General features: G+C 29.5%; 14 protein-coding genes and 1 pseudogene across 14 annotated transcripts; 7 read left to right on the top strand and 8 right to left on the bottom strand.

Annotated features, from left to right (window-relative positions):
- The first annotated feature begins 39,104 nt into the window (after window positions 1-39,104).
- LOC124913694 (protein ROOT HAIR DEFECTIVE 3-like) lies at window positions 39,105-51,028 on the top strand. Its single transcript, XM_047454112.1, has 24 exons — window positions 39,105-39,108; window positions 39,182-39,334; window positions 39,417-39,483; window positions 39,594-39,696; window positions 39,792-39,859; window positions 39,956-40,019; window positions 40,332-40,379; window positions 40,502-40,564; window positions 40,669-40,725; window positions 40,831-40,980; window positions 41,280-41,348; window positions 41,453-41,547; window positions 41,670-41,748; window positions 41,938-42,006; window positions 42,106-42,197; window positions 42,283-42,361; window positions 42,451-42,610; window positions 42,718-43,114; window positions 43,222-43,321; window positions 43,402-43,539; window positions 43,669-43,782; window positions 43,887-43,907; window positions 49,596-49,666; window positions 50,965-51,028. The coding sequence occupies exons 1-24, from the start codon at window positions 39,105-39,107 to the stop codon at window positions 51,026-51,028; spliced, it is 2,325 nt and encodes a 774-aa protein (XP_047310068.1).
- Window positions 51,029-57,611: 6,583 nt separating this feature from the next.
- On the bottom strand, window positions 57,612-59,258 carry LOC124913685 (annotated as a pseudogene).
- A 5,792-nt stretch (window positions 59,259-65,050) lies between these two features.
- On the bottom strand, window positions 65,051-66,797 carry LOC124913675 (probable 2-oxoglutarate-dependent dioxygenase AOP1). The gene is made up of 3 exons (XM_047454089.1): window positions 66,193-66,797; window positions 65,746-66,079; window positions 65,051-65,320 (listed from the first exon to the last, which is right to left on the bottom strand). Exons 1-3 carry the CDS (start codon window positions 66,564-66,566, stop codon window positions 65,063-65,065), a joined length of 966 nt encoding a protein of 321 aa, XP_047310045.1. The 5' UTR covers window positions 66,567-66,797; the 3' UTR covers window positions 65,051-65,062.
- Window positions 66,798-71,986: 5,189 nt separating this feature from the next.
- Window positions 71,987-74,763, top strand: LOC124920492 (eukaryotic translation initiation factor 5B-like). Its single transcript, XM_047460988.1, has 6 exons — window positions 71,987-72,265; window positions 72,356-72,471; window positions 72,544-72,662; window positions 72,739-73,098; window positions 73,170-73,473; window positions 73,552-74,763. The coding sequence occupies exons 1-6, from the start codon at window positions 72,107-72,109 to the stop codon at window positions 74,558-74,560; spliced, it is 2,067 nt and encodes a 688-aa protein (XP_047316944.1). The 5' UTR covers window positions 71,987-72,106; the 3' UTR covers window positions 74,561-74,763.
- LOC124920490 (pentatricopeptide repeat-containing protein At1g15510, chloroplastic) lies at window positions 73,156-77,667 on the bottom strand. Its single transcript, XM_047460986.1, has 3 exons — window positions 75,016-77,667; window positions 73,785-74,495; window positions 73,156-73,657 (listed from the first exon to the last, which is right to left on the bottom strand). Exon 1 carries the CDS (start codon window positions 77,653-77,655, stop codon window positions 75,037-75,039), a length of 2,619 nt encoding a protein of 872 aa, XP_047316942.1. The 5' UTR covers window positions 77,656-77,667; the 3' UTR covers window positions 73,156-73,657; window positions 73,785-74,495; window positions 75,016-75,036.
- A 1,313-nt stretch (window positions 77,668-78,980) lies between these two features.
- Window positions 78,981-81,483, bottom strand: LOC124920491 (plastidic ATP/ADP-transporter-like). The gene is made up of 5 exons (XM_047460987.1): window positions 80,588-81,483; window positions 80,257-80,511; window positions 80,041-80,184; window positions 79,615-79,962; window positions 78,981-79,487 (listed from the first exon to the last, which is right to left on the bottom strand). The coding sequence occupies exons 1-5, from the start codon at window positions 81,329-81,331 to the stop codon at window positions 79,131-79,133; spliced, it is 1,848 nt and encodes a 615-aa protein (XP_047316943.1). The 5' UTR covers window positions 81,332-81,483; the 3' UTR covers window positions 78,981-79,130.
- A 7,430-nt stretch (window positions 81,484-88,913) lies between these two features.
- On the top strand, window positions 88,914-90,510 carry LOC124918702. The gene is made up of 3 exons (XM_047458741.1): window positions 88,914-89,011; window positions 89,287-89,799; window positions 89,877-90,510. Exons 1-3 carry the CDS (start codon window positions 88,933-88,935, stop codon window positions 90,407-90,409), a joined length of 1,125 nt encoding a protein of 374 aa, XP_047314697.1. The 5' UTR covers window positions 88,914-88,932; the 3' UTR covers window positions 90,410-90,510.
- Window positions 90,511-94,259: 3,749 nt separating this feature from the next.
- On the top strand, window positions 94,260-96,195 carry LOC124918701 (putative cytochrome c oxidase subunit 5b-like). The gene is made up of 6 exons (XM_047458740.1): window positions 94,260-94,553; window positions 94,629-94,714; window positions 94,789-94,839; window positions 95,607-95,673; window positions 95,763-95,842; window positions 95,913-96,195. The coding sequence occupies exons 1-6, from the start codon at window positions 94,397-94,399 to the stop codon at window positions 95,976-95,978; spliced, it is 507 nt and encodes a 168-aa protein (XP_047314696.1). The 5' UTR covers window positions 94,260-94,396; the 3' UTR covers window positions 95,979-96,195.
- A 783-nt stretch (window positions 96,196-96,978) lies between these two features.
- On the bottom strand, window positions 96,979-98,354 carry LOC124918700 (monothiol glutaredoxin-S15, mitochondrial). The gene is made up of 6 exons (XM_047458739.1): window positions 98,203-98,354; window positions 97,962-98,096; window positions 97,764-97,863; window positions 97,492-97,558; window positions 97,335-97,413; window positions 96,979-97,255 (listed from the first exon to the last, which is right to left on the bottom strand). The coding sequence occupies exons 1-6, from the start codon at window positions 98,272-98,274 to the stop codon at window positions 97,196-97,198; spliced, it is 513 nt and encodes a 170-aa protein (XP_047314695.1). The 5' UTR covers window positions 98,275-98,354; the 3' UTR covers window positions 96,979-97,195.
- Window positions 98,355-101,288: 2,934 nt separating this feature from the next.
- On the top strand, window positions 101,289-103,984 carry LOC124920487 (biotin carboxyl carrier protein of acetyl-CoA carboxylase-like). The gene is made up of 9 exons (XM_047460982.1): window positions 101,289-101,354; window positions 101,642-101,821; window positions 101,965-102,032; window positions 102,833-102,892; window positions 102,983-103,234; window positions 103,338-103,400; window positions 103,473-103,541; window positions 103,623-103,668; window positions 103,749-103,984. The coding sequence occupies exons 1-9, from the start codon at window positions 101,345-101,347 to the stop codon at window positions 103,817-103,819; spliced, it is 819 nt and encodes a 272-aa protein (XP_047316938.1). The 5' UTR covers window positions 101,289-101,344; the 3' UTR covers window positions 103,820-103,984.
- A 9,512-nt stretch (window positions 103,985-113,496) lies between these two features.
- On the top strand, window positions 113,497-114,168 carry LOC124920489 (MAPK kinase substrate protein At1g80180-like). Its single transcript, XM_047460984.1, has one exon. It carries the CDS (start codon window positions 113,594-113,596, stop codon window positions 113,984-113,986), a length of 393 nt encoding a protein of 130 aa, XP_047316940.1. The 5' UTR covers window positions 113,497-113,593; the 3' UTR covers window positions 113,987-114,168.
- A 1,286-nt stretch (window positions 114,169-115,454) lies between these two features.
- LOC124920488 (trafficking protein particle complex subunit 2) lies at window positions 115,455-118,860 on the bottom strand. Its single transcript, XM_047460983.1, has 6 exons — window positions 118,721-118,860; window positions 118,057-118,177; window positions 117,612-117,697; window positions 117,435-117,496; window positions 116,703-116,788; window positions 115,455-115,825 (listed from the first exon to the last, which is right to left on the bottom strand). Exons 1-6 carry the CDS (start codon window positions 118,837-118,839, stop codon window positions 115,733-115,735), a joined length of 567 nt encoding a protein of 188 aa, XP_047316939.1. The 5' UTR covers window positions 118,840-118,860; the 3' UTR covers window positions 115,455-115,732.
- Window positions 118,861-120,126: 1,266 nt separating this feature from the next.
- Window positions 120,127-122,393, top strand: LOC124918699 (probable polygalacturonase At1g80170). Its single transcript, XM_047458738.1, has 9 exons — window positions 120,127-120,505; window positions 120,574-120,711; window positions 120,779-120,949; window positions 121,039-121,059; window positions 121,148-121,355; window positions 121,426-121,507; window positions 121,578-121,686; window positions 121,804-121,920; window positions 121,998-122,393. The coding sequence occupies exons 1-9, from the start codon at window positions 120,311-120,313 to the stop codon at window positions 122,283-122,285; spliced, it is 1,329 nt and encodes a 442-aa protein (XP_047314694.1). The 5' UTR covers window positions 120,127-120,310; the 3' UTR covers window positions 122,286-122,393.
- A 48-nt stretch (window positions 122,394-122,441) lies between these two features.
- Window positions 122,442-123,288, bottom strand: LOC124918697 (glyoxylase I 4-like). The gene is made up of 3 exons (XM_047458737.1): window positions 123,126-123,288; window positions 122,931-123,042; window positions 122,442-122,855 (listed from the first exon to the last, which is right to left on the bottom strand). The coding sequence occupies exons 1-3, from the start codon at window positions 123,263-123,265 to the stop codon at window positions 122,559-122,561; spliced, it is 549 nt and encodes a 182-aa protein (XP_047314693.1). The 5' UTR covers window positions 123,266-123,288; the 3' UTR covers window positions 122,442-122,558.
- Window positions 123,289-128,262: 4,974 nt separating this feature from the next.
- Window positions 128,263-135,911, bottom strand: LOC124913663 (ethylene-responsive transcription factor WIN1-like). Its single transcript, XM_047454078.1, has 3 exons — window positions 135,832-135,911; window positions 135,244-135,739; window positions 128,263-128,355 (listed from the first exon to the last, which is right to left on the bottom strand). The coding sequence occupies exons 1-3, from the start codon at window positions 135,909-135,911 to the stop codon at window positions 128,263-128,265; spliced, it is 669 nt and encodes a 222-aa protein (XP_047310034.1).
- Window positions 135,912-144,179: the final 8,268 nt, after the last annotated feature.

Genomic DNA, 144,179 nt, shown 5'->3' with positions numbered 1-144,179 from the left:
CTATCTGATCCCTCATGATTTATCATTATTTTTTCATCTGAATCCTCTTCAAATTTATCGTGGTGCTACAATGGCATCAGGTCATTTCAGACTATTTTCTCATATACACATGGTTCCTACTTATAAAAAGCATCACCACAACACAATGGCATCAGGTCATTTCAGACTATTTTCTCATATACACATGATTCCTACTTATAACAAGCATCACAATTTCACGATTTCGTAATTAAGAAAACATAGAAAAACTAACTAGATTAGAAAAACTAACTAGTAAACAATATATGTAACTATCGTAATTAACATACTCTTTAAGATAAGTATGTTAACACATGTAAAACATTGTTAGACTAAGGAATGAAGGTAATTTGACGCTTACTTTCCTTTGATATTAATATTCAGGCTTTGGTTTGATTATTTAAATAACTTAAATCCAAAAAATATCATTTCACTCTCTCTTTTGTTAATCACATCACTCAATTCATTAAACAAAATATTAAAATATTATTTATTTTAAATTTTTATTTTTTTATTTTATCATTATATATTAATACCTTTTAATTTTTTTACCAAAAAGAAATTTATATCTTCTCAAAATAATCACTAATCACTACTTTGTTCGAGTGGAGTGCGATCCACAATGGTATTTTAATTGATGATAGATGTATGCGCAAGGGTCTTATCTTAGTTAGTCGATGTCGTTTGTGTATCTTTGAAGACGAAATCACATCTTCTTTCAAATTGTAAGGGTGTCGATAGTATTTTGAGTCTTATTTGAATCATTACAGGTATTCATTAGGTTATGTCGTGAACTATTGGTGTGTTGGAAAACGTGGCCGATTGAGGCGGCTAGATTGATGTCGAAAATCGTCGGTATGTTTTTTCCATTTCATAATATCATTGCATTAATCATTTAAAAAAAAGAATAATTGAGTACAATATACCAAACAAGACCTTAAAATGCACATGTTGGAGTCTCTATATAAAGGAGAGCATGGGGAAGAGTTGGAATTCACACCATTCTCATTCTATCATTACCATTAATCCAAAATTTGACTAATATTTTTCTCTCCATTTGCAGTCAGCTGAGATATATGGGTATTCATTTCTCTCTATTATTTAATATTATTAATTATTTGAGGGTTAATATTAATTAATTAATATACATGTTAGGTGAGGAGGAAATCAAGTGTGTGTCCGCCCACCTTATTGATGAATATGGTAATATCGACGAGAATGGCTTGACTCAGTTCTCCGAGTTAACCAGCCTTAGTAAATCTGGACTCAATTATACCACTGTTGCTATTATGGGCCCACAAAGTAGCGGTGTGTACATTTACTCTCATTTTTTTTATAATTTAACAAATTAAATCTAATCATTTTAATTTCACATTTAAAAAAATGGTTTCAGGGAAAAGGACTCTACTGAATCATCTATTCAAATCCAACTTTAGGATGATGGATGGCAATAATGGCAGGTAGTTAGATAGATTATATATCTCTTTCTTTATTATAATAAATATTAATTAAACATTTAATAATTAATTAATTAATTAATTAATGGTGTATATATCCTTCACGGTATAACTCAAACAAGACATGGAATTTGGCTCGCAAAATCTCCTATAATTGATCGATATACTATTATCATGTACTTGGAGGGTAACGACGGAAGAAAGCATGAAAATGTACGATACAAAATCTCTTGTCTTATAAATAAATGTATATTTATTATAATAAGCATCTATTAGTTAATTCATTCTATTTAACTAATTAATTTCAGGATCATAACTTCGAAATGAAGATGACACTAATTTCTCTAGTTCTCTCCGACATACTTTTGATTAATATGTAAGCTTAACTAAGTTATCTACCTCACTTTTCATTAAATCTATATGTATGATCTCTTTTTCTTTTAATTAATTTGTTTGTTTATTATTTTAAATAGGTCGTTTCAAGATGTTGGACGTGATAAAGCTGCTAACAAACCATTATTGAGAATTATATTTCAGGTATTAATTATTCATCATTTTATTTTCATTATATATATATATATATATATCATTTTATTATTATTATTTAATAAATATTTTAAAATTCTATAATTATATACATATATATCTTCAGGCGATGTTACGATTATTTACTCCACGGAAGACAACATTATTATTTGTTATTCGTGACATGGGATTGGTATTGAGTTCAATCTATTTATTTATTTATTTATTTATTATAAACGATGATATTTTGATCGATGCCTAAAATATTTGTCAAGATAATAATCATCCATTTTTTTTTGTGTGCACATATGCATGTAGACCCCTCTCAAGTTGCTTTCGGCTTGCTTATTGAAAGACACTTTGGAGGTATAATATTAATTTGGGCTAGCTAGATTATTAATATATATTAAATTTGAGAAGGTAGATAAATTAATTAGATTTTTGATTTTATATATTTAAAATATGATTGCAGATATGGAATAATATTCCCAAACCAAAAGATAAACAGGACGCTTCATTTCACGATTACTTCATTGTGAGCTTAATTAATTAATTATTATAAATAATTACTCATCCTCTTAACTATTTTAATATTGATTCATCCATCCATTTATATAACTATAACTAATTAATTAACAACAGCTTGATGTGGTGGGGTTATCTCACTATCAGTACGCTAAAGATAAATTCATAGAAGATGTAAGTAATTATTCATTCTTTAAAAAAAAATTATTTTTAAATATGTTTATGATATCCTAATATTAAATAATTTACACCACACTATTGATGATGAATGATATTTAAGGTGAACGAATTAAGGAAGCGATTCTCTTCTCCGTCTGAGGCATCCTTACAAACTAAACCTTTAGTTCCCGCCGTCGACTTTGTTAGGAGCACATCCGAGATATGGGATAGAGTTGTTAATGATAAAGCTCTCGACATTCCTTCTCACAAGGTAATTTTAATTCATTAACAAGCTATTATTTTATTGATCATATATAAAGTCATTTTGTCAATAATTGTGTAATCAATTAATTTATTTATTATCCACACATATATGATTAAATTGATTTTATCATGATATGATTAAAGAACAATTGTATGAATCAAGTCAACAAAATGTTCCATGCGATATATGGATTGTTGAAAAGTTTATCCGCTTTAAAAAACTAAAATTAAAATTAAACAAAACTATATATGTTTTCACGATTATGGTTATTTGTAGGTGATGATTGCTAAAGTTAGATGTGAACAAATTGACAATGATAAATTTAATGGGTTTATTGCTAATGAGGTATGAATGTAATAATAGTTAATTAATGTTATAATATTTTCTAATATATTAGATAGAAATGCTAGTAAATATATATATATTAGTCTAATCAATTTATAATTTGAAGGAATGGTCTCAACTGAAAAGAGCTGTTAATAGTCCTCAAGTGCCATGTTTTGGCATAAAAGTTACTTCAATGGTTGACAAATGTTTAACCGAGTAAGTCAATATTAAGCCTAACCTTTTTTTAGCCGAATACAATGCTCTTATTATAATCCTTTTAATGATTGTATATGCATTAATTAAGTTAATTAATTATTCAGATACAACGAAGAGGTCGAATTTTACGATGAAGTTGTTAAGACGGAGCATAGAGAAAAACTAAAACAACGTTTGTTGCAAGTAATTAACCTATCTCTTAGCTCTAAATATTTGAAATATATATATAATTAACTAATCTCGGTTAAATAATATTGCATCCATGCATGTTAGGAAATCAAACCGATACTTGGGTGCTTAATGGACAACATATCTTCCCAAGCTCTAGATGCCTTTAAATTTATCCTAAACAAAGATTTGAATGGAGGGAAAATTTTCCGTGAGATTGCAGATTGGTCTAAGATACTGGTGAAATTTGATTCTGATTGCAAAGGTATATATATTAAGAGTGATGATACATATATCACTCTTATACAGCACCTTCATACAGCACATACCTAATTTGGAAAGAAAGGGAAAATATATCTTAAAAAAAATACAAGAGAGAGAAAAATATTTTCTATTTCTTTCCAAATGAGGTAAGTGTTATGCGAAAGTGCTGTATATATCATTACTTATATATTAATTAGTGTATTATTATTAGAGTTGTCATCATGAATATTTTCTCAATTATGGCTTATTAATAATAATTAATTGGTTATACATATAGATTCAAAGATTGAACAATCAGAATGGACATCTACAAAAGTAAGGGATAAGTTGGTGTCTCAACTAAGCTGTTACGTAAATTGCATTAGGCCAATTATACAAAATGAGCTGACAAATCAAGTTAAGTTGAAACTAGAGGGTGAATTGACTGAATCTATGGGAGCTATTCTGAACAAACCTGGAAATAATATGTGGGTCAATCTTAGAGATCTCTTTCGACGCGAGACAGAGTCAGCTTGCTCTGAGTTTAGGGCCGGCCTCGAGGACTTGGGCACAAATATTGACACTGCTAAGGTAGAAGCAGAAGCAGGTGAAATGCTGAAGGAATATGGAAGAGATATAATCAAGAAAAGTGTGAGAAAAAAATCTGATGACATTCTACAGCTCATGTTTGAAAAGTAAATAATTAATTAAATAAAGATTTTACCTTTCTAATTAATTAAGCTAGTTAATTAATGCTTGATTTTTCCGATGCTAATGATGATGATGTGCACAATTTAGGTTTTGTTATATCCTCTTGAATGAACCAGACTCGAATATTCCACGATCTTGGAAATCAAGTGACAAAATCGAAGAAATTGTGAAAACAGCTCGAGCTGAGGTATTTATATATATTTATATATATTTATATATATATATACTTATTTTATTATTATTATTGTTATAATGAACTAAATCGATATAATATTATATAATTTCAGTGTGTAAATATTATGTCTGTTATGGCTATAATGCGTTTGGACATTAATAAAGAAAGTGACGAGATTCAACAAATTCTCTCTAATGCTTTACTAGAAGGAGGTGGAGAGGAGAGTCTAACCTCTAGTAATTGGAATGGGGTAATTATATTCTAATTTGTTTTCAAATATATATATTTAAAGGTAGGTGAAGAAGAATTATTGTATATAAAATGAATTAATTAAATGAATCAGGTGGAAGCATCGAAGACCTTGATGAGCCCAACTTCTTGTGCTACTATTTGGGATCAATTTCTAAAATCCTCAAGCATTATCATTACTACTGTCAATCAAGCTATTCAAGCAAGGGTGGGTATTTTTATTTCTCTTTTTTTTTATCTCACTTTACTTATAACGTGTATAATGCATGCATGGAAATAAACTATAATATTATTTGTTATTTGACAGATCGATGCTGATAATAATCATAAATCATAGTACTAATATACTATACAATTATACATTTTACGTTCCTTCACGGTCATTTTTTAATAAATAACATAATTGTAAATATTATTTTCTCAAAAAACAGCATAACAACTGGCCGGAAATTGTTTTTCGAGGAGGACACACAACATAGCAGCAGGTATATATGTATTTTAGAGTTTAATTATTTTCATCATTTAAATTAAATAAATATATATATATATATATATATATATATATATATATATATATATATATATATATATATATATATATATATTGTTAGTGATCGATCAAGATCTATTAATTAATTTGAATAATACAATTTCTAGATGATATTCATATGCACTAATCCTATAATTATTATGTCTATTTATATATTATTAAAGGAAAACACTGCATGCATGGATGGTGGACGTAAAGGAGATATCGTTAATATGGAATTACCTTACGAATTAAGCTTCAACCTCAATAAATAACACTAATATATATTATTAGTGCAAATTGTGCTTTCCAGTCTATTTGATTTTGTATAATAAATTAACAAGGGTCATTGACGTTGCCTTTGTGTTACAATATAATTTGTTTCTAATAAAAACGAATTGTTTTTCCCTTTTGTTATATTTATTAGTATTGGATTTATTTTTAATAAAATTGTTTTTTCTTTTTGAATATTTAATTAACACCTCAAATATATATTAGTAAGAACTAATTTAGTTTGAATTATTTAAATAACTTAATTTTAAAAATAATATATCATTTTTCTTCCATCATATCACTTACTTTCTTAATTAAAATACTAATATTTCATTTTAAATTATTATTTTTTATTTTATAATTATAAATTAATTAATACCCTTTACATATCCTTAATTAATCCTCATTACATGTATCCGACCACACTAGATCCTAGTCCGAAATCAGCTCAAGTCTTCTTTGCTTTTTTGTCCTCTCTTATGTTCAGTTGGCTTTATTTTTTATTTATTTTCCTACAATCAATCAAACACACAATTAACACAAAATATATTTCTATTTTATATCATTTATTTTATTTATTTATTCACCATAATATTTTATTTATTTTATCCGACATTTAACTTATTCAATATCTGATATGACATGTTCCGAACCAATTATTTTTAAATTAAACCGGTGCAATTAGCATGTTTATGAATTTTTAGAAAACATTTTTAAAATAGGTTCAAGATTTATAAGATTGGAGGATACAAAATTAGTGTCCATATCCGGTTATTTTCTAGTGGACCATGGCTTAAAACACTAAAAGAAAATATTTTGCATTGCATATGCAGCAACAAAAATAATAATTTTTATAATAATGTGTAATAATTTTGGAAACACATGATAAATTTGCAACAAATAATTCTAAATTCTTGGAAATATTGCAGAATGGACCCGTTCTATTTTAACGAATTTTTGACAATCAAAATTTCAACCGAACATTGCAACTTTATTTTTTACTTTATATTTTCAACATATTATTCAACTATATTTTATTTACTTTTTTTCAATAAAATAATATTTTTCATTATACAACTATTTTAATAAATAATTTGTAATATATTTTATAATTATTCTTTGTAATAAAGTTTGTAACACTCTTGAATATACACCTTTCAAACTTATTTTGCATCTATTAAATTATGCAAGTACTAAATTTTGTAACTATTTTTCAACTTTTATTAAAACATTTTGTGCAATTATCTTGCATCTAAATTAGAAACTATTTATATCAATTTAATTATTTATCTTTGCAACTAATAATCAACATAAAATATAATATTTGACAAAACAATTATAACAACAAACTTATGAACTATTTTGTTTGCAACTATAAATTTATAATAATTTTAATAAATTTGATAAAATAATATAATAATTATATAAAAATAAAATATTTAATAATATTAAAATTAACTATTAATATTAAATATAGAACCCAAAGTTAATATAATTTTTAACCAAAATCAAAGCTAAAACCATTGTCTTATCTATCAAACATTATCATATTAAACATTCATCAAAAACATAATAAAATAATTCATATGCACTAAAATCTTAAATTGGCATATTACGTATATAAGCCATCAATTTTGCTACTTGACCATTCGTCTCAACAAATTGAGTTTGTAAAGTCTTTATCATCTCGTGCATGGTTGTATTCTCCAAATGTATTGCACTTAAAGAATTTCTTAATGTTGTTACTTCATCAATGAGTAGCGAGGTTGACGAACCTTGCATTAAAAGCCGAGCACCAACAATCCTAGAAATATTTGAAAAAACACATAAGAAAAAAGATGGTACATGGAGCGATCAACGAGCTGCTATTATTGTGGTATGATTTTAGTTAATAATATAAGTAAAGTAATTATAATTGTATACTATTTTAAAACTATTTTAACACGTACATGAAAAATATGTTGAAAAATACGTTTGTACACGTGTACTTTTTATTAATTATAAAAATTAATTGGCGACTCTATTTCAAATAAATAATCTTTTTAATTAATTATTTTTAATTAATTTAAATACGATTTTCAAAAAATAAATTTTAATTTGATTATTTCAAATCTAAAAAGTTATTTAAATTTGAACTCAAATTAATTAATTTTATAATTAATTTTAAACGGGTCATGATTTGTTTAAAAACTTTTAAATAATATGTTATTTTAAAAAGATTCTTAATACGCAAACCGATGTTAAAATTTCTTGAGCCTTGAGTTTTTTCGGGATAAAATTTTTCCAATGTTTCATTTGTGTATCAACACTTATACAAATAACCGGACATCACTTATAAGTATGATGATGCGCTAATTTGGTTGGAAACAATGAAGTATAACACATTTACATATATTGGTTGAATCAGGATATCGTAAAATAACTTCTTCCGCTTGCGAGCTCAAATGAAATCAATTGGTGATTCATATGAATAAAATCCAGATCTTTCACAAACAGCATATCAAACACTTGGACATACACTATCACCTTTTAGTAATTCAAATGACATTATAATAATTTAAAAATTAAAAATTCTAACAAACTATTTTTTTCATTAAATAAAATTTTAGGTATGAATTTAGGATCATGGGTTTGAATTTTTCCTTAAACTATTTAAAAAAATAAATAAAAACTCTCATATAACCAAGAGATTTCATGTACGTAACTATTACATTTAACTATAATATATATATATATATATATATATATATATATATATATATATACTTGACTTCCCCATCCCAAGCTCATTGCTTAATCAAATATGTGAAAGTACGTATTTACATTAATGTTGATGTATTACTCATTATATCATATAAAATCAATAAATTGACTTTGTTTTAGTTTAGATCTAGATGTTCATGGTCCTGAGTGAGAGAGAGATGTGAGACAAGTATTTATAAAATAAATAAATAAAGTATTAAATGTTTTATATAAGCTAACTATTAATGTTGGATAATCGATTTTAAGAAGAAAAAAAAATTAAATCGAATTTATCTCATACAAACAAGCAAGCAATTGGCTTCGCAACGAATACAAGATCGATCAGATTAACAAGTCAAGTCGATTTTTTTGGATCATACTATGATTTAATTACAAAACACACAAAAGAAGTCAAACTGATTTAATGTCTCCATCCGCTTAATTAATCAGTTAATTTGATCAGAATAAAGTTTTATATTTATTTGAGTGATGTTTAACATAATCATAAATAATAATTATATAATCAAACTAGGCCATGTTACTTTGTTTGGTATGTATTTATATGGGAGAAAAGGACAAATACATAACCAGTAAAATCCAATTGATATATGTAAATATATGGGAGATAAGAACAAATACATAACCAGTGAAATCCATTTGTTTAGATGATGAAAATAAAAATAGCAAGATAAATTAATATTGACAAGTGCAGAGAGACATTATTCTAACTACCTTACATTTTCTCTATTTGCATAATCAAGTAAATTAATTAATTATATATTTATTTATTTCATTTTTATAAAAACAAAATATACATTTATTTTAGAAACATAGATTAACAAAGTATATAAATGATTTGTTAATAGATTAACAACATATATAATAATAACTAAACAGAAAGTTAGTATTGAATAAAAGTCTCCCACCATCTTTCTTTTCTTTTCCACTTTTTCTTGGATTTTGAAAAAGACATATTGTTAGCTATGAATTAAATGATTATTACATAACAGTTAATAAAATAATAGCATGTCTTACTATGAATTAAACATATTCAAATGAATAAAAAAACTAAATACATGTTAACTCAAAAATATATTATTAAAATTTCATAATACATCATTTTGATATAAGAGTCTTATAAAAGAAAATAAAATCTCGAATATACAAATCTCATTGATCTTTAACAGCGATATTTATTTATCGTTATTGAAAGTCATGATAAATAGACTGTCTTTAACGACTTTAACACTGTTGAAGACAACGATTAACAGAATAGCATCATTTAGTACTCTAATAAAACGTGAGATGTGTAGCATTATAAATGAGTAAAATGTGCGGACTTACACATTAGTAACACATTCTAAGTAAAATTAAGTTTTTAATGTCGTTTTCATTATCATTCTATGAAGTGTATTAGCAATCCAATTAAAACTTTATAATGTAAGTCATTTTAAAAAAAAATATATATAAATTTAATTATCTAATTTCATCCATATTTACTTGAAGACTTCATTATTTATCCTTGATTTTTATCTGTCCGATTCATGTATTTCTCACTAGTCTCCAATTATCTTTAGCATTACTTACTAAATTTCAGTATTGTTTCAAAACAAGTTCTAAAGTTTTTAAACTTAACAATAAAAAGGAAATTGGGGATCCCTCTACGCGCATTTTAAAAATTTATCGCTTATTATATTATTTTTTCTTCTAAATTCTCTTCAAATTTATCTTGGCGCTATAATGGCATTAAGTCATTTCAGACTATTTTCATGGTTACTACTTATAACTAGCATCACAATTTCTTAATTAAGAAAACACAGAAAAACTAACTAGGAAAGACTATTTAGGAAACAATATATGTAACTATATGGTAATTAACCTACTTTAAGATAAGGTATGTTAACCCGTATAAAACATTGTTAGACTAAGAATGAAGGTAATTTGACGCTTACTTTCCTTTTGAGGTTACTTTCCTTTTGAGGTTAATATATAGGGATGGAACCCAGGGAAATTGAATTATCCGTGAAGTTGTGTATGAGATGGATTATTTAAATAACTCAAATTTAAAAAATACCATCTCACTCTTTTCTTATTAATCATAACATTTAATTTATTGACTAAAATATTATTTATTTTAAATTTTTATTTTTATTTTATGATTATATATTAATACATTTTAAGTTTTTTTACCAAAAAAAAATGTATACCTCCTTAAAATAATCACCAATCACTACTATGTTCGGGTGAAATGCGATCCACGATGCTATTCTAACGGATGATAGATGTATGCGTAAGGGTCTAATCTTAGTTAGTCGATGTCATTTGTGTCTCAAGGAGGTGGAAACGACATCTCATATTCTTTTAAATTGTAAGGGTGTCGATGGTATTTCGAGTCTTATTTGGAGCATTATAGCTATTCATTGAGTTATGTTGTGAACTATTGGACTTTGTTCTCTAAAGATTTTTATTTTAATCTTTATCAAATCAATTTTCCAACCAATTACTTCTCACCAATTACATCACTCATTTCATTAACCAAAATATTAAATTACACTCTAATTTAAATTATTATTTTATATTTTATTAATATATATCAATATTTTTTAAGTTTTTTTATCAAAAATAATCATTACTCATCATTCAATTTTTCTCTCTCTTGATTTAAAAAAAAAAACCCATAACCGAACAAGGGCTTGTTGTGTTGGAAAATGTGGATTGAGACGATTAAATTGATGTTGAAACCATTTGTATATTTTTGTCGTTGTGTTAAAACAATTATCCATTCCATAATATCATTGTATTAATCATTTAAAAAATAGACTAATTGAGTACAATTAATGTACCAAACAAGACCTTAAAATGCACATGTTGGAGTCTCTATATAAGGGAGAGGATTGGTAAGAGTTATTCACACCATTCTCATTCTATCATTACCATTAATCCGAAATTTGACTAATATTTTTCTCTCCATTTGCAGTCAGCTGAGATATATGGGTATTCATTTCTCTCTATTTAATTTAATATTGTTAATTATTTGAGGGTTAATATTAATTAATTAATATACATTTTAGGTGAGGAGGAAATCAAGTGTGTGTCGGCCCACCTTATTGATGGAGATGGTAACATCGACGAGAATGCCTTGATTCGGTTCTCCGAGTTAACTCACCTTAGTAAATCTGGACTCAATTATACCACTGTTGCTATTATGGGCCCGCCATGTAGCGGTTTGTACACTCTCTCTTTTTTTTCTTTTCTTTTTTTAAATTTAACAAATTAATATAATCAATTTTAATTTCACACTTAAAAAATGGTTGCAGGGAAAAGGACTCTATTAAATCATCTATTCAAATCCAAATTTAGAATGATGGATGTCATTAATAAGAGGTAGTTAGATAGATTATATATCTCTTTATTTCTTTATTATAATAATATTAATTAAACATTTAATAATTAATTAATTAATTAATGGTGTATATATCCTTCACGGTATAACCCAAACAAGAGATGGAATTTGGCTTACAAAATCTCCTATAATTGATCGATGTACTATTATCATGGCCTTGGAGGGTAACATCGGAAGAGAGCATGGAAATGTACGATACAAAATCTCTTGTCTTATAAATAAATGTATATTTATTCTAATAAGCATCTATTAGTTAATTCATTCTATTTAACTAATTAATTTCAGGATCATAACTTCGAAATGAAGATGGCACTGTTTTCTCTAGTTCTCTCTGATATATTTTTGATTAATATGTAAGCATAACTAAGTTATCTACCTCACTTTTTCATTCAAAATATATACATGATCTCTTTTTCTTTTTATTAATTTGTTTGTTTATCATGTTAAATAGACGGTTTCAAGATGTTGGACGTGATAAAGCTGCTACCAAACCATTATTAAAAATTATATTTCAGGTATTAATTATTCATCATTTTATTTACATTATATATATATAGGTCATTTATTATTATAATTTAATAAATATTTTATAATTATATGCATATATATCTTCAGGCGAGGTTGCAATTATTTACCCCACGGAAGACAACATTATTATTTGTTCTTCGTGACATGGGATTGGTATTGAGTCAATCTATTTATTTATTGACGGAGATATTTTGATCGATGCCTAATATATTTGTCAAGATAATAATCATCGGTATTTTTTTTGTGCACATATGCATGCAGGCCCCTCTCAAGTTGCTTTCGGCTAGCTTATTGAAAGACAGTTTGGAGGTATAATATTAATTTGTGCTAGCTAGATTAATAATATATATACTAAATTTAAGAGGTTAAATAAATTAATTAGATTTTGGTTTTAAATATTAAAAATATGATTGCAGATATGGAAAAATATTCCCAAGCCAAAAGATAAACAAGACGCTTCATTTGACGATTACTTCGTTGTGAGCTTAATTAATTATTATAAATAATTACTCATCCTCTAATTTATTGATTCATCCATCCATTTATATAAATCTATCTAATTAACAACAGCTTGATGTGGTGGGGTTATCTCACTATGAGTATGCCAAAGATGAATTCATAGAAGAGGTGAGTAATTATTCATTCTTTCAAAAACAAATACGTTTAAATATATTTATGATATCTTAATATTAAATAATTTACACCACATTATTGATGATGAATGATATTTAAGGTGAACGAATTAAGGAAGCGATTCTCTTCTCCGTCTGAGGCATCCTTACAGACTAAACCTTTAGTTCCCGCCGTCGATTTTGTTAGGAGTACATCCGAGATATGGGATAGAGTTGTTAACGATAAAGCTCTCGACATTCCTTCTCACAAGGTCATTTTAATTCATTAACAAGCTATTATTTTATTAATCATATAAGTCCATTTTGTCAATAATTGTGTAATCAATTAATTTATTTATTATCCACGCATATATGATTAAATTGATTTTATGATATGATTAAAGAACAATTGTATGAATCAAGTCAACAAAATGTTCCATGCGATATGTGGATTATTGAAAAGTTTATGAGCTTTAAAAAACTAAAATTAAACAAAATTATAAATGTTTTCATGATCATGGTTATTTGTAGGTGATGATTGCTAAAGTTAGATGTGAACAAATTGACAATGATAAATTTAATGGGTTCATTGCTAATGAGGTATGAATATAATAATAGTTAATTAATGTTATATTATTGTTATAATATTTTCTAATATAATATATTAGATAGAAATGCTAGTAAATATATTAGTCTGATGAATTTATAATTTGAAGGAATGGTCTCAACTGAAAAGAGCCGTTAATAGTCCTAGTCCTCCAGTGCCATGTTTTGGCATAAAAGTTACTTCAATGGTGGACAAATGTTTAGCCGAGTAAGTCAATATTATGCCTAACCTTTTTTTAGCCGAATACAATGCTCTTATTATAATCTTTCTACTTCTACTTCTACTGATTGTATATGCATTAATTAAGTTAATTAATCATTCAGATACGACGAAGAAGTCGAATTTTATGATGAAGATGTTAAGGCGGACCATAGAGAAAAACTAAAACAACGTTTGTTGCAAGTAATTAACCTATCTCTTAGCTCTAAATATTTAAAATATATAATTAACTAATCTCAATTAAATAATATTGCATTCATGCATGTTAGGAAATCAAACCGATACTTGGATCCTTAATGGACAACATATCTTTCCAAGCTCTGGATGCCTTCAAATTTAACCTAGACAAAGATTTGAATGAAAGGAAAATTTTTCGTCAAATTGCAGATTGGTCTAAGATGCTGGTGAAATTTGATTCTGATTACAAAGGTATTTATATAAATTAGTTTATTATTATTATTAGAGTTATCATGCATTATTAATGCCTACAATATTTATTTATCATGAATATTCTCTCAATTATGGCTTATTAATAATAGTTAATTGGTTATACATATAGATTCAAAGATTGAACAATTGGAATGGACATCTACAAAAGTAGGAGATAAGTTGGTGTCTCAAATAAATTGTTATGTAGATTCCATTATGTCAATTAAACTAAATGAGCTGACAAATCAAATTAAGTTGAAACTAAAAAGTGGGTTGACTGAATCTATGGGAGCTATTCTGAAAAAACCTGGAAATAATATGTGGGTCAATCTTAGAGAACTCTTTCGACGCGAAACAGAGTCAGCTTGCTCTGAGTTTAGGGTTGGCATAGAGGACTTGGGCATAAATATTGACACTGCTAAGGTAGAAGCAGATGAAATGCTGAAGGACTATGGAAGATATATAATCAAGAAAAGCGTGAGAAAAGAAACTTATAAAATTTTACAGCTCATGCAAGACAAGTAAGTAATTAATCAATTAAACATTTTACCTTTTCGATTGATTTTTCAGCGCTAATGATAATGCACAATCAATATTTAGGTTTTGTTATGTCCTCCTGAATGAGCCAGACTCGAGTATTCCACGATCTTGGAAAGGAAGTGACAAGATTCAGGTCATTGTTAAGAGAGCTCGAGCTGAGGTATATATATATATATAATATATATACTCCTTTTATTATTATTATTAGTGTTATAATGAACTAAATCGATATAATATCTTGTATTTTCAGTGTGTAAATATTATGTCTGTTATGACTGTAATGCGTTTGGACAATAATAAAGAAAGTGACGACATTCAACAAATCCTATATAATGCTTTAGTAGAAGGAACAGAAGAGGGTAGTCTAACATCTAATAATTGGAATGGGGTAATTATATTGTAATTTTTTTTTCCAATAATTTTAGTATATATATATATATATATATATATATATATATATATATATAAAGGTAGTTGAAGATGAATTATTGTATATAAAATTAATCAGGTGGAAGCATCAAAGACATTGATGAGCCCAGCTGCTTGTGCAACTATTTGGGATGAATTTCTAAAATCCACCGGCATTATCATTATTTCTGTCAATCAAATTATTCAAGCAAGGGTGGGTATTTTATCTCTCTTTTTTATTACCTTATTGATGGATATGGTAATAACGTATATATTATTTGTTATTTTGCAGATTGATGCTGATAATAATCAGGTTAGTACTATACATGTTTACGTTCCTAATTCACGATCATTTTTAATATATATATATATATAATATTTATTATATATATATATATATATGCATAAATAACATAATTGTAAATATTATATTCTAAAAAAACAGCAACACTTCTTCACTGTCTTGGAAATTCTTTTGCGAGCATTATTTTCAGGACGCACAACATAGCAGCAGGTATGTGTTTTAGAGTTCAATTATTTTTATCACTTAAATTAAATATATATATATAATGTTAGTGATCAAGGTCTATTAATTAATTTGTATAATACAATTTCAAGATATATGTACTAATCCTATAATTATTATTATTAAAGGAAAACACTGCATGTGCGTGGACGGTGGACGTAATGGAGATATCTTTTGGAATATGGAATTAATTAAGCTTCAACCTCAATAAATAAATAAATAAAATAAATAATAATATATATATATATATATATATATATATATATTATTAATTATGTCAATTGTGCTTTTCAGTCTATTTGATTTTGTATAGTAAATTATGAATGTCATTGTTGCCTTTGTGTTATAATATAATTTGTTTCTAATAAAAAAACAGATTGTTTTTCCTTTTGTTATAAGTTATATATATATTGATTGGTGTTGAATTTATTTTTAATAAAACTATTTTTCTTTTTTGATTATTTAATTAACACCTCAAACATATATTTTTACTTTTATTTTAGAAAACATATTATCTCACTAATTTAGAATTAATTTTGTTTGAATTATTTAAATAAATCAATTCAAAAAATAATATATCACTTTCTATTTCATCAATCATTGTCACTTAATTCATTAATTAAAATATTAATCTTTATTTTCAATTATTATTTTTTATTTTTTTATTATATCTCTTAATTAATACCTTTTAAATTTCTTTATCAAAAAAATCTTTCCATTTTTAAAATCATCATTAATTATTACTTTTTAAATAATCAAGTTAAAAAAAATACTTTAGAGAATTCATAACTATGATATATATATATATATATATAAAGAAAATAAGTTCATATTTTTATTTATTTTTAAAAAATGTCTTATGCATAAAATGAAAAAGAATTTGCATAAGTCATTAAAATTAGGAAATAAAAATACTTAGAAAATAATAACTTGAAGTGAAATTAAAATAAATTTAAAATTTTATTTTTGAAAGTAAAAGAAATCATCAAACACAAAACATATTATTTTTTATTATCTTTTTATTTATTTATTACAATTTATTTATTTATTTATCCCTTTTAGAGTTTATTTAAAATATCCAAAATTTATTACGAAATTGTTTTAAATTCAATTATTTATTTTTAATCTCATGCAACGAGCCCGTATAAATATTTTTAAAGTGCAAATTTATTGGCTCGAAATTATTTTATAATTATAAATCGGGATAAAAAAATGAGTGTCTACTACATACGGGAAATGGTATCGATGTGTGACTCACACGCTCATCATAATGGACGCTCTTTACTACGAAACTACTAATTTTAGACATGACCAACTTTTACATAATTTTATTAAAAAACCTATCTTAAATGTTCTTCCAAATAAAATACATTTCTTGCCTAGTTCCAAGGGTCATGCCTAATTTCATTCCTAATCATTTTTTTAGATTTTGTAGTACATTACTAGAAAGTATGATAGAAAATTGTACAGGAGCATACATGTTAGGGAGAGAGCTAAATGTGACCAAAACCTGAAATCATTCTTTTACGTTGTTTTTCTGGTCATGCATAACTTCCTCTTTTTATTCTTGGGAGAAAATATGTTTTTCTTTTAGTTTGTTCGCGAGTTTTCATTTTTTGGAAAGATAGAAAATGTGTTTCCTATGACTATGTTTATTTCTCCCTTCGAATATCCCGTCTTTAAGGACGGCACGTGCGATCCGAAATTAGTTGGTCTCATGCCTTACCTATTTGTTTGTGTGTTCCGCCTATGGAGTGGGACACAACGAAGGATTTCGATGGTAGATGCAACTCGTGCATTTGTTTTATACAATATTTTTTTTCTAAAGAAGTTATGTTATAAAACCTCTTGTCTTACCTTTCTTTCAAATCTCATAAAAAGTAGATAAAAGACTATACATGTAGGATATTGTCCTATCTTTTTAAGATGAGGAACCAAACTTGAGTTATATATCACAGAGTTTTGGGATTGGCCCATACAGATTATTGATTTATACGCTTAGAAGCGTAATAAGCTAATTGACTTTAAGAATCGCCACTTTAGTTTATTTTACAAAAAAACTAAAGAAAAAAAATAAGTGTATTGATCACGTATTAAGGGTCTGGTTCATTGTGACACGTTAGGAATGGGTTGTAGTGTACACGATAAAAACCATTCAGTTTTGATCTGGATCTTACACCGTTTAAACATCTCTATATTTATATTTTGTGGGGAATTTATTCTTTTAATGATATCGAAAAATAAAGCGATAAAAACTGTTAGAAAAATTAAGTAAGTTGATTTTTTAAATTTTAAACCGGCCATACATTACAATTTTTGAATATTTATTCTAAATAATCAAAAAGAGAGAAATTGTTAGAAAAATTAAGTAGGTTAATTTTAACTGGCCAGAGAACTAAATTAATCTCAACTTTCATGTGCAAGAACAAATCATTCTACGTCACCCTTCTTCTCAGATTATGAGAAGGATCTCCACTAACTTGAATGTTACAACACTCACACAATGTCGGACGAGCCTTAATCGTTACTCGCCGGTTACACCACTTCACTCTGATGTAATACAATAACTCAATACAACAACAACGCTTTTAATAATTTGAACAGCTATTTAGGATCGCGCGTGAGAATTCTTTCTCTCTCTTAAAATGTTCATAACCTTATTAAATGAAGTCCCTTCGTCTTCCTTTTATAGTGAATAATGTCCTAACGGTCATTTTCTTCTCTCTCCGTAGGATTGGTCATTCTAAAACCACGCCGGTTTAGAGATGTTGCGTGCACGTTTCATCCTTAAAAACCTCAGCAAGGAAAACCGGTAAGAAACCAGTAGATCAACTCCAAGATTCCGAGAAAACCTTGTCTTCGGGAAAAACTCCTAAGTCGTCTGATCAACTGACTCAACCAACTCCACTAAACGTGGTCCGTCCGATATCGATTGATTCCTCTCCTCCTCCGGAAAAAGAGACAAACTTAGCCGGAGAAGTTCCATCAAGGCAAACCGAACCCTCGGGGAGCCAAGTCGTATTGTCCAAGTTAAGGGGACTCCGATTAAAGAGGTTAGTACTCACTCCGAAAACTCTAAGTCTCCGTCTAAAAATATTAACGATGTAATCGACGATATCGGATTGAGAACATCGGAGGCAATAGAAAACGTGGTCCAAGATGTCAATCGTGATATTGAAGACGATGTGACAAGTATTCTCAAGAACTCTGATCAGGTCGAAGCAACCGGTCAGACCACAATTAACCCGGCCGAAGAAGCGGCCAACTCTGAAAACATTATCCCTCCGGTGCGGGAGGGAGACAACGATGAAAGGCAACCATTCGGCTCAGCTGGGGACAAATCTGTTCCAACCGGATCAAATTCTCAAGCGGCCCAAGATGGGCCATCCAAACCATCTATCACACCTGAAGGTTCATCTCAGGTCTCCAAAGGAAAAGAGGTAATTATCGAAAACCCTCCAGTGCAAGGAGGAAGTGACTCGTAAAGAAATGTAACCGGTCCCAGACAACCTGAAATCACACCCGACGCTGAGGTTCCGATTTCAGAGGAAGAAGAAGAAGAAACAATGTTCCAAAAATTCATTAGAGATATGAATGAAGAAGCCGAAGGAATAGCCGACCCGTTTCACTTATGGGTCAGACTCAGATATGAAACAAAGCTCTCCCACATGATCCCCGACTTCACAAGTAACGAATATTGGACGGAGCTTGTGTAGTTAGAATATGAGGCTCTCAAAATCGCAGGCACTGAAGTTATCCAAGCAGCCTATGTCAAAACGGAGCTGATTGACGAATACGCCAAGTTGAAGGCGGTAACCGACGCTTTGATGATGGAGAAGAATTAAATCAGATGGAATTGAAAATGTTTAAGCGGTTCCAGAAAGTACGAGATGACCCCATCAGTAATGTTAACCGGCTAGAGGCAGAATGGAGAGAAAGTTGCAAACCTCTTCTTCTACATGCCGAACAGTTTCAAAGTAGACCAATCTTCAAAATCGGTGAATCTTCCAAGTCGGCAGGGAACGGGCAAGAGGGACCTCAGCCGCAAGAAGTTGAAAACGAGGATAACCGGGTCAAATCTCCATCTCAGGCTGATTAGAATCTGGGACTCGAGCAGATAAAGGGGGTCATTACCGATACCATCGCCTCCTCATTTAACGAATTCAACACAGTCACGGACGCTAGAATCTCTTTCATACAAGTCGAACTAGTTGAAACGGTTCAGGCATCCATCAAGACAACGGTTGAAAGATCGGTTGAAATGGCAACCGCCCCGCTTCTCGAGATGATGCAAGTCATAGCAGCTCAGATTGAGGAGCTGACTAAGCTGCAAACGGCTAGAACTCAAGAACAGATTTGATTGGATGCCGAAACAGCTCGCAGAATTCAAGCCGAAGAGGAAGACAGGGAACGACTGAGAAAGGAAACCGAAGATAAGGATCACGAGTTGGCCAAACAATAGGATAAGGAAGAGAAGGCCGCACAACTGGAATCCACGTCAACTCAAGTTCAGCATACAATGGTAACAAAGAAAAAGGGTAAAAGAAAGCAAATTGAGAGCCTATTAAAACAAGTGGAACAAACCGGACTTGAAGGTTCACAACCGGTTGGTCAGCTCGAAGAACCTTTTGATGAAGAAGAAGAGGATGCTGAACACCTAAACCCAAGGAAGAAGAAAGCCGTAGCATCATCGGTCGCATCACCAAGCCATGAAACGATAATTGTTCAACCAACGTCCTCCCGGAAGAACAAGTCTCCTTACCGGCTGGTGCATGGATGCGGACAGAAGAGAGAGGGAAGGGAAAGAAGAGGAGGCTAGGCAAAAAGAAAAAGAAAAGGGGGGACCATCCAAACTTTAACTTATTTCCTTACTTTACTTTATGAACTTTACTTCATGAACTTATTTGCTTTACTTATCGCAGTTTTTTTTTAAAAGAACTTAGTTATTTTCATAAGATCTCAAATTTATATCATAATTAGTATCTTTGAAAAAATAACTTATTTTGAAACTTTTCTTTGAAAAACATCAAAAAGGGAGAAATTGCTAAACATATTTTTCAAAACCGGCCACACATTACAAGTTTTGAATATTTATTCTAAATAATCAAAAAGGGAGAAATTGTTAGAAAAATTAAGCAAGTTAATTTTTTAAACTTTAAACCGGCCATAAACTACAATTTTTGAATATTTATTCTAAATAATCAAAAAGGGAGAAATTGTTAGAAAAATTAAGTATGTTAATTTTAACTGACCAGTGAACTAAATAAATCTCAACTTTCATGTGCAGGAACAAATCAAACCGCATAACCCGGTTGGAGAACATATCAAAGTAATCCGGTTTCAAATGATCAAGTCATGATCAAGAGGAACCGGCTTCAAATATCTCAACCAAACCTGCTAGCAAGAAAGTTCTCAACTCCAGCCGGACCATATTACGAGAAGATCAACCGGAAACTTTGAAATATAAGATGACGTAATATGACGAAATAGATGCTTCTTGGAAAATGCAAGAAGATAAGATCCGGATCAGAAGCATGTTATAAAAACAATGATGATTTGCTTATCCAAGATCCGAAGCAAAATCTGAATCAGACAGCCGGAACGTGCATGTTTGCCATGTGTCCAAAACTGCAAGCCGCTCACGTCATCAGAACCTGACCGGTGGACACATGCTTGCCAAGTGTCAAAAAGATGAAACGTGCACGCAACATCTCTAAACCGGCGTGGTTTCAGAATGACCAATCCTACGGAGAGAGAAGAAAATGACCGTTAGGACATTATTAACTATAAAAGGAAGACGAATGGACTTCATTTAATAAAGTTCTGAACATTTTAAGAGAGAGAAAGAAATCTCACGCGTGATCCTAAATAGTTGTTCAAATTACTAAAAGCGTTGTTGTTGTATTGACTTATTGTATTACATCAGAGTGAAGTGGTATAACCGGCGAGTAGCGATTAAAGCTCGTCCGACATTGTGTGAGTGTTGTAACATTCAAGTTAGTGGAGATCCTTCTCATAATCTGAGAAGAAGGGGTGACGTATGAGGGTTTGCTTCGAACATCCATAAAAATCTTGTCTTGTGTCTTTTCCTTATTTCCTGCTTACCTACTCAAAAACCGAACTATTATTAACCGAAACATAATCCTTAATCAAAACCGGTATATCTATCCTCTCTAACCGATCAATTACAAACATCATCCAAAGTCTTGTGTGTTGCTTCAAACTGAAATAGACATTTCCGCCCTTGAACCCAGTTCAAGAGTCTGTGACAGTTTGCGTAGTGTTGAGAATGGTTGTAGTCTCTAACCGAACTATCACCAATCAGAGCGTGTGTTGTGTTGTAAGCGGTCAATCCTTAGAAACCGGAACCCGGTCCTCCAAGGGCGATCCCGATCCTAACAAAAACATAGACTTTATAGTAAACTCCTTAACTAACATTCCCGTTGAATCTCGTCTGAGATTGAGATTTTAATGGAAGGTTGACATAGATATTTTTTTACTTTTTCGATTAAGAATAACATCACGAATAGAGAGTCTCCACCTAATTTTTAAATTAAGAAAATAATTTAGGTGTATGCACGCCATAATTAGATATTCTTTTATGAGTTCAGTGCTTAATTATGTGTGAAAAATGACTAAAAATATTATGTCCCATAACGCCTCGTAGGTCTCTACTTTAACAATTTTGGCCTTTCGACAAATATTATTACACTTTACATGTAAAACATTTAGAATTTTATATTCAACCGTGTTAAGCCTTAATGCTAAAGATGTATCTTATTAATGTTTGAATGAAAATCATAAATTATTATATAAAATATATAAATAATGAATTTTTAAGAAATATCATTCAAACATGTTTAGACGTAATAATTATATTAATAATTATAATGCAATAATCACTAAATGAAAAATAAAAATTATATAAATATATACATGAATATATATTAAAATAAATAGATTATAAACAAATATTTAAATAATATACCTAATAATCATCTGAGACATTTTTCTAATAATGTTAAACATATAATATTAATAGGCATACATTAAATATTAATTTTTAATCAAGGAAGAAATTATATATATATATTAGTTTTAGGATATTTGGAGTCTTAAATTAAAAATAAAATAATTAAATGTAAAAATCATGACCAGACTAGTTATTAATTAAGTAATAAATTTTAATTTTCATAAAAAAAAATATTACTAATTTAGATTTTTCAATATTTAAGTAATTATGTTATTAATTAATAATAAATATTATATAATAGAAGAATATAATAAAATAAACGAGAAATGGACCAAAATGCTTAGCAATGGACTTTGGGCTAAATTTCAAATTTGGGCCAATAACTCAGTGGGCTTAAGTCAAAAATTTAGAAAAAAAATGCTTGAATTTAAGGTTTAGGGTTAGAAACGGGTCAGTCATGGGTCAAGGATTCTCCTCTAACATATCAAAACTTGTTTTGGTCCTTTCTTTGATCCAGGTTCATCTCCCAACTCACATAAAAAATACAATCTAAGAAAAAACATAAGTCACAGATTACATGATTACAACAAATATCGATTTAACTTAACTAGAATCGATTAGTGTTATGAAATTTAGATCAATCCTCTAAATTATAATCGAAATTCTTGGATCGTCGTTCTTGAGCCTAAGCCCAAAACTGACCGACCCAGAAACTAACCGTTTCAGAGAAAATAGACTCTGATATGTACTGTTTTAGAACTGAAAATCAAAATTCAACAGGAATCCTAGATCTATTAATCAAACTCAAAAACAATACAGTTATTAAACAATGTTCCAATTATGAACAAAAAGTAATTGAAAATAAGAACAAAATATTAAATCGAAAATAATATTAATATCACCCAAATAGATTCTTATAGTGAGGCTTGGTCAAAAACTTAAAAAAAAAAAAAAAAAAAAAAAAAAAAAAAAAAAAGAGTCTCAAATAGTTAACAACCCTTAGGATCTCCCTAACACTCGAAAGTAAAGTTTAATAGAAACTTAACACTCAAAAGTAAAGTTTAACATAAACTTAGGAATATTAAGGGTGTGTTTTTCACTCTTTATGTATTCTCCGTCCTCTTTCTGTCTCTAGTCCCTTCTCTTATTGTATAGGTGTCGAGAAGTCGAAATTCTTCTTCGATGTTGTCTTCTCGGCAAGTATCGGGGAGACTAGATCCAAACTAGGGATGGAAACGGGTACCCTACCCGACGGGTAGTGAAGTACCCATCCCCGAACCCGATTTTCATTTCACTACCCGACCCCGACCCCGAACCCGACGGGTATCTCTACTTCTATACCCATCCCCGATTCGTCGGATACCCGATCCCCGACGAGTACCCCATTACCCGATTAAATTACTTATAAGATTATAAAGTTTTAAAAAAAAGAAACACAACTTTAATAAATAATTTTAACATTAGTAATATCAAAATATTAAAAATAAAAATAAAACCATTACTTACCTGCCTAATAATTTTTGTAAATTTTGAAGAAGATAAACTAGAGTAGAAAAAAAGTAGAATGAACATTGAAAAAAAACACTAGAGATTGAATATGAAGAATTATGAGAGAGAGTAATATTTTGTTATTAAAATAAAAATTGAAGTTATGTAGAGAAATATTGTTTTGGAAATATAAAATAATTAAAGTTGGAGTGTAGTGTATTCATGACTATGGTTGGAGTGAAGTGTGGATAAGATGAAATTAAATGATGCATATTTATTATACATTTGCAATGATAAAACATTTTTGAAAAGTCACACATTAAACTTTAATAAAAAAATCAATAATATTAATATAACCGGGTATCGGGTATCGGGTTTAAGTTTCGCACACTCCCCATCTCCGACCCCGTACTCGACCGGGTACCTTCTCCCTCTCCCCATGCCCGACCCCGACCCCGAACCCGATTTAAAATACCCGAACCCGACTATCAGGTACCCACGGGTATCGGGCATACGGGTACCCATTGCCATCTCTAATCCAAACAAAGACTTTGTTAAATCAAAGTATTAATTATAAGTGTATAAATAAAAACTGAGTTGTGTTAAATTAACTTTGTGCAGGTTGAAGAAAACCGGAAAGGAAAGTTGTCCGGCAGTTGATCAAATTCAGCATTTGATCAAACTTTGGTTTCTGCAAAGAGGTGCTTCCGGATTTTATCTCCAATTCGGCATTTCTCCAAAACCGGTATTCTATCTCTAAGTCTCTTATGAATTTAGTAAAATGGCAAAAGTTGTTATACTGTACCTTCAATTTGTGAAGAAATGTGTTTAAATACCTCAAGTGAGAGTATTTTTGGAATTAATTGTTTAGGAAAACTAGTAACTCAGTAAATGAGCTGAATCACCTTATTCCTTCACTCAGTCAAGTCTTGGTTGAGTTCCTACTTGTAGGTAACTGGTCATGCTACACATTAAGATTTAAGACAATTAAAATGGTCAAGTGTAGGACAAGTTACAAATTTTAGAATTTAAGCATTTCTTATACAATTATCAATTGCCTTGTACAAATTGAGATTTCAAAATGTTATATGTTTTGACTCAAATCATCATTGAAGATGAGCCATTGTGCATTGGAAAGGTATTGAGGTTAACTAGAGGTTTAGTCTTGCCCATAAAAATCGAGACTTACTACATGCTCATGCAATTCGCGATGGAACTTCATTAACCCTGAAATGAACAATTTGGCATACTAGCCGCCTAGCATGGACGGTAGATCGAGCCATGAGTGCTACTTGTTATCAATAAAAATTCAACTCAAATATATTCCCAATGGTAGCTCACTTGCACCAAATGGTCAAGTGAGTCAAAAGATGTGAATTTTCAAAGTCACATCAAGCTTCAGTTCGCTCCATGTTTGAAGTTGATGTACTTGCATTAAGTTGTTGGGTTACATAAACTACCTTAGTCTTCGAAACTAGTACAATTCTATCGGACTGTATCTTAACTTTCCAACCATATATAGAAATCCAATTTTGAGGTCATGTGGCTCAAGTTATGAATTTCTAATCGTAAGAATGTTCGGTTTGATCATATTCTGGTCGAATCATCTTGCACCGCCTATTCCTTAGAGTTAAAAGGTTCGACTCGACTTAGGATTCAAAGAGGCCTTGTAGAAGACTCTTCAAGCTTTTATAAACATTCAAGATTATCCAAAACTATCGAGTGTAGCGATCTGGGTGATCTTTTTAAGTTGAAAGTCCTTACTGATGTTGTTTTAACCAAACAATGCCAAAATCAAAGTAATTAGACATTTTTTTCAAATAAGGCGCATCAATATGACGTCACCTAGTCATTTGAATAACCTTGGAAGCATGAGAGCTCTTGTGTTGACTTTCGTTAACCTACCCTTGACCGTCTAGTTTGACTTAGTTTTGACATGATCCCAAGTTGATTCCAAGCGAAGAAGGTAGAGTGTGTGGGTTTGAATCCCCGACCTCAGTACCGATTTCTTTTCTTCTTCCTCTGGATTTCTTACACGCGTTAAGTAGTTAGATGTTGTCCTTCGGTCAATCATCAACGTGGGTACTCAAGTTCTCAATTGGCATCTTACTTGTAACACCGGTGAAAGAGGGGTCAAAACCGAGAGTATAATCTCTCGGTAATGATCCTATATCTCTTGGTATAGACATAATACCGAGAGTTTGGGTAACTCTCGGCATTGGTCGGTATTCGTCATAATATCGAGAGTTTTTTTTTGAAAGAGTCAAAACCGGAGGTTTTTCAATAAACCTTCGCAATTACCCGTTCTCAACACTTACAATTTTTTCTAGTTTTTTTGGGAAGAATCAATACCGAAGGTTTTTCAATAAACCTTCGCAATTACCCCTTCCCAACACTTACAGTTTTTTCTAGTTTTTTTGGAAAGAATCAATACCGAAGGTTTTTCAATAAACCTTCACAATTACCCCTTCCCAACACTTAGAATTATTTCCAGTTTTTTTTTTTGGAAGAGTCAAAACCGAAGGTTTTCAATAAACCTTCGCAATTACCCTTTCCCAACACTTAGAATTATTTCAGTTTTTTGGGGAAGAGTCAAAAGCGAATGTTTTTCAATAAACCTTCGTAATTACCCATTCCCAACACTTATAGTTTTTTCTAGTTTTTTTTGGAAGAGTCAAAACCAAAGGTTTATTGGAAAAACTTTCGCAATTACGACTTCCCAACACTTAGAATTATTTCCAGTTTTTTTGGAAAGAGACAAAAGCGAAGGTTTTTCAATAAACCTTCGCAATTACCCCATTCCCAATACTTAAAATTTTTTATAGATTTTTTTGGGAAGAGTCAAAACCGAAAATATTCAATAAATTTATCAAATAAGACAAACCAATACATATACAATAACATTCATAAACTAAAAGATAATTATAATTCCAAAATCAAACAAAATTAACCATAAATCTAACATATACTACCAGAATCAAACAAAATCAACCCTAAATCTAACATTTACTAACCAAAATTATAACAACAAAAACCCTAAATCTAAAATATACTAACCAAAATTATAATAAAATCAACATAAATCATCTAAATTTAACATATATATATATATATAAATCTAACATATACTAACTTTAAGTTGAAAAATCTGAAGCGACGAGAGGGTAGAGAGAGGAGAGCGGAGAGAGAGAGGCGTCTGGATTAATCGGGAAAAGAAAAGGGATTTGATTTTAATTAGTAAGGTTTTTACTGAGAGTTTTATCCATGAAAAGCAGGAATGTAGCAAAGGTAAAGAACCAATTACTGATATAAATTTTAAAGAAAGTGCAGCAAGAAAATAGGGGGAAAATGAAGGAACATGGAAAGTTGAGTATAATAAAAGAGCAAACCTCTTTGGACTTAAAAATCAAATCACAAAGCTAGTGATGCATGCAATGAAATGAGAGATTGTTCTCAACAAAGAGAAAATATAGCAAACAATCGTCCAATTGAATATACATTATCTTCAAGATTGGAACCTACTAAAGAAGAAAGAATACGAAAAGATATTAAAATGGTCAGTGAAAACAATGAGGGAGCTAATGAAGTCCCCATAATTAAAGAGCTATATTATCAGGAGCAATTCCAACTGGAAGGTAAATGAAGTTTGGAAAAAGAATGCAGAAAAGAAAGCAGAAGATCATACATACAAATGTCAAATCTATTTGGGTGAGTTTAAAACAAAAGTTGAGATTCTCAACTCTCTTTTTGAATTTAAATTTCCCACTGAAGTGGAGGAGAAATGCGTCAAAAAATGGGAAAATGTAGTTGTTGGGAACTACATAGAAAAGAACCGTGTATCTTTCCCAGACACTAAGGAATCACTAATGAAACAATGAGAGCACAAAGGACTGGAGAAGGTTTCTACAAACATCCATGATCTCTATTTTTTACAATTCAAAACGGGAACAAACATGGATGATATTCTGAAAATTGGGTATACTTATATTGGATCGAACTATATGAAGTTTAAGAGATGGTCTAAAGAATTGAGCCTTCTAAACAAGCTAAAGGAAACAGTCCAAATATGGTTCCAACTTAGAAACATCCCAGCACACATGTATAATGCAGAAGCTCTAAGTCACTTTGCTAGTCTATTTGGGAAACCATTATATATGGACCCAATTACATAGGGAGGAGAGCACATTACTTTTGCTAGAATAAGCATTGAAGTGTATCCTCAAAGTACAGTGCCAAAGAATATAACAGTTGTTGATAGGAAGGGAAAGCCCACAGTAATGAAAATCTTATATGAATGGAGACCAAACAGGTGTGCTTTCTTCAATACTTTCTAACATGTTAGTACTAAATGTGCAAAAACAATTGAGGAATAATAGAAAATCACGAAAGCCCATGAAGCAAAAAAATAGGAAAATGAAACGGAAGAATCAAGAATGGAATAGCATATTGTGGAAATCGAGGATAGTGATAAAAAAGACAAAAATGAGAAAAATGCAGAGGAGGAAAGTAAGAAGGATTCTGGGAAAAATGAAAGAATTGAATGCAAGAATTAAAGGGAATCAAGGTGAAAAGGAAAAGAAAATTTTCTATAATGCGAAGGATCGGAATAGAAATAGAAGATGAACCTCGAATTGTTGTTGAGGAAACTCAAGAAGAAGATACCCAAAATTTCAAAGTTGAAACAGAGAATTCTAAAGCCGATAAAGAAGATTTCAAAACCAATGTGGAGTCTGAAGCTGAAGCCGAAGATAATGAAGATAAGAACACAAAAATCAAGTTGAAGATAACAAATATAAAAATCCTGAAATTCTAAATAATTTTTCTATCAAATCAAAATGGGCTCATACAAAAAGAGAATTCAAAATGAGAAACAACAATACTCATCATCATCTTTAATACAACCTCCTTTCATCGTTAGAGGACCAGAAAAGGAAGAGAAAGGGGAATAAGACCTCTCAATGAAAATGGATGGCATGGGAAAATCCTAGGCTGGGATAATTAAGTTTAAATGTAATCTTTTCTGTTTGTAATCTCTGTTTTTTTTTAAATGTATGAATGTCACAAATCAGTTTTTTTTAGGGTATTTTGATTGTCATTCTTAATTAAAGTTATGGTTTGTCTAGCTTTGATTTTTAACCCTCCCACTTTTGGGATTTTAATGAAATGTTTCTAACCGTTTTCCCCAAAAAAACCGAGGGTTCTTTGAATAACGTTCAAATTTACCTCATTACCAACACTTAGAATTATTTTATGTCTTTTGGGGAGTCAAAACTGAGGGTTATTTGAAAAACTTTCATTAAAAACTTGTATCATCGAAAGTTTTACACACATCTCTGAATCTATTTTTAATAACAAAAGATTTCTTCCTCTCGGGATCATTACCGAGAGTTTTATAAAACTCTCGGTAAATTCTGTTGGTAAAGGTTCCTTTTTTACTAGTATAGTTTATTTCTTCAATCGTTCTTCATGAGCAAGCGTCAAACCCGTTCAAACCTTCCAATAGTCAAACCAAAAGATGACCAAAAATCTCAAATTCTACGTATGTGAGCGGAAGTTCCTTAAGAGATTTAAAACTTGTCAACGACGACCGAAGTCAATATTCAATGCTAGGTTGGTCACAAAATGAGATTTTGTGTCGGAGGAAGTGAATTAATGTTTCAAAACTTTAAATTCAGTTCTAAGACCACACACATCTTCCTTATATCATTTAGAATAATCATTACCCCTCATTCATCAAGATCATTCCCCCTCTGTTTTTTAGAAAATAATTTTTGTGATTTTTTTCTTAAGTTTCAGAAATCCACCTAAACCTAAACTTAATTACAATAGGTCAATTCTACTTCTAATCGATTCTAAATCATGTAAGAATCGTCCCTAGATCGTCACCCTCGCACTTAAGCCTGGTACGATGATCTCACTTATTTTATTTTTGTTTGAATTTATGTAAATAAATTTAAATTATGGAGAAAATGTTACTATTAGAGATGAAAGAAAAAAATAATGTCATTAAAGATGAATTATGTGATAATGAAGAAGATGATACTCTTCTCTTCACTACAAGATTTTTGAATAACCTACAAATGATAATTTTAGAGATCAAAATGTTAACAAATAAAATGAGTATGAAAGTGTTTATCATATCAAAATAAATTATCTATTTTTTTCTTTCACTCTAAAATATTGTATATTATGTATATTATTTAAAACTAATAATTTTTATTTATATGAGTTAAAAAAAAATGGTGAGGTTAGGGTAGCCCAATGTTGTGGGCCGGCACTGACCACAGTGTATATCTTCGGTTGAGCCGAGATATCGTAAAATAACTTCTACTACTTGCGAGCTCAAATGAAATTAATTAGGGTGTGTTTGATAGCCCTGGAATTGGCATTGGAATTGGAATTGGAATTGGAGGGTCCAATTTCAATTCTTATGTTTGTTAGACACTTTAATATTAAGAATTGGAATTGGAATTAGAATTCCAATGGAATTCAATATAGTGTAATTTGATAGTTCTCAATTCTTATCTTTTTAGGTCGGAATTGTAATTTCAAATTAACACGTTTTTCATGTTTTTGACATGTTTAACACGTTTTTCACACATTAAACACGTTTTACACGTTTTTAACACGTTTTTTACACATTTAACATATTTTCATAGTTTGGCACGTTTAACACGTTTTTGGCACGTTTAATACGTTTTTGGCACATTTAACACGTTTTTGACACATTTAACACGTTTTTCACGTTCTTGACACGTCTAACACGTTTTTGACACGTTTAACATGATTTTCACGTTTTTAACACGTTTTTGGCACGTTTAACACGTTTTTGTCACATTTAACACGTTTTGACACATTTAACACGTTTTTCACATCCTTGACATGTTTAACACGTTTTTGACACATTTAACACGTTTTTCACGTCTTTGACACGTTTAACACGTTTTTGACACGTTTAACATGATTTTCACATTTTTAACACGTTTAACACGTTTTTGACACGTTTGACACATTTTTTATGTTTTGGAACATTTTGCACGTTTTGGCACGTTTAACAAGTTTTTCACATATTTAACACGTTTTTGACGCGTTTAACACGTTTTCACGTTTTTGACACATGTAACACGTTTTTGACATGTTTAACGCGTTTTCACATTTTTGACACATTTAACACGTTTTTTTTACGTTTTTGACACGTTTATCACATTTTTGACACGTTTTACACGTTTTGGCACGTTTAACAAGTTTTTCACATATTTAACACGTTTTTGACGCGTTTAACACGTTTTCACGTTTTTGACACATTTAACACATTTTTTTACGTTTTTGACACGTTTACCACATTTTTGACACGTTTAACACGTTTTGGCACGTTTAACAAGTTTTTCACATGTTTAACACGTTTTTGACACGTTTAACACGTTTTCACGTTTTTGACACATTTAACACATTTTTTTACGTTTTTGATACGTTTAACCTGTTTTCACGTTTTTAACACATTTAACACTTTTTTTTTACATTTTTGACACGTTTACCACATTTTTGACACGTTTAACACGTTTTGGCATGTTTAACACGTTTTTCACATGTTTGGAACGTTTAACACGTTTTTGACATGTTTTCATGTTTTTAACACGTTTAAAACATTTTTAACACGTTGTTGACACGTTTCACATGTTTTTTACGTTTTTGACACGTTTGACACATTTTTAACACATTTAACACGTAAAAAATGTGAAAACGTGACAAACGTGTGAAAAACGTGAAAACGTGAAAAACATGTGAAAATGTGTGAAAAACGTGTGAAAACGTGTGAAAATGTGTGAAAACATGTTAAAACGTGTAAAAAACGTGAAAACGTTTGAAAACGTGAAAACATTTGAAAACGTGAAAAACATGTTAAAACGTGTGAAAAACGTGTTAAAACGTGTGAAAAACGTGAAAACGTGAAAAACGTGTGAATAATGTGTGAAAAACGTGAAAAACGTGAAAAACATGTTGTAATGTGTGAAAAACGTGAAAACGTATTAAAACGTGTAAATAACGTGAAAACGTGTGAAAACGTGTAAAAAATGTGTGAAAACGTGAAAAACGTGTTAAAACGTGTGAAAAACGTGAAAAACATGTGAAAAACGTGTGAAAACATGAAAAACATGTGAAAACGTGAAAAACATTTGAAAAACGTGAAAATCGTGAAAAACGTGTGAAAAACGTGTTAAAACGTGTGAAAAACGTGAAAAATGTGTGAAAATGTGAAAAACGTGTTAAAACGTGTGAAAAACGTGTGAAAATGTGAAAAAATGTCAAAAACGTATTAAACTTGTCAAAACGTCAAAACATATTTTAAAAGTTAACATTTTGAAAAACATGTGAAAACGTGTGAAAAACGTGAAAACGTGAAAAACATGTGAAAAACGTGAAAACTATGAAAAACGTGTGAAAAATGTGTTAAAACGTGTGAAAAACGTGAAAAATGTGTGAAAATGTGAAAAACGTGTTAAAACGTGTGAAAATGTGAAAAAATGTCAAAAACGTATTAAACGTGTCAAAAGGTCAAAACATATTTTAAAAGTTAACATTTTGAAAAACATGTGAAAACGTGTGAAAAACGTGAAAACGTGAAAAACGTGTGAAAAACGTGAAAAACATGTGAAAAACGTGAAAAACATTTGAAAAACGTGAAAACCGTGTGAAAAACGTGTTAAAACGTGTGAAAAACGTGAAAAATGTGTGAAAATGTGAAAAACGTGTTAAAACGTGAAAAACGTGTGAAAATGTGAAAAAATGTCAAAAACGTATTAAACGTGTCAAAACGTCAAAACATATTTTAATGTGTGAATAATGTGTGAAAAACGTGAAAAACGTGAAAAACATGTTGTAATGTGTGAAAAACATGAAAACGTATTAAAACGTGTAAATAACGTGAAAACGTATGAAAACGTGTAAAAAATGTGTGAAAACGTGAAAAACGTGAAAAACGTGTTAAAACGTGTGAAAAACGTGAAAATGTGAAAAACGTGTGAAAACGTGAAAAACATGTGAAAAACGTGAAAAACATTTGAAAAACGTGAAAAACGTGAAAAACGTGTGAAAACGTGAAAAACGTGTGAAAAACGTGAAAAATGTGTGAAAATGTGAAAACGTGTGAAAAACGTGAAAAACGTGTGAAAATGTGAAAAAATATCAAAAACGATTAAACGTGTCAAAACGTCAAAACATATTTTAAAAATTAACATTTTGAACCGATATTTTATTTTACAAACATTGGAATTAGAATTGAATTACAATTCTATCATTTTCCCAAACATAGGAATTGGAATTGAATTACAATTCTATCATTTTCCAAACATAGGAATTGAATTGTAATTCAATGCCAATTCTCATGGAATTGGAATTAGAATTCCAATGCCAATTCCAATTCCAATTCCCCATCATCAAACACACCTTAGTGATTCATATGGAAAAAACTTATATTTCATATAAATACGTCCAATGAAACACTTGTGCATAAACTATCACCTTATAGTAATTTAAAAATTAAATATCCTAACACTGATATTTCATATAAATACGTCCTATCAAACACTTGTGCATAAACTATCACCTTATAGTAATTTAAAAATTAAAAATCCTAACAACCTGTTTCTTTCATTAAATAAAATTTTAGATATAAATTTAGGATCACGGGTTCTAATTTCTCCTTTCAGGGGAGAGCCACGCATGAACTATGGTAGGGTGAGTTCCAGCCCCACCTAAATTAAAATCTTAAAATAAAATATTTTTTATATATTTTTTATATATGACACTTAGCCCGTTGGCTATGTAACTAAAATGAGGTCAGGTGGTCAAACCCTGGCCTCACCTTTAAATTTAAAATATAATTTATATCTAAACTAATTCATAATTTTATTATTTTAATTTTATTAAAATAATTATTATTTTATTTTATACTAACTATATTTTCTAATATAATAATATTATTTATTTTAAAATTATATTTATATAATAATTATACATTATTTTTTATTTATTTTAATATAATTAATAATACAAATTATTTATAAGGGTAAAATATAAAAATTAAAATAATAATAGTGTTTTATATTTCTTGATTTTAAACTATTTCAAAATTTTATAAGAAAATATAAATTAATATTAATAAATAAGTTGAAATAGTTACATTGGTTTGATTCGGTATTTAAATAAATAATTTGATATCCCTGCTTAAGAACCTAACAAATCTCCTAGAATTGATGTTGATGTAAGTTCTCTTAAACTTATCCAACATTATGTATTCCGATATAGAAATATCTTTTTAATCAAAAGGATAAAATTAGACGAGTTTATAACAAGATGGGGTCATATCGACCTATTAAGGATGAGTACTCGCCGACCAAATTTGGAAATCAAAATCGACGGTTCCAAATTCATTGGTTTAAGAAATTTACTTGGTTATAATACACTCATTTGAAAGATGTTGTTTTTTGTTTCCCACGTTTCTTGTTTGAACATAAGCAACCCCAAAAACCTACATTTACAATAGATGGATTCAAATATTGAAAGCGAGTTAATGATGGGGATAAATGCTCTTTTGTTATGCATATAGGATGTAATATTTCATCACATAATATGGCAGTTAAATATCTTGATAATCTAATGAATATCCTTGTCATATTGACAAAGTACTTAATGCATAGTCTTCAGATGAAAAACAAAATAACAGATTACGGCTTACAGTAACTATTGAAAGCACTTGTTGGCTCACTTTGCAAGCGTGTGCATTGAGAGGGCATGACGAGTCTCCATCTTATAATAATCGTGGAAATTTTATTGAAAAAAAAAACAGAGAATAAAAAGTTAAGATCCAAGTTGGAGTCAGCCCCATATAATTTTTTATCCTGGTTCTGCACCTGCTTGAACCTATTTAAAAAAATAAATAAAAACTCTCATATATCTTTAACCAAGAGATTGTATTTAACATTTAAGTATAATATATATATTAATTGGTTTATGTCTTCTAATCTTTTTTAAATATATATATATATATATATATATATATATATATATATATATATATATATATATGGTACTTGACTTCCTCCGGCCAAACTCATTGCTTAATCAAATATGTGAAAGTACGTACTTACATTAATGTTGATGTATTACTCATTATATTAATATAAAATCAATCAATTGACTTTGTTTTAGTTTAGATCTAGATGTACATGGTCATGAGTAAGAGAGATGTGAGATGAGTATTTATAAAATAAATAAATAAAGTATTAAATATTTTATATTAACTAAATAATAATGTTTGAAAATCGAGTTTAAGCTAAAAAAATTTAAATCGAATTTATCTAATCTAAACACGCAACTAATTGGCCTCGCAAAAAATACAAGATTGATACAAGTCGATTTTTTTGATTCATAAGTAGGATTTGATTACAAATCACACAGAAGAAGTCAAACTGATTTAATGTCTCCATCCGATTAATTAATCAAAAAGTTTTCTATTTATTTGAGTGATGTTTTACATAATCATAAATAATAATATTATCAAACTAGCCATGTTACTTTGTTTGGTATGTATTTTTATGGGAGAAAAGGACAAATACATAACCAGTAAAATCCAATATAAATAAATATATGGGAGAAAAGGACAAACACATAACCAGTGGAATCCATTTGTTTAAAAGTTGAAAAGAAAAATAGCAAGATAAATTAATATTGACAAGTGCAGAGAGACATTATTCTAACTACCTTACATTTTATCAGGTTGCATAGTCAAGTTAATTAATTAATTATTTATTTATTTCATTTTTATAAAATCAAAATATACATTTATTTTAGAAAAATAGATTAACAAAATATATAAATATTTTGTTAATGGATTAACAATATATATATAATAATAACTAAACGGACAGTTAGTATTAAATAAAAGTCTCCCACCATCTTTCTATTCTTTTCCACTTTTTCTTGGATTTTGAAACTAATAATTTCTTTTAAAGTAATTTTAAAAAACATATTTTCATTGATTAAATTATTATTAAAAACAAGTTAATACAAATAATAGCATGTCTTACTATGAATTAAACATATTCGAATGAATAAAAAAAAAGAAATAAATACATGTTAACTCAAAAGTATATTATTAAAATTTCACAATTTGGCCATCATTTTCCATTTTTTATTATTTTTTTTAAATGATCGATGTATATTATAAAAGATAAAAGTCGTTTAAGCACAACGGCAAATAATGAGTTACTCAATAGATTGTTGAGTTCGTAATTCTCCGAGGAGAACGATTAACTCTTTGACATTTTTTACCGCTTTTTCAGAAGGAATATTAGAAATCGTCATAATAATATCATTATTAATGATATGAATCGGACTACTACAATCATTGAAAGTTCAATGATTTCTCGCAAATCTGATAGTCCATCAAAACATAATTGCAATGGTAACTCAAATATATAGGTCAATCTAAATTTCTCAGCAATTATACAAAATTTTGAGTATCACCCAATGAATCTCAATAATACTCCACTAAAGACTCAAGATATTAGTCATCCATTGACAATGTAAAAGTGAGTGAGTTGTTGATTCAATATCCTCGTGAGACATACGACAATGACTAACCAACCATAATACTACATTTTTAATGCACATATCATTCATAAGAATTCCACCATGAATAACGCTACATCCAAATAACGTGATCTTGGATAAAATTTTTGACTCTCAAAGTTTCTCCAAACAAAAATATGTGAAATCATCTTAGCGAACAAATTATAGCAATGTACCACATCAAAACAATTCATGTATCGTCAATGCATAACGTCTTGTTCAGACGGGGACACTTGCTTGCTTCCTATCAAAAATAAACTATATTATGAGACGAACTTTCCATAATGTTTAATATCTTTCTATATCTAATTCGGCTAGCGAAACCACTAGACCGATGATCAAACATATCATTAATTGTGGAAATTTTACATATAGAAATGGAAGTAATCTCAAAATACATTGTAGTTAGACTTATTACACTACATCAAATGTCGTCCCAAAAGTAGATCGAAGAATCATCCCCTCAATGAATCTAGACTATTTGCAAAAAAAAAAAATCCATATAGAATAAATTTCCCTCCAAATACTACACTCCGCTGGATAATTAGACATTTTGGTGAAACAACTAAACCAATCTTTACCATAATTACATTTAATCATCGATGCCCAAATCGAATACATCATTTTGATATAAGAGTCTTATTAAAGAAAATAAAATCTCGAATATACAGAACTCCTTGATTTATTTATCATTATTGAAAGTTATGATAAATGGACAGTCTTTAATTAACGACTTTTAAAGACAACGATAAACATCATAGCATCGTTTAAGACTAATAAAACGTAGGATATGTAGCATTATAAATAAGTAACATGTGTGGAATTACAGATTAGCAACATATTCTAAGTAAAATTAAGTTTAATGTCGTTTTCATTATCAATTTATGAAGTGTATTAGCAATTCAATTAAAACGTTAGAATGTAAGTCATTTTTAAAAAATATAAATTTAATTATCTATTTTCATCCATATTTACTTGAAGGCTTCATTATTTATCCTTGATTTTTATCTGAATTAGTCTCCAATTATCTTTAGCATTACTTACTAAATTTCAGTATTGTTTCAAAACAAGTTCTAAACTTGGTAGACATAACAATAAAAAGGAAATTGGGGATCCTTCTTCGCGCATTTTAAAAATTTATCGGTTATTATATTATTTCTTCTCCTGAATTCTCTTCAAATTTATCTTGGCGCTATATTAATGGCATCAAGTCTTTCAGACTATTTTCTCATATACACATGGTTACTACTTATAACTAGCATCAAATTTCATAATTAGGAAAACACAAAAAAAACTAAATAGAAAAGACTATTTAGAAACAATATATGTAACTATGTAACTATGCTAATTAACATACTTTAAGATAAGGTATGTTAAACATTGTTAGACAAAGGAATGAAGGTAATTGATGCTTACTTTCCTTTTGATATTAATATCTAATATCTAGGTATGGGACACGGTAAAATTGAATTGACCATAAATAACTTAAATTCAAAAAATATCATCAAATTACTGTCTTATTAATTACATCATTTAATTCATTAACTAAAATATTATTTATTTAAAATTTTTATTTTTATCATTATATATTAATATCTTTTAAATTTTTTTATTAAAAAAAATCTCTATCTTCTCAAAATAATCACCGATCACTATTCTTTTCGGGTGGAGTGTGATCTACGGTGGTATTCTAACAGATGATAGATGTATACGCAAGGATTTATCTTAGTTAGTCAACGTTGTTTGTGTCACAAGGAGGTGGAGATGACCTCTTATCTTCTTTTAAATTATAAGGGTGTCAGATGGTATTTTGAGTCTTATTTGGAGCATTACAGGTACTCATTGGGTTATGTTATGAATTATTGGTGTGTTGAAAAACGTGGATTGAAGTGGCTAGATTGATGTCGAAAACCATCGGTATGTTTTTGTCGTTGTGTTAAAACAATTATTCATTCCATAATATCATTGTATTAATCATTTAAAAAATAGACTAATTGAGTAAAATTAATGTACCAAACAAGACCTTAAAATGCACATGTTGGAGTCTCTATATAAGGGAGAGGATTGGTAAGAGTTATTCACACCATTCTCATTCTATCATTACCATTAATCCGAAATTTGACTAATATTTTTCTCTCCATTTGCAGTCAGCTGAGATATATGGGTATTCATTTCTCTCTATTTAATTTAATATTGTTAATTATTTGAGGGTTAATATTAATTAATATACATTTTAGGTGAGGAGGAAATCAAGTGTGTGTCGGCACACCTTATTGATGGAGATGGTAATATCGACGAGAAAGGCTTGATTGAGTTCTCCGAGTTAACCAGCCTTAGTAAATCGGGACTCAATTATACCACTGTTGCTATTATGGGCCCACAAAGTAGCGGTTAGTACACTTTTTTTTTTTTTTTTTTTAATTTAACAAATATAATCATTTTTAATTTTACACTTAAAATAAATGGTTTCAGGGAAAAGTACTCTACTGAATCATCTATTTAAATCCAATTTTAGAATGATGGATGCCGAGAAGGGCAGGTAGCTAGATAGATTATATATATCTCTTTAATTCTTTATTATAATTAATAATATTAATTAAACTTTTAATAATTAATTAATTAATGGTCTACATATATCCTTCACGATAGAACTCAAACAACACATGGAATTTGGCTCGCAAAATCTCCTATACTTGATCGATGCACTATTATCATGGATTTGGAGGGTAGCAACGGAAGAGAGCAAGGAGATGTACAATACAAAATCTCATGTCTTATAAATAAATGTATATTGATTATAATAAGCTTTAATTAGTTAATTGATTCTATTTAATTAATTAATTTCAGGACCATAACTTCCAAATGAAGATTGCACTCTTTTCCCTATGTCTCTCCGACATAGTTTTGATTAATACGTAAGCTTAACTAGTTATCTATCACATTTTTCATTAAATATATATGTATGATTTCTTTTTCTTTTTATTAATTTGTTTATTTATTATGTTAAATAGGTGGTTTCAAGATGTTGGACGTGATAAATCTGCTAACAAACCATTATTAAGAATTATATTTCAGGTATCTTAATTAATTATTCATCATTTTATTTACATTATATATATATATATATATATATATATATATATATATATATAAAAGCTCATTTTTCATTATTATTTAATAAATATTTTATAATTAAATGCATATATATCTTCAGGCGATGTTGCGATTATTTACCCCACGGAAGACAACATTATTATTTGTTATTCGTGACATGGGAATGGTAATAAGTAAAAAAAAAATTCTGTAAACGAGGATATTTTGATTAATGCCTAAAATATTTTCAAAGATAATAATCATTTGTATATTTTTGTGCACATATGCATGTAGACCCCTCTCGTATTGCTTTCGGCTAGCCTATTGAAAGACACTTTGGAGGTATAATATTAATTTGGGCAAGCTAGATTATTAATATATTTATATATATGTATATACTAAATTTGAAAAGGTGGATAAATTACTTAGATTTTTTGTTTTAAATATTAAAAATATGATTGCAGATATGGAATAATTTTCCCAAGCCAAAAGATAAACAGGACGCTTCATTTTACGATTACTTCGTTGTAAGCTTAATTAATTATTATAAATAACTACTCATCCTCTAATTTTATTGATTCATCCATCCATCCATCCATTTATATAACTAATTAACAATAATTAACAACAGCTTGATGTGGTGGGGTTATCTCACTATCAGTATGCCAAAGATAAATTCATAGAAGATGTGAGTAATTATTCATTTTAAAAAAAAAATTATGTTTAAATATAATTATGATATCCTAATATTAAATAATTTACACCACACTATTGATGATGAATAATATTTAAGGTGAACGAATTAAGGAAGCGATTCTCTTCTCCGTCCGAGGCATCCTTACAGACTAAACCTTTAGTTCCCGCCGTCGACTTTGTTAGGAGCACATCCGAGATATGGGATAGAGTTGTTAACGATAAAGCTCTCGACATTCCTTCTCACAAGGTCAATTTAATTCATTAACAAGCTATTATTTTATTAATCATATATAAAGCCATTTTGTCAATAATTGTGTAATCAATTCATTTATTTATTATCCATATATATATATATATATATATATATATATATAGCAGGTAGTGTTAATTATTGATTGAAGGTGTTTGTTTTAATTAATTTATGATTATATTGATTTTATGATATAGTTAAAGAACAATTGTATGAATCAATTCAACAAAATGTTCCATGCCATATATGGATTATTGAAAAGTTATATATGTTTTCATGATTATGGTTATTTGTAGGTGATGATTGCTAAAGTTAGATGTGAACAAATTAACAATGATAAATTTAATGCGTTCGTTACTAATGAGGTATGAATATATATAATAAAAGTTAATTAATGTTAAAATATTTTCTAATATATTAGATAGAAATGCTAGTAAATATATTATTCTGATCAATTTATAATTTGAAGGAATGGTCTCAACTGAAAGTAACAACAGTTAATATTCCTCCAGTGTCATGTTTTGGCATAAAAATTACTTCAATGGTTGACAAATGTTTAGCCGAGTAAGTCAATATTATGCATAACCTTTTCTAGCTAGTATATTTATTTTATATAAAATATAATGCTCTTATTATTATTCTTATACATATTGTATATGCATTAATTAAGTTAATTAATCATTCAGATACGACGAAGAAGCCGAATTTTATGATGAAGTTGTTAAGGCGGACCATAGAGAAAAACTAAAACAACGTTTGTTGCAAGTAATTAACATATCTCTTAGCTCTAAATATTTTAAATATATATATAATTAACTAATCTCGATTAAATATTATTGCATCCTTGCTAGGAAATCAAACCGATATATGGATTATTGAAAAGTTTATCTACTTACAAAAATTAAAATTAAACAAAATTATATATGTTTTCATGATTAATATGGTTATTTGTAGGTGACGATCGCTAAAGTTAGATGTGAAGAAATTGACAATGATAAATTTAATGGGTTTATTGCTAACGAGGTAAGAATATATAATAGTTAATTAATGTTAGAATATTTTCTAATATATTAGATAGAAATGTTAGTAAATATATTATTCTGATCAATTTATAATTTGAAGGAATGGTCTCAACTGAAAGTAGCAGTTAATAGTCCTCCAGTGCCATGTTTTGGCATAAAAGTTACTTCAATGGTTGACAAATGTTTAGCCGAGTAAGTTAATATTAAGCCTAACATTTTTAGCTAGTATATTTGTTTTCTATATAAAATATAATGCTCTCATTAATTAATCATTCAGATACAATAAAGAAACCGAATTTTATGATGAAATGGTTAAGGTGGACCATAGAGAAAAACTAAAACAACGTTTGTTACAAGTAATTAACCTCTCTTTTAACTCTAAATATTTTAAGTATATATATAATTAACTAATTATCTCGATTAAATAATATTGCATTCATGTTAGGAAATCAAACCGATACTTGGGTCCCTAATGGACAACATATCTTCCCAAGCTCTAGATGCCTTTAAATTTATCCTAAACAAAGATTTGAATGGAGGGAAAAAATTTCGTGAGATTGCAGATTGGTCTTACATACTGGTGAAATTTGATTCTGATTACAAAGGTATATTTTTTTTATTAATGTATTATTATTAATAGAGTTGTCATCATGAATATTCTCTCAATTATATGGCTTATTAATAATAATTAATTGGTTGTATATACATATAGATTCAAAGATTGAACAATCAGAATGGACATCTACAAAAGTAAGAGATAAGTTGGTGTCTCAACTAAGCTGTTACGTAAATTGCATTAGGCCAATTATACAAAATGAGCTGACAAATCAAGTTAAGTTGAAACTAGAGGGTGAATTGACTGAATCTATGCGAGCTATTCTGAACAAACCTGGAAATAATATGTGGGTCAATCTTCGAGATCTCTTTCGACGCGAGACAGAGTCAGCTTGCTCTGAGTTTAGGGTTGGCCTCGAGGACTTGGGCACAAATATTGACACTGCTAAGGTAGAAGCAGAAGCAGGTGAAATGCTGAAGGAATATGGAAGAGATATAATTGAGAAAAGTGTGAGAAAAGAATCTGATAACCTTCTACGGGTCATGCATCAAAAGTAAATAATTAATTAAATAAAGATTTTACCTTTCAAATATATAAGCTAGTTAATGCTTGATTTTTCGACGCTAGCTAATAATTATAATGTGCACAATTAATAATTAGGTTTTGTTATATCCTCTTAAATGAACCGGACTCGGATATTCCACGATCTTGGAAAGGAAGTGACAAGATCCAGGTCATTGTTAAGACAGCTCGAGTTGAGGTATTTATGTATATACTTATTTTATTATTATTATTATTGTTATAATAACTAAATCAATATAATATTATATATATTTTCAGTGTATAAATATTATGTCTGTTATGGCAATAATGCGTTTGGACATTAATAAAGAAAGTGACCACATTCAACAAATTCTCCATAATGCTTTACTAGAAGAAGGTGGAGAGGGTAGTCTATTTTCTAATAATTGGAATGGGGTAATTATATATATATATATATATGTAAATTCTATTTTAATAATTTTAATGATATATATATATATATTATATAAAAAGGTAGCTGAAGATGAATTATTGTATATAAAATTAATTAAATAAATTAATCAGGTGGAAGCATCGAAGACCTTGATGAGCCCAGCTGCTTGTGCAACTATTTGGGATCAATTTCTAAAATCCACCGGCATTATCATTGCTTCTGTCAATCAAGCTATTCAAGCAAGGGTGGGTATTTTATTTCTCCTTTTTTTCTTTTATTTATCTCTTTAATCACTTATAAGGTGTATATTGCATGGAAATAAACTATAATATTATTTGTTATTTTACAGATTGATGCTGATAATAATCAGGTTAGTTTCTCAAGTTCATAAATCATATATAGTACTAATAATACTATACAATTAATTATACATGTTTACGTTCCTTCACGGTCATTTTTTAATAAATATATATAACATAATTGTAAATATTATTTTCTAAAAAAACAGCAAAATTTCTGGCTGGAAAGTCCTTTTTGAGGAGGACACACAACATAGCAGCAGGTATGTATTTTAGAGTTTAATTTTTTTCATCAATAAAATTAAATATATATATATATATATATATATATGTTAGTGATCGATCAAGATCTATTAATTAATATGAATAATACAATTTCTAGATGATCATATGCACTAATTAATCCTATAATTATTATTAAAGGAAAACACTGCATGCGTGGATGGTGGACGTAAAGGAGATATCGTTAATATGGAATTACCGAATGAATTAAGCTTCAACTTTTCAATAAATAACACTAATATATATTATTAGTGCAAATTGTGCTTTCCAGTTTATTTGATTTTGTGTAATAAATTAACAAGTGTTATTGTTGACTCTGTGTTACAATATAATTTGTTTCTAATAAAAACGTATTGTTTTTTTCCTTTTGTTATATTTATTGGTATTGGATTTTTTTTTTAAAAATGGTTTTTTCTTTCTTTTTGATTATTTAATTTAACACTTCAAACATATATTACTAAGAACTAGTTAATTTATTTGAATTATTTAAATAACTTAATTTTAAAAATAATATATCATTTTTTATTTCTTTCGTCATATCATTTAATTTATTAATTAAAATACTAATATTTATTTTAAATTATCATTTTTTATTTTATCATTATAAATTAATTAATACCTTTTAAATTATTTTATCAAAATATCTTCTCAAATGATGAGAGTACTACGCTCTCAACCCGAGTTAAACTCTTCAAAATCATTATCAATTATTACTAATTTTTAAATATTCAGCTTCCATCAGCTTATTCGGCCGAGCATTAGCCTCCTTTTTGTTTTTCGTTGGCTTTTCCGGCGAGTTTATTTGGATTTGTTTGAATAAATTAATGCCTATCCTTCCCCTATATGCATCTGATTCACTTGCTATTACATTACATGTATCCGACCACACTAGATCCAAGTCCGAAAACAGCTCGAGTCTTCTTTGCTTTTTTTTCCTCTTTTTTTATTTATTTTCTTAACATTAATCAAACACAAAATTAAAAAAAATATATATTTTTATTTTATATCATTTATTTTATTTATTTATTCACCCATAATATTTTATTCATTTATTTTATCAGACATTTAACTAATTCAAGATCTGATATGACACGTTCAGAACCAATTATTTTTAATTTAACTCATGTACAATTAGCATGTTCATGAATTTTAGAAAACATTTTAAAAATAGATTCAAGATTTATAAAATTTATAAAAATTGGAGGGTACAAAATGAGTGTACATATCCGGTCATCTTAGTGACAGTTACATTTATAGTTCTATTTGCGGTGAAATTTTGAATAGTAGTGAAAACGAGCGTTCCCGTATAAGAACCAGCACAAATGTGAATGATTGCCCAACCTGAGAGCGGACAGCTAATGCGTTCCACTTATTGAACAGGGTTCTATACCATAGCTTAAAAGGAACCTTAAGACGTCCAGTGCTCACAGAGGTAAACATTAAAACTTTCATACTCAATTTATAAATTTAAAAATAATTATTTTTTAAAATAAATAAAATCAAAATAATTAAAATCATGATTAAATAATTAATTAAATTAATTATTGTGATAATTAAATCCTAATTAATTAAAGATAATGGCCAAAAAAAATAAATAAAGTAATTTGGGATTATTATTGTACTCATGTTATCTCAAATTAATTTTAGAAAGATAAAAGAGAATTTAAATAAATAATTTATAATAAATGTTGTATTCATTTTATTTCAAATAAATTATTTATTAAACCCAAAATATAAATAATAATAATAATAATATTGATAATAATAATAATAATAATAATAATAATAATAATAATAATTGGCAAAATAAAATATATGTCATATTTATTAAAATTATTTTGTATATTTTTAAGATTTAAAACAAAGCCAAAATGGGTAAAAGAAAATTTAATTTCAAACAAATTCTTATGATTTTAATCATCTGTAATCCTGTGTGCCCGAAATTAGGATGAATTGTTGCAGTAGAAACCACGGCCATCAGATGAGCGCTAGATTTTCATCCAACGCCTAAGAGTTGTCTGTGTCGCCCGCTACAACAAAGCAAAGGCGCGCTCGTGAAGCAAAGGATTAACTAATGCGTGCCCCGTCGCCTTTAGCTAAAACACGACAGAACGCCCATCCGTAGACGAAACGTTAACAAAGCGTTGTGCGTTCGATTTCTCGCCCGAAACGACGTCGTTTCAGGCCTAGTTTGTCATCTTCCTCACGATCACGGGCATATAAGAACAATAGTCATCTTTGATTTTTCAAAGATGGAACTCATCCATTTCTCCACCTTTTAACTTCGTTCAAAAAGTGAAATGATCACTCTACTCTAGTGATCATTTCCCTTAGGCCTACGATCATTAGTATAGCCTATGCCGGTAACTAGACAGAAAACAATCAAAAGACCACCAATGGTCTTTTGACTAAATGAAGCACACTTGGTCGATCAACCGACCTTGGGAGGCTATTAATAGCCTTGATCAATCCGAAGGCAGGAGATCAACTCTCAAGCCCTCAATCAAGTTTGTTCTAAAATCCTCCATTAAAGCTTCAAGCTTTTAAATTTTCGAAAATTTTGTGTAAGGCCTTAAAGCTTGAATCCAGGTATCCCCAAAGTTTCCACAAGAGTTAAGGAGTGTTCTCCAACTCTTCGTAAGTTTCCAATCACCCTCTAATTCAATCTTCTAGTTTGAAATTTAAATTTTTATATTTCAGTTTTCATAATTTCATATATTATCTGGTTATTGGATTTCTTGATTGATAAACGATCCCTAGATTATTTACAAGCTTTTTATTGAAGCCAAACTCAATCAATCAATCTAAATCAAAAGGCCCCAAATTTGAATTTGGAAAATTTTAAAATCGGGATTTTTGTTCTTGCTCAAGAACAGTAACTAAAAAGGCTTTCTAACACGTTTTTAATGATCTTGGGAACCTATTTGAATCAATTCCAATCCATTCCGATCATGTTTGATCAAAATCAAAATTTTCATATAAAAATGAAAATTTCAAATTCTTGAATTGATTAAAACGAACAGTCATTGTTCATGTTTTAGTTCAAATCAATCATATGAAGCATAATGAACCTATTGATAATCTCATTACGCTTCATTAAAGTACGGAAATCAAAAACCTATTTTTTGTACCAAAAGTGTTTTGGTTGGATGGAACCTATTACCGATCGAATGATGCATCGGGATAATGTTCAAAATGATCCTAAGAGCTTCGTGAAGACTCTCATGCCATTAGATCAAAGGATTTGAGCCTTAAAAAAAACTACAAACCTTGTTGTTTTGATGTTCTTAAGGATCGAGGAACTTAGCCCGTGTTCGGTTGCGACTAAGTGAGTTTGACCGAGGATTTCAACATCTGATCGAAGATCTTTGAACTTCGACCGAGAGATCCGACCGAGGATCTTCAACATCCGACTAAGAACTTTCGAACCTAGGACCGAAAAGGTCCGACCGAGATTTCTCATGCCCGACCGAGAATTACCACACTTGACCGAGGATTCTCACATCCGACTAAGGAACCTCAACCGAGGAGGTTCCAAACTAGGACCAAGGGCTTTTAGCACCGACCAATAAAATCACACCTATAACCGATGGCACCGATCCTAGGGTCTGTTTGGTTGCATTTTAAAATTCCAAAATTATTTTTTTGTAATTTTGGGAACTCAAAATATTTTTATAAGGGCTCGTTTGGAAAAAAAATTTAAACCCTAATGCCTTTAAAAATTGATATTTTCGGGTACATTCCTATATAGTCATCATGATCAGCTATATGTACCAGCATTTAAATATTGTTGTTACAATTTTAAATACTCAAAAAAAACATTTGCATCTCTAGAACTGAAAGAATAATTGGTTAAAATAAGATATATTATATAAACAATTTTCCAAAAACCAAGATTTTATGGGGTAGAGACCGTTTTTAAAAAAAAAGGTAAGAATGATGAAGCGCGAAAGCCATTTTCAGAGTATCACCAAACTACTAACCAAAACAAAACTCTAATTAAAGATAAGTTTGTATGCATATGCCTTTTTTATTTTAAACTAAAAATCAATTGCCGACTCTTTATCAAATAAATGACCTTTTAAATTAATTATTTTTAATTAATTAAAAATATAAATTTCCTTAATCAAATTGTTATTTAATTATTTCAAATTTAAAAGATTATTTGAAATTTAATAAGAAGTTAATTGTTTGTAATTAATTTCAAAAATTCAAGATAGTCTTATAAAATTTATTAAAATAGTATTTTATTCTAAAAAGAATTCTTGACACACAAACTGAGGTTAAAATTTCTCGAATCTCGAGCTATTCTGGGACAAGGGCTTTCCAGGGGTTACAGCGCCAGTGGCGGACCTACTAGGGTCCTTGGGGCCCGGGCCTCCCCCAACCTTAAAATAAATAAATAAATATATATATATATATATATATATATATATATATATATATATATATATATATTTGACATGTAACTCTTAGTCCATTTGGCTTTGTAACTGAACGGTGAAAATGAGGTGAACTCTGGCCTCACCTTTAATTTATTTATTATATTTTAAAATATAATAAAAACTAATATAATTTATATCTATATAATTTATCTATAAACTAATTCATAATTATATTATTTTAATTTGAAATATAATTTTATTAAAATATTTATTATTAATATTTTATTTTATACTAACAATATTTTCTAATATAAAAATATTTATAATAATACATAAATATTAATTAATATATAAATAAGATTTATTTATATAAATAAAGTATAAAAAATTATATATAAAATAATGTAAATCATATAATAATATTATTTATTTTAAAACTATATTTATAAAATAATTATACATTATTTTTTATTTATTTCAATATACTTGTTAGGATCGGGATAGCCGATATAGGACCGGGGTCCGGCTAAAGGTAATCGCTTACAACACACACGCAAATTGGCACTAATCCAGTTAGAGATTAGAACGTTCTTAACACTACGCAGGTTGTCACATACTTTTGAACCGGGTTCAAGGGCGGAAATGTCTGTTTCAACCTGAAGCAACTGCGCACAATTCGGTCAAGGAAGGTGAAATAGAGAAATCGGTTTTAGGTAAGATAAGTTCGGTTCGGTTGGAATGAGGATAAAGTTGGTTCGGTTAGATAGACAGAAAATGAAGAACACAAGACATATTTGTTATGGATGTTCGGAGTAAACTCTCTTACGTCACCCCTTCTTCTCAAACAGTGAGAATGATATTCACTAAGAAATATTCAATCAATACACTACGATCGAGTCTTATTTACTGTTCGTCGTTCACTTTACAATCACTTACACAGTGATGTAATACACTTTTACAACTGTTTCACTTTGATCAAAAGAACTGTATGAGTTTAGTATTATTCAGATTGCTTTTTCAAAGTAGATGTTGTGATTCTTTTGATCGTGAAAAACTTCTGAGAATCTTGTGAAAAAGTTCCTTCTTCAGTAGTGTTTTGGCTTCCTTTTATATGGGAAATATGTCAACGGTCATATTTCTCTTTTTGAGCTGATTGGTCACAGGTAGTCGAGCCGGTTAGAGTAGGTAGCTTTACTTTTTGTACACATGGCAGTCATGCATGAGGCGGCCGTCTACACCGTGAAGGTTGCTTGTGATCTTAGATAAAATCTGCAATCATTAGATTTCCGCATGCCTTATTTTAGATCCTTCTTCTGCATGTTCCCAAGATATATTCAATACGTCATCTTCAGATTATTCATTATTTGTAATAATCTTCTGTTAGGATCGGGGATGCCCTTGGAGGACCGGGGTGTTTCCGGTTTCTGGAAGGGTGACCGCTTACAACAACACAACACACTTTGGTGATAGTCCGGTTAGAGACTATAACCGTTCTCAGCACTTCGCAAACTGTCACAGACTCTTGAATCGGGTTCAAGGGCGGAAATGTCTGTTTCAGTCTAAAGCAACGTATGCGACTTAGTTTGATGAGATTAACAAGGAGTCAGTTAGATGAAGTATATAGACCGGTTTGATTAGGGATTATGTTTAGGTTGGTGATAGTTCGGTTTTTAGAGTGAGTAAGCCGGAAAATAAAGGAAATGACACGAGACAGGATTTTTTATGGATGTTCGGAGCAAACCCTCCTATGTCACCCCTTCTTCTCAGGTTATGAGAATGATCTCCACTAACTTTCAAAGTTACAACACTTATAATGTCGGTCGAGCCTAACTCGCTACTCGCCGGTTACACCAATTCACTCTTGATATAATACACGACACACACAAAACACAAACAAACAAAGCTTCCGGTAAATGACACAACGGTATTGGATCGCGCGTAAGATTTCTTTATCTCTCTAAGATTTGCGTAACTTGTGTCGCCATTAATGAGGTCGCTTCGTCTTCCTTTTATAGTGAGGATGATCCCAACGGTCACTTTCTTCTCTCACCGTGGGATTGGTTAATCCAACGTCACGCCGGTGCAGGGAGGTTGCTTGCACGTTTTACCTTCCTCAACACTTGGCAAGCATGCAGACACTCCTCAGGTAAAGATGACGTTGCCGGTTTGCAGATTCGAACACGTGCCAGGCATGCACCTTTCGGCTGTCGAAGTCGGATCAGTAAATCATCATTGTTTTCCTCGCATGCTTCTGGTCGGATCTTATCTTCGTTTATCTCTTCGAGACACGTCTATTTCGTCATATTACATCATCTTTGTAGTTTTTAGTTTCCGGTTGATTCTTACACAGTATAGTCCGGTTGGAATGTAGACTTGTCTTTGCTAGCCGGTCTCTCTGAGAAAGTTTGAAATCGGTTCCTCTGATCTTGACTTGATCACTTGGAACTGGATTTCTTTGCAGTGTTCTTCAGCCGGTTTGTGAGGCTCCAGACGGTCTATCCAATTCGATCTGTTCCTGCACATAGAAGTTGATAGTTGTTTAGTTTTTCTGGCCGGTTCCAAAAAATAACTTTACTTAATTTTTCTATCATCTTCCCGTTTCTTTTAAGATCTTCAACGCATTGCACCAACCGAACATTTTCGATTTAGCCGTTCTGGCCGGGCCTGAAGCTGAGCCGAACCGGTTCAACTTTGTAGCCGATTTAGTTTAACTGGGGTTAAGTCGGGTTGGACTTTTTATTTTGGCCAGTTTGATCTGGTTTACCCGACTCGGTTGAAGGTGTTCCTGCACATAAGATTAAGGATGGATTAGATTCTTTGGATAATCAATAAATTAACTATTTTAATTTTTCTAACAATTTCTCCCTTTTTAATTATTTAGAATAAATATTCAAAATTTGTGATTATTGGTCGGTTTTCAAAGAGTTTTTGAAAAATTTAAAGAGATTTTTGTATGAAGTTTTGTTTTTAGAAATTTCTCATCAATTTCTCCCTTTTTATGTTTTTAGCCGAAAAGTATCAAAACTAGTATATCGGCCCAACCGTGGTGGAAAAATATTTGTAAAATAAAGTATTTAAACCGAAATTTCAAAGATATTATATATATAATAAGTTGTAATAAGAAAGCAAGAAAAGATAATAGACTGTAAGTTCAAGGATTCGGTTATCCCCTGTTCTTTTTCCTTTGTCTTACCTTTTGCTCCTCATTTCATTCTCTCGTCCTCCTATCCGCGTCGAAGCTCCAACCGGTTATGAAATTTGGTCTTGAGGAAGGGTTGCGGTTGAAATTGAAGAAATCGCCTTCCGATTTGGTTGGTCGAGTCTGAGTTCTGGTTGATGGAGATCTTCCACCTCGTATGTAGTTGGCAATTATTTCATTGTTTGTACCCTGATTAGGCTGAATGGTTGGAGGAACATAAGGGGTCGATGCGGCTTTGCGTTTCCTTGTGTTTAGAGGAGTATCATCCTCTTCTTTTTTATCGGCGAGTGAAACATTAGGATTTACAGCCGTTTGAGTATCACTTTGTTCCACCCGAGATAACAGTTCGGTTATTTCTTTCCTTTTTCTTTTATTTGTCTGTGCCCTTGTTGTCATACCAATCGGCTGCTCAGTTTGTTGAGGATCTTTAGCCGTTTCGGCATCTCCCGTTTCGGCTGCGTTCTGTTTCGCCATTTCTTCTTCATGAATTTGTCGGGCTAACCGTTCATCAGTTGTTTCAAGTTCCTTTCTTTTCCGTTCTTGTTCTTCTTCATCGACCTGGATTTTTAGAGTTGTTTTCGCATTGGCTCGGATCTTCTCTTCGGTATCCACAGCCTTAACTCTTACAAGCTCCTCAATTTAAGCGGACATGGCTTGCATCATCTCAAGGAGTTGAGAGGTGGTCGACTGAACTGTCGATTTAACTGTCTCAATCAGTTTTGAATTGATCGTGGAGGCTCTAGCATCCGCGGCAGCCTGCCACTTGTCCATTGAGCTTTGGACAGCTTCGTGAATGGGTCCCCTCATATCGTCCGAAAGATGGGCAACTTCGTGACATTGTATAGGGAGGGGAGAGTGAACCGATAGAGCCATTTTCGGTCCTCCTTGATCAGCTAGATTTGTTTCTGCAGAGTTAACATTAATAAAGGACTTACTTGCAGATTTGGCCGATGGAGAAGCAGAGCGACCGTCATTGTCCTCAATGGATTTCGGATGGCTGTCTTCTTGTTGGTGCCCCGTCGGTCTGGATGACTGACCGACATAAAAAATTGACCAATCGGGGTAGGCATTGCAATTTGTAGACTCTCCGTTATCCAGATAATAGTCTTTAAAATCTTCCGCCGATTTTTCTTCCAACCTTGCAATCTCAGATTTAAGGCCTTCTATGATTGTGAGGTCAGTTTCCTGTGCCCTCTTTTCTACCTCGGTTGGTTCCTTTTGAGCGTCCTCCACCATTCTAGTCAGCGCTTTTAACTTTGCGTGAACGTCGACTAGTTTCCCTCTAACCAAGACCAGTGGGATGAATTTTGTTTTCGCAAGATCAAATACTTCGTCCTCCAAGGCCACCAGTTTCGGCCAGTACTCATTGTCGGTGTAGTTGGGGAGCATATGCATGAATTCAACTTCATTTCTAATTCTACACTAGTTGTCGACTTCTTGTTGAGAAACCGGATTATTAGAATCCGGTGTAATGTCGTGATTTTCCGCCTCCTCATGAGGCGTATTTTCATCATGTCCAGTTGATGGAAATTCCTCATTAGCCGGATCGGCGGGACTCTTTTCAGAGGGATTACCTCCTTGCACCGGAGGGTCTTTCATTACCATTTCTTCTTCATTTTCGGTCGTTTCTTTGGCCTTATCTGCGTCATTTATCCGGTCATCTTTATTTGTCTGAGCGGTTTTGATAATCTTGCTCGTCGCCTCAGCTTCTATAGCCTGAGTGACAGTTTCCACGACTTTATTGATTTGATCCGAAGTTTCCAGAGGAACTTCGTCAACCGCAACCCCCGCAGGCTGAATGTGGGAGTTTTGGGGATTAGAGTGGTGAGATCGGACAAGGGTACTTACCTCATGCATCGAGGCCCTTTGTGATGTAAAGTTTCTGGCTTTGCTTGCCGATGATTCTGCCGGATTTGGTGGAGGGATTTGTTCGGCTCCGCTTTGCTCAGCGCCTAGTGTAACCGTGGGGAACTCCACATTGAGTGGAATAGGAGTAGAGGAAGCCGTGCGGTTCTCCGAGTCGGCTGGTTTGGAAGACTTAGTTTTCTCAGAGTCGGTTGATGGACTCTCCAATTTTTCAACTACCGGCTTTTTTCCCTTCTTGGCCATCTTCTTGACCGAAGGTTTCTTAGCCTTTGGTTCTGCTTCAGTTGCTTTTGCCTTTTTCGCTTTTGGTTCGACTTCCTTTGGCGCTTTCTCACGTGGAGGTTTTTCGGCTCGGTGATGACTTTTCTCGATATTTTCTTAGTTGAAAATTTTGGACATGGAAAGAGGGGTACCTGGTCCGGTTTGGATCCCAAGATGCTGCAAAATCATGTCGATTTGCATGGCGTATCCTAGGGATCGGTTCTTCATTCTGGCTACCATTGAACATAAGTTTTCAAACAGCACGTCGTTCTAGTCTACTTTATCTCCTCGAACGATGTTGGCCATCATCTCAAACTTTGACCGAGTTAGATTGTCGAAGTTACCTCCTTTTCCTTGAAGGGATTTGAAAATAATGTCCAGAAGCCACCGGAATTGGAATTCCAATTCGCTCTTTTTCCCGGTGTACTTAATCAGTTTATCCGAATTAGATATGATCTTTTTCACCTCCACCGCTTCGGCTTCGGCTAGTTCGGTTGAGAAATCTCGCCCTTCCGAGGGCAGTTGAAGAGCCGTCGCGAACGTTTCCTCCGTCAGATCGAAGGTTTGTCCGCCCACCGTGGAAGAGATCACCCTCTTCTTCAGACTTGCGTTTTCGAAGAATGCCGTAACTTCGTCTTGATGGTGAGTGAACGAACCGCCCATAAACTTTTCCAGCCTAGAGTCCTTCAAGGATGCTATCATTAGTTTCTTTCTCCATAATGTCTTCGAAATCGACCTGCAAGATGTAGACGAAAAGTGCATTATCACGTCCCATTATGAGTGAAGAAAGCTTTGCATATTGAGAGATCTTTAAAAATTCTTAAGAACAAGGGCAGTTTTTAAGAGAGAGAGTAAGCGTGAGGATTATGAGTGATCCAATTTCTTTATATAGGGAGTTGGTTGTAACGGTTATGTAACTAAACCGTCACGGCGTCCTAGAAAGAGGCGCCAAATTTCTCTCCAAAAGTTACTACGGTAACTGTTGGCGGTAAATGGTGGGCGGTAAAATAGAGCGGTAAACTAGGGGAGGTAAACTATTAATTGAGCCGGATTTTGTTTTGCTGAATTTTGTTTAGCCAAAATTTGATGTGAAGCCGAAATTTAGGCTTTAACCGAAATGTTTGACCGATTTTTTAAGGATACCGAAATTCTAATTTTAAGCCGGAATCATTAGGATAAGCATATAACTTAGGTTAAAGACATGCATTTTATTTAAATTGATCGGTTTTAAATAAGAAAAGCTGATTTATTCATTTAGAGACAAAGAAAAACTAGTCTAGATTTTCCAGTCTCAGCTATTGTTGTGACATCCTTGCTTCGATCCGTTGAATCCATCTTCCCAGCGTTTCATCTGTCAGAATGTTAGCCGAGCTGATCGAGGTTCTAGGTTCGTATTCCGGAAGGACGGAACGAAGATACTGGCTGATCTGAGGAGCGAATCTGATTCTTCTTCTGCCGGTTGAAATGCATGCCTTCAGATGACTGAAGATAATAGATGCCCAGTTGATGGGCATGGGTTGGAATATTGCGGCCATGATTTCGAACACTTGCCAAGTGTAGTTCTGGTTCGGCATGTGTCCCAAGACGAACCGTTAAATGATTTCTTAAAGGATTTGGATATGGGGATCCAGATTATCCTTTAGGCCGTGACTACCGACCGAATAGGAGGAAGACCTAGAAAAGATGTAGCCGAAACTCCCGATTATTTGGTTGGAAAGGGATGGAAAATCCGAAAACCCTTCGGATAGAAGTTCAAAGAACTCTGCGAATGAGTCCTCAGTGATTCGATAGAAGTCGGAATCGATGTAAGTTGTTATACTTCCATCGTTTCTTACTTCCGCATTGTTAAAGAACTCGGTAACCTCCTCATCGAGAATGCAATATGTTCTTTTGAGAAAGTTCTTCAGCCCGGTTTGAGTTAGCAGACTGCAGATCATCATTTTCGTTCTTGGATCTTGAATATGATCAAAGTGGACCATCAGAGAGTTTTTGATTTGAGCATTCATCTTTGAAGATTTGAGCGAGATACAACTGTTGGGTTTAGAGAGAGAGTGGGCAAGATGTTGTGAGTTGATTTGTGAGTGAGTAGGTGCTTTATATAGGAGAGCGGTTACAAGGCATTTAATGAGAATGTTTTAAAAAGATCCAACCGTTACGTATTGTCCATATTTTCACATTAAATGTTTGTTACCTTTTCAAGGGAATATTTTTGAAACGGTACAGCATAGACTAGTCACGCTTATCCGGACAAGTCACGCCTTTTGAGGAATGAGCATGCCTGTTCCCAATGTTGATTTCAATATATTCGGTTTTAGACAATTTTTGGCTTGATTTTGTGAGAAGCGGTAGCTTCTCCCTGACAGGATGTTGGTTTCTACATAAATGTTTTTAAGTTTTAAATGTTTTTAGGCTCAAGCCGAAAGAAGAGATGATTATCATTGAAGTATGATGTCGAACCGATAGTACACCAAAATTATCGGTTCAACGGTTGATTAGAAAATAACCGATAGAAAGACAAGATTAATTGGTTATGTGGATAAAGACAGATATATCCTAAGATTAGTAATGAGAGGGGTCGAATGCTGGAGTCTTTTTGGCCTTGTCTTTATCCCATTTGTCGATCTGTTCTTGTTTCCTCTCCTTTGTTAACAGCTGGTTTGGATGGAGAGCGATACTTGAGCCGTGATAGTTGGTGAAGTGATTGAACAAGCCGCTTAGCTGCGGAGCGTAACCGGTTTGCCCTTTTTCGGAGATGATCATCTCCTTCAGATTATCGAAGATAATCCGAGACCAGTTCACTAGAGTACCTTAGATGATGGAAACCATCATCTCAAAGATCTATTGGGTGTATGATTGAACCTTTTCCCTGGCCAGGATGGCCTTTCCCAGGATCTTGCACAAGACCTGGTATTCATTTGTCAGTAGGCTCTTGGGTCCCCAGGTGTTAACTGGAGTCATAAAGCCGGAAAAGTGGTGTCTCATCTCATCGATGAACACTGGAGAGTAGGTGAGATTAGTGAACCCTTTAGTGGGCAACCCGCAAGCTGTTGCGAAGTCTGTGTCACTGATGAGAAATGACTTACCGTGGATTTGAGCAAAGATGATGTCTTTATGTATCACCCTTGTTGTTTGAAAGAATTCATTGACTACCTCGTAGTCAATGGCGTACCGGTTTTCAAGGAATTTCCTTAAGCCGGAGTGTTCGATAGATCGAAAGATGCATTGGACTTCATTATCCTCGCATTCAAAATCGGCTAGAAGGAATTTTTTAGAGAGATGGCCATGCATTTTGCTTAAGTGTTTTTGATGAATAGTATTTTAAGATAGGATTAGAGATGTTGTTTAAATAGCTAAGGGATGGTTTTACAATATAATTTGTTTCTAATAAAAACAGACTATTTTTTCTTTTGTTATAAGCAATATATTTATTGGTATTGGATTTATTTTTAATAAAACTGTTTTTTCTTTTTGATTATTTAATTAACACTCCCAAACATATATTTTTACTTCACTTTCTATAAACAACATCTTCCCGCGAGAAAGAATACATGATCAATATGAACGAAACAAAAATAATTGAAAGTTTAGAAATAATTAAGACATACATAACTTTTAATTATTAAGAGTGGCCATCATATCATGTATGTGTTTTGGACAAGTTAATCCGGGCAGAGAGCCAAAACATTTGTAAGTGTTATCAAGAATTTGTAAGTGTCCTACCAACCTCTGAGACGAAATCGTTTGCTTTCTTTCTCTATTTAGTGGAAAAGCTTTAGCGCCTTTTAGCTGCAAATGGTTTCAACTGAGACCCTTTTCGATCATGACAGATGGACATGGATCTCCTCCAAACATCTCAGGTGCCACCCTAATGCAAACCTGCAAATTGCAATACACTTCACTTTCTAAGCAAAAACCCACCATCGAGTCTTTACAATTATAATAAAACTTAGAAGAAAAAGAAGAAGATTTGTTGGTGGTTTGTTACCCTTTCAAAGGCATAGTAGGAATGAACATCATGACAGACACCCTGAGTGAAGGTTCCACAAGAGCCTTGCGGAGTTCCAAAGCTAGCAAATTTGATTGAGGAGATGTGCTGACCGGGGCCCGGGGGCACATGATAGGTGAGCTTTCGGTCTCAAAGGTTTCTCCATTTTTTCCGAGGCCAGAAGCTGCTAGTTCACTAGAGTGGGTTGCCGCTCAAATATATTTGCACATACACTACCTACCTCTCTTTTCACCAGAGAAATACCAAACAGATTTCCACCCCATTCCTCAAACACAACCAACAGATTCCCACTTGGCTTCAACCAAGATTGAGGAACATGGTACCTGATCAGAATCAAAATCCCCACGTACATCTTCTGTTACCAAAGAAAGAAATAATTTATTGATGCTTTGTATGCAGGCCAGTATCGTCCAATGCTTTCCCCATTTATTCACACTTGACTTTTGCCCATTGTACTCATGTCCAATGTCAAAGGCTCCTCACCAACTGGAGCACTGAAAGTAGCCTGAAAAGTAGTCGGATCACACTTTCAGCTACTCATGAAATCCCATCCCATAAAGTAAACATCATGCAATTGAAGCTCCTCGGTCACCTACTTACCTTATACCAGGTTAGGGAGTACTGTCGTTGTGCCACCATAGAGTCCATCACCCACTCAACGGCGGAGGAACTTCCACTTAAAGAATGGAGACTCAATTCTTCTCCCTTTAGACCAATCTGATTAGGATCAGGAGAGGAGGCAAATTAATAAAGTCTATCAAAACATAATCCAACTTAGATAGTGCAACAGACCTTGTAGGACCAATTTAGAATTCAAGGATGCTTATGAAGACAAACATTCTAGTCAATTCCATTGCAAACAAATCTATCACCAAAACACTTTCTCATTGTTGGGCGAGTAGTCTTGTTACTTGTTAGAGACATTGTTAACATTCTGAATTCAAATCTTTATGTTTTTTATGAAATATAATTTATGTTAGAGAAAAACAAAATTAATTTCGAACTTTTTGGATCACATTTTTTGCAACATCAACTTTCCTACCTTCTAGATGCATGGTTACATCAACTAGGTTATACTTGTGTGGTGACACGCAATAGTGTTTTTTGTCGATATGGAAGCTTCTAAATTTGTTAGCCAAATGATCAGCACTTGAACATTGATAATTTCATCAATGTTGAAATAGGAAAAGCAATCTCTTATGTTTGTTGCCCTTATTCAATGTTGTTATATAAGAAGAACAAAAAATTACCTCTAACACAAAGCATCATGTTAAAGCATTAAGAGATGTAGAGCAATCTCATATGTTTGCCTTGATTCAATGTAGTTAATATATATGAACCAGAAACAATAAATTACCTCAATCCAAATTTTTGCAACTTCCAATTGACTATAGGCTAGATATCTACGCCAATTTGGGAACATCCCTGGAAAAGCGCAACCAACTGTGTCATCTTGTACACTTTGAATAGATTCTTAGATCAAAGAAAATAGTTAGATTCAAGTATAGAAAGTAAATTTGAATGTTGAAGCTAAGGATGACAATTTGAAATCGCTCCGCGAAAATCGAACCGAATTGTCCCGTTTGGGACGTTTTTTTCTCAAAACCGAACGGGAATAGGGTGGGATGGTATTTATATCCCCGACCCGCCCCAATCTCACCCCAATTATGCCCCGAATACTATAAAACATAATTAAATATATTAAATTATCAATATATTTATTTATTTCTTTTAATTTTATTTCTTTTAATTTTATTTCTTTATAATAATATAATATTTTAATATATTACAATATATATTATATTTAAAAATATGTTTATATAATATTATTTTATACTTTTTTTATTTTTTAAAAAATATTTTATTAACGGTGCTCTGCGGGGATTCCCAAAAACTGAACAAAATCGAAAGGGGTGGTGATGGTATTAAAAAATCTCCAAAATAAAAACGGGACGGGAATGATAAAATCATTCCTCGTTCTGAACCGTCTCATTGTCATCCATAGTTGAAGTCAATCTCTTACAAATTTTATGATAATACTAAAAAGTGTTTTAGAAATACATTTTCTTATGCACAGCAAGAAACAAGATTCTTTATTGAAATTGAAAATTAATCGCTAAAAATTGAACACAGAAAATTAAGTATAAATAAGTGAGATTAATATAAACTAATATGAAAAAAATATATATCTAATTTTAAGTATAATTCAACCCATTTTAAAATTCAACACATTAAGCATCGATGAGCTTGGACATTGTTGGTCATTGGAGCCCAACCCTAGACTTCTATAGTATAATGCTTACAATATATACTTTGCAAAAAAATACAGAAACTAACCAATATTCTTCGCAGCAGTTTCAAAAATCACTTCATCTGCCGGGAATGGCCGAGCTAGAATTTCAAATTTATTTAGGCTAAAAATATTTTTACAAAAACTAATATAACACAATATTTTTTTAAATAGTCTTTGATATATTAAAAAATATGAATCAATTAATTAGTATAACGAAACAAAGCATGATATTAGAAAAATAAAACAAAGAGAAAAAAATAAATATCTTAGACCAAAGATTAAAAAACATAATATTTATTATCGAAGTTGGGATTTACGATTTTTTGAAATATAATATATTAGATAATAAGAAAATTATCATCGAAACATGAATAATGTAAAAACGATTCATATAGACACAAATTACTATAAAATTGAAATTATACAAACATGATAAAAGAATGAATTTCAATCTAAGCCGGCATAATGTAATCTTCCGATTTAGCCTTACAAGTTATAGAGACCTAAGGGTTAGTGAGAAAAAAATTTAATTTTCATATTATGACTGTGACTATTATTGTTAGGGACATAATTTTTTTAATTAAGCTGAATAAATTACATAATTTAATGGTACGTAACTAGATTTAATTTGGAATAAATAAATTATAAAAAAAATTAATTAGAAAATGATAAATTATATATTATTGAGTAAGTTATTTATTTAGGAATGAATAAATTAGGAGGTTATTTATGATAAAAAATAATATATAATATATTAGTATTGTGTGGTTAGATTTTTTTTCTATTAATTTAAGAAAATTAAATCTAGGTGGTTTAATAAAATAAATATATTATATAATATATTAATTAGAACTATATATTAGTTATATAAATATATTAAATCTAGGTGTTTTAATAGAATAAATATATATAATTAATTAGATCTAGGAGTAGGGTCTCCGGGCTAGTATATAAAAATTAATAAATAGTATATAAAAATTAATAAATTATGAAGTTATATAATTATATATTATATAACTATTAGTATTATTATATAACTATTAGTATTAGGGAGATGAGTCCTCCGGGCTATACCCCGCCCGTGTCTACCTGCACATATTGATGAGTATCTTGAGTAACACAAATAAAGAAAAATTATAATAATACACTATTCAGTTTCTTTACAGCCTGTTTTCCAAAATCAAATAGTTAAACCTTATAACATGTCTTTTGTCTTGCGTCAATTCTCAAACTAATTTCGTTTATTGTTCAACTTTTCAAATTAATTTGCTTTATTTATTTTTAATCAAATTTACTTAATTATTTAAATTTAGTTTTTTTATTTTTATTTTTTAAATTATTTATATTTAATTTTATTATTAAATATATATATATTTAAATTATTATTTTTATTAAAAATTTTAAATTATTATTTTTTTATAAATTTGATTATTTATATTTTGATATATATATATATATATATATATATATATATATATATATATATATAAATTAATATAGTAAATTATTATTTTATAAATTTGATTATTTATATTTTAATTATTATTTACTTTTAATTATTATTTTATATAATTATTTTTTTAACATTTAATCCAATATTATATAAATGAGAATAGTTTAATTTAATAACAAAAATATTTTTTTTTAAAACACGATCGTTCAAAGTGTCACCAAATAAAGTGAAAAATAACAAGATTAACTATTTGATAATTTTATGGAAAGTGCCAAGAAGATTATACGAGACGTAGTTAAAAATGTATTGAGTAAAATCGTTAATAATTTAGAGGAGAATGATTGTATTGTTTTTATAAATTATTATATATTATAATGGTTAAAATATTTTAAATTTATTAATATTTATCAATTATTTATGAGTACGGTGAAGTGAATATTTATTATATTATATAAATAATATTTTAAATATAAATATATATATTAAATTTTAAATTATAAAATTTATAAAAATAATAATTTAATATATATATATATATATTAAAATATAAATAATCATGTAAATATATATATCAAAATCTAATTTATAAAAATAATAATTTAAATATTTTAATAAAAAATAATAATTTAAATATATATATTTAATAAGAGTTTAAATATAATAAATTAAAAAAATTAAAATTAAAAATATATATATATAAATTGAGTTTAAATAATAAAGTAGGTTAGTTTAAAAATAAATTAACAAATTAAATTAGTTTGAAAAGTTAAACATAAATAAGGTTAGTTTGAAAATTGGTTCTTTTATCTTCTTCTTTGCGACTAACTTATAACTTTCATCTTTGGCATGAATGAATACACTTGTTCATCAAAAGAGAAAGATGGTTTCACTGCATAACAAATTAAGGCACACAATCAATATTTTTCAGCTCTCTTCACTTGGCAACATGTTGGATCCCACAAAATGCCATTGCTCAACAAGACAAACATAATCACAAATTCACACACGACTATATTAACATAAACAGAAAGATTAATACATATTTTTTAAAAATGTTCATTTATATTAAAAATGAAAAAAAAAATTGTTTAAGCAAAACAACAAAACATGACATGAAAATAACAAATAAAAAAATAATACTTAAAAAATTATCGAGTTCGTAAATTCTCGAGAAGAATGATTAACTCTCCGACAAACTCTACTAGCTTTCCTAAACGAATCTCACAAAATATCATAATAATAGTATTATGAATGATACGCATCGAACAATTACGATCATTAAAAGTTCGACAATTTTTCTCCAACCATATAATCCACCAAAAAATAATTTTGATAGTAACACAAATATGTAGGTCTGCTATATAGCCGCATCAATACCATTATTATTGTTATTATTATTATTAACTCGTATTAACGTTACATATTGACGTTACAAAACAAAATCTTAATACTTTAACCTGGGTCATGTGACATTAGCTTAAAATTGTGAAATAATAAAGAAGAAGAAAAAAATGTCCTCTTAAAAACAATATATAATAACAATTTCTCATTTTAAAAATGGTAAGTAGGGTTTAGATAAGGCCAAAAAGTTGTCATTTTTTTTTATAGCTAATCAATCAAGTGGTCTCAATTAGCTAATAATTAAATATGATGTCTTTTTTCCAAAAGAAAAAAATATATTATATGATGTCTAATTAAATTTAGTTTAATACTAATTTAAAAGACAATCCAAGATGAAATAATAATGACTATTAAATAAATAAATAAATAAAATCCTTTGAGAATTGTTCCAATCCAGCTGTATAGCAATTGTAAGCTTAGATTACTTCGAATATTCACGTAATCAAAAACAGATAAAAAAAATAGAGAGAGGATAGATTTACAAAAATGAACTTAAAAGAAAATAAGGTAAAAATTATTAATGAAACAATTTAAATAATAGACCTCTTTTTTAGAATTAAAGAAAAAGTAATAAATTTTAAAAAAAAAAAATTATGTTTTTGTCACTCAAACAATTTTAATTTTCCTTATTAAACAAAATATAATAGAATCACTATATTGTTTAGAAATGATTGGGACAGAGAATTTTGGGAGAGTATTTGTTGAAAAAATAAAAAAAAATTCTTTCTTCTCTTTCCTCACATTTTCTTATTTTTTTTAATAAGATGTGATGACACGTCATTCCCTCTCTTATTCTCTCTTCTAAATTCATTCGTCCAATCACTCTTCATATTAAGAAAATTTGTTTTCCTTTAGCGACGGTAGATTATTGTTATTGCAAATACAATAAATTCATTAATTTGCACACAACGACAGTTTATAGTGTGGTTCATGTTTCTATCAAACTGGTGTCAAATACCATCGTTTGGTTCTGATGGCTAACTAACGACTGGTGTCAAATACCATCGTTTGGTTCTGATGGCTAACTAACAACGAACGAGATAAAAGTTTTAACAGCATTATTTGGATTTATTATTGCTTGATTTTATACTAATAAAAAAAAATGTATGTTTGGAGGGGTGGAATTGGTATTAAAATTATAACTCCATTACAATTCAATTCCTATTTTAAAAAAAATTATAAAATTATAATTCAATCTCAATTCTTATGTTTAAAAATAAATATAATAAAAATAATTTTAATATATATTATATATTTTATTAAAATATTGATTTAACATAACCAATTAATATAGCTTAAGTGTTAAAAAAAATTAAGATTCAATTTTTTTTAAAAATATATGTTTAAAATTTTAATTTCTTAAATTAAATATATATATATATATAAATATATTAGTTCGACATTTTAACTTTCTAAATTCAAAAATAAAATAACGGTTTAACTTATTAACTTCTTAAATTAAAAAGAATATATATATATATATATATATATATATATATATATATATATATATATATTAATTCAAAATGTATATTCGTTCGATATTTTAACATTCTAAATTAAAAAAAAAAAAAAATTATTCCTTGAAAACTTTAATCGTGTTTTAAATGATAAAATATTAAGTTATTTTATTTGAAAAAAAACATTAAAAAATTTAAAATTACAATTCCAACTTAAAAAGAATGGAATTGAGAAATATAAAATTATATACTATAATTTAATTTCAATGAAATTCTAATTTCGATTTCAATTCTTAATATTAAAGACCAGCTTAGAAATTGGAAATAACTATTCTCAATGTCAATTACTCTTACCAAACACACAGATTTAATTGATCAATACTCAGAAAGTAAAATTAAACTCTATTTTATTAATAATATAGATTAATACAAATAATATATTGCATACAAAGCTAACACATCCATTTAAAGAGAAACAAAGAAAATACAGAATGTTTATTGATTACATAGAAAAGAAAAACAATGACATTACAATCATTTAGATTTGAGATTTTTTTATATTTTTTTAAATATATAATAATGCAAGCTTGATGATGACATACAAATTGATAATTAATCCATCAGGTGGTTTGCAACTCACAATAAGCTTTGAGGGCAACAACATTCTCTAGCCTACGATTCTCCGGCATGTTATAGTATGATAGATATCCAAGATGATCAAACGGCGTATACAACAAAGGATGATCATCGTCTACAAGCTCCTCGGGTGTTTCAACCTTCCCATCGAGGAAGGAAAACTGTGCAATAGTGTATCTTGTCGTCTTTCCGTTCATCATAACTCGATGAAAAGGAGAGTGAACTCTTCCGTTGCTCCATGCCTATATATTAGAACAAACATATTTTTTGGAAACAGTTTATGAAGTTTGATCAAAGTCTTAGCCGATTTGAAAAAAAAAATATTGATAAATTTTATTGAAAACACTTTTTTTCTAAGTATTTCATGCGGATTTTGAGAGATTAGATAATGTTTTAAAACATAACTTAATTCAACATATATTCGTAAATTTGTTAGACTTTTTATCGTTCAAACTTATAGTGAGCTCTAACTTGAGAAAATATTTTCTAATCGCCCTATGTTATGTAACATCATTTGATCATGTCATTTTGATATTGGTTGTTTCTTGGACTTAATTACCTACTAATTAATGTCACAAATTGATTTGTTTTTCATAGAAAAAATTGACTTTAACACTTAGATAAATAAAAATGGTTTAACTTCCTACATAATTATAATTATTATTACCATGAAAGCATCTCCTGCTGTGACAATGAAGGATGATGGAGACGACAATTGATCCACAATAAACCATTGGCCATCATCTTTGGCTTGCATCTCTAATCCGTTTATTTGATTTTGATGAAGTATGGAGACGAAGTCCTTATCAGTGTGTGCCACGAACCCGTAGTTACTCTCGTTATCTTCTGGCTGTCTATACTTCATCACCCGACATAAGTAGGTCACCGACTTCAAATAAGAATCCATATATTTTTGATCCACTCCATAGATATCGAAAACCATCCTCAACACCATTTGCTCCAGCTCAACCATTTTCTTCGAGTATGCCTCCATCGTCTCACTAGAAATACAAAAACTCATCATAGTTAGTGAAAGAATACTAAAGTGAACTTTTAACGACAAGATAACCGTCGTTAAACGTTTTAGCGACGGTTGTGTTCTCTTTTTTTTTACCTAAATTTGGGATTCCCGTTTGGCCACATTAGTTTGGTGAAGGTTTCAACTCCTTCCTTAGTGTTGGGTTGATCGATGCCTAGGCTTTCGTAAAGAGGGATGAAAGGTATCTGACCGACGTAACCGTATAAGGGTTTGTTGGATTCGTTCTTCATCTTTGTGTCCAAGGGAAGATCAAACAATTCCTCCGTTGTATTAAGAATGGTGTCGTGAAACTCCCTGGTCACTTTTTCATACACTGCTATAAAGCAGCCATACTCTTCAAAGGCGCGGCGAATTTCTTCGCTTGTTGTCAACCATGAAGTTGTGCCCGGTTTAAGGTTTTCAGGGTTGATATCAATAACGGGAAGTTTGTGTTCTTTTGGATGTCCCATTTCTCTCTAACACCACACAAGTTGAATCAATCAAATGTAAGGAGAAGATGAAGAAATGTATTTGATTTTGAAGTGAGATGGAATGCATGTTAAATAAAGGAGAAAACTCTTCATTCTTTTTTTTTTTGTTAAGAAGAAAACTAGTAAATAAGCTCCTAAACTTATTTTCTTAATATGAACCTATAAACTTTGTTTTCTATTTAGGTCCCTGAAATTCTGAAAAATAATAAATGTAAACACCATCATTAAGTGTAAATATTCTAACCTACTTATGGCGAAACCATTTTTACGAACTAGTCTTGACATCGGTCACATCATAAAAATATAAATATCTTGACATCAGTTAAAGTCATAAAAATATAACTATAAATTAAGAGCAAGGATCTCATCAAATAAATCTACCATAAATTACACTTCTTATTTGACTTGAACAAATTATAAAACTTGATATATATACTTCTCAACAACCCATTATCAAATTTTGTATAACTCAAGTCATGTTTAAAGAATTCCAAGAAAATACACAAATATTTCAAAAAAAAAGGAGTAGAACAAAATTATACAAAATAGATGGACTTCATTTACTAGATTTAAATCAATGCTCCACATTTGACAATGTGATTTTTTTGGACTAATTCATTAAAATGTAATTTTTTTAATCAAATTGGACAACCCTAATTTATTTGAGAAGGGGGAACTTCTTAAAAGTTTAGTAGCCAAAATTGTATATGATACAAGTTCAAGGGTTAATGAAATAACTTATGAAAGACAATAAGAGATGATGGATGATGATTTAATTAATAGTGGTCATGGGATAATTAAATTAAAGAGACACATTATTTAATTTAAGTTCTGATAAGATTCTTTAATTGCATGGATGTCCCCAAAGTTTTGTCATTTCCTATTGTCTTATCCCTACCTTTTTTTATTTTTTATTATTTTTATGTCAATAATTGCATTCAATCAAATCTCCTGAATTCTATGTTATTTTTATTTAGTATTAATGTTTATACATTTTTTTTTTCTTAACTAGTATAATTTTAAATTTTTGTACTTTTATATTAACTCATCTAAATTTCGTGCATTTACACAAATAAAAATATATATATATATATATATATATAATAATATTTATCTATAAATATTTTAAATATAAATAAAATATGATAATTCAAATACTTTAATAATTAAGCATAATTATATATATATATATATATATATTAGGTAATTAAAAAATTAAGAATTTTTATTATTAAAATGTCCCGCATTCATTAAATTTGATGTTAGATTTTAAAATAAAAATTGTTAGCTTAGTTGGTTAAAGGGTTATACTTTTTTTTTTTTTGTTAGGTTGTAAGTTCAAAATATACTTTAACATTTTTTATTTTATTTTTAATCGTTTTAAGTTTATGGGCAGGTCAATCCAAAATTCGACCCAAGTATTCATTTATTCTCATATATATATCTAAATTAACTATTGTTCACGACCCGACAATTCGAAGACTTTAAAAATTAAGCATTATATATATATATATATATATATATATATATATATATATATATATATATATATATATATATATATATATATATATATATATATATAAATTTTTAAATAAACTAACAACTTGTTATTATCTCATTCATAACAGTGATTTCAATTAAAATAAAAAATCATGACTTGAAATCATTAATAATTAATTTTCATCCATGTTACTATTTAGAAGTTAGCATAAAGTTCAACTCCCTATGTCATATTAATTGGTATTCGTTTTCTATACTAAATATTCTCTTTCTCATTTTAATGTAATTTTTTTTATAAATGATTGTGAGTGGAAAATTGAGATAATTTTAAAAAGAATGACTGTGCCGTAATATGGTTGGCAGAAAAATAATAAAATTTATTTTTCTTATATCTCTCCTCTCTTCTATCTTTTTCCAACTGGTGATATAATACATATCATTCTCTACCGATCCCCTCTCCCAAATTTAAAAATATAACTCCTCAATTTTTTTTAGCTATCTACTCATATATAAAATAAACTAAAAAATAAATATTTAAATTAAAAAGTTAAAAGTTTATGGCTCATAAATAACAAATTTGAAACTAAGTAATTTATTTATTTTAATTATTATATATGTACCTATTTAAATTGAAGTTTAGGACTTTATTTAAATTATCTTTTTTAACTATTTAATATAATATTGACTAACAATAATTCAAGTTAATTTATATATATTGGTTACCATCAAGTTATTATTAACTAATTAATACCATTTTATATACACTATTTGGCTTTTGCTAAAATATGCAAACACAATTATATATATGGTCCCCTCTAATAGACTTAAATCTGGCTGCTACTAATTAAATTGTTAAATTCAGAAAATTGCATTTAATTACTTTAATGGTCCCCTTATAATGAAAACCAAATTTTCATAAATATTTTAGTATATTACAAACATTTTAGTCTGAATTTTTCTCATAACCGATACAAGTGGGAAAAAAAATTACTAGCCTTAGACGAGTCGAGACAGACAAAAAAAACGCATTAATGTGGTCCTCTTTTCTCGCTCTAAAATTAAAAAGTTATTCCTTTTTATGCTTTTAATGACTTTTCTAACAAAAAAAATAAAATAAAATAAAATAAAATAAAAATTTAGTTGACGTTATATTTTATTAGTAATGATATTCTATTTAGTTATCAATGATTTGTCGTTCTTGAATTTATGTAATCGGAATAATACTCTTAATTTTTGATGGGTCATACCCTCAAATCGTGTTGGTGATAATTTTTTAAGTTTGTATTCATATTTTTCTTTGCAGTAAAAAATGGTGTTATCGGATCTAAAGTTATTTTTTAATTTTATAATAAAGAGTTTTTAAAAAATATATTTTATCTAGAGATTTTTTAGTATCTCTAATGATTTTTTGGGGGGAACGGTTAAAACCATTTCATTAAATTCCAAAAGTGGGAGGGTCAAAAATCAAAGCTAGACAAACTCTAGCTATGATTAAGGATGACAATCAAAAGACCCTAAAAAAACTGATTAGTAGTATTCATACATTCTAAAAAACAAATATTATAAACAGAAAAGACTACATTTAAACATAATCATCACAACCTGGAATTTTTGCATGTCATCTATTTTTATTGAGATGCATTCTTCCCCTTGCTCTTCCTCTTCCTCTTCCTCTTCTTAGGGGTAAGCAAACGGGTAAACTCAACCCGTATTACCCAACCCATATTCAACCCAAATTAAATTTACCCAACTCATAACACAACCCATATTATTTACTAATATGGGTTGAGTTGGGTAACCCAAATTAACTTTTTATTTTTTCATTTAACATGTATTTGACTAATTTAACACATTTTTATCCGTTTAACATATTTTTCACGTTTTTTGCACATTTTGACACGTTTAACATATTTTTGACACGTTTAACACGTTTCTCACGTTTAATACATTTTTCACATGTTTTTTTTACGTTTTTAGCACGTTTAACATGTTTAACACGTTGAACATGTTTTTCATATTTTTGGTATGTTTAACACGTTTGACACGTTTTTTATGATTATGACACATCTAACACATTTTTAACACGTTTTTAGCATGTTTAACACGTTTTGACATGTTTAACATTTTTTTCACGTTTTTCACATTTTGACACGTTTTTCACGTTTTTGGCATGTTTTAACACGTTTTTCACGTTTTTTTGCACGTTTTGACACGTTTTTGACACGTTTAACATGTATCCCACATTTTTTACATGTTTAATACGTTTTTCACACGTTTAATGTGCCAAAACGTAAAAAATATGTTAAAATGTCCAAAAAATGTAAAAAATGTGTTAAACGTGTCAAAGAAATGTAAAAAACGTGTTAAACGTCCAAAAGTGTAAAAAAAACATGTTAAACATGTCAAAAATGTGTTAAACGTGTTAAAACTTGTCAAATGTGTGAAACGTGCAAAAAACATGTTAAACATGTCAAAAATATGTTAAATGCGCAAAAAACGTGTTAAACATGTTTCATATCAAAAATGTGTTAAACGTGCCAAAAATGTGAAAAATATGTTAAACATACCAAAATGAGTTAAATGAGCTAAAAATGTGTTAAATGAGCCAAAAATGTGCTAAACGTTTTCAACATGTGAAAAACGTGTTAAACGTGTAAAAACCTTGTAAACATGTGGAAAACGTGTAAACATGTGAAAAATCTATTAAATATGTCAAAAATGTGTTAAATAAACCAAAAATGTAAAAAATATGTCAAACGCATTAAACTTGTCAAAACGTGTTAAACGTGACAAAAAATGTGAAAAAACGTGTTATTAGTGTGAAAATGTGTTAAACGAGTTAAACATATCAAAAACGTGTTAACGTGTGAAAAATGTGTTTTAAGTGTGAAAATGTGTTAAGCATGTCAAAACGTATTAAACGTATTAAACGTGCCAAAACGTGTTAAACGTGTCAAAAACGTGTTAAACATGCCAAAAACGTGTTAAACGTGTGAAAAACATGTTAAACGTGTGAAAAACATGTTAAACATGTCAAAAACATGTTTGACTTGAAGTTGGAAAATGATTAGTTTATATTGGATTAATAATAGAGAATTAAATTAAATTTATATAATTTGAGTAATTCGAGTAACCCTAACCCAACCCAAATTAAACCCAACATATACTCAACCCAACCCAAATTAACTTACCCAAATTAATATTTTGGGTTTGGGTTGGGTTGGGTTTGGGTAAACCCAAATTATGCTCACCCCTCTTCCTCTTACTCTTCCTCTAACGATAAAAGAAGATTGTATTGAAGAAGATGATAAGTATTATTGATTCTCATTTTGAATTCTCTCTTTGTATGAGTATCTCTAATGATTTTTATAACACTTGTAGAGGGTAAGTTAATCATTTCACAGAATTTGACGGCGTTGTCGCTCTGAATCTTGAGTAAAAATTTCTCTAACACCGCTTATTTGATTTATTTGACTTGTTCTCTTTCATTACTCATCGTTATAGAACTCACATCAGGTCGTCTTTTAAGTTATCTCAAAAAAAATTACATATTATTGGTTGATTTTACTCCGAATTTCATTTTTTATAAATATGTATAAATTAACCTATGTTATATTTTATTTGTAACATTGATTTGAATAACTGAAAAATAATTTTAAAAAATATCAATTTTCCATTGTGAAACAACTTTCCCATATTACCTCATGGTAAAGTTAAAAAATATATTCAAAGGGTAATTTGGTCTTTCTAACAAATCACATGACAACAAAGGTAATGAATAAAACTTGGCTCCTATAATTAATTACTCATGGGTCAGCCTATATCTAGCCGTTGCACCTTCCAAATTTGCCACGTAGCATTTGAATTTAAAGGGATCACCTTTTTCTATCAATTTTTTAAAATAGAGAGTCGACCGTTATCCTCTCCTCATCAAAACACAACTCTTTGCCCATAGCTCCCTAAACCATTGTCATCGTCTCCATTTCTCTGTAATTCTCTCTCACAAATCAACAAAAATGGCGTCTAACCTGTTCTTCACCGAAGAAGAGATGGTAGTTGACGAATCCCTTGGTTATCCCAAAGCTTTCGCCAAGCTCTGTAAAGATCGAAGCTTGAATCCTTACTTCAATGGTCCTCCTATCACTTTCATCCCCTATGCTCCGCAACAAATCGAGGTAACATATATATATATATAGTAAGATTCAAATTTATATCTCAATTCAATTCAAACCCACAACGAGGTTTCAATCAATTTCTTGTTCTAGGCTTCAAAGGAGAGAGAATTCGATGAGATGTTCCCTATTATCGATCCCAAAGCAAAACCTACAACGAAACCCAAGATTTTTGTAAATCTCTTATGGAAACAACTCAATCATCTAGGGTAATTGAAGTCACTCTCTTTGAATCTTGTTCTTGTCTTTAACAGTGTTTAAAGATTTCTTTTTTCTTTCAGAAATGCTGGATTTGACCCAGAGACTTTCCGGATTGACCCGTATGGAAATGTGCTGTATTACAATGCAGATCCGGATTCTCCTCTTGCCTGGGAAATTGATCATTGGTTTCCTTGCTCAAGTATGAAAGACATGTCTTTTAATAAGGTGTCTGTATGTCTGTCTATAATTGAATTTGAATTATATTTGAATTACAGGAGGGGGACTGACAGTTGGAAGTAATTTAAGAATTCTACAATGGCAAGTATGTAAGAAGAAGAAGAACAGTAACAAATTAGAGTTCTTAATACCATGGTGGGATCTTCAAGTGGGTATCTCCATAAACCAGTTCTTATCCATCTTTGCTTCATCAAACGCGGATTTCAGGCGTAGAGCTTTCTCTTGGTTGTTTTCCGATGGCGAAAACGAAGAACTCAACGATTCTCATTCGGTTGAATCACACTTGTTTCCTCAGCATTTTGTTCAATCAATTGAAAAGGTTGGGCTCGCCCCAGCTTCAGTGGTCTTCACCCGAAAAGAGTTAAATGAAAGGCCAAGATCCAGTTCTCCTCAAATCGGTTTGTTCAAATTCATTATTCCAACATTTCTTTAATGTAAAATGATAAAATATTGACTTTCTTTTTTACAGGGATGAGAAAATTGAGATCAAATGAGTCGAAAGAGAACGAGAACCCGTATCAAGCCATTGTAATGGCAAGAGATTCCCTAAGGCAAAAGGAAGAATCTGTAAAGATGCAAGCAGAAATTAAGAAGCTAGACAATGAAGTAAACGAACTGAAACAAAAAGCAGAGGAGGAGAAGGCAGCCATACAAGAGCTAGAACTAGTGTTGATCAAGCGAAAGAAACGGGCAGAGAAGTGTCGAAAAGTTGCAGAGGCGCAATCTTCGTACAGGATAATGCTGGAGAAAATGATTCGAGAAGCGATGCATCAGTAAGAAAATGAACATCCCAATTTGTTATAATTTTGTTTTTTCAATTTCACTCAAAACATCGTGTTTCTTCTTTACAGGAGTGTAGTTTACAAGGAACAAATGAGATTGAATCAGGCAGCATCTAGTGCTCTAATGGCCAGACTTGAAGCTCAGAAAGCAATTTGTGATTCATCCGAGAAAGACCTATACAGGAAATACAAACACAGAGATGAGCTAGAAAAACAGATAACACAGACCAGGAAGAGATCGAGATTGAACGACGATTCTTCATTAGTCGGAGACAAAGATAACAATACCATTCTTTACTTACCAGGGATTAACTCAGGCAAGACCCGTTTGCAGAAGGAAGTTGAGGCTTCTCACCTTGATAATAGTAACACTCATTTAACACTACACAAGGAGCTGAGAGTTTTCCTAGAAGAGGAGCAGAAAGTATCTGAAGAAGGCTCCGCCATTGTCGCAGTGGAAGAAACCGACAAATTAGGGAGATTGAGGCAGATGGGCGATCTTCGTTTCCCCATCATACGTAAACCAGAAGGAGGAGATGATGCAGAGAAGGAAGAAGATGAAGAGACGAGAAAGCAACGTGGAAAAGGTAATGTAGAGAAGTGGCTAAAGATGCTGATGGAGGATGCACTAGAGGAAGTGGGAGAAGGTTCTGATTCAAATCATCAAAATGCTGAAAACCACCCAGTTCAAGAAAATGCTGCAGGTGATGAAGAAGAAGAAGAAATAGTTTTGCGTGAGCACAGAAAAACGCCATTAAGAAACGGTCCTCCCTACAAGTTATCTTCTGAGAGAAGCAAAGCAGAGGAAATAGTTCCCCTGAGTAAAGAAGAAGAAAAAGGTAGATTAAGCTTTGAAAAGAAGGAGGTTGCAAGGTCAGATAGTGCACGGGCATTTCGAAGAATCCCATCTTCACCTTCTATAATCATCAATATGAGAAAAGGAGTGGATTGCATCAGAAAGAAGCCATTGGTCATTGACGATGAGGAAGAAGAAACAACCACCACCCATTTTGCTGCAAGGAACAACTCTATTAAGTCATCCATCAAGACAATCATGAAGAAGGCTGTGAAGATTTGAACTATATAATTATAGTTTACACTGATTTAGATATATAGCCGTGTGAAGAATGCGAGTTCTTGTGTTGAAGTCATTCATTTGTATTCATTTATTTGTGTTGTGAAAATCAACTTTCAATGTTGACATATGAAAAATAAATTCTTTCAGATTTGTGACAGAATTTACAGATGGATATGAAGGTTCCTCGTGTGTTGAGGTTTTTCTGTATGGTTTTGCAATATATTTTTTTTGCTAACTTATATGGTTTTGGTTTATGCAATTACAAGTGTGGGTTATTGTCCTTTTGATGGTTTCCGAGATGTATTTTGGTTTTTCAAAACAGATTCTTGACAGAATTCATATATTCATTTTAATTCACTTCATATTGTCGAGTAAAGAATCTAAACATACATGTGTAATGATTCTAATGAAATCTAAACATACATGTGTAATGATTCTAATGAACAAATGCTTACTTGGTGATATAACAATCGATTTCAAGTCTTTCCCCAGTAACCCTCGTCTCCACAAGAACAGACACCATCTTTGAAATGATGGAAATGTTCTGTATCCCTCACAGAAATGGCTCTCCTTACTACCCTAGAGATAAATTTTATGGTATCGTGACATCTTTCACAAGTATAGAGATTCTTCGTCACCCATATAGGTGTCCCGGGTGCAGTATTCAACAGTCCAAACACAACTGCAAGTTTCTCGCTGTGCCCACAAAAAATGTCTTCTTTTGATGCTTCACTTTCAGTTATTCTATATGTGTTATCCTCTGCTTTCTTCATTCTCTCGTAAAAGCCCTCCAAAACTGCGTTTAATTCCTTAATCTGAGGATGAAAATTGTCGCCGCTGAGAAAAGCATTAACCTTTCCCTTAACTTCTATCCAACTACAACCGGGATCAATCGCTAAACCTTTCTCTACCATTGAACTTCTTACCTGACTGACCTCATCCCATCTGCCCGTTTCAGCAAACAGATTCGACAAGAGAATGTAGTAACCCGCGCTTCGGTCATCCATTTTGAATATATTCTGGGCAGCCATCTTCCCAAGCTCAACATCCTTATGTATTCTACACGCGTTTAACAGAGCACCCCAAATAGCCGGATCTGGTTTCATGGGCATTTCTTTTATAATTCTATGCGCATCGCTCAATTTCCCCGCTCGACCAAGCAAATCAACTAAGCAAGCGTAATGCTTAACATTCGGAACAACATTATAACGGAATTTCATCAAATCGAAACACTCCAAACCTTCTTCCACCATCTGAGACCTGCTGCAGGCGCATAACAGGGATATAAAAGTAATTTCGTCGGGCACTACTCCAGAATCGATCATTTCTCTGAAAAACTCGAGTGCGAGTGTTCCTTGTCCCCTTTGTGCATATCCTGTCAAAAGGATATTCCATGAAGCTACCATGTCTTGATTAAGCGTGCTGAATTGGTTCCATGCTGATGTCATCCTTCCGCAACGAACATACATGTCGAGAAGTGCGTTTGGTACGAAGCCATCGAATCCTAGTCCGTTTCTTAGTACACGCGCGTGAATCTCTTTTCCACACATTAATGCGCCTATTCTAGCACAAGCAGAGAGGACTGAAACGACTGTAACTGAATTCGGGACTAAACTACGCTGCATTTGTCTGAAGAAAACTATCGCTTCGAAGCTTCGATTGTTGATTCTAAGCCCGAGAATAATAGATGTCCAAGATATGACATTTTTAACGCGAATTTGGTTGAAAACTTCTAAAGCCTTGTCAACGCATTTACACTTGGAATATAGATCAATGAGCTTGTTTGCAACTATGATGTATGATATCAGGCCTGAACTAATGGCAAGCTCGTGAAGCTTTATACCCATGTCTAAAAGACCTAAAGTCGTGCAAGCAGATAGAACACTTGCAATAGTGATTTCATCTGGATTGACACCTTCATTTTCCATCATTCTATTATAAGTTTCTATGGCTTTATCGGGCTGACCATTGTTTTCGTAGCCAGATATCATAGCCGTCCATGATACAACATCCTTAGACTCGATTCTAGTAAATACCCGTTCTGATTTTTCCAAACAGCCAATGCTCGAATAGAATTGAACTAACGAACAGTTAATCGAAACATTTAAAGTTAACGATGTTGTAATAACGTACCCATGTAAGGCCATTCCAAGTCTCTCGTCGCCGATAGCATCGCAGGCTGAAATCACACTAGTCATAGTCATCAAATCAGGATCAATCTCGAGTTCCCTCATTTTTAAAAAGAGTTTTAATCCTTGTAAACTCTCATTATTCTCAATACACCCTGAAATCATTGCGTTCCATGAAATTCTGTCTCTTCTTGGCATTTTATCAAACACTTGCCGTGCAGTAGAAAGATGACCACATTTCACGTACATGGTTATCAAAGCATTAACCACATCAGTATCTGACTCAAATCCAAACCTAATAACATGAAGATGAACTTCTCTTCCTCTAGACAAATCAGGAACAGCACCACATGTCCTAAGAATACAAGGAAAAGTATAATTATCTGGTTTCACTCCAGCCCATAACATACGATGATACAAATTCAAAGCTTCATCAAAGTAACCAGCTTTCGCATATCCACCCACCAAAACATTCCATGAAAAAACATCTCTTTCTTCCATTTTCCCAAACACAAACCAAGCTTCAACCAAATTACCCAACCTTACAAACAAGCTCAATAAACCATTCCCAACCCGTAAACTCAACCGAGCCATGGAATTCAATATGAAAGAGTAAATCCGATTACCCTCTTCACCCGCTCTCTTCCTTTCACAAAGCTTCAACAAAGCAACAAAGGTTTCTTCTTCAATGGGTATTTGAAGTTCCCTCATCGTTTCAACGTTTCTTATAGCTTGTACGAGGTCTCCAGCAAGGCAAAGGTCGCATATTTGAGCATTTAAGTCTTTGGAATCGACGGAATTGGTCTTGAAAACAGAGATTTCGAGTGTTCTTCTTAAGGAGAAATTGTGGGTTTTGATAATCCTTGAGAAACTTAGGGTTTTTGGGGTTTTGTGAATTCTTGAATGAAGGCAATTTGAAAGGTCTGAATGTGGAGGAATCGTTGGAGGTTTAGCAGAGACCGCCATGTTAGGAGATAGGAGAGAAAATAATCATTTTTTGCCGCTATTATTTGATACACGAGTCTTCTAAAATGACGTCGTTTTGATGTTGAGGATAATATGAAAACGGCTCTTGTTCTAAATTTTAATTAAAGTACAAATAAAGTATATTATTAAGTGTTAAGTATAGAGTTAAAGTGACTTTATAGTTCAATTATTTCTTATTTAATAAGTGTTAAATCACATCTTTAGTAAAAAATTAAAAATCCAACATAACAACTCTCAAATTAGACTCAAATAAACGCAGTCTTCTTAATTTAATATAATATTTTAATTTTTTTAATTAATTTATTATATTTATAAAAATAAAAATAACAATTTTATTTTTTTTTTCATTTATTTCCCCACATTATATATCTTTTAATACATTCCAATTTATTAGACATTTTTAAATACATTATCTTTAAAAGAAATATTCAATTAAAAATAAAATGATATTTAAATTGTTAGACATTAAGTTAAAATAAGATGAATTAAGTTATTAAGAAATAAATACAAAATATATTTTTATTTAAATTTTCTTAAATATTTTCTCATATACACATTTTTTTTAGTTATTAAAAGTTTAACAAATTAAAATCGGTAAATTTTGAAAATAATATTGTCTAAAAAGTATTTAAATATCATTTCATTTAAAAACGTGATAAAATTAATTAGAAAAATAAAAATAATACGTTAAAATAAGATGAATTAAGTTTTATCCATTTGAAAAAGTCTCAAATGTCTAAAATATTAATTGTTTGAACTCTCTAGGTTACAATTTAAAGTTCCAGCACATTTTAGACCTAATTTCGAACTTACAATAGTAATTGAGCCCAAATTCAAAACTTAAAAAAATGTATTGTTAGTCACTTAATTTTTAATTTGCTAAAAATTTGATAATTTGAACTCCCTACTGTACAATTCAAATTCGAGCACATCTAATAAAATGGACCTAATTTCGAACCTACAAATGTATTGTTGAGTTACTTGTTTTAATTTGTTAACATCAAATTGAAAATAAATTAAGAAAAAATAAGATATTGATAACTTTAATATTTCTCATGTGAAATATTCTTACTTCAAAAAAAAATCCCTAATACTTGGTGATTAAAATATTACCCTAAATAAATTAAACGTCTTTTTCAAAAACTTCATAATAGTCGGCAAAAAATGTTTGTTTTTAAGGTATTATTTGATTTATGATACAAAATCTTGTTGTTGGAAAATGTTACAATAACAAGTTTTCATCTTTTTTCAATTATGATGGAAGAATGCTTCCTAATCAAAACAATAGTAATCTAAGGGACAATAAAACAATAAATAACCTTTTTAACTAAACAATCACAAAGAGTGTTTTTAGAAAGTTTGCGACTAAATCGCGCCTTCCTTCTGATTATTACAACTTATAATCCTAAGACCAAAAAACGCTTTCTAGTTACCACTGGAAAGTTTTTGTGTATCTAGCGCGGATAGGTCTCAGACGGGCTGCCCGGGGCATCGCCTCCCGTTGGATTGAGCGATCGCTCAGTCGCAAGAGATCCATTACTGTCTTCCGATACAATGGGAATTTTGACTGAAACTGCAGCTTTCTCCAGTTCCTTTTCAATTTCCTCCTCTCGACGAAGTGCAGTGAACTGCCCATCCAAGGATTTGGCTGCCCCTAACCACCCGAGAACAATGATTAGAAGTATGCCTCCGAGGTAAGGAGTTGAATTCGCAAGGGATCCAAAAGTCAGAATCATGAACTGCTGGATCAATGCTCCTCCCGATTTCCCCAACGGGTTGCAGACTACATCAATTGCAGCCTTCCCTTTAACCTGGAGCAAAATAAAGAGAACAAATGAATTGAATGTGAAGAGAATCCAAATTTTAAAATCAAAAGTGAATAGCATCAAAATAAGAATTGATAAAAATGCAAGCTTAAAAACTAAAGCAAGTAGATACCTTAGTTTCCTCATCTAGAGGAATGTAGGCCATTTCTTTACAAGGATCAAACAAACTATACTTGGCACTTTTACTGAAGATATTCTGCAGCGCGCCAACATATACAGCCGCGAGAAGTGGGGTCATCCCAAACGTAGCCAAAGTCGGCGTTAGAGGACTTCCAAACAGTATCAACGAAAAGAACCCAACTCCGGTGAGGAGTAAGACAGTAGGAGTGATCTTGGCTGCCACTCCCCAACCATACTTATCAAAAATCCATTGGCTTAAAAGCATCATAGTGAATGTAGCTATCCCTGTAGCGGTTGAGAAATCTCCCATGAATGCAGAGTACTCATTCGGACTTGGAAACTGAACTTTTAGAAAGAAAAACTATTAGCAAAATCAGTGGTGACAAACAGTATTATCAAAGTAATACGATTGAGTAACCTGAGCTTTGAGCTTCGATTTCCATGTAACCTCAACAAGGTTGATACTAATGCCATAAGCAACAACCAAAGTGGCAAGATCCCTAATGTATTTTGAAGAAACCAAGAATTTTAAGCTCTCCATTGTACCCATTTTCGGTTTTTCCTGCAACAAGTAATTAAAAGCATTACGATTAAGTAAGACATGGATCGATTTGATTCTATTTGATTAGTTAACCTTCTTCTTCTTGCTTCGGGTTGGAAGAGGTACATAAGCATTCACCCACCAATAAAGGAAACAAATGGCACCTCCCATGAAAACAACAATTGTCATCATTGCTCTCAATGAGATCGCCCAACCGTCAACACCCGGGCCTAATGAATTCCTCATATTCGAAAAGTACTTCACAGTTCGACCCGAGAAAATGAGTGCAACATTTGCTCCAAGACCAAACAAAGGATAGAATTTTTTAGCTTCATCAACCGTTGTTATCTGAAACATGATTGGATATTAAGATTTGCACAAAACAATTCAAGATTTTGATCACATCTATGGATAATTAAGCTACCTGATTGGCAAAACCCCAGAAAAGAACCGAAACAACGACACTTCCCCACAATTCAGCCATGACATAGAACAAACAGAAGGACCAAATCCTTATAATAGCAAGAGGACCAAGAAACCTCGGCCCAAGAACAGCTAGAAGGTTATCAGTAAAGGCAGTAGGATGAAAATAGTGGCTAAGAGGATAAAGCACAAATCCAAAAGCCCCAAAGAAGGCAATGAAAGGTAGGATAACTGTATAGAACAGAGCCTGCTTCGACAACACATTAGCTAATTTTGAATACAGCAACATAAATCCGATAGCCATGGGTAAATTAACCCAGGTTTTAAGAAATGGTATAATTTCAGCACTTGACCCTTTAGCAGTCACAACCAGTACATCTTTAGTGTCTCTTAGAATAGTATAATTGAAGAGAATACAGAAAAACATCAACCCAAGTGGTATAATCTTCTTAAGGGTGACGATTTCAATACCCATAAACTTTGGCGAATCAGACCCTCCAAGTAATGGCTCCCCATCATCTGGCACGGCGGCGGCAGCCTCGGCCTTGCAGATGAAACCTTTGTTCCTTTGAGAGAATCCATGAAATTTTGAAAACCCAGTTGATGATAACGATAACCCATCAAGAGAATTGGGTTTTAAGACGTTGAAACGATGCCTGAGTCCCTGCGATGATGAAATTACACTTCTGGGTTTTGGATTTGAAGGTAGAGAAAGGAGCCCTTTGGATTGCAGTACGGCCTGCATGTTTAGCTCACTCTATTTCTTTCTCTCCCCCTTACCTTACCTCTTTCAACAGCCAAATACTTGAGCTTTATAGAAGGATAAGGCGCTAGAGAGATTAGGAGAGTGATGCTTTTTGCAGAGGCATGGCTTCGATACTGTAAATTGCCTTGAAGAGAAGAAAATAAAAGTCTTATCTTTCTTTGTTTAAGAATCCAGAAAAACCGGTTCTTCAGAAATTTGCAAATGAAATTAACATGGAAATGAAATGAAGATCAATGGGCAAATGGGTAACAAAAAGATTCAAAATTTTAGTTATATAAAATATTATTATTAAAAGGAGTCAAAGTTAGTTGCATAATTAGGGACTTAAAATGCGGTAATTAAGAAAAGTGAGTAAATTGTGGGTTATTATTGATAGTATTGTCTGGTAAACATAAAATTAATTAATTAAATTGGTTGATTAGTACAAAATTACTTGATATAAGTATATAACGGATGGTAGATGTATTAAAAAAATGTACATTATATAGTTACTTGTTGCATGATTGGCATGAGCTTGTTCTTTATTATTTTAAATAATAATAATTAATTTGGACGGTGATAATTATTTTTCTGAACAAAAAATTAAATTAAAAGGTATTAATGTATATATATAATAAAAAATAATAATTTAAAATATAAGATATTTTAGTATTTTAGTTAATAAATTTAATGATTTGATTAATTAGAGACGAGTGAAATGATGTTTAATTTGTTTGAATTTTTTTAATAACTGAATCGAACAAGGTATATGTGTTATAAAGAGGTGGAAACGATATATCACTTGTTTTTGCATTGCAAAAGAGTTACTGTGATGTATAAGTCAATCGTCAGTTATTGAGATATTCAGATAGAAACTGTGAGTTTGGTTGGATTGAGTCAATATGTCTCTATCCCGATTATTTTCTAGTAAATTATTTAAAAAAACTCGTGAACGCAGTCGACCAATGCGTTTATTTCATAACGTTGACGAGAAATCTCTTTTGAAAAATCGGAGAGATATATATGACACTGTTGTTTTTTTTGTTTATATTTTCATTATTGCTTTCAAATGACTAATTTCGTGTTTTGAGTATGTTTGTGATAATGTAAACATTCGTATTTTGTATTATTTTTGTCGTTATACTTAAACGACTATCTATCATCGTTGAATAATATATTTTAAAAAGAAAATAATTAAGGTACAAAGAATAAGAAGTAAAGGCCAGGTAAAGAAAGATAAAGTATTTAGCACGGATTCTTGCAATAAAAAGTGCAAGAGAATCACGTGACAGTGAAAAGACATGACCAAAATACCCTTGAAGATATTTTTTTATTTCTGTACACGTGTTTGGAATTACTCCATTTATATAATACAGAGAGAAAGCAAATCCAACAAGAAGTTTCTAAACTTTAGCTCCACTTGCAAATAAGTTTTTTTTTTTTTTTAATATTTTCATTTCTAAAAATATAAATGTATTATTAATTCATTACTTAACTCTAACTCTGAGACGGTATCATTATTCTGAGAAGAGTCATAATAGTTTTTAAAAAGAATAAAAAAAATTGTGATAGAATGAAATATTGCATTTTATAATAGATGTAACATTTTTTTTAAAATAGTTATGCGCAAATTATATAAATAATAATCGTTTAACAACCAAAAAAACATTACAAAAATACAAAAATTAAAATAAAAACATTTAAAAAAAATATAATACAAAATAGTTCATCAATAATCAAACAAAAAAAATAAATTTTAACAAGCACAGAGATCTTTAAGAAGATCAATGAGTTCTCCAACTGTCTCAACTAATTTACTAGAAATTTTCCCAATTGTTATAATAATAGAATTATGAATTAAACGCATTGGTTGATAACGATCATTGAACGTTCTACGATTTCTTTAAAGTCAAATGGTCTACCGGGAGATAGGAGGGATATGAGTCCAATGACTCAGACCAACTGAACTCACAGTCTCTATCCACACTTTCCAACAACTAACTAACGATGAATTCCAGCATATTTGAATATAATTATACTTATAAGAGAGTTTTCAACCGAATATTTGAACGACTCTTTATTAAAAAAATAAATAACTTCAGATTCAATAGATTTATCTCTTTTGTTGTTAAAATGATAACGAATACGAATTCGATTCGATAAATGATCACTAAAACAATTGGAATGTATAAGCAGCAAACAACTCATTAATCATTGAAAATATTATTCAAATATAACTAAATAAATGCCGAATCGAGCTAAAAAAATATCATTAGAGGGACAAATGAGAAAATGAATTTTCAAATATTTTTTTATTTATATATATTTATTGGTCAGAGAGAGAGGATATCCCTATTTAATTTATTTGACAATTTGCATTTAGTATTATTGGGCTTTATTGAGCCACGATCTAATTAAATGGGTCCATTCTCTAGTCTAGAATAGAGCAACACAAATTATTACAATTTTTTAACATTCTCTCCTTTCAAGAATTATTGTGCTGGACCCTAGGGTACAGATATAACTTAACGGGTAAAGATAATCTTATAGCCTACATAAATAAATAAATAAATAAATAAACATATATATATATATATATATATATATATATATATATATATATATATATATATATATATATATATATATATATATATAAGGCACACTAAATTGGTTTGGATGGTTCTTCAAATAATCTAGTTATTTAAAAAATAATTATGAGCGATGATTTTGAGAAAACGATGGTATTTTTGATAAAAATATCTAAAGAAAATTAATATATAATGATAAAATAAAAAAAATATTTTCAAATAAAGAGTATTTTAATATTTTGATTAATAAAAATAAGTAATTTGAAAAGAAGTGAGAATGATACGATATTTTCGGCTTGAAAAATTTGATGAAATGATCATAATAAATGTCTTAATTGAGAAAATGACTAGCGTCTAATAAAATGTCCACTTCATATTTTACGAACAAAAATACCCCTTCGCGAAACGATCGTGCCGTCGCGAGATGATCGTGCTGAACAATTATATTCAATTCGATCTTGAATTTCTGCCACGAGACTATCGTGCTGAACAATTATACTCAATTCAGTCTTGAATTTTCGTCGCGAAACGATCGTGATGAAAAATTATACTCAATTCAGTCTTTAATTTCCGCCATGAGATGATCGTGCTGTCACTAGACGATCTTAACGCGACGGAGATAATTTCGTTTGAAAAATAAGAATGGTTATTTGTGCAATTTTTATTAGCCGCGGATCATTTTCCTAATTAAGGAAATTATTATGGTTATTTCATCATATTTCCCCATCTACTAACTTAATTATTTTTAAAATGTTCAAGGTAGACCCACTCATTGCCTATTGGATCTCCTTATAACAGTATCATCAAATTGAGTTTCCATTATAAACTTCCCATTTATAGATATTATAATTACCTTGGGTCTGGGTACGATGTTCAATTAGGGTTATCGTGGATGGCTCAATCAAAGTTTGATCCAATTTCGGTTAAAATCAAATTTTAGTCGAGTTCGAGTCAGTTCGTTTAAAATTCGAGCTTAGCTAAGACTCGCTTGATGAATCGTCGAACTTTTTCAAGCCTAAGTATATAAAAAAAATTATTATATTTTCATTTTAATCAAAATTTGAAACATACCATAAGATTATTTTTGAACTTATTGCTTATGGGTCTCCCCAAAATATACTTATAAATTAAAAAAATATAAGTTATATAATAATTATAAGAAAATAAATAGATTTGATATTAATTTAATTACATAAACGCAATTTCTGAAAATCAAATCAAAATATAATTATACTGTAATATTATTTAATATATGCAATTTCAATCTATTACATTTTATAAGATATAAACTATGAGAAATGATTGGGGGAGGGAATTTGGTTAGGGAATAAGAAAGGGAATGACGGTAATATGATTAGCTAAAAAATCAAATAATTTTTCTCTCTTCTCTCTTTCCTTCTACTTTACCATTTTTCCAACCAATGAGGTGATGTCAAGTCATTCCCTCTCTCATTCCCTCACTCAAATTCCCTCCCCTTATCACTTTACTAAAACTATTTTTATTTCACTATAAAGGATTTATAAGATATACGGTATACCAAAATAATATTTATAGATTAAAAAATATATAATATGTAATACTTATAAGTTATAAGGAAATAAATAAATTTAATATTAATTTAATTATATAAACATGATTTTTAAAATAAAATTAAAATATAATTAAACTGTAATATTATTTAATATATGCAATCTCAATGTATTATATTTTATAAGATATAAAATTATTTTTATTTCATTATAAAGTGTTTTATTTTTCAAAATAAATATAATAGAGTCTAATATGTTTTCAAGTTCATCTCAAATACAATATACGAATTGAAAGTATTCTTCTCAAACTTGCTTGAGTATGAATAACTCTTTTAAGTATTCTACGTTAATTCTTACGTGAACCAATACGTCTATTCTTACGTGAACCAAGTCCTGTCTAAGGAAGAGTTACGGAGCGTAAAACAAAAAATACACTGAGGGTTGTACGATCCGATGGATGGACTCTCGACTTCCATTAAGTTTTTTTAATATAAGAAATTAATATATAAATATATTTAAATTCGAACCTTCGAGCCGATGGTTATATGATCGAGCCGAGTTCGAGCTTAATATTAAAAGCTCGATTGAGCTAATAAAAAATGAGTCGAGCCGAACACGAGTCAGGGCTAGTTCGAGTTCGGCTAGACTCGTTTACACCCCTAGGTTCAATCAATTTTTTCACCGAAAAATTCATCCCAATCATCGGTTATAAAATCGGTAAAAGTATGTGTATACCAAGATTCAAACCCTTAACCAAATTAATTAATATTTTACCTTTTTCCACTAAACAAAAAAGTCATATACTTATAAAATATCAAAAACACGTATATATACGATATCCGTTGGTTTTTTAATTATAAACCGATCAAAACTCGGTTTGGTCGGTTTTTTACTGTTCAATTCGGTTTTTTCGGTTTGCTTACCCCCTGTAATTACCTGAGTTTGGACTTTGTGTTTTTTTTCTTATTTATGTTTACATTTCTGTTTATAATTTTTTCCTTGTTTTTTTTAAATGCATATAGTATAGTTTCATATTCATTAATTATAAAAAAACAGTACAGTAATATGAAAAATTGCTCAATATATAGTATCTGACAAAAATAAATCTGACAGTTTTGCTTATATTTCCAAGAAGATAAGTAATGGAGGCAAAGGAACAGAAAATAAGGATGATTTTCAAGAAGATATAGTTTGATTAATTATTCTAGTCTAAGTGAATATATATATATGAATACAATATATTATTAAAAGTTACAAATGTTAAATTGTTGGTCGGGCAAGGATGTAACAAGTATCATATATGATATATATTCAAACACAACAATTTTATACATGTTCCTAAATTGTAGTAAAAGTGATTCCATTTTTTGCAAACTTGAATTAACATTTTAGCTTTTGAAAATTGCACATGCAAAAGACTCAATTATGAGAATATTTGCCGACCAAAGTGAAAGAAATCATTTGAGGACTTGTTTGGTCTTAAAGGTTGTTCTACACCTTTAATTAGATTACAAAATTTGGACTAAAAATGAATATATATTAACATACATCTTGATCACACCAAAAAAAATGATATATATATATATATATATATATATATAACTCCATAAAACAATTATGAGTAAGTGTGTCCGTAACTCTCAATTATAATCCGTTATACTGTTTTGATCCAAATTACCTTTTTAGGGGCATATATTTTTTTTTTCTAGTTTGACCGGAGTTGACCGAGGATATGAGAATTGTATTTGTGTTTTCTGTCTCGATGTCTCGATTTCATTCACTATGATTCTGTCATTAACATTAAAAATACAATTAAATATATAATATTATAAATATATTTATTTATTTTATAAAGTTTTATTTATTTATAATAATATAAACTTTTAATATATTAGAATATATATAATGTTAAACTATTCGTTAATATAAATTTATTTGTAAAGAATATGGTATAACGGTGTTTCGCGGGCAACGACGCAGCTAAGATTTGGAATCTAGCGGCTATTCTTTTTAAAAAATCTATCCGGACTTCAATAATAATAATAATAATATCAAACAAACAAAATTTACCGAGTTTAACGTGGGTACTTTATAGTGATGAAAAGTGACCAATAATAATGACATTTCCCGTCGTTTATTGATGCATATACAAAATATATTTTACCTTAGATCTGCCCTTGCCTCCGGGGATTCCCAAAAATTGAATGGGGCGAGGACGATAGTAGAATGAAGCGATGATGGTTAACACATATCTCACCCGATCTGTCCCATTGACATCTTTTTCGGGACCTACATACCCTATGTATTCGAGGGGAGGCTAAAACCGAAAAAGACCTGGTTCCGAATTATGTAAAAAAAACAATAGTATTATCTAAAAAAAAATAAAAAATTGAAAATCATATGAAGAGCCTTAAAAGTATTGATTCCAAACAAGGCCAGGATTGTGCATGTGTTTTGGTTATATTATAGAAATAAAATCCTGGATCTTTCTTATGGGTTAAGCTGTCTGCACATGGGTTTTCTCTCAGGATCAGATCTGATACTTCTTCACCCCCATCTTCCCAACACATTCACTGTCTCTCTTGACTGAAAAGACAATAATACCCCTAATCCAAGCAGATCCAAACCTTAGGACAAGTTCGAATTTGGGTTAATGTAATAACCTGATTATTTGAAAAAATAATCATCCCTAATGATTATGTAGAGACGTATTTTAGTATTTTGATTAATAAACGAGAATAGAATGTGACGAAGTTTTTTAGTTTTGGTTATTCAAATAACTTCAAACGAATCACGCCTAAACAAAGCAGCGCCTGCGGGCAACAACCATGTGCACTTTGAATATCGGTGGTTCCATGTCCAGTGGCGGTTACCTCCACCATATAATCCTATTTATCCATTTAGTCTTAACTAATTAATACAAACTTATTATATATAACTAATTATAATTATTAACATAGAAAAGCTGGACTTATATATTATATGATATGGCCTTGTTTGGAAATCCCAAATCATTGTTTTGTAGCTTCTATCCACATGGAATCATTTGGAAAAGTAATAAAAAAAAATGTCAATAAATTAATAACTAATTAAGTTCAATTTAAAATGTTCTTTGTAGATAGAATAAAAGCTCACTGAAAATAATATTTACCCTTCTTCATAGTTATAAAAAAATAAATAATATGAAATAAAATTACTAACAAATTAAACCAAACATATCCTCTAGAAACAGAAGCACTAAATTCAAGATATTCCTAACCCTCGTAATCTGTTTTTATGATTATATAATATTTAGCCAGCCTAGATAGTTGTGACATTAAACGACACCGTTTCTCTATGGTCTTTATGTGTTTAGTGGCATGAATGTATTTTCTTCCAAAACTAGGGTCATTATTAGAAACCATAACTCATAAATACCTTAACTTTATTTCACCCATATCATATTATTCCAAGTTCCCACCTTTTTCTTTCTCAAAACCAATGTCAATAATGAGGAATCTCTTCATCTTGATGTTCTTCTCAACTTGCTTCCATTTTGCGTTTTCAAGTACTATCGATGGTAAATTATGTTTGTTTGATTGATTTATAATTATAATCTCGATTCTAAAGGGCGAATTTATTCATAAGACTATTCGGGTTGGAGCCCGGGTAACCCAAAATGTTACATTGTATAACAGGGCAATAACAATGTGAAATACAGTTCGTTGTTGTTACATTCTAACTATGTAAATTTTGTTTGTTTACATGATATTATTAAAATTTTAGCTCTAGATTCCAAATTAGCCATGTACTTTGTCAATGACATTATTGGTAAATGGTTTGTATTATTTTCAGGTTTGTTACCTAATGGAGACTTTGAATTGGGTCCAAAACCGTCTCAAATGAACGGAACAAAAGTTTTATTACCCGACGCCATTCCAAATTGGTACACTTCGGGTTTCATAGAATACGTGAAATCGGGTCAAAAACAGGGCGACATGTTACTAATAGTTCCCGAAGGAGTTCACGCAGTTCGATTAGGAAACGACGCTTCTATAAACCATAAAGTGAAGACAGTAAAAGGAACATTCTATGCCTTGACGTTTAGCGCAGCCCGAACTTGCGCCCAAGAGGAGAAACTAAACGTCTCGTTTGCGCCCAACCGTGAGTCAAACGATTGGGGGATCCTTCCAATCCAGACTATGTATAGTAGCGACGGTTGGGATTCTTATTCGTGGGGATTTCTTGCCGGATCCAATGAAGTTGTCATTACTATTCATAACCCGGGTCTTGAGGAAGACCCGGCTTGTGGCCCGTTAATTGATTCGGTTGCTTTGAAGGCTTTGCACCCGCCCCGAAGGCTTAACTGTAATTTTAATGTTATAAGAAGTTAACTGTTATTAATAAGTTCAATAATTAATATTGTTTTTTTTTTCAAATTGCAGCCAATATGTTGAAAAATGGGAATTTTGAAGAAGGGCCATATATATTTCCTAAATCATCATGGGGAGTGTTAATTCCACCAAACATTGAAGACGATCATTCCCCATTGCCCGGATGGATGATCGAATCTTTAAAGGCGGTTAAATATATCGACTCGGACCATTTTTCTGTCCCTAAAGGGAAACGTGCAATCGAGCTAGTTGCGGGTAAAGAGAGCGCAATTGCGCAAATTGTTAGGACTATTCCGGGAAAAGAATATGTACTAAGTTTTTCGGTTGGTGATGCTAAAAATGCTTGTGAGGGGTCTCTTGTTGTTGAGGCGTTTGCGGGTAAAGTTACGCGTCAAGTACCTTATACGTCTAAGGGAATGGGTGGGTTTATACGCGATAAGCTTCGGTTCAAGGCGATATCGACTAGGACCCGAGTTCGATTCTTGAGTACTTTTTATACTATGAAGAGTGATAGTTCGGGTTCTCTATGTGGTCCGGTAATTGATGATATTCAATTGATTGGGGTGAGGAAGTATTCTAATTAAAAGGATCGTTTTAGTTTGAACTCTTTCTATTTCTATGTAAAAGGATAAAATATTTACTTGTTAATTATGAGTTAATTGAAGCTTGGTGAGTTATTTATCAATATTATTCTTAACTTATAATTTTATTATTCATTTGTATTTATTTATGAAAAATCATAGCAGGTTGTTCATATTCATTTAATTCTAAAAACTTTGACCTATGTTAAATTTTCCGGGCTACTAAACATAAAAAAAAATTATTCTAATTTTTTTTATTTAACTTGGATGTTATATTAAAATATATAATATTATATAATAATTTTATATTTAAATTAACAAAAATAGGTTAAATGTTTGATTAGGGCTATCAAAATTACAAATTTAACTTTTTGTATAATAAAGTTCTTTTTAGGTGGATCCGGTAAGTCTGCAAATGAGTCAAGTCGAGCTTAAGCCACGATTAAGTATTTATTAGCTTGACTCGAACTCGAGCTCGAACGAGTTTATAAATTTTAGCTCAAACTTGATTAAATTATTTATTTACAAGCTCGGCTTGACTCGAAAACTTGAACTAAAATTAAATTTTTAATATTGTGAAGAAAAAATATTTATTTTAAATTTTAATATTAAAATAAATATATATATTATTTATTATCATACTCGAAAAAGATCGATAAGTCATCGAACAATTATTCTATGAGCTCGAACTCAACTCGAATATTAAACGAATCAGATCGAGTTCGGTTAAAGTCAAACTCAAGTCGAATTTTGACCAATCGATTCACTAGCAACTTGACTCATTTGTAATAGTCTGGCTAGGTCGTCTCACCCAATGCTTTTTTAAAGGTGGGAGGTGGGAGGTGGGAGGTGGGAGGTGGGAGGTGGGAGGTGGGAGGTGGGAGGACCTAAACGTATGACTAGTTCGTTTCAAGTTAAAATGAATTTCATAATTTGGAGGGATAATTTTAATTTATTACATTAATTTTATTTTTTAAATTAATTATTTGTAATAGAGACATCAAAATTTGGGAAATTGGACGAAATGACTCTAAAAATTGGGTTATTTGCCTCCGTGGTCACCCAATAATAAATTTGATCTGGTGACCACTTTATTTTTTTTAGACGAAATTACCCTTTTCGCGTAACGCGAAGGGACTTCGCGAAACGCGAAGTGAAACAGTGTGAATATATATACTAAAATTTTTTCATTTTCTTCATTTCGTTTCTCTCTCTTCTCTCTCTTCTCTCTCTTCTCTCTCTATTCTTGTTCGTCGGCGGCGGCAAAACTTCGACAGTGGCGGCGAAGCGACGGCGAGGACGCCTACGGAAAACAACATCAAATGAAAGATAAGTAAACTTAACCTAACCTGAATCGATTTTCATCATACACATCCATGTTTCAAACCCAAACTCTAACCCTAAATCGTTTAATCTATTCATATTGGTTAATATTTGTTTATATTTGGTTGATATTGGTTGATATTTGTTGGTATTTGTTGATATTTGTTGATATTGGTTGATATTTGGTTCATTATTCTTCATATTGGTTGATATTTTGGTTCATTATTGTTCATGATGATATTTGCAGCTCATTAGAGTTCCGTTTCAGGGAAGATTCGCGTCTCCCGTCTCGCTAAGCACTTAGCGATTCGTTAAGCACTTAGCGTTACGCAAAGCACTTAACGTTTCGTTAAGCACTTAGCGTAACGCTAAGGCGCGCATATGAAGAGGTTTGACTGGTTATCAAAGAAGAATCTCAGAGCAGGATATTTCTTATGGTCAATGATTGCATATGGATTAGGTATTTGTCACTATCTCTATCATCATACTCACAAATTCACAATCTTGTTGGAAAAATTACCAAACATAAAATTAAAAGTGATTTTTCTTCCTTTGGTTATGATCCAGATAGTGTAGTTTTGGTTACTTCATTTGGTTATACTCATTCAGCTTATTTGTACTTTCATAATCAAGATCTTATTGGAAAATTACCAATTATTTTCTCTTATCAAGATCTAAATTATAGTTTTTCCTTTTTTACTTCATTTGATACCTCATAATTCATGGGTTGTTGTTGTCTATGCAGGCACTTTGTTCACATTGGAAAGAAAACGAGGAGATCTCATAATCATGTGGACTAGAGGAGAACCGGAGAGGCCTTGCCCACACCATCAACTTGAAACCTCTCAATAAAGATCATTCCTAACCACGAATGAGAATACTACTACTAGGCTGATGTAACTCTTAGAACATGTTCTCATTATATATACTTATATAGGTAGTTATATAACCTCTGTAATTTTGTGTCCAACAGTGTCCAAATATGCTTCTTTTTAAAAAGATTTTTTCATAAAAACAATGTTAAACACAAAGATTACATCGACTATATCTAGAGTTGTTATTTGTTAATCTGAAAAAAATACTGAATTCCAATCCAGAATGCTACACCAAGACAAGATGCTAGTAAAATAGCAACAAGAAAATTGAAAGTTTTGTTTAGTAATATAACATATATTTAAAAGTTTGGTTTAAAACATCATTATGAACACTATGAATAAAGTTTGGTTTAAAACATCATTATGATTGTAATGAAAGTATGCAAAGAAAAAACTTTTAACTTGAAACATTGCATATGATCAAAATAATTGTATCACAATTCACAACCAATTACTACAATTTATATTAACAAGTGCAATAGTTAGTTCCACCCTTTAAATTACTAGTAATATTGATGTCCCTTCACCATCTTAATGATAAAACCTGCCACATTTCCTTCTGCCATTGCTGTCCAATAATAACCAAAATGTATTTGTGTCTTTAGCATGTGTACTAGGAGCAGCAGCAGCAGCAGCCGATGTTGTAGGTGAAACAACTTCCCATTCTACTCCACAAAGTGCGTTCGATTCCACCTCATTATTTGCCATTTATCGAGGCTTGAAGAGCACTCTAGATATAAGACCCCATAGAAAACAAAGAGAGTGACATATAAGATCTCAAAATGGTTTAGTACATATAACAATCTGAACAAAGATACAATTCAATCATGCAAGAAAGCACAAGATTTCCCTATAAAACATACCACTTGAAGCTTTCCATCTCTCTAAAGAGGAAAGTAAGACATCATCTAAAGCATAAGAAAAAAAACTGGTAAGGTATTAGTTGAAGAAACAATTAAAGGAACCACATTTATTTCATAATCTGGACCTTCCTCAGGTTTCAACTGACACATTAATTGAATAAACAATATTTCAATCCAGACTCTGCTTTTGGCCATAAAAGTCAGCATAAGATTTAGCTAAAACTGCAGATCGGGGTAAATAGATGTGATTGATGATTAAGAAAGAAACGAGAAGGTCTTAGCGAAACGCTAAGGCTTAGCGAAACGCTAAGGCTTAGCGAAACGCTAAGGCTTAGCGAAACGCTAAGTCTCATCGTGGTGCAGATGCAGATTCAAAAACAAAAACAGTGATTCGAAAATGCAGATGTGAAGATGATAAACGAACAACAAAAACATGAAGATATGAAACTTGAAGAAAATAAACGTACCAAGTGGGATGCTCGTGCTCATCGTCGCCGCAGAAGCCGCCTCCTATAGAGAGAAGGAGGAGAAGAGGGGAGAAGAGAGAGAAGAAGAAGAAAAGAAATGAAAAAAAGATGGCCGGATTTTATTATATAGTAAGGGTATTCTGGACTTTTCACAGCGTCTCACTTCGCGAAACGCGAAGTCCCTTCGCGTTACGCGAAAAGGGTAATTTCGTCCAAAAAAAATTAAGTGGTCACCAGATCAATTTCATCTGGTGACCACGGAGGCAATTTCCCTTATTTGTAGGGTCATTTCGTCCAATTTCCCTCAAAATTTTCCTTATACATTTTCACAATAATCATTCTTCTTAATTGATTCAATTATAACCCTAACCTAACCTAACCTGAAGAACATTACAAGGAGATTCAAAAGTTTAGATCTTCAAAACAAGAGGCGACCTGAGATCAATACACAATCCTAACACCATGTGGAGAAGATTTCCTTCAAAGCTTCGAATCCTAGCCTCGCCACGACATACTTTCGGCCTCCGCCGATTCACTGCTGTAGAATCGGACGTCTCTTTTCAATTGCCGTCTCGGTCATCAATCTCGCCACTTTCTCGCCTTTTCAGCACTGATAGCGGTATCATTTCTCTATCCCCTTCACTACTTTATACATTCAATTCGATTTGTTGACAATTTCGCGAACTTATTTCAGAGAATGTTGTTTCGAAGAAGAAAGTTGAAGATGTAATGCCGATTGCAACTGGACACGAGCGCGAAGAGCTTGAGGCTGAACTTCAAGTAATATTTTTTTGATTGTAATGTAGTTTGCGCTGGTTATGATTTGGAATAATTCAAATTTCTGTTGATTTTAGGGACGTAAAGTACTCGATATTGACTATCCTGATGGTCCTTTTGGTACAAAGGTCAGTGCACATTGAATTCAAACATTTAGTATTTCACCATTTATTGCTGAAAATGAAGTTTCATATTGTCTAGAGGATAGGTGGGGAATGTTCTAAGTTTTGATAGTTATTTAGAAACAAATGAAGCATTTTTTTGAAACACTCGTGTAAAATTTGTTGAGCTCAAAACATCAGATTCATGAAATTCACTGGCCACAAGCAAGTATTTCTGCACTAAGTAAAGAAGTTCATACACTTGTGATTGGAAAACAGAGAAAGCTAGAATGAAGGAAGGAAGAACACTTGAGAGTTCACATATAACTCGATCCTAGCCTAAATTGATCATATCCTTCGCAAAACCATGCATCACTAAGAAAGAATTGTTACGGTCATTAGATGATTATTGTGTTCCATGCAAAGAATATGACATTCCAATGCATTGGCTAGTTGTTTATAATGAAAAGGGAAGGCTGGGTTTAAGGGCACTATGTGTAGACTAATGAATGGGTTGGAGGATCTTTATACTGAACAAATGAATTATATTTTCTGATGGTATTTGATAGATGTAAATAGAAAGGAGCAAATCTTAGGAGTCAATTAATGTGTCCAAATTAGGGTTTTCTTCTTATTCACATAACAACAAGCGGAGATAGACACTATGTTTAAGTGATCATTAGATGACCAAGAAACTGGATATTGGTCAGACAAGACAACAAGATCATTTTGGTTTTGCATGTAATACAAAGATACCAGTTCATGATCTGTATCTGTTTAATTATGTTTTGTAGGAATCCCCTGCTATCATCAAATCCTATTACGACAAAAGGATTGTTGGATGCCCTGGTGGTGAAGATGGTGAGTTTCCTTAGTTGTTTTGTTATCTGAACTGGGCTGTAGGAAAAATAAACTTGGTTTAGTGCTGATAACATTTTTGCTGTAAACAGAAGACGAGCACGATGTTGTTTGGTTTTGGCTAGAGAAAGGAAAGTCACACGAATGCCCTGTCTGCTCACAGTACTTTGAGGTAAGTCTTTCATTATTCTTCAGATCATTATTTACTTTATGGATGGATGAATATGTCTATGTCTATGCAGTTGGAAGTGGTTGGGCCGGGTGGACCTCCAGACGGCCACGGAGATGATGATCATCATCATCATTGATTGGTGGGCATTAGTCATTCACGTCCAGCTGAGAAGAAGACAGGATCCTAAAGTCGTGTTTTGGTTTCTCTTGACGGATTGACATTTAATGAAAAATAATACCCTCCTTTTCATTTTGCAGATTTTATACATAATCTCACCTTATAAATCATACATTTGAATTTAGACTACCATTATTTTGGTTGCTTTGAATATCTCTCATTGTGAGTTATGCTTATGATGTATTATAGATTTTAGTCTTAGTTTTGATTCTAGCTTAAATTGAAGCTAAATTAAAAATAACAAGGGCACTAAGTTTTGGGTGTAAACCAAGTGATGACAATGGGTATCCGATTGTCGGGGTCAGGTATTTTAAGATGGGAATGGGAGAAGGTTACCCGAAATTGTTATAATCTTTTAACCACTAAATCATAAGTATATAGGTAGATAATATTTCAATTTTTTAAAATTTTGATTTGGTTAGGTTTTAAAGTTATTTATGATTTAATAAAGTTATATATTTCTTCTTTTTTAACATTTACAATTTTATACATATTTAATATATGTTGGAGATTGGGTACCCGACTCGGGAATGGAGATGCAAATAGAGATATCCGTAAGGATTTTTATAGAGTTCGGGATAAGTTTCACTACCCGACGCCATTCCTATGTATACCTAGTTCGTTTTAGATTTTTATAGAGTTCGGGATAAGTTTCACTACCCGACGCCATTCCTATGTATACATTCGTTTTAGCTAATTGTAGTAGTAAGAATAGATTTGAAAGGATCCTAATTCACATAAAATCCAACAATATATGTGAAAAAACTGGAATTCTACTCATAATTTTATTTGAAATAGATGTGTGTCTAAACTCTAAACTTACTTCCACTAAAATCTATGTTCAAGCTCAACTGTAAACATATGTACCTTTCAAAATGGAGCCTATTTGAATCTCACTTCTTTCTTTCTTAAGATTGAAACACTCACATTACTTTCAGAAATTAGGTCACCCAACTATCTCAAACAAATAGTCTAATAAGATATATGTATGTCAACATGAGAAACAAAAGAATTGCTTGTTAATTTAAGTTTAATGTTTTACAGCTTATTGCCTTTCAAACATAAATAAATCTCAACCACATGGCAAATTTATATCATTGTCTATATTATGCTCAACAACAAGCACATGACAATAAATTGAAGTTCTGCTTAATATCCTTCCTTGGTTTGCTTGCTTTAGTCTGATTTTCCAAGGTTTGCATTGATGCTGTTAAGTTTCTCTTTGAGCTCCCCATTCTGCATGGACAACAAATAAATAAGATCCTCAATCATTTTTGAGAAACCCAACCGAAATGTGAAAACTACATGAATAAACCTGATGCATGTTTAGAACGATGTCAGAACCACCGATGAACTCGCCATTGATAAATATCTGCGGGAATGTGGGCCAATGACTGCAAAAAGGAGAAAACAATGATAAATAAAAATAGAAGGAAAATGGGTTCTTTTTGGAATCAATAACAATTTACTACCTGAAGGTCTTTACAGCGTTTTTAAGCTCGGGATCTTCCAATATGTTCCTTGCACTCAATGGAACATCTGTAAAACACATATCAACTCTAAGAAGGGAAGTATATATATATATATCTAAAACCATTAAGGACTTATCTGATGAAGGGGTTATACAATCATCATTCAGATCATCAACCAAATTACCCTTACTTAACTTTTATAACATTTTAAATATTAAATACAAAGAAAACTACATCAAACAAGCTCAAAGATATCTATTTGTATTACTTACTATACTCTTTCAATACCCTTACTGCCAATGAGCTGAACCCGCACCTAGGAAGCTCAGGCACACCTTTCATGTAAATCATAACGGGGTTCTCTTTTATATCCTATAAAGTAAAAGATATGCATCATAATGCACCATATAGTGAGAAACTTGAACATGTACATAAGAATTGAAATATAACTTTCCAGAATTATATAATACCTGCTCAACAATGTCCTTCAAAGAAAATCCAGAATCCTTAGTCTTATTAGCGGGTCTAAAGTCCTCATGCGTATCAGGGTCATTCGGCAAAGTGGAGAAATACCTTGATCCATTATGGTTAATGTACCCATTTGCCTGTCAACAATTCAAAATAAATTCTAAGAAAAAAACTACCAGTCAAGATTAAAGAACATAACTTTATCATCTACTGATTTTCAGACATAATGTTTTATAATCTTACAACTCTTGCTGTCTGAGCAACTTGGAAGCCCTTAATACCCTTAAACAGTGCATTTGAGAGTGACCTTGCCATGGTTATCGAATTGAAAGAAACTACATCAAGAAGAAGAATACAAATATTATAAAGCAATTCATATTCGAGATGATTAAGAATTAAGATGTCATTCTCTCGAATAATTGGCAAAACGATGGTAACAACAACAAGGCTTAAAGAAGGTCAGAATCCAAAATTACTTGATGGGTAATCAGTCAAACAGTGTAATAATTCCTAACTTAAACGGAATGAATGATAACACGAAGAAGAACAAATCAAACAAATTACTTTACTACTTTATTGGTTTGTACCTCAAATCGCGTATAAGGAGTTGATCAAGTGAAGTTTTAGCAATTACAAATTGGAAAATGAAAGAGAGAGAATGAAAAACCTCTGTTAGAATCGATCTTCTTCTTCTTGTGGAGTGTGCCCTAAAATTTTCAGGAATCTGGAGAAGGAAAGAAGACCAAATAAATACTTATCCGAATATTAAATAAGTCCTTAAGTTTTTAAAAGAATCAAATAAACCCTCAAACATTGAGATAATATATCAAATTAGACTCTGTTTACTTTCGGTTAAAACTTCTCGAACGTGGAGAAATATTATTCTTGTTTTTACCGAATAATTATAAAATAAATATTTAAAGGAAGAAAAAAACTCTATTTTGTGAAAACTTTTGTTTCATGTCAAAGTTGTGAAGACTATAATTAAATGGATGTATCCAAAATTCAATTCGAATGGAATATTTTGAATTAAATTAAACACATGTTATATTAGAAATACCTCAATAAGATATATTTTTCATAATTTTTACTTATTTCATCACAATAAATTATTATTTTTTATTTTTAGGTTTCAGTACTTATATATTATTATTTTATTTTTATATTATTTAGACCAATCATTTTTTTTACTTATCAAAATAATTTTGGTTAGAGGTAGGTGATTTATAATATTATATATATATATATATATATATATATATATATATATTAAACATGAATTAATAAAATAAAAATAAATAAACTTATTAAATAAATAAATAAATAATTGAATTATCTAAATCATACTCAATCTAATTCCTCAAATCTAATCCAAATTCAAATTATATTAATCAATAATCCATATTAATATAATTTGGATTTAATATGAATATGATAAAAAAAAAATTGAATTTAACTATTTTCTCCCTTCAAACAAAATTCAACTCGAATTAAATATTATTTTAATTAAAACTCAGTTCTTTCCTATATAAAATTTTAAAAAATAAATAATCAATGGATTTTATTTAAGCCTTCTGCTAGGGTCTAAAATCAAGATCTCGGTCCTAGAATAAATTTCAGCAACCTTTCTCGACACCCGGTCTCGGTCCTATAGTGCACATAGGCCAGATTTCTGTTTTGTTGTTTTATTATTTTGTTTTGTTTTCCTTTCCTACTTTACAAACTGAATTCTGTTATTTTCTAGTTATTGTTGTAACCGAATATTTTGGGGCAAGACATCACCTATATAAGGCTGATCTTTCTTCCCCAAGGACCCATGAATAGAATGATGAAGATGTGACTTCGCCCCTATTCGTCTATTATTATTATTATTATGGACTGTTTGGTATAGACCAACAGTAATTCTCTTCGCACCCTTGATTCTTCTATCCCTTCCCCCTCAAATTCTCTATCGAAAACCTTCCGCTGCCCTTTGATTGTAGAATTTCTACCGGTCTTATAGATCAAGAACTTGATTCTTGAACCCAAAACACACCTTACGAAATAAGTCGTAACACCTTCCTACATGATCAATCCTTCACAGAGGAAGTTAGAGCTTAAGATCTGGTAAAAAAGACATCATATATGTTTAAATTTTATGTAATAAATTATATATTAAAAAAATGTTATATTATAATATTTAAATAAATTGAACTCAAAGAGTCGGCAAAAAAATCATTCTCTATTTTATTGCGAAATTTGTATTCACATTTTCATTTATGTAGTGTTAAAACTAAGTAATTTTTTTTATTAAAATGTTATACTTAAATTATAAAAATAAAATAAAAAAGTTAAATGATATTAACATTATAAATTTTTAAGGTTTGTAATATTTAATTCAACATAATAATAGATATTAAGAAAGAAAATTTAAAAAAAATTTATAAAATTCTGTATTTGTTGAGAATCAGAAAAATAAATATAAATTATTTAAATAAAATTAATTAAATAATACATAATTAATACATAATTAATAGAATATTAACTTAGTGAAACATAATTTAAAATATTTATCTAAATAAATTGTAAATAAATTGAGAGAATAATCCTAAAATATATATATATATATATATATATATATTTTGTGTTTCTAAGATTTTTAATTTTATTATATATATATATTATATATATAAACAAAAAAAAATATATATCGAAATAGGCATAGTTACAATATTACCATTTTTGTATGCTTAAATAGCTATCAACCACAAATATAAGTAGCTAGGTTAGATGAATTTATTCATGAGAAAAAAATAAGTTAGCTCAACCAGCCTAGCTAGTCTATTTTTAAAACAATATTTAATATATTCTTTCATTTATAATTTAAAGTTTATAATTAACTTACCAAAATATTTAGTTCATTTGATATGTGATTTTTTGTTTTTTTATCATAATTTAAAAAAAATAAAAATTATAATATAATTAAAATATTACTACTTTTTACCTTAAAAAGTTGTATCTAATTCAAATACATTTTTCATATCAATTATAAATAAAATTATTTTCACTTTTTAGTTTGACCATATTTAAAAATAATTATATTAAAAACAATATTAATTATAACATTAATAATTCTTTATATAAATATTTAATTGATTTCAGTCATTTCAAATTTGTTTTCAAATAAAACAAATTATTGAAATTCATTGATGAGTATGTTTTGATTAATAACATATTCTAATTACATTATATATATATATATTTTAGTAATTATAATTTAATATTTACAATTAGAATATTTTCATAATATATTAATTAATTTATTTCAGAAATAACAAATTCGCGTAGTCCCTTTCCGACCTTCTAAATACCACAGTTTTCTCCTTCTTCAAGCTTCAGACTTTCCATGGCTGCTAGTGAGTTCTCTTTCTCTCTCTATATCTATCTTAATATATATATATATATATATATATATCCATCGGCATTCGATTCAAATATGCATGTACTGCTTCCGATGAATTCATTTCTTCATTTTGCATTTCGGTTTCGTTTAATCTCTGCAATTTTCCAATATATATATATATGAACTGATGAATTAGGGTTGTTTTATGCTTCCTATCGATTATGAGATTGAAAATCATTCTATACACTATGATTTGAAACGATTGAAATTGAATTTCACTTTTGTTTGATTCTGTAACAGGTAGTTTTGGAGCTTCGAGTATCAAAATATCTCACTTGAACTCTGGCTCCACCAGATTATCCGCTTTACAAACCTCTAATGGCTTGAGAATGTGTGTTCCAGTGAGGTATAACAATTTGTTAATATCGAGGCGGTCGGAGAAAGCAATGATGACAGGCCTTTGTTTGTCTAGATCTCAATGTCAGTTTCTCATTCTCCTTTTCCTTTTATTTGATTGTGTTTATGTTTATCATTCATATGACCTAATATGTGTTTCAATTTTTGTATCATAACCTGTTTTCTACCTATTTTGTTGAGAGATTGAAATTTTTATTCATATGCAGTGGCTAATACAAACTCAGAAGATGATTCTCCTGCTCCAGAAAGTGAACTCATTCCTAGTTCATATGATGTGAGTATGTTACAGGTCTACAAGTTTGTGCATTAGATTCAAATCTTGAGATTATGGTATTGTTGTTGTTTACTAATTAGAATACAACAGGTAAGATACTATTATACTTGGTTTTAAGGTAAAGTGGTTTTGCTAACTTTTCGTGAGCTGCATTAGAGATTGATTGATTCCATGATTGAGATGATTGCCCAGAAAATGGGAATGCCAGAATTGAATTAGTTTCAGCTAATAATAATGAAGTTAAAAGCCTTAGCCAGTTCATGGTGCTAGAGTGTAGGGTTAGGGCTATCATCGATGCCATGGTTATCAATCCCCCAACCAGTTTTGTGTATTTGGTCATCCAAAGAAATGGTCTACAACTTATAATTCTGTTTCAGAAGAATCTTAAAGTGGCATTGAATCATCGACAAACTAAATGTGCAAAACTTTGAAGTGAAAATTCCCTTCCTAAGAATCTCTCTTAAAGGGTATAGGAGGGATTTAACATATGATTCTTTAGTCGTTTCTGTCTGTAATTTGAGTAGTTATGGATGAAATTCTTGCATAGTCTTTTGATGTTTTTGACTATGTTTTAATTTGTGACTTCCTAAGAATCTCTCTTAAAGGGTATAGGAGGGATTTAACATATGATTGTTTAGTCCTTTCGTCTGTAATTTGAGTAGTTATGGATGAAATCCCTGCATAATCTTTTTGTGTTTTTGTTGAGTTCTTTTCACCATAGATATGTGATCTTCATGTAAATGTGACCTTCCAGAAGAATCTTCACATCTAAAGCTAACTAACATATGTGTTTTTTGCAGGTGGAAACTCTCCTCGGTGAGATTTGCGATACAGAATCAATTGCGGAGTTTGAGTTAAAAGTAAGAAGTTGTAAATTATTATGCATCAATTCTTTCTGTATTTGTTATATAACAATGTAAAGAGTTATTCTCCCCCTTGTTTATTATTAGCTTGGTGGGTTTCGGTTATATGTGATGAGAGATTTGAAGGAGAAAATTGAACCGCCATCACTACCAGTAATAGCCACTCCTGTCACAGTAAATATAGTCAGTGAGGTGAAACCCGAGCCAAACGGTTCTGTCTCTTCAACTTCTTTAGCCATCACCAAGACGACAACAACAACAACACCTTCTTCAAGTGAGATTCAGACTCTATTGAACACAGCTGCAGATGAAGGATTACTCATACTCCCATCTCCTAGGGTTTGTTCAACACACAGTTTCTCTCTTTTGTACATGATATGATGAATAATCTTTCTTTCAAAGGTCAATATGCTGAAACCATCTTGTATCAAATGAAATGCAGGTTGGATATTTTAGGAGATCTCGAACTATAAAAGGAAAACGTGCCCCACCATCTTGCAAAGAGGTAAACGTTTGTGTTGATGATCAAATACAAGTTTGTCACTTGTTAATAATATCTTGTATTACTGAATTACAGAAGCAAAGTGTGAAGGAGGGTCAAGTCCTATGCTACATTGAACAGCTTGGTGGGGAGATCCCTATCGAGGTACAAACATTATTACTGAAATTTTCCGCATATTTTATCTTAGTTACTTTAACCATTCCATAAGCACTCCGGTTTTGACAGTCCGATGTATCTGGAGAGATTATCAAGATATTGCGCAAGGATGGAGGTAAGTTTATTCTCTTATTTACTATGCAAAGAAGAGTTGGTGTCCTTAAAACCTATTTTGTTTTGTGTCGTGTCGAACAGATCCTGTTGGGTACGGTGATGCTCTTATGGCGATCCTGCCTTCATTCCCGGGGATAAAGAAACTTCAGTAGGTAGATTCTTCTTTCGATTGTCAGATTACAATACAAACATTCATAGTCTCAAGATTTGACTGAAGAATAGTTTTTTTTCAAAGATTTGTTGGGATCGAAATAGATCAAATTGTTTGTTTTCAATTGGGCTACAATCTCCTATAATGATATCTTTTTATTGTACAATGAATCAATACCAGGTAATAGATGAACTGAAATTCAAATTTGAGTTTTTTTTTAACTGTTTGGAAATGTGTTAGAAGAGATGCCATGTCAGTGCCATGTCATTGACACGTCAAACAGGAGTTGGCATTCTGAATTGTATATCTGTCCAAATCACTATTACCTTATCCACCTAGCTTTCAATTCTGAAAAGATAGGGGACCATTTATAAACACTATCTGAATATAGATCTATATGAAAAAAATAGATTATGTGTCTATTTTCAAATGTGATATCATAGCATGTTCGAAAAAAAATCAAACTTCACTCCTCCAAAATTTATTAACCAAAATACTAAAAGACTATCTATTTTAAATTATTATTTTTTTTTATTTATATATATCAACACATTTAAATCTTCTGACCAAAAATTTTTATTTTTTCAAAATTATCTTCAATTATATTTTTTCCTTCTCTAGATTATTTAAATAACTTCTACCGAATAAGGAACCAATTTCCAAACTAATTTTGTTTCACGTTCAACTTTCCGTATTAATATACGGAACAAAGTAGGCTAGTTTGAGAAATTGAACAAAAATATGTTAGTTTGAGAAGTTGAACGAGAAACAATTTTCATTTGGGAACTGGTTCACCTGCATGGATTTAATACAATAAAGTGTTTTTAATACAATTTATTGAAGAATTCTTATTTAGATGTAAAAATATAAAATGTTTTCCAAACTGTATGTTGTAATGGCCGCCATTTTCTTGAAGAATAAGGGGTTAGAAATTAGAAGTCAAAATTAGTAAACTTTGCCTATTTAAAAAAGAAAAAGAAAAAAGAGAGAAGTAGATAATCCTTTATTCATTGAGAGCGACATTTTTTTTAACTTTCAATATAATGATTGACATTTGTAGTAAAATCATAACTGCAATTGACTCTTTCTAAGGAGGTTAATTATTAAATCTTGACTTAAAAAAAAAAAAAAGAATTAAGTTATTTGATTTTTGTAATGAATTATTAGAATATTTGTTTAGTATTTAAAATTTAAATAAAAATAAAAATAATTTAATAATATAGGGGCAATATATTATTAAATTGGCTATAATATAGGGGCAATATATTTATAACATTTTTTTTTTTCAAATCTAGATAGCTTACTTGGAGAGTGCAAATTGCTAGACTAATAGCAGCCGACCTTAACGTTCCTTCTCTCTGAATCTGAGATAGAGATCGAAAGAAAAGCAGTGGTCATTTCGGAAATAGGTTATGTTCCCACGGAACGGTAGGGACGGATTGAACTAAGAAAAAGGAACTGAACTAATAGACGAGCTCAATTGCATCTACCCTCAATCTTGATTTAATGTTATACAAAAATAAGATTTTATCTTAACGGCTTCAAACTAAATTATTATATATTTGACATTTTATAAATAAATAAATAAATAAAAGATTCATGTCATTAATTTAACTATCAAATTTTAGCGAATTAAGAGTTTTGAGTACTGAATTTTTTAATTAATTTAAATTAGGTAGTTAAATTAGTGACATTAATATTTTATTTATTTATTTATAAATAACATATTATCTAATAAATAATAAGTTGGATGCGTTTTAGTAGTTAAATTAGTGATATTAACTTTTTATTTATTTATTTATAAATGACACAAATAATAAATTAGCATGTGTTTATACCTTAAAACAAAATCTAACTTTAACACTAAGAGTCTCAAGTTGTAAGATTTGAAAAAATTTCTAAAACTCAGAAGTAAGGGTGTTTAATTAGTCGGTTAACTAGTTAAACTAAGGTAGTTAAGTGGTAAGAATCGTTTAAGAGACCAAAAAGTTACGAGTTCGATTTTATTTGAAATCGCTTTGAGTTTAAGCGGGGACAATGAATATGACGTGTCATGCTAGTTCTCCTTTAATTTTAAAAAAAGATTTTACCTCTTAATTTAAAAACCGGTTAACCGACCAGTACGAATTTTACCGATTTTAATTCTACTAGTTCGGGTCGATTAACCGGTTTAACCATGAACTGGTAATTCAATTTTTTAAATTAAGTATTAACTTATTAAATGATAAATATTTTTTTCAAATTCCTTGTTTGCGCCATATTATTGTACTATTGTGTTATTCTTCAAATTTTTTTTATCTATGTTATAATATATTATATTATGTTATAATATAATAATATAATATATTATAATAATATTTCATAGATATATTTATAAATATGTTATAAATATAATATATTTTAAAAATCTTCATTTTTATACTAATAACTATATAAATTATATATATATTTTTAAACAATTTAATACAAATTAAAAAAAACTAATATATATTATATATTATTTATAATATATATAATATTTATAAAATAATTAATATAAATATTAGGGATGTCCGATCGGTTAACTAGTTAAACGGTGCCGATTAAGTCCGATTTTATCTCTTATTTTACAAACCGGTTAACCGATCAATATTGGTATCGGTTTTACCGGTTCTGATTCTACTAGTTTCGGTCGATTAACCGGTGTAATCGTGAACCGATAATTCAATTTTTTTAATTAAGAATTAAATTTATTAAATGATTTTGTTTCAAAAGTCTTCTTTGCGCTTTATTATTACCTGTACTTCATTCTTTTTTTTCTATGTTTTAATATATTATATTATAATAATATTGGATAGATATATTTAGAAATATGTTAATATATTATATTATTGAAATAATATAATATATTTTAAAAGTTTTTATTTTTAAATAATAATTTTAAAATTAGATTTTAAAATTTTAAAATAATTAATATATATACATATAATTAAATATTATTTATATTTTATCTAATATTTGCAAAAATAACTAATATAAATATATAATTAAAAAAAATAGTTCAATCAAAAATCAAACCGCTTAACCGATTAATCGGAACCGTTAGAACCGGTCAACTATTAAACCGGTAAGTTATCATTTCGGTTATTGTTAAATCGCTAAAAAAATAGTTTAACCGAAATTATTTAACCGGTAAAAAAACCGGTAAATCGAAACCAATAAGAGTTCCAATTTGATAATTCCGTCATTTATTTATTAAATATATCATTTTTTTATTTCATATGAAAAATTTAAAACTTTATAATAATTTTTATTATTTGATCCTAGTTTATGATGATATAACACACCTAAATATTAAGTTGCTTAAATTATAAGGTTATTAGTAAAAAAAAATATGATTACTTTAGTTTAAATGTTTAATTGATGTGGACTATTCAATAGATAATAAAATAGATCATCTTATCATAAATAATTACATTATTTTGCAATAAAGAATTGTTTATACTATAAATTATTACAAATGATTTATCATTATACTTTTAAGAAAAAGAATAGAAAATAAAAAAAATAGATTAATCACTAATGTCATGATTGTTGTTGAATAAAAGTAATACATTCACATGATCTCACATGTAATTCTATCAACAAATCAAATCCTTAAAGCGGTTAAAATATCTTTCATAATGGAATCTGTCCAATCGTAATCAATCGTAATCGTAGTGATTTTCGAGATAAATTTTATGTCCCTTAATTATAATTTATTTTTAAATTAATACAATCCCTAAAATCAATAGTAAATCATGAGTTATGTGTTTGAGATTTTGTAAATCATGATTTTTTTTTATATATATAAATAAAATATAAAATAATAATTTATAATAAAGAAATGATGCGAATAATTAAAAAATTGATTTTGTTTAAATTTTTTAAAAAAACTTAAAAGAACCCTGACTTAGAGAGAAATAAATTATAGCGGATGATTTTGAGGATTTTATAATTTTTTTTTTATAATTTTTTTTTAAAGAGTATTGATATATATAAATAAAATAAGAAATAATAATTTTAAATAAATGATATTTTAGTATTTTAAAGAATGAATATACTGATTTAATGGATAAAAAAAAGGATGAAATGATGTTTAATTTTTTTGGATTATTTAAATAATTCAAAACCAAACAAGGCATTTGTCTTTTTTTAATAAAATTTAATTATTTAATTTCTTTATATTATTTTTATAATAGTTACCATAGTCCCAATTTAAAACGTTATAACTAAGAATGATGTAATATTTAATTTCTTAAAAATCACTATTATCATATTAATATGTCAATAAATAAATAAATAATAATTGTTAATAATTTTAAAAAAATAATAATTATTTTTAATAAAAAAAGTTTAAAAAGTATTGATATATAAATAAAATAAAAAAAAAATAATTTAAAATAAAGAATATTTTAATTAATAAAATGAGTAATGTGTACTTGTCAAGAAGTAATTGATTAAAAAATTAATTTTGTTGGAGTTATTTTCAAAACAAGTCTTAGGCCTTGTTTGAATTGGGGTTATTGTAATAACCTAGAGGGTGGAAATGAATAATGATTGGTGATAATTTTGAGTTGATGAGAATATTTTTTTTGATAAAATTACTTAAAGGATATTGATATATAATAATTAAACAACAAATAGTAATTAAAAATAGAGGGTATTTTAGTATTTTGGGTAATGAATTAAGGCATTGTTCTTCTTAGGTTTTTTAAATAACTTATACAAAACTAATTTTCCAATCAATCACTTCCACCAATCACATCACTCATTTCATTAACCAAAATACTAAGATACCCTCTATTTAAAATTATTATTATTATTATTTTATTTATATAAATTAATACATTTAAGTCTTTTTATCAAAAATAATCATCACTTCCTCAAAATCATCAATCATCATTATTTTTTTTCCTCTCTAGGTTATTTAAATAACCCCAATTCGAACAAGGCCTAAGTGATGTGATTGATGAGAAGGAGAGTGAAAAGATGTTTGAGTGGTTGGATTATTTAAATAACCCCAACCGAACAAGGCCTTAGGGCATCTCCAACCCTACTGCAAACTGGGTTTGCAGTAGCCCATTTTGCTCCAACCCTACGGCATTCTCAGCTGCATTTTGCAGATCCGGCAAATATGGAGAGAGAAGCCGGCAAATTTGGCGTACTACTATTCATCACTGCAATTAGGCATAAAATGTAATCATGTCCTCCAACTTTTGTGTTTCTTTTAATTAAGGATTTCTTTATTTATTTTTATATTAAACATTTCTCTAATTTTATATATTTATAATCTTTAATATATAATCTTTTTATATTTATATATAATTTATTTAAGTATTTAATAATTTATTTATTTGTACTTGTGTAAGTTCTTTTTTTAATAATATTTAATTTAATATAATTTTTGTTTGTTTAAAATATTATTAAATTATATTTATGTGTATGAATTGTTAATTTATAATTAAATTTTGTTTCATAAATAAATAAGAAAAGATTGGGGTTAAATTTATAAAGTTGATAAATATATAGATAATATTAGTAAAGTTAAAAAGTTGGTATAAAAAAGAATATTCTGAGAATATTCTTTTGAGTTTGGAAATGAGTTTTAGGGTTGGAGATGAATTACTGTTTGATGTGATGTTTACTGCATTTTGGAGTTGAAAATGGTATTGAGGGTTGGAGATGGTCTTAATGATATTTGACTTAGGACAAATTATTTGAAGTGCGAAAAATTTATGCATAATAAAGTTTGAACCATGAACCATAACATATATTAACCAACTCAATTATGTAATTTTTATATTTAATAAAATAAAATTCGGATAGAGCACTCTAAACTTTAGGACCGGTCCGACCTTAATGAGTTTATTTTTTCTTGTTACAAATAAAATATAATATTAAAGGCTAAACTATGAATTAGTTTTGTTAACATTAGATTGAATTATTTGCAAACTTTAAAATATGCAATGAAATTTCAAAGACATTGACATCCCCATTTTCAGTACACAAAGAGAGTTGCCATGTTTGATTTTCTGCCTAGCATTAATATGGACTCTGACTTATGAGGTTATTACACATTTGTTCATGAAATGTGGGTCATAGGAGTTTTTTTCTAAAGCTTATTTAAAAAATGTTGTCGGAGATGATTTTAAGAAGTTAAGAATACTTTGATAAAAAGAATTAAATAATATTAGTATATAATGATAAAATAAATTATTTTAAAAAAAAAAGAGAGAATATTTTAGTATTTAATTAATAAAATAAATGATATAACTGATAAAAGTGATGTTTAGTTATTATTATTATTATTTCTTTTAATAAACTCAACATTTTTTTATATATATTATCTAATTTATTTGTCAAATATGTTTTAAATTATTTATTTACACTCATCTTTTTTTTTTTTGTCATAAGTCTAATTTAAAAAATTAATATTTTTTTATATATTTGAAACTATAACCAAATAAAAATACATAATATTTTTATTTGTTTTAATAAATGGACTGCCCTAGCCTGGTGGCTTGTTGAGCTTACCATATGGCCGACCCTGATTGTTTGTATAAATTGTGAGCTCGGTTAGATTTTGTCGATATGTCCCTATTCCGATTTTTTTTGGGAAAAACGCCTTAGCGTCATTTCATTAAAAATTCCCAAAAATGGGAAAAAAATCACGAGTGTAAGAAATCATTCTAGACAGGCCTAGAATGATTTTGAATTCGTAACATTCTGAATAAAAACTAAAAACGTAAATGAATTATCTGTTTACAATGTTTTCAATTCTAGTGAGTTTAAAAAACGGTATATTCCAGTTCCTGCAGATATTCCAGTTCTGCTCCGTGCTTGGAATTACTCTCCACGTTCCCGCGAGGGCGCTGCAATCCGATACAATATCTTTCCATAACTCGTCAATGCTCCTGCAGGTTCTGTCATATATCCTTGCATTCCGTTCTTGTCAAATGTTATACACCACTGCTTCAAAGCCGCACTTGAACACGCTTGTTGCAAATCTATTTTCCTTGGCTTTGAGTAGTGTCGCTTCTTTGATTTCATTCCATTCGCTCGGGAAACTGATCAGCTCCAGGCTTTTATAGAATTTGTCACAAAGCTCCGAAGCAATACAGCAGCTCCCGAATAGGTGATCTATGGTTTCTTCATTTCCTATGCATAGAAGACAGCTCGCGTCCGGGATGCTCATATACTTACTGATACGATCATGTGTGCTGAGTCTTTCCCAAAAGGCGAGCCATAGGATGAACTGGTGTCGAGGGATAATCTTCGTTGACCATACAAGAGGAGCCCATTCTACTTTCTGCGCTTTTTCCCGGATTACCTCCCATATTTTCTTCAATACCAGCTTCCCATTGTCCTCAGCTTTCCATTCATGAATATCCGGTCTGTCGTGTAGTTGTATGTTACTTATATGATCAAGTATCCTCTTTCCTTCTGGAATTCTTCTCAAGAGTAAGTTCCAATTCCCGTCTTTGATGTCTCTGATTTTCGCTTTTGCGCAGTCCCTTCTAATACGAGTATTTTGAAACTCCTCCTTGTCGATGATAGACCGATTTTCAAACCAAGGGTCGTGCCAGAATAGAGTGTCTTTCCCGTCCCCTAGTCGGATGTCATAAAGATCTGCAATATCGCTTCTTAGTTTAAGAATCTTTTTTAGAGACCAGCTCATACCTTCGTGAATTTTGCAGGTCCAGATGCTGGTTTCGTGTTTCATAAACCTCGTATGCACTCATTTGATCCATAGTGACTCCTGATTGCGCTCCAAAGCCCACAGATGCTTGAAGGTTAGAGCCTTGTTCCACTCGATACAGTTCTTCAAGTCGATGCCTCTCTCGTCCTTCGGTTTGCAGAGAGCGGTCCATTTGACTTTCTTTCCTCCTCTTCCACTACTACCCCAGATAAAGTTTCTCATCAGTGTGTCAAGTTCCTTCATTACCTTCTTCGGAATGACCATTTGCTGCGCCCAATAGCCAACTATGCCCATAACCACGGTTTTGATAAGTTCGATCCTCCCTGCATAAGAAAGTTTTTTCGCTGCCCAGCCAGATATCGTGTTTTTTACCTTTTCAATCAGCGGCTTACAGTGTGAGATCTCAATCTGCTTCGCAGTTAACGGAATTCCTAAGTACCTTATGGGAAAACTGCCTTCCTTGATGCCCATGATGTTGAAGATGTCCTGCTTTGTTTCGTCCTTCACGCCTCCATAAAATGCCACACTTTTGCTTTCATTAATAGTTAAACATGTTACCTCAGAAAAGAACGTTAGTGCAACCCTAATAGTTTTAATGGAATCAACGTCTGCGTGCGCTAGAATAAACAAATCGTCAGCAAAGCATAAATTTGTTACCTCCTCTACCTCACAGAATGGGTGAAAGATGTATGGACAATTCTTTCGGAACATCGCGAAGATGCTCTCAAAGATCACCATGATAGCTACGAAAATGTAAGAAGAGAGGGGGTTCCCTTGCCTTACCCCGTTTTCACCCTTGAAATAGCCTCTGTGGACTCCATTGACGCTAACAACAAAGTAGGATGATGAAACGCATTGCATAATTCAATCGATAAAAATCATAGGAAAAGCATAAACAACCAGAAAGTCTCGAATAACTTCCCATCTAACAGAGTCGAAAGCTTTTTTGATATCTATTTTGAAAGCCACTCTCGGGGATATTTTATTTTTCCCGTAGCCTTTTAATAGGCTCTGCATGAGAAGAATATTATGAGAGATTGTCCTACCAAGGATGAATGCAGATTGATTCGCTATTTCGATTTTTTTTTTTTTTTAAAAAAAAAACCTATTCCGATTTTTTTCTAATAGACTATTTGGCACGAACGAACCGTAGGACGTTTATTGATCGTAGTCGACCAATGTGTTTACTTCACAATATTATTATTATAACGATAGGGGAGATCTCTTCTGAAAAACCGGTGGAAACAATCAGTGAACTAATTGATCTTCTTGGGAACCTCCGAACTCGTTAATATTAAATTTTATGTCATGTTTGTTCATTATGATCATTTTTTGTTTAGTTTTCATTGTTACCCTCAAATAATTACTCTTGTAGTGTGTTTGAGTGTATTTTAGTGACAATATGAAAACTCGTATTTTTGTATTATTTTTATGGTAATGTTTAAATTACTATAATTTATATCCTATCTAATTTATTTTTTTTGGTAATAAACTCTATATATTATCCAATTTAATCTTAAACGCTAAAATGTGTTTTAAATTATTTATTTATGAAAAATAATATTAAGATTTTTATGTAATCACAACTTATTTAAGATTATTATCAAGTTTATGATAAAATTAATTTAAACTTAGAAAAATACAAATAAACAATTTTATATGATCATATAAATATTAGAATTTATAAAAAGTTAAATAAAAAAATAATATTAATTTATAAAAGTAATTTAGAATTAATAATGACTTTTATAATTTCCAAACTCTTCAAAACTATTGGCCCTTATTTTTTGCCTTTAGAAAACTTCATGAAATTGTATTCCTATATTAAATTATATTTATATAAAAGTATAGAGGGTATAGAAAATAAAATAATATATTATTTGAAAATAAAATATTTGATATTAGAACCCTACTTTTGTGAATTGTGAATATAACTGCTATATATATAATAGGAAAAAGTCTATCAATTCAGAGAGAGATTTCGACTCAGGCACAGTTGATCATCACATCATCTAGGGCAAGATCGAGAGAGAATTTGATTTTGATTTTGATTTGATGGCTGGATTGCAGCGATCTGCGATTTCGTTTCGTAGACAAGGTTCATCGGGATTGATATGGGATGATAAGCTTATCTCTGCTGAATTGATGAAACAAAAGGAAGAAGAAGAAGGAGGAGAGAAATCTAAACAAGATCAGAATCAGAATCAGAAAGAAGAACAGACGGCACCTTCACCAACGCCGACGCCGGAGCAGGGGAGGCCTCCTAGGAACATCAACACGATCGAACGTAGCCGATCCAATCGCGCTTTTCGAACGGGAAGGGTTTCGCCGGCGATTGAACCTCCTTCGCCGCGATTATCTGCTTGTGGGTTATGTAATGGTTTTGGGAACAAGGATAAGATTCGACGGCGGCCAAAGACTACTGTTGTTGTTAATCGCAGAAAGTGAAGGTTTTTCAGAATTGGATGCAAAAAAAATATATGATTTGGGATTATTCTCTTTAGTCTTTAAGAAACAGGAATGATCTTGTTCTTGATTTTTCCTTGTTTGTTCATGGAGAGATTATTATTATCATTATGTCTTTTGACTTGATTGATGATTATATATAGTTTAGAATATGTTTTGGGTTTTGATTTTGATTTATGTATGTGCATATATTGTTTGTTTGCTTGTTTGATGATGGCCTTTGTAAGTTGGATTCAAAAACACAAAACTTTCCTTAATTGAAGTTTTTACATTTAATAATACAAATAAATTAGGTTTTGTGGGATTGGGTTGGATTAGGTTAGGTCATCAAGACCATTACCAAACAAGGGTAGATCTTTATTAGCACCAATAATACATTTTTATCATCCTTATCTATTCATTAATTGTTCTTATAATACATTTTTATCATCCTTATCTATTCATTAATTGTTCTTAAATAGGACAATGTTTTTAGAGCCAATTCTTGTCCTCTTCTTACCGACAACTAATGAGCCTTATACTAGTCCCAAACCCTCATAATTTTTTCATAAGTTAGTTTAAGTGGTTCATAATAAACTAAATGTCACGAATTTGATTCTCGCTTATAACACTTTAAGTTTAAGTTGGAGCAGATGTCATAGTTGCGATAGTAATGCTGCGATCTTGTATTTATAATTTGTTGTTCCGCTTATCACTAAAGGGTGAATCTACCCATGTTGGAGCCCGGGTGACTCAATTTTTTTTTTGTAAATAATCATTGTTATTGATCGCTTCATGTTGCTAAAGGGAAATAACCACATAAAACAACAGGGTAGATTTCAAATATTAGTTCCGCCCCTGATGTCGGTATCAACAAATATGTAAAAAATTACTACAACAAATGTCTAAAATATTCTATAAAATATATGTTTCATTTTAGAAAGTTTTATTATATAAAAAAAAGAAGAAGAAAAGTCACTTTCTTGTTTAAAAGAGGCATAATAGATGTTGGTCATGTTTATATATTTTAACATCAAAACTTGTACAACAAAAACAACATTTGACTCTTATTCAAACAAGTTAATTAATAACATATTCATCAAAAAGCTTTTCTAGAATGAAAATTATTATAAAATAGGGCCAACCCTAAAGTCTAAGCATGCTTCATGCATCATCATCATGCATGTTTGCTTCTCATTACATAATTGAGTTGGCTAAGGTCCCCCCACTCCTCATATACATAGTTATGTACCACTTTGCACCTAATATGCTCAATCTAACAATATATATATATAATTTTAAAAAAGAAAAAGATAAAACTTTCTGCCATCCATCCATTCATCCATCCATCAATCCCAATCATTCATTCATGATAAAAAAAAAAGAAAAAAACATCCACTTGCTAGTGCTACCTCCATTTCCAAAGGATGAAAGGTGATGATGCCACTATTACACTATTAGATCACATGTAAATTGGAAAACAAATGTAATAGACATTTCAGGATGCCCCTATAAGTTTGTTTTTGCATGAGGCCAGCCTATGTCTCTAGACTTTAAACCATATGAATATGACTATTTTGGGAACATAACAAGCACAAAGTTCTGAAAAAAATGTTTGAAACTCATTTAAGTGCATTTTTGGTGTGTAAAGGAATAATAGTTAATAACATCATCATTAGGAACAGAGACTAGGATGAATTAATTAATAGAGGAGTGCCCTGGCCTGTATCACCTGGTGTTAAGATGTTCTTAGAGATATTTTCTTGCCAGGGCTCTAACTTTGGTGTCGAAATGGGATGATGTAATGCGAGAGCCTGGAAGATACAGTGGGTTCAGAAGTATCTGCGCATAGAAATGTTTTTTTGGTCAGAACACAATCAATAATCTTAATTGTCCTGCACAGAAGTAAGAATTAAACATCTATAGATACTTTCCTAAATGATTACTAATTTGGAAGCAGATTCAAAATCAGCTTACCAGGTAAAATCTGTTTGGCCTACTCAAATGCCTCTCATTAAAAAAAAGAATTGTTCAATTACATAATTACCCTTCAATTTATTTCTATGTTTTAGGATAAGATTAAGCTAATTTTAAATGATAAGTGTCTTTGGAAGCCAAATGGAGTCAGTAGCAACTAATGAGAGAAATGCTACTTCTACTTAAAACTCAACATCCCCAACAAAACCATGTAAATTTATTTGCTTCCAAAAGTCTAATTATTTCCAGTCAGTCATCTAATCTGTCACAGATATTCGAGAAGTCTTTATTCCCCATTGCCTCATCATTTCCAATTTATAATTGGTCTAGCTGATGTTAGGCAAACTAACACTTCACATTTCCACCTCCGTTTCTCTTCCACAAAATAATTCCTTTTGACACAATAAACATAGAAGGAAGGCTTATTTAAGTAGAATTTAACATAGACTAGCCCAATTTAGAAACACTTTTTATTTCTGTTCGCGTACAAACTAAATTTGGGTAGAGACAGATACAGAAACATATTTAAAAAGTGTTTCTAAATGGGGTTTCTGGATATCCCTAAGATCTTGATAGCTGAACGGAGGGAGGATACAAATAAATTAGAAGTTTACAGAGTTAACTGAATCAGCAAAAAATATATGAGAAGTTAGATTATGTAGAGAGTAGACATGTGACAGAAGATAAAAAAGCTTAACTGCAGACTAGAATACCATTAGAGAGATGGTCATCAAAGCTTTACCTTTATATACAGTTCGTGGACCTCTTGAAAGAAGCTTTTGATGCCATCATCATTGCGGGAGTCATGAAGTAACATTAATCTTGTATGTATGATCCAAATGATTAAGGAACTTCAATTAATGCAGTTTCAAAGATGAGGTGTACTAAAATATACTGAATAAATACAATCCACTTCTTATATAGTTCTAAAGGAGGCATCATTTATCACGCAAATGTGGAGAAGCTTCTTATTATGTAACATGTTTGTCTTTTATTCTTCCACCAGAATCCAGTCATGGTAATAATTTGTAGATTCTTCTTGCAAGCATGTTAATGTAAACGCCTAGCTCCAATCACGGGGAATACTATCAAAATAGAAGGATGCTAAGTTGTGTTCCAAATCTTAACTGTACAAGAAACTCTAGTTCATAGTAAAAAAAGGACCTGAACAAGCTGGACCCAATTAAATTCTTTTTTTTTACCAAGAACAGCTAAAATACCTTCTTAGCAAGTAAAGAATATTGTGAATGGGCCCTTGATGCCCATGTGTTTGTGTATCTAATGTCTTTTCTTCTATACTTTTTCTTTCGAAACATGTGGTCATTATTAAGTCATCAATCAACTCTGAGATGTTCTAAGCCATAAGGATCCAAGATCAGCTGGAAAGCTTCAAAAATACTATATAACTATAAAGAAACTTGTTTCAAATTTCTCACTAGATATCAGAAAATATTATCATAAACATGTAGGATATGACCAGCAGTAACATATGCTGAGACCACCAGATCATTGAATCTGTCAATTGCTTTTAAGTACCTGAGAAAGAACATTTCGATGGATAAAAATTATAGACCAATAAAAAACAAGAAAGCAAAAGCAAAATACATTCATAATAAATCTATGTTTAATTATGAATCATAAAGGGTCTTACATGGCACTGGTTGTCCAAGCAAGGTCCTGGACGATATCCAACGCTGCATGCAGTATAAACTGGTGCTGGTGTGCAGCCTCTTCTTTCTAGGCATGAACACCAAGATGTCATTATACAAAATAGAGAGAAGGTAAATTTACAGCAAATCAACAAGGATCTAATGCATGTGTTTGTCCAATCCCAACAAGGATATCATTTAATGTTGTTGTCAGAAGTGTTTGTAGCATAAACTGATAAAAGAAATCAGAGGTGAAGAACATACTCATTGAGGGAAAAGGAGAACACAAGCAAAAGGCAATGGAAAATAAGAAAAGAAATGTAATGTCATAAAAGTTCATTTCTTAGTCCCACTTCAAGTTCTAGATATTACTTGTTGAGATTAGACTAGAATAGAAATTGGATGTCCATTGATATAAAAAAAATGATAATTTGGAAGAAATCATACTTTAGTTGCAGTACCAACTTCAGCTTCATATATTGGAATATCGTTCCTGCTAACAATCATAAAACATGCTGTACTAGCCATGTGAAATGAAAAATAGATAAACAAAACCTGTTGTGGAAACCTGAAAATGACAAAGAAAATCTATTTTTATCGCAAGCAAACATGGGAACCAGAAGTAAACATACCAAACAACTTATTACATAAATCAAAAGATTCAGGAAACCTAAAAGGAGTTGAGCTAATTCATAGCAAATGTACACAAATGCTTTGTTTATGCTTCCAAAGGTATCAGTTCAATAAACCAAGATAGTTTAGAAAACTAGACAATTCAATCTCATAATGTAAATTAAATTTATAACATGACAGATCATACAAAAACAGAGTTGCAACTTCAACTCCTAATTCTAAACTCCATTATTTGAGAGATTTCAGGATTTAAGAAGAAATAAACCTAACCCAGTTCCCAAACAGAGTTCCTGAGAAAAAAAAGATCAATGCAGAATCTTTAGCCTAGGATTTGATATATGTATATATACATCGAAAAATCTGTCAAATGAGAACATGAATAAGAACAATCTGAGAAAATCCTGAAGGATCACAAATGCAAATACACAATTCAGACATGGGTTATTACACAAGAGATAAGAAATTGATGGAGATGAACCTGGAATCCGTTCTTCGTCTGCTGATTTCAATTCGAAACAGTGTCGGCTTCGCACTGACGAGAGAGAGAAAATGTGCGATCCAACGAAGAACAAATTTTTGGAAACGGCGTCGTTTCATACGCGTTTCTTTCTTCTTTGTTCATTTCCAATAATGTTTTTTGGGTAAAGAGAAAAATTGAACAACCCCCCAAATTTTGTCTTAAGATAAATTCTTAACCTTAAGATATATAAAGAAAAACTCAAATGTTTATAGAAAGAAAGTACAAACATTTCATTCACTTGTTAATTAATGTTTGTATAATAGATTTATTTTGAAATTTTATCTCATGGGAAGACAATGTTAATTTGAAATATTACAATAAGCATTTGATTTAGACAATTACAAACATATATACATTTTTTAATTCTTATGTTAAAATATTGATCATTAATTTCATGAAAGTACTAGTAATATTGATCATTAATTTCATGAAAGTACTAGTTTATTCTAAATGATAAAATTTTAAATCAAATTATGGTAGGATTTTTTTTTTTTTTTTAATTCCTATGTTGTGCGAAGTTCTATTAGCTGGGATAATGCTTTTTTCTCTGCTGAGGCATTGTGTAGTAAACCCCTACGGGTGTAGTAAAGTAGTTCCCACTAAGCTTTTTGGAAGAGGAATAATTTTGTGTGTAAGCATAGCATTTATGGTTGAACCCACCTAACCCAACTAAGAAGAAGTTTGGGAATCTTGGTTCAATAAAGAATCGGACACTTACTAAATAGTGAACCGAATCCCTATTCTGACAAATTCTCTGAGTCTCTTACATCTCTTCTTTCTTCTTATTACTCTAACATTGGAGGGTGTTGATTTTTTTATCTCTAATATTTGAGTTGATATTGTGTTTTGTTCGATACGATATTTTATTTAGTCAAATTTGATTTGACGTCTTAAATTTTTTTAATCCGAATAATACTCTTAATTCATGGTGGATCGTTTGTTGTTTATACCCTCTAATCGTGTTAGTGATCATTTCTCGAATTTATGTACGTCTCATTCTTCAACAAATAAGATGATACTAGTTATTTTTTTTCTTTCAAATAAAGAGTTTTTAGAATTTATTTTCGTTTAGAGACATTTTTACTAGTATCTTTTAATAATTTCAATGAATTTCTCATTATTTTGATTAATAATTCATAAATAATTTGACAGACTTCTTCTAGTGTTTTTACCCACCTACCAGCAAAAACAACTTTCACCCCTATCAGAATTTTTGGTAGAGATTTTTGTTGAGATTTTTGTATGTTATATGCTTTGTTTTCAAACTTTGATAGAACTTTATACTAAATATATTTCTTAAGTGACAAATATAAATAATTTATGGTCCATCATTGTCCATTGATTAAAGATTATGCCCGTACTACACCAGAGGAAGAAGAAGACGACGTGAAGGGAGTTCCTTCCTGAGAAATTGCGATCAAAGTACAAATTTGGCGAAGAAGAAGAACAAGAAGCGCTTTCTCTTCCTCAGATAGCTCGATGTTCGTCTTCTCTATTAAGTTCATCTTCGCTCTCTCTTCCTCTCTTGGAATGTAGCCGACAATCGAAATGGAGAAACTGAAATCTCTACAAGCTTCATTATCAGCTACCTTACTTCCATTTTTACTATTCTCCATCTATCTATTCTCAAACCCATCAAATGTAGAGGGTTTTGGTTTGCTAAGAAATCGACTCAGAGGCAAGGTTGTCTTCCATGTCGACGATTACGGCGCTAAAGGGGATGGATTTCATGATGATACTAAGGTACCCAACTAATCAAAACCTAATCTTATGTTTCTGTACGATTGATTCATCATTATATGTGATTTCAGGCTATCAAAGATGTTTGGGAGAAGGCTTGTTTATTCCCAACTACATTAAAAGTTTTGATTAATTTTCCACCTGAGAAAACATATCTTGTTCATCCTATAAATTTCACTGGTCCTTGTCTACCGAAGTTGACATTAAAGGTATCTATTGAGCTCAATTCATTGATGAATTTCTTGGTATTGAATCCAATATTGTAAAAATGTTCAGATTAGAGGTGCTATCATTGCTCCTATTGATCCTGATGCTTGGGAAGGACTTAATCCACGCAGATGGCTCTATTTTCATGAGATAGATCATTTGTCAATTGAAGGAGGAGGAGCAATCGATGGTAGGGGTCACGGATGGTGGGATCGTTCTTGCAAGAGGAATACATCGAGGGTATTCTCTTCGATAATTCCTTTGAATGTTTCAAACAATCTTACACAAATGAAATCTGAATGTGTTTATTGTTCTTGTTCCTTTGACAGCCATGCGAACATGCTCCAACGGTATCTTCTTCAGTTATTTGTTCACCTTATATGATAATTTGACAATTTGATCTAGAGTTTGTAATACTAAATGGATTTTAAACTGCAGGCATTAACTTTTCATCATTGCAACTACTTGAAAATTAAGGAATTGGTGATGATAAACAGCCAACAAATGCATTTGGCATTTACAAATTGCATACATGTATTAGCATCACAATTAAAGGTTATAGCTCCAGCTACTAGTCCAAATACAGATGGGATTCACATAAGCTCATCCGTAAATGTGCAAGTCTTGAATAGTTTAGTTGAAACAGGTAAAAAATTGGAGTTTCTGAAATCCGGGCTTGTTTGTTCTTATGATGATACTCAATGAATTGAATACAGGGGATGACTGCATCTCTATAGTTGGAAACTCTACATTTATAGTGATCAAAAACTTAGTTTGTGGTCCAGGCCATGGGATTAGGTAATGATGAAACTCTCAAAATAATTGTAAAATTGTCAATGTTGAAAGTGATTTATCGATTTTTTTATAGCATTGGAAGCTTGGGAAAAAATGAATCACTCGTACAAGTTCGTGATGTAATGGTTGATGGGGCGTTTCTTTCCCATACAAAAAATGGGTTGAGAATCAAAACATGGCAGGTAGCCATATCATCTTCTACATCGAGCCTTCTTTGTGTTTATGTAGAAAATGAAAATTTCAGATTGCATATTTTGTACAATTTCTTGTTGGCTTACTCATGTTTGTTTGTCTGTCAGGGTGGTTCTGGTTTCGCAAGCAATATAACTTTCCAGAATATTTATATGGAAAACGTATCGCATCCAATAATCATAGACCAGTATTACTGCGATTCGCTTGATCCATGTTTGAATGAGGTAATATAAAGATCCAAACCTTCTTATATAAATGTTGTTCTGTTTCAATCTTATTCATTATTGTTGACTTGTTTCAGACATCGGCTGTTCAAGTGAAAGATGTTTCGTTTTATACCATAAGAGGGACCTCGGCTACAAAAGATGCTATGTTGTTCTCCTGCAGTGATTTATTTCCATGTAAAAACTTGTATCTCGAAGATATCCAGCTTGTTCGATACAATGGTGGGTTGATAACATCTTCTTGTTGGCAAGCCGAGGTCCTGAGTTCTAGTCTCGTTTATCCCCCGGCTTGTTTCTCGTCTGGAGAAACCTTAATTTCGCTTAAAGATGATCATAATTCCACTGCATCTCTTCAATCAACTTAAAACTTATACTAGAATTACAAATTTTGTTTTCTTCCCAGATTTGTGTATGTGTAATCACGTCTTTGCTGATTTTTCCACAATGGATTGAATAAAATTATTTAAATGATAGATGACCAATTGCTTTCTTTATATATATACTTTTATATATACACATCTATATATATATACTTTTATTTATTAACATACAATAGATGCATGCATATATGCATGCCCAATTAATTACTTAACCTTAAACTTCAAATGAATTAGTCAATTAATAAAGTCTTGTACACTTCAACATGTTGTAATCACCGAAGGAGAATTGGGCTCGTGTTGTGTACTTGTGATCGATGTTAAACCTTGCGTCTGGATTTTCTGAAGGCTACCAACCCTTCGACAAGGACGAATAGTCTCCGATCCAGATAAAGGAACGACGGGTAAGTTATCACAATTGCAAATCTCGATCATGAATCCATCAGGGTCATGAAAGAACAATTGATCGACGAAGATTCCCCCTTCTTCAACTCTTTGCCTTATATATTCCATTCCCATCTCCTCTAGCCTCTTTTCGACAGCCCACATGCTTTCGCACTACAAGTTAAGTTATAGACATTAAAAATTAAATTGTTCGATCTTCGATTCTTATGTATGATTAGAAATATATACCTGAAAAGAGATGTGATTGTCCTTGGGATTGATTTTGGTAGTTTTCTTGGGAATGTCTAGAGCTGATTCTTCCAATTGCAATAGATGTATACCAATACCATAGTTGAACAACCTATATATATATGTATGATTATCAAATCATGTATTAAAATGAAAAATTTCATTGAATTATGTTATTATTATTATTATTATTACCATGCACCATTGAAGTTGAAGGAGCCCGGTCTTCTAATCGGGATGAAACCAAGAACATTCGTGTAGAAATCGATGGAGTTCTCCAATGATCTACATACCATTGATACGTGGTTCAAAGATGTCAAGTGCAAAGGGTTCATTCCAGACCCGATTTTAAATGAAAATGAAATAGATTGTTAATGAATAAAGTTGGAGATTAATAATTAATTGTATGAACAAGATAGATAGAAATGAGAACTTCTTTAATATATATATATAGAAAGAAAACAGAGTATATATATTCTGTCCAGACAGACAATTAAGGACAGCTTTGATTATTTAGATTTCCAACGTGGCGGATAGATGATACAATTGATTTTACACGTCAGTTAGACGTGTGTGATTTCACATATTATCCATGATTGAAAATAATCTTTCTATTATAACCTACTTTTTTTTTTATTATTTTTTTTAATCATGTTTAGAAGTAACTTATTTTATTATTCAAACTCACTTAACTTATTTTTTATTTTTATATTTATTTAAAAATAAAAATAAAAATAATTCATATATATTATTAATATTTTTATTAATATATCTCTTATTATTAAATAAATTCTAAATTTAACTTTTATATATTTAAATTATTATTTTTATATAACATAATAAATATTATCATCACTTAATATTTTTAAAAATATTTATTTAATACATAATTAATTTAAAATATTTTAATAATTATAATTTAATAATTAATAAAAAATAACAATTAACTTATTTTAAAATTATTAATGTCTTGCTGATGTTATCATTATTTAATATTTTTTTTATAAATATTTACTTAATATATTATTAATTTAAAATATTTTAATAATTATAATATAATAACTTAATAATAAATAATTATTATTTTATTTTAAAATGATAGTGATTTTATTAAATTCTATGACGTTCTTGACTATAGTACTTCATACAAATTATGGTAGGTATAAGTTATCTATTTTAATTGAATAAATTGGTTTTGATAATTTTATATTTATTTATTTTTAAAAAAAATATTAATTTTATAATATGAATATAACATTTTAAATTATATATTTAAAATTTAACGAAATATTAAAATATAAAATATAAAAATATAAGAGATAGAAATTAAATATAGCTAAACTTATGATAATAATTAAGTTATATAAAAATAAAAATTTAATTATGTATATATATATATAAATAGAATTAATTAAATTTAAAATATTTTTAATAATAAGTTATAATATTAAAAATATTATTTATATATAAAAATATAAAAAATAGAAGGTCTCGTTTCTTTTTCAAATTTTAATTTTTTTTTTATAAAATTAATTTTTCAAACAATCATTTCTCAAAAATTACATAACTTATTTCATTAACCAAAATACTAAAATACTTTTTATTTTAAATTATTATTTTTTATTTTATTTATTAATATCAATACCCTTAAATTTTTTTACCAAAAATAATTATCACCTTCTCAAAATCATCCACCATTAATTTTTTTTCTCTCTCTAAATTTTTATAAAAGACAATCAGAAAACAAGACCTAAGTTAAATTTAAATAGTTTGGACCATTGGTGTCCAAATGATCTTTCGCTTGTTTGGATATTTTAAATAAATTAATGGATATTTAAACAATTCATTATATTCTCTTCTAGAAATTAAAAAATTAAAATATAAATTTAAAAAAAATATTTTTCATTAAATATTAATATACCTCTAAGTCTTTTTATTAATAACTCAATTCTTTTTATAATTTATACAAAATAAAATTATTTAAATAACTAAATTCAAACAAGATCTTACTCATTTTATGGATTCCTAGTCCGCGTGACGTACAAAGGCATTCTTTTTCTTTCGATTTATCTTATTTTAATCTTTAAAGAAAATATAATATTATTTTTATACGTTACTACACAAAACAAATTATAAAGCATGTTATAACAATAATTATAATAAATTATTCAAAATAAATATAAAAAATATTAAAAATAGTACCTTCACAAATTTACCTTCAAAACTATGTTCAATCCACCATTTAAATAAATTATTTTTCTTTATTCATTAAAAAATTGTGTAATGATGTTTAGGTTTCTACTATTTTTATGTTGTGAAATTTAACGATATATTTTTTGAGTGAAGAAGATTATTGTAATATTGGTTTTTTCCTTTTTAAAGAAAAGACGACAAGATTAATGTAATATAGTGAGTTAATTAATATATTGTTAAATATAAAAGTTATATTAACTTAATTCATAATTAATGACAGATAGATTATACGTGGCTATAGTTCAACACAATCTTATCAATCCATGTTATAATAAGTCACATTTTCATCGTTGTCTATTCTAATTTTCTTGGGACAATGATTCTTATCTTAAGCAATGAAACACGTTTTGTCTTTACAAAATATATATATATATATATATATATATATATATATATATATATATATATATATATATATATATATATATATATATATATATATATATATATAAATAATTGGTTGGTTATTTTTTAACTATTGTAAATTTTTATATAGTATAGACTATAGAAAACAACTTTGACAGAAAAAAAGGTTAAATTATTTATATTTTAAAATTTAATATACTTTTTCAAATGTTACAGTTATGTATAGTTTCCCAGAACTTCCCAAATGATATGATTATATGATTACGAAGGTTAGTGTTAATTAATTTCCCTTCTACATTTAAATAAACTGAATACATATATATTTCAATTTTTTTTTTTAATAATTAATTTGTTTTTTTCTTCACTCCTTTTAATTTGGATTAAGGTTAATATAAAATGACTATAAGTTATCATTTCAATTGTTTTTTTTTTTATGAAATATGTTGAGAGAAATCATTAAGGCCGGTCTTGAGATAAGCCAACAAACTCACGAGCTAACACAACTCATTTTTCAAACGAATAAAAATTTAATTAAATTTATTATTTTTAATAAATAAAAAAGTGTTTAACACTCTAGCACGGTGGTTTAGGATAAAAAATAAAATTATTTGGTTATAAGTTTAAACCACACCTCACTTAAAATAATTTTTTTAACAATTTTTTAACCAAAATTAGTGTAGCCCAAGGTTGTTAAAATCTCGATCTACCTTTTAAAATTTTACGCTTTTAGATAAACTTAACTAGTCTAATTTTAAATAAATTCTTACAATTTTTAATTTACTATAATAAGATTGGGAGCTGCTTTTCCCACCCCTCCCATATTCTCACCCCCCTCTCTCACTCCTCAATCAACTCTAAAATGACTTATTTATCCCTGTCACTTTTATATATTTACATTTCTTATTTTATTTATTTACTTATTTTATTTTATTTAATTATTAAGTTTTTTTTATTAAATATAATTAATTAATTAATTTTTAATATTTTTTAACTTTATTTATTTAATTAAAAATACAAAATATTATTATTTTTATATTATAATTATTTAAAATATATTAAATATTAAAATGTATACAAATTTAATAAAATATAAATATTTAATATTTTATTATATTAATTATATATATATATTTTAAATACTTATAAAAATCAATTTTTTTTATAAATAAAATTATCTAACAAATAAATAAAAATAAATAAGATAAAGTCTTTAATAATTATTAATTATTATTTAATAGATAATTTTATTTATAAAAATATTAATAATTATTAATATTATGTTTGACTAATTATTAATATATAATATTATTAATTAAAATTAAAAATAATTATTAATATATAATATTATTAATTAAAATTAAAAATATTATGTTTGACTAATTATTAATATATAATATTATTAATTAAAATATTATGATTAGACTAGTTATTAATTATTATTTGATAAATAATTTTTGTAAGTATTTTAATATATATATATATATATATAATTAATATAATAAAATATTAAATATTTATATTTTATTAAATTATTATATATTTCAATATTTAATATATTTTAAATAATTATAATATAAAAATAATAATATTTTGTATTTTTAATTAAATAAATAAAGTTAAAAAAATATTAAAAATTAATTAATTATATTTAATAAAAACACTCAATAATAAAATAAAATAAATAAAATAAATAAAATAAGAAATGTGTAAATATATAAAGGTGGTAGGGATAAATAAGTCATTTTAAAATTAATTAATGAGTTAAATGGGGGGTGGGAATATGGGAGAGGGTGAGAAAAACAATTTGCAATAAGATTTTATGATTTTACAGTTTTATACTAATTTATATTAAAAAAATAATATTTATAAATTAAAAAAAATATATTTATTCAAATAAATAAATTAATATAACTAATTTTATAAATATATTTTTTTAGTGTAATTTACTTATTATATTTTTAAAATAAAATATTTATTTTTAAAAATTTTGATAGTATCTTACTAATTTTAAAATTAACTATATAAAAATAATTAATTTTATTCAAATTTTAATAATTTGAAGATTTGTTATAACCAAATAATAATTTGATCAAGTACTTTAGATTAATTGAACATAATTAATTTAAATAAGAATTATTTATTTGAAAACAAAGTCGCCAAATAATTTTAGAAAAATAAGTAAAATACACGTGTATAAACGTACCTTATACTAGAGTTTCTAGAAAGAGTTCGTTTCTTGGTTACGTTCGGGAAAAGACTTTTGCGTAATGTCCTCCGCGCCCATCAAAGACAGTTTTATTTTTTAAAAGTCTAGCTATCAAAAGATTTATTTATAACATTTATTTCTTTTACTTAGTAGTTCAGTGTCCTAAACAAGGATAAATTTAGATTACGTAAATAATTGTACAAAATTGCGTACCTATAATTGTGTTGATATAAAACTGTGTAAAAATACTAAAAAATATCAGACAAATATTAGAATTTAAAAATAATTTTCAAACGGAGCCTTAGTCAAAATATTTGTTTGGGAAATATCCCAAAAATATAAAAAAAATTATTTTATGATCTTTCTGGATTATTTGAAAATAGACTGGGGTTCCAAAATTACAAAAATTATTTTGGATTTTGAAAAGTGGAACCAAACAAGCCTCAAGACCGGAGTCCTATGGCTTGGGTCCATTTTTTTACCGGTCTAGGCTCGGATGGGCTCGCTCTAGACCGATGGTGGTTTAGATCGGAGTTCGGGACACTCGATCAAGGGACATGAGGGTTCATCCCTATGGTTTGGGAGGCTCGGTCCTGAACTCAGGTTGTTTGATCCTAGGTCTGGGAGTCTTGGTCCTAGATATAGCTTCCTCGATAGTGGGACCTGGGAGTCTCGATTCTAGGTCTGACCTCTTGGTCCTAGGTTAGAATCCTCGGTCGAATTCCTCGGTCATTGCTCAAGAACACCGGTCCTAGGGCTCGGTCCTAACTTCAGAACACCGGTCATGGGTCTTGATCATATGTCAATTTATCGGTTCTCAATCTCGGTCGGGACCGAGGATTCTCGGTCCTCGGTTCTAAAGGACTTAGTTCGAGAGGACCGAGTATTCTTCATTTGGTATGAAGATTGCATGTTTTTAACTTTTGATACAGATCATGTTGCAAACAACTCATATGGATGTAGGGATCATAATCCCTAATTCTAAACTCGATCAATCAAGCTCTAAGTTGATCAATTTAGCAATCCGATTTCTAGGGAAAGAATTTGGTTCTTTTTATTTAGGTCATCTCGTGGCCTAATTCTTATTCCAACAGCTTTCAAATGATGTTTATAGTCGAACACAACTAAAACAAGAATGTCAATTAAGCTCTGTAACAACTTTTAAAACTGAAATTCAAACTAATTTAAAAAAAAATCAATTTGATCAAACATGATCGGGATGGATGTAATATGATCTGGAAATCATCCTAACATGTTTACAAACATGTTAGGCAACTATTTGAATTAAAAAATCAAACTTAAAAGCTCAAGAACACCAAATTCAAAATTTTTAGATTTTCAAATTAAATTTGAGTTTTTTCAATTTAAGTTGAATTGATTAAAACTCTTTCGACAGAAAGCTTAAAAAAATTGATGGATTGATTTCAACTAAAGAAAACACAAAATTGAGCCCTAAATATGACCAACCCGATCGAACTTGGAAAAATCCAATTTTGAATCATATTTTAAATTACAGTAGGTCTGAAAGCTTATTACTGATTGGAGAACACTCCAATGATGTTTAGAAGCTTTCCCAAGCCCTGGTTCGAAACTTAGACCATCAGAGCAATTTAAAAAAAACATAGTCGTTGGAGTTATTTGTAGATCTTCAATAAGACTGTAATGTTCGGATTTCGTTTTTTTTGGATCGGAAGAAGAGTACTTATAGACTATTTATACTAAGCTAGGTCGGCTATTGAGATTGAATTCAACTTCAATTTTGCTTTCGAAGTCCTTCTTCCCCGTTTACTATTTTGTCTCCCGTAGCCTAGATCTAGGATAGGTTTTGACTTATAATGCTAGGAAAAATGATGGAGAGGAGGAGACGTGCACATGGTAAAAGAATCGAGGGATGAGTTTGAGAAATGATGTAGATAAGGTTTCTAGAAGGATCGTCGACGTCGATCGCGAGCCTTCGGCGTTCTCCTAGTTGATCAAGAAAGACGAACACAATGACGCTGTTTCATTTAAAATGAAATGCGTCGTTGCATTCCGTTGGCGGTCCGCCAACGACCGGGCATTCAGGTTAACGGGATTAGTGTCATGTTAACTGATTCAGTGTGGACCCAAGCGCGCGCGTGTCTTCACTACAGCGGGATACGTGGTTTCTTCCTGAGCGCTTGATGAAAATCTAGTGCTGATCTGATGGATGAAATCCCTGTTGCAATATTTAAACATAATTTCTGTCACACATGATTATTAGTTTATATTTTTTTATATAAAAGTTATTTGAAATCAAATATTTAACCTTTTTTTTGTGTTTTTCTTTACCAAATTAATACACAAAAATAGTTTTGACGATATAATAAAAATTATGTTCATTTCTTTTATTTTTGGGTATTTGAGGTATTTATTTAATTGCTTTAGGCATAAATTATACCTATTTTATATTTAAAATCATAATTTAATAATTTCAACCACTTTTTGAGTTTAATTTGGATAAAATATATACAATATTTTAACTCTAAATTATCTTTAATTTTTATTTAATTTTTCTAATTTGTATTTAATTATCATAATAATTAACCCTAATTTACTCTTAACCTTCCATTTACATTATTTTAAATTAAAAAATCAAAATATTATTTTAATATTATTACAAATTATGTAGGTCAAATTTTCATGAAAAAATTAACTTGGTATAAAATATTTAATTATATATATATATAATAATAATATATAACTAATATTTTTTTAAATTAACTTTTAAGATTTATGATAAATTATAGATTTTACGAGTTTATAATTTGTCAACGTAAATTTTTAATTTTTTTTATCAACTTTGGTGTAACAAAAAAACATTTTATAACGTGGATTATGACAACTCAATTCTAGGGATGGGGACTGCATATCTGCATATCATTTTTAATATATATATATATATATAGACTCCTTAAAAAAATTAATTAATTTGTTTAAGGCTAAATTTGTATTGATAAAATTATCATAAATTACTTAATACAAAAAAATTATTAAAAGAAGACCAGTTAAATGTTGAAAAAATAAATAAACAAGAAAAAAGGGACAAGGATAAAGTCGCCTAAGTCCTAACTATAATCTAAAATCAATAGGAGAAGAAACTATATTGATTAAAGAGGTTTGAACTATTTTAAAATAATTTTGTAAATTATGTCATATTTATCAACCCACTACATTGATTAAATTAATGACTATTTTAAATAAAAAAATTATGTCGACTTCACTCCCGGAACAAGAAAATGAGGATGTTAGCTAGGTATGTTGGGTTGGAATAAAACAGTTGTAAATATTTACCTACATAAATAAAGAGCTAAACATTGAGAAGAAAAACATTTAATTTCTCACTACACATGATGCAAAAAATCATAATTAGATTATCATGAACATTTTTTCAAAATAATTTGATCTTGATTATGATCCAAATATTAAACAATTTTATACAAAATGAAAAAATCACTATAAATTTTAATTTTTTGAATAAACTTTACAGTGAAATGATAACTATTTAACATATTATTACAAAATGCTTTACCTTCAAATATGTATAATACTTATTAACATCATTTTATTTAAATGATATATCATAATAAACAATGATTAGAATCACAATGAAATAAGAATAACATGAAAGAAAAAAAAATCATAAATTATGTACCACCGCCCAACAAATTATTAAGATTGTAAATTTCGCCCAACAAATTATTAAGAGGTAAATTTCAAGAAAATCGATTAATTCCTGACGAACTTCACATATTTTCATAAACGAATATTAGAATGTGTCGTAGTAATAATATGTTAATATATAGTTCGTAATAATGTTAAATAGCTATTTCTTTTATATATATCAACATCAATAATTAAATAAAGATAATATCAAACCACCAAGTGTGTGACCGTGTGAAGTTTTAAGAGTATTATATATATTTAATTTCCAAATTAATTTTTTTTATTCAAGTGTATCCCTATCTTATAAAATTTGATAAATAATGTAATTTATATATAGAAGATGTATATTGTCCAAATTAAAAACTATTTTATAATAATTAAAAATACTCAGTGTGCAATTAACTCAACCTTACCTACCTACAAGGGAGGTGGATATTATTGGGAAAGTAATATATTAAATGAAAATTAAAGAATAAGAAAAGTTGAATCTCATTTATAGCAACCAATTATGTCAACTTTTATTTAATAGCTTCTATTAAAAGCATATATATTGAATAAATATAGAAATCTTTTAAATGCATAATATTGCAAATAGTACTCAAGCTTACTTTTATTCACAAATGGGTTGTTTTTGCTTTCTCACAACCAATAGAAAATCTTGAAGCTTTAATCAATTATCTATGTAAATTGTAATGTAATATATATTATACATATACCCCATGTGCAATATGGCAGCAAACAAGCATGGCCCCTACTTGGACAGCCCCACCCTCTCCCAAAGGTAACACCACACACATATATATATCTTCCTTAGGAAGAAATAGAGTATTAATTTGTTACTTATAAAGTATAATTTCATATGTTCAATCACTATCAAAGCCAGGCCCCAAAATTTGATGTGACAGAGTAATTTTTAATAGTTTTGCATTATAATGAATACACAAATAATTTAATTGAGTTGGTTAAATATTATGATCATATTTATTATGGTATTAGGTTCAAATTTTGATAGAGTAGATTTTAATTTTTTAATTTTTCTTAGGGTGCTTGGGAATGGGTGTGGTCTTAGCTGCATCACCTTAGGGTTGACCCTATCTATTGCCAAGTTATTTCTTACTCTTATTATGTATATTTTCCGTCAATTTGTCGAGAAATGGTTCAAACTTTGGGTTTTAAAATTTTATTTCTCTTAGGGTGCTCGGGGAGGTGCTGGTCTAATTAGCCGGCCTCACTCCAGGGTCGGCTTTCATCTATTGGTCGGTTATTTCTTACTTTTATTATATACATTTTCTGTCACTTTGACGTATTGAATCGGACTAAAACATTTCAATCTTCAAAGACAATCCTAGTTAATATGACATTCTTTTGTATTATCTCATTTGTAACAAGAGACTTTAAGTCAACAAAAAGCAATGAAGGTTGGCTGGACATTGTAATGTAGTTGGTAAAATGAAATTGAGTATGTATATAATATTGGTCATATTTAAAATGAGTTTGTGTATGAAGAAACAAATTATTAAAAAAATTATAATCTAAAATAATTTATCTACATTATAAAATAAATTAAAATAATAGACTATGATAATTTAAATAACATGAATTTTTTTTTTCTCTAAAAAATCAAATCTTTTAGTAACACATTCAATTAGAATGAAATGACTTGTGTACAAATTTCTTACAAAGAAATATCGGTACTAAACCCATTAATAAACTAATTTAAATTTATGTTGATTTATTAATCTAAATATAAGAGGTAAAATTACCTTTCAAAAGGGGAAATAAATTATTGTGATTATCTTCTTGTTTTCTCACAAACTTTATTCCTTTTTAGTGTTAGAGGAAGTGCATGCGATGAAAGATGAAAGAAGACTGTCTATTATGCATGAAGGCAGCTAGCTAGCTATAACCGTCATTTTCTTATTTACAATTATTGGATTTAGGGTTTGTCTTATTTGTTTGTTTTTTTAAAATAATTTAAACTATTTTAAAAATAATAATCGATAATGATTTTGAGAAGATACGTGGAATATTTATTAATAAAAAAAATGGTTGAACGGATTAAGCAAACACACTTAATTAACCAGATGCAGAACTTGTCGACTAACGAACTCGAACCCAGGACCTTAGAGGTGAGAATATCTATCTTTTGTTGCCGTTAGACGAGAAGAATGAATTGAAATATGTATTAGTATATAATGTTAAAATAAAAAATAATAATTTAAAATATATAATATTTTAATATTTTCGTTAATGAATGAAGTGATTTAATTAATAAGAAAGCGAATGAAATAAGATCGATTATAAGGTTTATAACACGATATTATAGTGACAATTTTTTATTTATATTTTTTATAGGAATTTTCTCTTTCAAAGGAAATAAAAAACATGACATGGAGGGTATTTTTGAGTTCAACAATCACTAACCAGGGTTGGGCTATATATATTTTTAATACAAAATTTTCACATGGTCACAACAGCAAGAAATAAGGTTGACCCTCATTGACATAATATATATACTCTATTTAAAAATTAATTCACTTCCTATTTTCTTTTATTCTCATTCAAACTGATAGTCATACATCATGAATTGACAAGAGTTTTGAGTTATTCGTTCAAATAACTTAATTTAAAACACTCTTATCCTCCTCTTAAAATTGTAAATAGCAAAAAATTTTAAAATCAAATGAAAATCATACTACAATCAAACATAAATTAAACGGTAAATTTGATCCAAATGTTTATTAAATTTTTTTTTGAAGAACAATCAACAAAATATTGTTAATTTCTAATATATATTAGTTATATAGTTAGTATTGAATAGTAAATACCTTAATTATTTTTGACAAAAACATTACTGATAATGAAGAGAAAATGTTAAAAGACAAATAAGGAAATAATCAATGAGAAATCGGTTGGATCAATAGATGATTTTATCTTTACACTATAGAATACCTATTTTTTCTCAAATTCTTTTTACACAATATCATCTATCTCATTCTCTTTCTAAAAATTCAATAGATAAGTTTTCGATAATTTCTTTAGTTGCGTACTGATTCTAGTACTGGATCACTACTACTTCAGAGACATTGTAGTTTATCGTATCATTTATGATAAACTACATTACATTGTACACAAATGAGACGATATAGCTGTTTTAAGAAAATCTGTCTAACATGCACATTTCTCAAATCAATATATGAATTCGGTCATTTCGACTTTAGTATACGACACATTATTTAATTTATTTATAACATCATATTTGTATAATATATACTAGGTAATTTAAAGACATTATACCTAACAAAATCATCTTATAACAATTCATTTGACATGATTAAACCCAAACTTGATTCTTATATTTTCTTCAAGTAAAAAAGAATAATTTATAAGAGTTAGACATTAATTACACAATACACAATCATTAATGAAACATTGAGAGCCGAAAAACTGAGATAAGCCAAATTGGACAACTAGAAACTTACCCTATAATCAGTAGAATTTAGTAAGTGAGAGCAAATGGTTACAAAAATTGAAAGACAGAATTATTAATATTCTTAATACCCAAAAGAGACGAGTTTCCAAAATAGTACTTAATTATATATAGGATATATATATATATATATACTTTATATACTTATCCAACAATATCATGCATACATATATATATATATATGTAATTACAAACTTTGATCGATCTATATATAATAATAGTAATAATGATAATAATAATCCGTTATTATATATTGTATATTTTGTCATATTTATTTATTTAACACTTAAATAATAATGAATTTATTAATTATTGTTGAGGAGTTCCTCAATCATCTGCAGAACCTTCTTCTCCTCTTCATTGAGACCACCGCCCTCCACTTGCGGCGGTGGATCCAGTACGGTCGACCCGTGGGTATGACCCGCGGGTGAGGAACCAGTTTCTGGAACAAGACCCATGTTAAGTTGGACCGTCATGAGCCAACCGGAGTCGGATTTATTACCGGCCCGTTTATGCCAGACTCCGATATTGGAATTATCCGGGTCAAGACGGAGACAAGTGAGAGACGGTGACGGAGCTTTGCAACATTTACGTAGCTTGGCGCTGAGTATGGATGAGAGTTGTGTTGATGACGTCGACGATGATGAGATTATGACGTCATCATCGGAGGATAATTGGGTGGCGGCGCTGGCTGCGGCGACGGGGAAGTTGGTCTTGGCGCTGCGGCCGTTCATGAGTACGGCGGCCTCGTCGTATGCACGGGCCGCTTCCTCCGCCGTCTCGAACGTGCCTAGCCACACCCTCCTCTTTCTTTAACAACAATTCAATTTTACTTAGTTTATTGACTCCAACTTATTAAATAAACGCGAGACATATATAAAGAGAGAAACGATGAGACGTACAATAAAGGGTGGCGAATTTCAGAGACCCAAGAACCCCAGTGTCGCTGCCTGACACCTCTGAACTTCTTGATTTGTACCATTTGTATGTTCTTTAATATATTCTTTGAACTAGAAGAAAGATGATCATCAAGATATACATGTGACCTAGCTATGGGAAGAGGAAATATAAAGAGGAAGTTTACAGCCGCAAAATAAATTATTTCATCACAACCACCACAAAAAAGGACCAAAAACTAGTCTACTTTTATGTAATCAATCATCTACCTAAGCATTTTAATACACTTTTGTAAAACTAGGGTTTTGTTATGAGATTTTAGTTATTAAATAACTCATTTCATAAATAAACTAATTTAATTGATGAAAATATAAATGAGAGGAAAATAAGTTATTAATCCTATAAAATGTTTCAAAATTATTTTATTAATTAAACTTTTTACCCTTGTTAAGATAGTAATTAAGTGATAAGATTGTTTTTTAAGAGACTAAATGTTATGAGTTCGATTCTCACTTAAAATATTTAAAATTGAAGTGAGATCGAGTCATGATTCTAGCTTTCTAAACTAAGAAAAAAAAATCTTAACTAATATTTTTATTTTAAACATCTCCTTTATATGTTGATTTAAAAGTACTAATAATATTTTATAAAATAATTTAATTAGACATATATTCATATAAAATATATTTGACTTTCTATTTTATCAAAACTCAAATTAAGACCCATATATTAATCAACTATAAAATGTTTTCAAACTACTTTCATCCAACTTATTTGTTATTCCAAATTAATTTCGATTGGCCTAATCAGTACTGTCTTAATTTGTTTCACTAATATAGGCCATTTTTTCTTTTTTTAATGGTGGGAATTTTATTTGTACAAGGAATATTATGATCAAATTTAATATTTTTAATTATTTTTACTTAATTAATTATTTAACATAAATCTTAATTCAAACAAATTATCTCCACTTAGGAAAGTCTCTACTCTTAGATTGACAAAGCAAGATTTATTGAGGGTAAGGAGACACCAATACAACATGAGTATTTGACTGCCACTATTTTATTTGACCTTGTATATCAATATTTTTGGGAATTTGTCCAACCACTTTAAAATTGTTACATATAGGGTGTTTTGTTAGAATTATATTGTTTATTGGGGGCAATTCATGATATCGACCATGTTTGTCTATTCTTGAGATATCAATTGCAGTTTTTGCAATATATACATTGATAGATTATATATAGAGAGTAACATCTAGCTAGTTCTTTATGTCGATAAAGTTTGCAATGTGTTGATCGTTTATATATATATATATATATAAAGCGGTCGCTATACCACTTCAAATCTCTAGCACAAAAGTTTGCAATGGGCTGATCGTTTTAGTTTTTGGAGGTTCTATTTTGAATATTATAGATGTTTGAGCAATTGAGAAAATACACTAGGAATCTATTTTTAATGGTTATATTTAGGCATTTAGCTCCTATGGTCAATTCTGTTAACACTGTTTCATAGTACTTTTGATCATCTAACAATCAACATGCATTTTATTATATATTCTCTAACACAGAAATATAGGAAAAATCAACAATCATGAGATTTTTATTTTAAAAGGATAAAATTTATTCCATTAATCTAATTAATCGTGAATATCACAACAAATTTGTGAAAAAACTTGTAAAAAGACAATACAATTCAAATAATTATGTCGACATTAGCTGTCATAGTTATCAATGACTAACTCAAACATCATCGAAAAATCACCAATTGTGATAAAAAAAAAAATATCAACTTAAAAACATGTAAACTTCAATTTCCACTCAAACAACTAAAAAAATGGTGAGCCGGCTCAATTTCCACACAATCATAAGATAAGATGATGGTAAGTGTTTTCATATATTTTAAAGAAATGTAAAGATTGAAACAATTCAATTTAATTGGTTGCAAGACACCAAAATGCGCGCACAATGTCGAAAAAACATTGTTTATGTTTATTGATGGATTAAAAGAGCAATTTGACCGGCTTAAATTATTCTCTCATGAAAAGTAATTGTTGAATAATTTAATAATACCAAATTCTATTTAGAAAATATATTTTAGAAAAGTAACAATAATAATAAATAAATAAATGCTTGGAAAAAAATTGAAAAAAAAAATATAAGCATGCAAAACAAACAAAATGCATAAAAAAATGTGTGAGAAAATAAAATATGAAGTCTAGTTTTATTATTTAATATATTAACTATTTTATAAGACAAGTATGACGGTTTGGTCATTTGTTTTTTTTTTTATTAAAAATGACTTAAATTAAAACACTTTTAATACCAAATCTTGTAATATTGGGTCTAAATTTTCAAATCTTATTAATTATGGTTTTTGGTTGTTGATTATCACCTAATCCTCAAGCATAATTCGCAATTCAAAGTGGTTTAGATACATGAACTAACTAATCAAGTTTATTAATTACAAAACATTTAATAAAATTAAATTAAAATTAAGGAGTGAAAACTTATAAGTAGATGATGAGAACTCATGTGTTCAAGATTATAATTTTAATTCTTCACACAAAAATAATTTACATAAATTAAAAAAAAATTAAGATTAAAGGAAAAAAAGCATCTGGCATCTAGCTAGTAGGGGGTTCTAGTCTAGTAACTATAGGGAGGGCACACTATATATTTAAGCTTCTATTGCAACAAAAATCAATAATTTCAAATGCTCCAATTCATTGTCACCTCCAATTAATTATTTTTAGTGATCTTAACTAAAAGATTTAGATATCACATCATGTTAATTAATTAATGTTACAAATAGAAACAAATTCATTAGATATCTAAATAAAGTTCATGATCATATATGACTTTAATAATTTTTTTCAACAATTGTTTTTATATTGTGTTAAACTAATAATAAATCTTAATGACAAAAATATCATAATCAAATAAATAACCAAAATTGTAGTGCCATAAATTTGACCTAATTAATAGCCCATTTACAAACAATTGTGTCCATTTCTATGTTTAGTCATTCAATCAAAAGATTCAATATATTATTATACATTTTGATTTAAAATTAATATATTATGGCACTACAAAATATAATATATATATTTGAAAAAAAAAATTAATATTGCTTAAGACCAACAGTCAAATCACTAGATCAACCAATCTTTAGTTCATAATTAGTAATTATGTTTTATTATTTATATAGTTTTTTTAGCTCAATTATTTTATTTTTAAATAATAAATAATAAAATATTTTTAAAATATAATTTGATTTTGAATTTTTTTAATAACATAATAATTCTAATATATATTTTATTTATAATTATTAAAATTAATTATAAATTTAAATAAAAGATAAAGTATTTACAGTTGTATTTTGGTTGATTTTTTATATTTACGTGGATTAAAAAATCTAATAATTACATAGTTTTTAAAAATTAATAGGGTAATTTTTTTTTATTAATAGAATAAATTTAACACATTTTGTCAAATTTATATTCATAAATAAAATATCACTACCTAATGAACAAGATTGAGATATCCATCTAATTTTGTGCATAAAATTTACGTTTTCACAACTTTAAATAAGTTAATTTATGTTGGTTGTTAATATTTTATATGTTATGATAATTTTTTTTGAATATGAAATCTAAAAAAAATATATAATTCAACAATCTATTAAGTACGTAGTTTTAAGTGAAAAAAAAGTATGTTTAATATATTAAAATTTTAAAATAAAAATAATCCAAATTAAATAGTATCCAAGTAATGGTGAGGCCTTCCATGCAATACAATATGGCCTTCCTTTGCTTGATTTGATTTCCTTTTATTTGTTTGTGCTTTTATTTATAACTCCTAATTGTTTGTTTGTCCAAAGTTTAATTTATTTAGGTTTGTTGTCAATGTTTGTTCTTGTATAATTTTTTTAGTATTTTAATTAATAAATAGTATAATTAGATGGTGAAAAAAAAATGATAAGTAGAATTTTAATAAAAAAAACTTATAAAATTCAATATCAATCAATCTCAGATTTGTTTGTTAAACAAATCTTACATTGATAGGTCTTCCATGATTTTATTATGACTTGTTTGAGTTTGATCATGATTTTAACTTTAGACAAAAAAAAACTTTTATATATCAAATTACACAAAAGTTGATTAAAAATCGTACATCAACAATATTGTCGGTGCATAATAAAAGTAGTTCTTCCGATTTTAAAATCAATCGGGCATAAAGAGTCAGGGGCAGTGGCTAACTAGACATGATTAAATGGGTAGCAAAAATTTGCTAGAAAATAAAATAAAATAAAAGGTAGTCATTTTGATGAAAATTGTAGGTATGATATAGTAGTGAGAATCAATTGATGTTACAATAAATAACAAAGTTCATTAATAAAAGTCATTTTTCTTCATTACTTTTCACAACTACCAAATAAGATATACACATCAATCCTATTTGAAAACGAATGTACATAGTATTTGATGCTTATTAATTATTATATATAGCCTATCTATCTAGATAATTCTGTGGTCGATTCATATATACTTTATTATATACAAATAATGTAGATACTTTTTCTTTTTTTATAAGGAATGTGGGTACTACGTACTTAGATTAATAATTATATATATATATTATATATATATATATTATATATATATATATATTCATATATTTTAGATTAATCATTAATTAATTTTATTTTAGTAACTCGTATATTTGAAATGTTTATTACAATTTGATTAGAGAACATGAATTATATGTCGAGACATATATTATGTATTATTCCCTTACTTGATTTACTTGATTGAAAATATAAAATTTGTCTCTCTTATTAGATTTTAAATATATGAACACATCATTTTAGTTAACTTTTTTTCTATATAATTCTTGTTTTATAGTCTTCCTCATTAATTAATAATCATATTCTTTATTTAAAACGAGAACAATTCTTTGTCAATATTCATTTCATAAAAGGAATTAAAATAAATAAAAATTCACAACATTCAACGTTAACTTGTTATGACAAGTTCCATACCAAATCAAGTCGAAGATCAAAAAAAAAAATGAAAGTTCGAAAAAAGGCAGCTAGCACTAGCAAATCTGATGATGTCAATAACGAAAACTCAAAGGAATTAAACAAAAAATAAAATTTTCTCACGAAATATGCTTATGGTCAACTCACATACTAAATTAACTACCACAAACTATCTAGTACCTAAACAAACCGGCTAAAAATCAAAACAGTAATGTCTCCTAACGAAGATCTAATATGCACAAAAGTTAATTAGATTATGCAACATTTTGAATGAAATTCTTCTTCTTATTTTTTTTAAATTGATCCAATATTTTGAATGAAATTCTATATTTATTTAATCACAGTAATTTAATTTGTTATATATTCATTTTACTCTTGGAATACCTATTTAACTTATTTCCAGTTTAATTCCATTAATAATCATAACTAATCCTAAGGCATACTTTATTTTATGTTATAAGAAGAGAAATCTAGATAAACACAAGTCATGAAATATACAAAAGACAACATTTCTAAATATACACTCATCTGAAATAAAGAAAAGAAATATTTAATCAATTTTTAGTAGTATCTTAAGTGGTTCTTATTATTACTTTCTTTTTCACAGCTTGTTTTTCTTATTTTTGTGTTTGCTTTCACTTATCATATTTTTTTTTTAGGGAAATCAAAGAAAACTAATATGACACCACACTGTCACGACGCTTAAACACAAAGCGCTTTCAGATTGAATCGATCCCGTAACATTTTGATCTCTTAAACCGACTTTTATCACTAGACTACATAATATGGTGACTTACCATATTTTTTATAATTTAAAATTTTAACTCAAATTCATACAATAATTTTAAAATTTTATAAGTTATAAATATATATGTATAATGAAAACTTTAACTCTTGGGTTATATTTAGCAATTAGTTCAAGTTTGAATTATTTAAATAACTTAAACTAATCAAATATTTTTTTCATCTTTCTTCTATTATATTATTTAATTTATTAATTAAATTATTAAAATATTATATACTTTAAAATTGTTATTTTTTATTTTTTTATTATATATTAATATCATTTAAATATTTTTATAAAAAAAACCACATCTTTAAAATTATCACAAATAATTACAATTCTCTCTCTTCCAGTTTTAAAATAAACCCAAATCCAAACCAGGCCTTACAATTTTAAAAGTTTGGTCCCAACTCCCAACTACTATTAGAATGATTTTTTCAATGAAAACCGATTAATCAGAGATTTAGGCAAGAATTAGACCCAATGAGACTTTTGGGAAATTTCAGGAGATAATAATTGTTCAGCCCACTAGGCCTAGAATAATGTATTTCGACCTGGACTCTACACTTCCCCACTAGTAAATTGTTTTCTCAAATATTAATCTGTGAGAAAATAAATACAAAATCTGCTATTTATTTCTCAAATATTATTATTTATTCTTTCTCAAAATTTAAATATAAAATAATTTTTGTTAATATAAAATATGTAAATTGTTTGTTTTATATAATAATAAAATCAAATTATTTAGAAATTATTATTTTTATATAGTTTCTTAATTTACAAAAATAACTTTAGTCTTTTATAAAAATAATTATTTTATTTTAACAATTTATTTTTTATAACTTTTGTTTTAATAAGATTATAATATATTAATTTATAAACTTTAATTATAAAATATTAATATTACTTTTTATTTATTTTATATTTATATAAAATCTTCTTATAATATTATGTTATTTTAATTTTTTTTATCAACTTTTTATAATATTTTTTTTCTTTTAATTTATTTTTTAATTTTTTTATAAATTTTTTCAAACCTAATAATATATTACTATTATTATTTTATTTTTTCAACAATTATAAATTCTATTAAATTAAAATAAAAAGTTAAATTTTATTAATTTATAAATTATTCAAACTTTTATTTTATAAATAATTTTAATTAAGTTAAATAAAGAGATTTAAATAATAAATAAATAATTTTTAATTTAGGATATAAATTTTATATTAAATTTAAATTATTTATTAAATTTAAATTATTATTAATTTTATTATTTTATTTTTTTATTAGTTTTATTATATATATATATATATATTAAAGTTTTATATTACAAATTATTTGAAGAGTTTTAAATATATATATATTTAATATATTATACAAATATAAATAATTAAAATAAAGTTAGTTTATTCTAAATGTAAAATGAAATCTATTAATCTAATTTATTGTTAGGAAAGTTAGTTTATTATAAATACAACAAAGGTAAAATGAAATCTATTAATGTATGATAATGATGAAAGAAAAAAATATATAAAATAATAGAAATTTTAAAACAATAAATAAATGTAAATTTTTTTATTATATATATATAAATTTATTTATTATATATATATATATAAATTTATTTATTATATATATATATAAATATATATATATATATATATATATATATATATTTCAATCATATTTTTAATTTTCAAGTTTAATTTGATAAATTAATATAAAAAATAGAAGGTTTAATTTTAATTGTACAATATAATATAATTTATTTATATGAAAATTATAATTTTAAGAAAGAAAAAAAAGTATAAAATACATAAATAATTTGTTTTTAAAATAAATATAATCTTATTTAACAAAAAAAAATTATCTGTTTTATAAATAAATAACAAATTACATATCTAAAATTAATTTTTATTATATAATATATTTTATTTATATTAACACAAAAAATAAACAAAATTTTAAATTTACCAACATATTTTAAATTTGCTTATAATTTATATTAAATATAAATTTTGATTTTTTTTATTAAAATAACTTCATTTATATTTTTTTAAATAAAAAAAAATATATATTTGACTATTTTAATACTTGAAATGAAAACTCATAACTCATATACCTATATTTCAGTTACTATTATAATGAAAAGTTTTATACTCAATCAAATAGTAATTTTATACCCATACTTTTTTACTTACTAACTTTTATTAAATAAAAATATGAGAGAAGTGATTTAAATTAAAGTGAATGGAAACACTTTTAATCTTTTATGATTTAGAATATCTATAGGAATATATATATGGCTATAATATTGTATTAAAAATCATATTATACATATATATTAATCTATTGGTACATTAGTCATTCTTTAAGGCAGTTGTATTAAAATTCATATTATACATATATTAATCTATTGGTACATTAGACTACCCACAGCAGGGTGTCAAATTTTTTCATTTAACACCCTGCCACGTCAGCTTAACACCTCTTTTAACACCCACTTTTTAACATGTCATACAGCA

The sequence above is a fragment of the Impatiens glandulifera genome, chromosome 1 (assembly GCF_907164915.1).
Source record: "Impatiens glandulifera chromosome 1, dImpGla2.1, whole genome shotgun sequence".
NCBI lineage: Eukaryota > Viridiplantae > Streptophyta > Magnoliopsida > Ericales > Balsaminaceae > Impatiens > Impatiens glandulifera.
The sequence above is the reverse complement of the archived record's forward strand: the minus strand, read 5'-3'. Positions and strand labels throughout refer to the sequence as shown.

Coding starts and splice junctions, on each gene's coding strand:
- LOC124913694 (XM_047454112.1), top strand. Junction 42,362..42,450: donor TAAAACAACGTTTGTTACAA/GTAATTAACCTC, acceptor CATTCATGTTAG/GAAATCAAACCGATACTTGG. Junction 43,540..43,668: donor TTTCTAATAATTGGAATGGG/GTAATTATATAT, acceptor TAAATTAATCAG/GTGGAAGCATCGAAGACCTT.
- LOC124913675 (XM_047454089.1), bottom strand. CDS start 66,566: ATGGGACATCCAAAAGAACACAAACTTCCCGTTATTGATATCAACCCT. Junction 66,080..66,192: donor AACGGGAATCCCAAATTTAG/GTAAAAAAAAAG, acceptor TTGTATTTCTAG/TGAGACGATGGAGGCATACT. Junction 65,321..65,745: donor CAGCAGGAGATGCTTTCATG/GTAATAATAATT, acceptor TCTAATATATAG/GCATGGAGCAACGGAAGAGT.
- LOC124920492 (XM_047460988.1), top strand. CDS start 72,107: ATGGCGTCTAACCTGTTCTTCACCGAAGAAGAGATGGTAGTTGACGAA. Junction 72,663..72,738: donor TCATTGGTTTCCTTGCTCAA/GTATGAAAGACA, acceptor TTTGAATTACAG/GAGGGGGACTGACAGTTGGA. Junction 73,099..73,169: donor ATCCAGTTCTCCTCAAATCG/GTTTGTTCAAAT, acceptor TCTTTTTTACAG/GGATGAGAAAATTGAGATCA.
- LOC124920490 (XM_047460986.1), bottom strand. CDS start 77,655: ATGGCGGTCTCTGCTAAACCTCCAACGATTCCTCCACATTCAGACCTT.
- LOC124920491 (XM_047460987.1), bottom strand. CDS start 81,331: ATGCAGGCCGTACTGCAATCCAAAGGGCTCCTTTCTCTACCTTCAAAT. Junction 79,963..80,040: donor AATCGAAGCTCAAAGCTCAG/GTTACTCAATCG, acceptor CTAAAAGTTCAG/TTTCCAAGTCCGAATGAGTA. Junction 79,488..79,614: donor CTCTAGATGAGGAAACTAAG/GTATCTACTTGC, acceptor ATTTTGCTCCAG/GTTAAAGGGAAGGCTGCAAT.
- LOC124918702 (XM_047458741.1), top strand. CDS start 88,933: ATGTCAATAATGAGGAATCTCTTCATCTTGATGTTCTTCTCAACTTGC. Junction 89,012..89,286: donor GTTTTCAAGTACTATCGATG/GTAAATTATGTT, acceptor TATTATTTTCAG/GTTTGTTACCTAATGGAGAC. Junction 89,800..89,876: donor CCCGCCCCGAAGGCTTAACT/GTAATTTTAATG, acceptor TTCAAATTGCAG/CCAATATGTTGAAAAATGGG.
- LOC124918701 (XM_047458740.1), top strand. CDS start 94,397: ATGTGGAGAAGATTTCCTTCAAAGCTTCGAATCCTAGCCTCGCCACGA. Junction 94,715..94,788: donor AGCTTGAGGCTGAACTTCAA/GTAATATTTTTT, acceptor TGTTGATTTTAG/GGACGTAAAGTACTCGATAT. Junction 95,843..95,912: donor TCTGCTCACAGTACTTTGAG/GTAAGTCTTTCA, acceptor ATGTCTATGCAG/TTGGAAGTGGTTGGGCCGGG.
- LOC124918700 (XM_047458739.1), bottom strand. CDS start 98,274: ATGGCAAGGTCACTCTCAAATGCACTGTTTAAGGGTATTAAGGGCTTC. Junction 97,414..97,491: donor AACGCTGTAAAGACCTTCAG/GTAGTAAATTGT, acceptor TCCTTTTTGCAG/TCATTGGCCCACATTCCCGC. Junction 97,256..97,334: donor TCGTTCTAAACATGCATCAG/GTTTATTCATGT, acceptor TTGTCCATGCAG/AATGGGGAGCTCAAAGAGAA.
- LOC124920487 (XM_047460982.1), top strand. Junction 103,401..103,472: donor CCCCACCATCTTGCAAAGAG/GTAAACGTTTGT, acceptor ACTGAATTACAG/AAGCAAAGTGTGAAGGAGGG. Junction 103,542..103,622: donor GTGGGGAGATCCCTATCGAG/GTACAAACATTA, acceptor CGGTTTTGACAG/TCCGATGTATCTGGAGAGAT.
- LOC124920489 (XM_047460984.1), top strand. CDS start 113,594: ATGGCTGGATTGCAGCGATCTGCGATTTCGTTTCGTAGACAAGGTTCA.
- LOC124920488 (XM_047460983.1), bottom strand. CDS start 118,839: ATGAAACGACGCCGTTTCCAAAAATTTGTTCTTCGTTGGATCGCACAT. Junction 118,178..118,720: donor AGACGAAGAACGGATTCCAG/GTTCATCTCCAT, acceptor TGTCATTTTCAG/GTTTCCACAACAGGTTTTGT. Junction 117,497..117,611: donor GCTTGGACAACCAGTGCCAT/GTAAGACCCTTT, acceptor GTTCTTTCTCAG/GTACTTAAAAGCAATTGACA.
- LOC124918699 (XM_047458738.1), top strand. CDS start 120,311: ATGGAGAAACTGAAATCTCTACAAGCTTCATTATCAGCTACCTTACTT. Junction 120,950..121,038: donor GCAAGAGGAATACATCGAGG/GTATTCTCTTCG, acceptor TTCCTTTGACAG/CCATGCGAACATGCTCCAAC. Junction 121,687..121,803: donor TGAGAATCAAAACATGGCAG/GTAGCCATATCA, acceptor TTTGTCTGTCAG/GGTGGTTCTGGTTTCGCAAG.
- LOC124918697 (XM_047458737.1), bottom strand. CDS start 123,265: ATGAACCCTTTGCACTTGACATCTTTGAACCACGTATCAATGGTATGT. Junction 123,043..123,125: donor TTCAACTTCAATGGTGCATG/GTAATAATAATA, acceptor ATATATATATAG/GTTGTTCAACTATGGTATTG. Junction 122,856..122,930: donor ACAATCACATCTCTTTTCAG/GTATATATTTCT, acceptor CTTAACTTGTAG/TGCGAAAGCATGTGGGCTGT.
- LOC124913663 (XM_047454078.1), bottom strand. CDS start 135,911: ATGGTACAAATCAAGAAGTTCAGAGGTGTCAGGCAGCGACACTGGGGT. Junction 135,740..135,831: donor GAAATTCGCCACCCTTTATT/GTACGTCTCATC, acceptor TTGTTGTTAAAG/AAAGAGGAGGGTGTGGCTAG. Junction 128,356..135,243: donor TGATTGAGGAACTCCTCAAC/AATAATTAATAA, acceptor TCAAACAACCTG/AGTTCAGGACCGAGCCTCCC.